The sequence below is a fragment of the Enhydra lutris genome, unplaced genomic scaffold (assembly GCF_002288905.1).
Source record: "Enhydra lutris kenyoni isolate GAN:26980312 unplaced genomic scaffold, ASM228890v2 scaffoldscaffold8, whole genome shotgun sequence".
NCBI lineage: Eukaryota > Metazoa > Chordata > Mammalia > Carnivora > Mustelidae > Enhydra > Enhydra lutris.
Genome location: NW_019154092.1, coordinates 39,834,854 through 39,979,032, shown reverse-complemented (window position 1 = coordinate 39,979,032; position 144,179 = coordinate 39,834,854). Strand labels below are relative to the sequence as shown.

At 38.4% G+C, this 144,179-nt stretch overlaps 1 protein-coding gene and 1 pseudogene across 5 annotated transcripts; one reads left to right on the top strand and one right to left on the bottom strand.

Annotated features, from left to right (window-relative positions):
* Positions 1-21,634: 21,634 nt before the first annotated feature.
* On the bottom strand, positions 21,635-22,003 carry LOC111142374 (annotated as a pseudogene).
* Positions 22,004-36,097: 14,094 nt separating this feature from the next.
* Positions 36,098-127,088, top strand: LOC111142425 (protein inhibitor of activated STAT 2). Of its 5 annotated transcripts, none has more exons than XR_002640262.1 (14): positions 36,098-36,149; positions 59,012-59,486; positions 75,386-75,470; positions 83,761-83,811; positions 83,942-84,032; positions 93,958-94,092; positions 96,293-96,398; positions 97,808-97,881; positions 105,299-105,459; positions 106,910-107,043; positions 108,881-109,052; positions 115,672-115,811; positions 117,759-117,931; positions 120,542-120,571. XR_002640262.1 is itself a non-coding variant. In XM_022495489.1 (14 exons), the coding sequence occupies exons 1-14, from the start codon at positions 36,126-36,128 to the stop codon at positions 123,436-123,438; spliced, it is 1,866 nt and encodes a 621-aa protein (XP_022351197.1). In that variant the 5' UTR covers positions 36,098-36,125; the 3' UTR covers positions 123,439-127,088. The 5 variants fall into 5 exon arrangements, 4 of the variants coding, with proteins under 4 accessions (XP_022351197.1, XP_022351198.1, XP_022351200.1 ...); XM_022495489.1 differs by lacking the exon at positions 117,759-117,931 and adding an exon at positions 123,259-127,088 and having other exon boundaries at positions 120,542-120,579; XM_022495490.1 differs by lacking the exon at positions 117,759-117,931 and adding an exon at positions 123,256-127,088 and having other exon boundaries at positions 120,542-120,579.
* Positions 127,089-144,179: the final 17,091 nt, after the last annotated feature.

Here is a 144,179-nt window from a genome sequence, read left to right as displayed (position 1 = left end):
ACACACACACACAGGCCCCACCTGGTGTCCCACAGTCCTGAGAGGAGACAAGGAAGAGCCACAGAGATACTCCAGTTTGGTCCTCAGAGCAGGAATCTTCTGGTTACTCCCCGGGAGCAGTCTGGGGACAGGCACAGATGGCCAACGCAGGCCCATGTTGCATGCTAGAGGCCTGGGGAAGGCCACTCTGCTGCCTCTCAGGACAGACCGGGACTCAGGCAAGAAGGCCACCCAGGTGGCCCCAAGGGGAAGGGGTCGTGAGTCAAAGCAAGGGGCACCCATCATCCTAAAGGGACAAACTCCTGGTAGGTACCAAGAGCCGTGAGGAGTCCAATGCTTTAATCAGCCAGAAATCACACCAGGTCTTCTTCAGAAAGGAAAGCCCAAGGCTTCTGTCCTGAGACAACACAAAGAAGACAGGCCTTCTGTAGGGGTGTCAAGAAAGAAGGAAAGAGGGACACTGCACCCCTACGTTTTCACCTCCGTGGGTGGTTGCTTCGGATGCCTTAAGCAAAAGCGCGAGGCTCCCAGAAAACCAAATCAGACAAAAACAAGCAAAGTCTAGACAGCTTAGACGTAGGAAAGTGGCCTGTTGCCCAAGGTGAAAGAGAAAGTTCTAACAGCTCAAGGACTCAGGAAGGGAAAATAAAAGCTTCTGATGTAGACAGCAAGTCGGTGGGCTCCTCTGTGATGCTGAGATCTGCATCATGAATTGGAACCAGCCACCGTGCCTCTATGTCCCCCAAGAAAAAGGAAAAAGGAAACAATCACGAAAACTTCCCCTACCGCATTCGGAGAAAAAGGACTTAAAAATGATTCTAAAAGCACTAGTGAAAACATGGACTCAGGCCAGAGGTTACCTGAGGTGAACAAAAGCAAGTCAGAGAAGCCGCAGCCGTCTGGAGCCCCTTCAGCCAAGCTGAGAAAGGTCCCCACTGAAGCATTGCCAGCGTTGCCAGACCTTCCATTGCCCACGGTACAGGCCGATTACTGACCACTTCAGCCCTTGAGTCAGTGTCCTCCTTCCAAACCAAAGCAAGAAGTACTGTCTTCACCCCTGGAAGAGGAAGCAGCTGGATTTCCTGGGCGCAAAATGAATTCAAAGATGCAGATGTTTTCTGGTTCCAAGTGTGCCTAGCTCCACAAAATGATCCCCCTGAGCAACTGTGCATCCCGGGACTTAAAAACAACATCCATCTTGGAAGCGGGAGGATATCACCCATTCTGTTCTTGAGCCCGTCCACTTTGGAGACTTTATGCCGCTCAGCTCTATCGCATAAATATACAATCACGTCCTAGTTGGAGAAGCATACATTATGGAAAATTCATTGTCACTGAAACTTTAAGAAAGTCCAGAAGATCATGGGGCATGGTAGGAGATGTACGTGTGGCTTTGGGACGCCCAAGAGCAGCAGCTACAGAGTACTGAAAACAAATATCCAATCTGCACCTGCCAATAAGGGCAGACCCTTTTCAACTGTGTGGCCTGGCCCCCTTCTCATGTCTGAAGGAGCCAGGAGAAGTTTGAACTAGGAGGAGCAGATCAAACCAGCATCATCCCTCCAGGAAGCAGCCATGCTCCCTGCCGCAGTGACAGAGCGACCGTCTGAACCTCTTCTTGGGGAAGCCATGCTCTGACAACCTGAGCTCCAGCAGGGCCAAGGGGCACAGTGGTGAGCAACAGGAAACCCACCAAACTGCCCAGATGATGGCCAAGACAATGAAAGATTCCAAGAAGAGATTCTCCCACCGGTAAACTAAGGACTTGTCCTGGACATGGAATCTGGGGGCAGGAAAACACAGGCAGTGGGGATTAGGGGATAGGACTTCTGAAAGAGACCAGAATCTTTTGCTTTGTGGAGACTTTTGGACTCTGACTCCTGGACTTTTCCAATATTGCCCCTGTGAGCCTCTGTGCCACAGCCTCCCTGCCTGGAGAATACTTCAGAATGCTGAAGATGGGAAGCCTGGGTTTCACTGGGGATTTTAAGATTGATTATACTTTTGTCAAGTCGCCTCTCAGTAAACAACAAGACATCGTTTTGGTTAATAAATAGTATCCCCAGATTGTACTTAAATAAAGAAATAAAACTACTTAGCATGGTTTTGTTTTGTTTTCTAATCTCAGAGTAAATAAGGCCTTCTTAGACACAAACCCCAGAAAGCACTAATGAAAGACTGATAAATTTAGCTACATAAAAACTTAGGAAATAAAAAACAAGGTCAAAGGACAATAATCCGGGAAAGATATTTACAATTTTATTAATGTTCAAAAGGCCAAATTCCTTTATATATAATGAGTACCCACAAATCATCAGGGAAAAAATGCCAACAATTTACTACAAAAATGGGCAAAACAGAGGAGAAGATAGACCACTGAAAAAGAAACACAAATGAGTCTTAAATATATGACAAGATGCTCAATCTTATAAAAATGCAAATGAAAGACATAATGTGATACAAATTTCTACGTATCAGACGAATAAAGTTCAAAAGAACAGCCGGCTGTGTTGGCGCAAATTTACCACACATTACCAGCAGACGCAGAAATTGATAAAACTTTTACTGAAGTTACCAGGCAAAATGTCGACTGTATACGTTCTTCGGTACAGCCATATCAGTCTTAAGATGAGAGACTGAATATAACAATAGCTAGTGGTCAGACTCACATAAGTTCAGGAAGCCAAACCGTAACCACTGCAGCAACCATCCCAGAAAACCAAACCACTAACTCTACAGCAAGCCGTCCAGGAACTGGAATCACAGCCTCTGTGGTAACTGGCCCAGAATGGTCAGGATTTGGTCAACAACTGTCAGCCTCCCGATTTTTTGCCTCCAGCTTCCAGATGAGGACCAAGCAAAGAAAGCCAAATACAGTCTCCAAATCAGTCACATAAGATACCCTGCTTCTGGTTAGCCTGCATTCAGCTGTCTCAGGTCAACAGCCTCTAGTCAGAAAATAGCTAAAGCTTTCCCTTTTTTCACTGCCAAGCTTTCCCACTCCTTTGCCTGCCTTTGATTCTCTGCCAAATGTAAGTGATGGTACCTGACTCCCTTGTTCCGGCACATTCTCTATAAAGGGCTTCTGCTCTCATTTGGATGGTGTTCATTTATTTCCATAAGAATTTTATTCTACAGATGCATGTATGTCAAATATGCACACATAAAAACTCTTAAATATAGCAATTTCACTTATAAGATTTTACCCTACAGATATACCTGTGTGGCGGGTGTGTGTGTGTGTGTTCATTAATACACGGACGTGATCAAGGCATTTGAAGCCACTTTTTCCCAAGTTCATTTACCTCCCTCTAAGAGGCTAAGATGCTGAGTAATATGTTTGACAACCTCAAGGTGCTATAGGTACAAAAGCTGGAATCCAGGACCCAGCTTAATAGGGGACCCTGGTAAAAATCTATGAAGGTCTCAGTCCCATGAATAAGGACAGAGGAGAAGTTAAATTGCCCAAGATCATTCTCTCATTCTCTATGTGGCCCAGAAAAATTTCAGTCCCTGAGACTGGATTAAGATGTTCCTAGATTGAGGGGCACTTGGATGGCTCAGTTGGTTAAGCGTCTGACTCTTGATCTCAGCTCAGGTCTCAATCTCAATATTGTGAGTTCAAGCCCCATATTGGGCATCACTGATTGTGGAGCCTACTTTAAAAACAAAACAAAACAAAACATGTTCCTGGATTGCTAGTACCTCCCACAGGCAAATAATGCCTCTTATCCCCACTTCTATTCAACATTTTGTTAGAGGTCTTAACCAGTAAGATTAAGCAAGAAAAACAAATGGCAAAGAATTGAAAGAATTAACTCTGTCTTTCTTCATGGATAATGATTACATAGATAAAGAAGTCAAAAGAATCCACAAATAATTCCTAGAATAAATGAATTTAGGAATGTTGCTCAAATAAAATCAATATACAAAAATTAATTGTATTTCTACACATCAATAACATAAGATGAAGTTTAAAAAAACAAGAAGCCATTTACAGTGATGTAGAAAACATTTACAATAGTATCAAGGACTAAGAGTACAGCTAACAGAAGATGGGCAAAATCTCTATGCAGAAAACTTGTGATTCCTACTGAAAAGAATTAAGAAAGTTGGAATAAAAAGGATAGGCATTGATCAGAAGACTCATTGTTTTTTGTCAGTTCTCCTCAACTTTATCTTCAGGTTCAATTCCATCCCAATCAAAATCCAGCAATCTTTATGGAATTTGACAAGTTGATTCTAAAACACATAACTATGTGTTGTCAGTAATAGTAACCACTTGACAAAAAAGAACGAGTAGAAGTCTTTGCTTTAATAGATACCAAGATTGTGCCACTACAGTTATTAAGACAGAGTGGTATTAGCATAGGAAGTAGACAACTAGACCAGTGGAACAGACTTGAGGGCCCAGAAACAATTCTGCATATACATGGACAAAGAACAGTGTGGGGAAGGACATCTTTTCTGTAAATGCTTCTGGAAAAATTATATGCCTACCTCATCCCTTACACACAGATGTGTGTATGTGTGTGTGTGTGTGTGCATGCACACACACACAAATCAGTTTTGCATGAATTACAGACCTAAATGTGAACACAGTAAGATTTTTAGAAGATAATATAAGAGAATATCTTCATGATTTTGGAATAGAGAAAGATTTTCTTAGGATACCCAAAACCCACTAATGTAGAAGAAAACATGAATAAAATGAACTTTTTTTAAAATATGAATTTGTGTTCATAAAAGTGAACATGTTGGTATGCTGCAAATATCAGCACTTAAAAGAATTAATATACTAATGTATAGTGAGTTCTTCCCAAAACAATTAAAAAGACAAACTCATCCCATAGAAAAACGGACAAGAGAAATAGGTACTTTGCAAAATGAGATATTCAAATGGCTAAGAAACTAACAAAAAGGTACTTGACCCCATGTGTTCTCAAGGAAACGTAAAAGGATAAATAATTGAGAACAAGTATTGCTTTTTATTCCTTATCATGCATTGTAACGACAATATAAACGGATATAAACACGTGGGAAATTATTGGGCATTACCTACCAAAGTTGGATACAGCTATTCTATGTTTCAGCAATTCATCTCCTCAGGTTCCAGTTTACCTGTTAGCTGCCTTCCCTACTAAAATATAGTCACCATGAAGATAGAGGCAGTGTTTTTTTTTTTTTTTTGCTACCATATCCCCAGAACTTAATATCTGACTCAGGCTCCCCACAAATATTTGTGAAGACACTTACAAGACATGTAATAAAGTAAGAGGGAAATACAGAAGGAAAGAAATGATTTCTTCTGTGAAAGGAAAAAAATATAGAAATAAATATGCACTTAAGACATACAAATATATTCCTAAATAGTTTATAAGAAACGACAGATGATAGTTTCTTACAGGATGAGAAGGCAGAAATGGGTAGGGGGTGGAGCGTAGGGAAGAAGGCATTTACTTTTCCACTGTACACCTTTCTGGTAAATACTGTGTGATTTTCATACCACTTTTGAAATCACCTTTATTAAGGTACCATTTACATACGGTACAGTGCACCCAGTTTAAGCGCACAGTCCCATGAATGTGTGTACATACGTAATCAACACTCCAATCCAGATTTAGAACATTTGTGTCACCCAAACACATTCCTTCTGCCCATATGGTTGTTGGCAGAACTCAGTTCCTTATGAGCTGGAGGACTGTGGGCCTTAGTTTCTTGTTGGTTGTTGGCTGGAAGCTTCCTTCCTTTCCTTGCCCCGTGAGTATCTCCAGAGGGCCATTCATAACAAAGCATCTTGCTTTGTCACAGCCAACAAGAGTGTGTCTGTCCTGCTTGGAAGTTTTTGAGTTTCTTGGATCTGTGGGAGACTTTTAGCCATGATTTCTTATTTTTTTTCTCCTCTTCATCTAGCTGAGATGAACCAGAGCTGCTGGGATATGAATTGCACGTCCTTTTGACTCCTTGATATTGTCTTTCATGTCACTGAGGCTTTGTCCATTTTTTTCTTCAAACTCCAAGTGCTGCACTTTGGTTTCCACGGAGTCTTTCTGATTTAAATACTGTCTTTTTCAACTCTGTGAACTGTGTTTTATTTATTTATTTTTGTGTATCTTCTGGTTTTTTCCTCTTTAGAATTGTTTTCCTTAAATCCCCCTTAAACATATTTATTACAGCTATTTTTAAAGTCTTTGTTTGCCAATTCTTTCTTCTTCACTATTTCTGAATCTATTTCGGTTGACTGAGTTTTGTCCTGGTTTTGTTTGTTTTTCCTATTTCTTATAACCACTAGTTATAAGTTTTTTTTGGTTTTTGGTTTTTTGGTTTTTTTTAATTGGATGCCAGTTTTTGTGAATGTCTGGATTTTCTTGTCTTTTAAGTGTTAAGTTTTATTTTGGCAGGTAACTATTTGCAGGTAAGTCTGATCCTATCAAGCTGTGCTTTTAAGCTTTGTTAGGAAAGAGAGATCAAAGAAGCCTTCCTCTAGGGCTTGTTCAGCCTACTCCTAATGCAGAGCCTTCCTGGAACCTCCACTAAGTGCTCTGCTCTTCCACAACATTTCTCCACTCAGGCTGCTTGGCATTAAAACATCTCTCAGTGTCATAAGGAGGTTATATGAACACTACTAGCTGTTCAGCTTATCGTTCCCTGATGACTGGGTTTTCCCCAGCTTTGTGCTTTTTCACTCTGTAGAGGCACAGCTTAGTGTTCAGCCCAAAACTCAGAAATATGGAGCAATTTGTCTGCACAGCTCCCTCTCTCTGGTCCCCTTTCCTCCCACCATTAACCATCTAAGTCTTCCCAAACTATACTCTGTCTCATCTCTGCTCAGCATAGATACTCCCTTGGGTGCCGGAACCCAGTTACTGCTTCCAAGCAGAAGCCCTTCTCTCATGAGCACACTGTCCACTGGCTGAAAATAGATTATTCATATACGTGGGCCAGGTTTCTAGCTGTGTGCAGTAGGAAGGCTAGTCTGGCACCTGTTACTCAATCACAGTGGAAAGCAGAAGGTTATATTTAATTTTTTTAATGCATACGAGAGTTATCTGGGTGATGGGGCACCTGGGTAGCTCAGTCAGTTGAGTGCCCAACTCTTGGTTTCGGCCAGCGTTATAATCTTGGGGTCTTGGAATCAAGCCCCACCTCGGGTACCCACTCAGTGGGGAGTCTGCCTGAGGTTCTCTCCCTTTCCCTTTGCCCCTCTCCCTGCTCACACATCCACACACGTGCTCTCTCTCTCTCTCTCTCAAATAAAGAAATAAACTCTTTAAAAAAAAGATTTATCTGGGTTGTGATATACCTTTTACATCTAAAAATAAAACCTAATAAATGTTATTTTTCCAAAAGAAGGTATTTTTAAACCAAGCCATCAAATACACAAATTCATATCTGTACACTGTCACATTCTCTTTTAGCGGTGAAAAAGGAAATAAAACACAAAAACAAGTCTCCAAGAGTAGCAGTGTGAGACATTAGCAAAGTGTTCCAAGTTGTCTGGTCAGTCTCCCTTCCTTGGTCCACGTCCAGGAAGAATGTGGTCCTACAGCGGCCACAGCATTTTAGAAGATACCCACAAGGCTGCTGCAATGGTCAGTAGTGAAGTGGTTAATCTTCCTTATGTAAAAGCAGAGAAGAGCACTTAAAACATAAAGTTACTTAAAATTCAGCTTTCCTTTATGGTGATTTAGAGTTTGTTTAATTAGTATTTAGAACTGCCCATTGTTTATAGCTATTGGTATTTCAATAGATGCTTAAATGTTTGAACATTTAAAGTTTAATAAGCCTCAGTTCTTTGAAGAAAAACATTGATGTAATTAAATTTTCAATTACTCTTTTTTTAGGGGCCCATGCAATTAATAAAAGCTAAGGCATTTAACAATACTCATTTAAAAACCTAGTCAACCACCTCATTAATTAGCTAACACTTACAGCAGATATTTTTTAATAATAAAAGTCTCACAAAGGCAGAGTCACAACTTGTGAACAGTATATATAATGACATGAAGAATAAAATTAACTTTATTCCAGGATTATTCTGTGTGTATATATGAATGTGTGGATCAATTATGGCTTTCCAAAATGCATTCTTGTGCACTGATACCAATCACTGTTTATTTGTTTTGAATTGTGTGGTCAAATTAAAAACACTGAAGCAATTGCTCCTCAGAGCTTCCTTGCCCTTAGCACATTTTAGAGGATCTTAAATTCAAGTTGAAAATAAGAAAGGCGCAGAGGTCTACAGATGGGAAAAAGTCTTATTCTAATTAAAAGCTACATTTATTTTGTTTTTTTGTTTTTGTTTTTGTTCAAGATTTCCCTCTCCTTTATTTAATTTTTTAAAATTTTTAATTTAAATTCAGTTTCATTAACTGTATTTTCATATACTGTATTATTCGTTTCAGAGGTAGAATTTAGTGATTCATCACTTGCATATAACACCCAGTGCTCACTGCATCATGTGCCCTCCTTAATACCCATCACCCAATTATCCCATCCCTCCACCTCTGTTCCCTCCAGCAACCCCCAGTTTGTTTCTTAAAGATAAGAGGCTCTTATGGTTTGTGTCCCTCTCTGTTTTTATCTTTTATCTTTTTTTTCCTTCACTTCCCCTATGTTCACCTGTTTTTGTTTCTTAAATTCCACATGAGTGAAATCATATTGTATTTGTCTGTCTCTGATTGTTTTCACGTAGCATAATACCCTCTAATTCCACCCATTTCATTGCAAATGGCAAGATTTTATTCTTTTTGATGGCTAATATTCTATCATATATATATACCACACCTTCTTTATCCGCTTATCTGTTGATGGACATCTGGGCTCTTTCCATAGTTTGGCTATTGTGGGCATTGCTGCTATAAACACTGGGATGCAGGTGCTCCTTTGAATCACTATGTTTGTATCCTTTGGATAAATACCCAGTAGTGCAATTGCTGGGTCATAGTGTAACTCTATTTTTAACTTTCTGAGGAACCTCCATACTATTTCCAGAGTGGCTCCACCAGTTTACATTTCCACCCACAGTGTAAGGGGGTTTCTTGGCATCCTTGCCATCTGTCATTTCTGGAGTTATAATTTTAGCCATTCTGACTGGTGTGAGGTAGTATCTCATTGTCGTTTTGGTTTGTATTTCCCTGTGCAGAGTAATGTTGAGCATTTTTTCATGTGTCTGTTGGCCATTTGGATGTCTTCTTTAGAGAAATGTCTGTTCACATTTTCTGCCCATTTCTTGACTGGATTATTTGTTTGGGGGTGTTGAGTTTGGTAAGTTCTTTATAGATTTTAGATACTAGCCTTTAATCTGATATGTCATTTGCAAATATCTTCTCCCATCCTGTAGATTGTCTTTTAGTTTTGTCGACTGTTTCCTTTGTTGTGCAAAAGCTTTTTATCTTGATGAAGTTCCAATAGTTCATTTTGCTTTTGTTTCCCTTGCCTTTGGAGACGTGTCTAGCAAGAAGTTGCTGTGGCCAAGATCTCAGAGATTGCTGCCTGTGTTCTCCTCTAGGATTTTGATGGATTCCTGTCTCCCATTTAGGTCTTTTATCTGTTTTGAGTCTATTTTTGTGTATGGTGTAAGGAAGTGGTCCAGTTCCATTCTTCTGCATGTGGCTGTCCAATTTTCCCAACACCATTTGCTGAAGAGACTGTCTCTTTTCCATTGGATATTCTTTCCTGCTTTGTCAAAGATTGGTTGAGGGTCCATTTTTGGGCTCTCTATTCTGTTCCATTGACCTATGTGTCTGTTTTTGTGCCAGTTCCATATTGTCTTGATGATTACAGCTTTGTAATATAGCTTGAAGTCTAGAATTGTGATGCCACCAGCTTTGTCCCCGCCCCCCCCCCCACATTCCTTTGGCTATTTGGGGTCTTTTGTGGTTCCATATAAATTTTAGGATTGTTTGTTCCAGTTTTTGAAAAATGTTGATGGTATTTTGACGAGGATTGCATTGAATGTGTAGATTGCTTTGAGTAGCATAGATATTTTAACAATATTTGTACTTCCAATCCATGAGTATGGAGTGTTTTTCCATTTCTTTGTGTCTTCCTCAATTTCCTTCATAAGTGTTCTGTAGTTTTCAGAGTACAGATCCTTTACCTCTTTGGTTAGCTTTATTCCTATGTATCTTATGGGTTTTGGTGCAATTGTAAATGGGATTCCTTGATTTCTCTCTCCTGCTTCATTTTTAGTGTATATAAAGGCAACTAACTACTGTGCATTGATTTTATATCCTGTCACTTTGCTGAATTCCTGTATGAGTAAGCAATTTTGGGGTGGATATTTTGGGTTTTCAACATAAAGTATCATGTCACCTGCAAAGAGTTAAAGTTTGACTTCTTCTTTGCTGACTTGGATGCATTTTATTTCTTTTTGTTGTCTGATTGTTGAGGCTAGGACTTCCAGTACTATGTTGAACAACAGTGGTGGGAGTGGACATCCCTATTGTGTTCTTGACCTTAGAAGAAAAGTTCTCAGTTTTTCTCCATTGAAGATGATATTCACTGTTGGTTTTTCATATATGGCTTTTACGATATTGAAGTATGTTCCCTCTATCCCTACACTACAGAGAGCTTTTATCAAGAAAGGATGTTGTGTTTTGTCAAATGCTTTCTCTCCATCTATTGAGAGGATCATATAGCTCTTGTCCTTTCTTTTATTATGTAGTGTATCACGCTGACTTGCAGATGTTGAACCACCTTTGCAGCCCTGGAATAAATCCCACTTGGTTGTGGGGAATAATCCTTTTAATATACTGTTGGATCCTATTATCTAGTATCTTGGTGAGAATTTTTGCATCCATATTCATCAGCGATCTCCTTTTTGATGGGGTCTTTGTCTGGTTTCTGGGAGCAAGGTAATGCTGGCCTCACAGAAAGGGTTTGGAAGTTTTTCTTCCATTTCTATTTTTTGAAAGAGCCTCAGAAGAATAGGTATTAATTCTTCTTTAAATGTTTGGTAGAATCCCTGTGGGAGGCCATCTGGCCCTGGACTCTTGTTTGTTGGGAGATTTTTTATTAGTGCTCCAATTTCTCTGCTGGTTATGGATGTGTTCAGGTTTTTTATTTCTTTTTGTTTCAGTTTTGGTCATTTATATGTTTCTAGGCATGCATCCATTTTCTTCCAGATTGCCTATTTTTATAATTACTCATAATATTCTCTCATAAATGTTTGTATGTCTTTGGTGTTGGTTGTGAAACAAGAGAAGTACCAAATACACAATCTATCCTTACACCTAAAGAAGCTGGAAAAAGAACAGCAAATAAGGCCCAAACACAGGAGGAAAAGAGAAATAATAAAGATTATTGTACAAATCAGGGATACAGAAATTTAAAAAAAACAATAGATCAACAAAACTAGGAGCTCGTTATTTGAAAGAATTAATAAGCTTGAAAACCTCTTGCCGTTTAGTTTTCTCGATTGTTTCCTTTGCTATGCAGAAGCTTTTTATTTTGATGAAGTCCCAATAGTTCATTTTTGTTTTTGTTTCCCCTGCCTCCCGAGATGTGTCTAGTAAGAAGTTGCTATAGCTGAGGTCAAAGAGGTTGCTGCCTGTATTCTCCTCTAGGATTTTGATGGTTTCCTAGCTCACATTTTTTTATTTTGGGGTATGGTGTAAGGAAATGGTCCAGCTTCCTTCTTCTGCAGGTGGCTGTCCAGTTCTCCCAAAACCATTTGTTGAAGAGACTGTCTTTTTTCCATTGGATATTCTTTCCTGCTTTGTCAAATATTAGTTGACCATATAGTTGTGGTCCATTTCTGGGTTTTCTTTTCTGTTCCATTGATCTATGTGTCTGTTTTTATGCCAGTTCCATACTGTCTTGATGACAGCAGCTTTGTAATATAGCTTGAAATCCAGAATCGTGATGCCTCTAGCTTTGCTTTGCTTTTTCAGGACTGCTTTGGCTATTCAGGGTCTTTTGTGACTCCATACAAATTTTAGGATTGTTCGTGAAAAATGTTGGTGGTATTTTGATAATTGCATTAAATGTAAGCAACATTTATAGCAACACAAGCTTACCTCAAGAAGCAAGAAAAGTCTCAAAATCTTAAATAAACAATCTATCCTTACACCTAAAGGAGCTAGAGACAGAAGAACAAACAAATAAAAAAAAAAAAAAAAAGCCAGGAGAAGGAGGGAAATAATAAAGATTAGAGCAGAAGTGGGTGGGGGGAAAAAGGACAATAACCCTAGAAGAGCAAGTGACAACAGACAAATATGACAATAAAATTGACAGATGGAAAGCAACTGGATAAATGCCAGGTGAATTAAGAGAACAGAGAAAGACAAAAGCAAAAGACAACCAAAATCAAAGAAAACCAACACCTATAGAGAAAGTAGTCAACAAGAAGCACTTAAGTATGACAGCACCCTAGACAATTACAGGAACTGAGTGCACTGGGCACTTCTGGAGTCACCAGGCACTTCTAAGGACAGAAATAATGAGGAGCAGGCTAAACTCAGTGTATAAGAGATTCCCTTCCCCAACCCAATCAGGTGACAATCCCTCTTCTACCCTGGCTGAAGGTTGGACATTTACTCTGAGAAGAAATTCAACCACACAAACTTTGGAAAGGAAAAAGTAATTAAGTATGCAATTACATAATTAAGGTAGGAGTGATTAAGTATAATCTGTGCACCAAACATCGAGGAGAAATCCCCCACCCCACACACAGCTGTCTTCCCCTGTTTAACTCCACCGATGGTGGCAACCAAGATTATTGTGCCCTTATTCCTATAGGAGGGTGTAGAGGATTTCTCCTTGGAGAAATTAAAGATCTCAGATCAATCGTATATGTATGGATATATAATTTGAAACAACAATAAAAATCAACCAAATAAAAAGGAAGTATTCTGGAAATTCTAATACAGTAGATGATTTAGATGATCAACATTCCTTGTGGACATGCAATCCTTCTTATATTCAGTTCACCAAATCACCACACCCACCTCTATCTTCTTCCTTCTGCAGACTCCTAATCAGCACAACTCCTTGCACTTATACCCCCTGCAAAATCAAGCCATCAATGGGCATACCTAAATATGTCCCTTAGCACCATCTAGGGAATAAAACAAGAAGTAAAACTGGATCTGCCTTCAGTTACATGAATTATGTTTGACAGGCTGTGTCATATGCAGGAATCTGTAACATAAATTAATCACAAATTAGGGGCACCTGGTTGCTCAGTTGGTCAAGCAGCTGACTCTTGATCTCAGGTCTTGATCTGGGTTGTGAGTTAAAGCCCCATGTGGAGCCTACTTTAAAAAAAATTAGGGGCACCTGGGAGGATCACTCAGTTGAGAGTCGAACTCTTGATATCAGCTCAGGTCATGATCTCAGGGTCCTGGGATGGAGCCCCACATCATGCTGCCCTACAGCAGCCCCACACTGCTGAACAGGGAGCCTGTTTCAGGATTCTTTCTCTCTCCCTCTGATCCCCCCAAATAGATGAGTAAATCTTAAGAAATAAAAATAAATTAAACACAATTAAATACTAACTTGCATGGTACAGAGTATGTGGTGTTCAGAGACATGTCAGATCAAAGAGAATGTGCCTGTATCAGTGGGAGGCAAAGCAGAAAGTGGTGAAGACACCAGATACAGGAACTGGGCTACACCATTGCAGTGCTCTGTAGATCATGTCAAGGTTTTGGGGTTTTACTCTACGTATAATGAAAAGTCAATAAAGGATCCTAGTCAGGGAGTGACATAATTTTAAGATCACTGGATGAAGAATGGACTAGAGGGAGGCAAAAACCAATAGGAAGAATAGTTAGAAAGCTATTGTGGATAGGTAAGCCATTGTGGTAGATTAAAGACCTATTATAGAAGTAGAATCAATAAGATTTTCTTCTGCCTTCCTTAGGTAGAGAACAGGGAGGGACTAAGAGGAAGGAGCTAAGGATGACTCCCAGAATTCTGATTTGAGCAACTGGCGGATGGTGGTTTCACATTTCCAGGTGGAGGAAGACTGGGAAAGGAATAGGTTTCAGAAGGGAAACAAAAAGTTAGATATTGAGCAAATTCAGATGCAGATACTTGAGATACTCCCCTTGATTTGTCAAACAATCAGTTGATTCATAGTCCTCTCTGTATTCCACCTTCTAGGACACCATGTGACCTTGGGACCCAGCAAAAAAATCCACTCTAGAGTCAGTGAGGGGTTGGTGGTTGTTGGCATATAGATGGCATTGGAAATCATGAAATATATGAGACTATTTAGGGCAGTGGTTTTCAAACCTGGGTGTGTGTTTACAATGCACTTTTCAAGACCCCATCCCGGACTGTTTCTGATTCAGTAAGTCTTGGTGAGGTCCAGGAATCTGCTTTATTAAAAGCCAGTGCATAAAGGTTAGCATGCAGGTAATTGGGGCTAGATTGAAATAGGCTTGAAGACAATCCAGAGATGAGACACTATCAACACCAACCCTTTCCAGAAGCTGGAGAGAAACAGAGAGAGGTTGGTAGGTAAAGGGGAATGGGAGGCCAACCAGACGGTTATCTCTTTTTCTATATTATTAGTTTGTTTATTAAGGTGGGAAACACTATGGCAGTGGTTTGTAACGCTGGCTACACATGTAAACCCTCCTGGGCTTTTAAAAAATACTGATGCACAGAATCCACCCAAAATCAGTAAATCAGAATCTCTAGAGGTGAGGGCTCAGATATCAGCATTTTTAAGCTTTATTTATCCTCCCTCCTCCCCAAAGCATTGTTTTTATTTCCTCAGTGCCAGGCATTGAGTAGGCGCTCAATTCATGTGCATTGTTGTGTAAAGTACTGCTCACCAGTGAGCAGTCGGTACAACCGAAACCACTGTATGTACTGTAAAGCCCATGTAATCTTCGTGTGAAAAGGATTATAGTCTAAGAATTGAAGCCCGAGAGGGGAATTAAATACGTAAATTCTCTCCGCCTTGGTAAGTGGAGAATCAGGATCAGAACCCAGGGTCCCAACTCTCAGGTGAGAGCTGCCTGGCCTTTCAACAATCCTTATTTTAACCACTCCCCACACCTGCTCACCCATCAAGACAGCCGGTCTAATAAACACCACACCGTTTCCTAAGTCACAAACTGCGGTCCCTTTCATCAAATCCGTAGGCACTCCCAAACCCTGCTCTGTCCCAGACCCAGCCTATTCCCATCACAGCCTCACGCCCAGTCCTGGACTTGACCAGTAGGACCTAAGGTCCCTCCCAGCGCTGGCGCCGCTCGGCTGGGGGGAGGGGAGGGGAAACTCGTCGCCATAGCAACCGCGGACACGCAAATGGGCCCTCAGTAACAGGAGACCAGAGCTCCTGGTACAATTTTTTTTTTTTTTTTTTTAATGTGCTTTCCTTACCGCTTCCCGTGCCTGGTGCGTGAATTTGAGGGTCTGGTAAGAAAGCTCCATCAGCTACCGTTTCAGGGCGGGAGAAGTGAAAAGGGCCAGTCACTAGCCTGACCAGTACTTCCAAAGAAAACTGCTCAGGGAAACCTGACGCTTAACTAGCCCGCCCCTTTCAGGATTGGCCGGAGCCTGGACTGGTCAGCCAATCGCTGGGCAAAGATGGATTCTTTCTCATGCCAATCAATATTAAAATAAGCACGTTTCATCCAAAGCCTTTGCAGGGCACTGACCAATCAAGAGAGGGAGGGGGGATGATTGACAGGGCTTGGGGCGGGGCTTGAAGTTGTTCTGGTTCGGTTCATTTCTGCCTCTAAAATGCCAGGTTACCAAGTTTATGTATCGTATTATTTGTCCTTGATTTCGGCTGTTGTCCAGGCCTTTGTGACCCAGCGCTTACGTTCCCAAGACTACACTTTGACACCGTCTTTTCCAGGTCCCCATCTCTTCCCCCCCTCCCCCGCCGTCCCCCCGTATTAAGGTAAGGTTTGGAAGGAACTTTCTGCTTTATTTTGAAATGTCTGCAAGTGGTCCTTTTAGACTGGAAGAATCTGCTGTGGACTTTGGCTGTCAGAGGCTTTCTGGGATGCAAAGTGTGCGTCAACCTTTCCCTTCTCCTCCAACTCCCTTCGCTCTGGACCTATGCTCTTTAAAAGCGGACAAACAGGGACTTGACATTTTCCTCTGCTCCATTTTCTTCATGTGTTAACTATTTTGTGTCTTCAGTGTCTTTGCCTTCTGTCTCGCTTGCTGTTAATCCTATTCTAAACCATCCCCTCTTCATTATCTTCGGGCTGCTTCTTCCATTCTCTACCCTTACAATAAAAAAAAAAAAAATCCAGTTTCCTCAATCTAAAAAAAAAAACAAAACAAACAAACAAAAAAACCAGAACAAAGCAAAACCCCAGATCTCTCATCGTATAATTGCTGAATTGAATCCCCTCTCTTCCATTCACTTCAAGCTTTTTTAAAAGACTGGCTAGGGGTGAGGTCCGGAACAGATGACCAAGAGAGAATTCTTGAGACATCTTTGGTGCAAAATGGTGGTTTATTAAAGCACGGGGACAGGACTCGTGGGCAGGAAGAGCTGCTGCCCCCAGGGTGAGGAGTGGTCTACTATATACTTGTAAGTTGGGAGGGGGTTAGGGATGATGTAAGTCTCTAAGGAATTTTGGAAGCAAGGTTTCTAGGACTTTGAGGGGCTAGCTATTGTCTGGGGAAAAGGTTATTCATTACCAGTAATAAAACCCTCTAGTGAGACCCTTTAGATGTATATCAGTGGGCTATATGCTTGGGAATGATTGTCGACACTATCTTGGCGGTTTAGAGATAAAAGTTTTCTAAAGGAATTGTTAAAGTAGACTTACAGGATCCTGGTTGGGGGTAGGGGTTTGTCAGGCTAGGATTGTCCTTTGCCCTTAGCAAAGCCTTAAGGTGGAGGCCACTTTGCCTGTTTTAAGGGCTTGTCAGTAGGTAAGGAAATTTAATTATTCTTCTGCCTCTGTTTCCCACATCATTCCCCCCTGAACAATTTTGACCCTTAAATCTTTAAGGTAGTTGAAGGTGGAAGGTCTCATTTTCTGTAACTTCTTCCTGCTGAATAGGGGTGTAGAGTTGTCCCTACCTACTCGGGTCAACATTGATCAGTTGAGCAATGTGTAGGGAGTTAAGAAAGACAGAGGCAGCTGAATCCAGCGCTCCCAGTGAAGAAGTGTCTCTGTGCATGGTAAGGATCATCTGTCATCGTGAAGTCATTGCAGCAATGGAGTCTGGGCACCAAGTAGAGAAACATCAAACAAGGCAACACATTAAGATTAATAAGGCTATGAGAATGAGAAGTCCAAAAAGGGAGATTTTGGGCCATAGTCCTCCTTTAAACCAGGAACTTAACCAATCACTGAGAGAGAGAGAAGGATCCTATACACCTTCAATCTGGGTATTCATATCTTTTATTAGTCCTGTGACATTTTTGTGATATTCTGGGATGTACACACAACATTCTGATTTGATAATTGCACATGTGACTGTCTTCTTCCGTTTGCCACCTCCCATCCATTTCTCAACACATTCTGCCCCTCCTCTTTTGAACCTGTTCTTATCAGAGTCTTCAATAACTTCCTAATTAGGAAAGCCAATTATAGGTTATTTTACACCTTTTTTAAAATCTTATTTAAACTTAGCACCATTTGAAACTGTTGACCACTCTCACATTAGATAATAACTATAATTTATTAAGCATCTATGGCACCAGAAAACACACTATGTGACTTATGTGGTTACCTAATTTAATCCTAACACCCCATGCAGAAGTCATTAACACTCCCAATTTACAGTTGTGGAAATGGGCTCAAAGAGCCAAATTAGCCAATCTTAAAATTATCCAACAAGATAAAGTTAGGATGCAAAACTATCTCCTGAATGAAGCCAGTCTGCCTTTCCACTATGCCATGCTGCTACCCTCCCTGTCCAGTTTCACCTGTCATTCCCAGCCCAATCGAGGCAACCCCCCCACCCCATCCCCAGATTACATGAATTTGTGAACTAATCCTGAACAGTTTCTTTTGCCTAGAGGATCACTCTCACCTCATTTGCCTAACAAAAGCCTGTATTGTCTCCTAGGACTCAGCTCAGACTGCACCTTCTAGGACAGTTCAATGGAGCTTTTCCAATCACTACACTTACCCCAGGCAGAATTTAGGCAGAGAGAAAATTATTCCTTATTTCATTACATACCTTTCCTGTTGCACTTATTAATTGTTTTGTTGACATGATTTTCAAAAATTTCAAAATGGAATTCTCTTTAATATGAATGGACACATGGCAAAGATGTCCCTTAGGTCCTTGAGGGAGCCAGTGAAATGGTAAAAGTGGTTTAAAAAGCATTTTGAGGTACCAGATATTCACAGGCCTTTCAAGAGAACAAAGTTAGAATAAGACCTGGGTTATGGGGCACCTAGGTGTCTCAGTCAGTTAAGTGGCTGCCTTCGGCTCATGTCATGATTCCAGCGTCATGGGGTCAAGCCTGCTTCTCCTTCTCCAGCTCCTCTGAGCTTGTGTTCCCTCTCTTGCTCTCTCTCTGTCATGAATGAATGAAATCTTTAAAAAAAAAAAAAGACTGCTGGGTTAAATACAAAACTGGTTAATGTTCTAAAGGGTAATACAATCATAGCCTTTGGAATTTTTTCTAAGGGGCATAGATACATTCCTCTAGTTTTGACCATTTACATTCTAATTTTAATTAAAATTAAATTAAAGTTAAAAATTCAATCCCTCAGTCCCACTAGCCCCGTTTTCCAGTATTTAGTTGTCATGTGTCGCTTGTGGCTGATATACCGAGCAGCCACACACGTAGAACATTTCTATCACAGAAAGTCCTATTGGATAGAGGTTGGGCCTCCTAAACATGGTTCTAGTGTGACATTGATAGGTCATGCTGTACTGTTGTGCTTTATTTCCAAATTTAATGTAATTTTTTCTAAGGAATCTCCTTCACGTGACCACTGGCTTTCAAACTTTTCTAACCAAGACTCACATTAAGAAACTCATTTTGAGGGTGCCTGGGTGGCTCAGTGGGTTAAGCCGCTGCCTTCGGCTCAGGTCATGATCTCAGGGTCCTGGGATCGAGTCCCGCATCGGGCTCTCTGCTCAGCAGGGAGCCTGCTTCCCTTCCTCTCTCTCTGCCTGCCTCTCTGCCTACTTGTGATCTCTGTCTGTCAAATAAATAAATAAAATCTTTAAAAAAAAAAAGAAAATCATTTTGATCAGGGCGCCTGGGTGGCTCAGTGGGTTAAGCCTCTGCCTTTGGCTCAGGTCATGATCTCAGGGTCCTGGGATCAAGCCCCGCATTGGGCTCTCTGCTCAGCAGTGAGCCTGCTTCCCCCTCTCTCTGCCTGCCTCTCTGCCTACTTGTGATCTCTCTCTCTCTCTGTGTGTCCAATAAATAAATAAAATCTTAAAAAAAAAGAAAAGAAAAAAGAAATTCATTTTGATCAACTAATATTTGACAAGTGAGCCAAGAATACTTAATGGGGGAAGGACAGTCTCTTTAATAAATGGCATCTCCTGAATGAAGCCAGCATGCCTACCCCCATAAATTGGGAAAACTAGATATTCCCATGCACAAGAATGAAATCGGACCCCTATCTTACACCATTTACAAAAATTAACTTGAAAGGGATTAAAAACTTAAACATAATACCTGAAACCATGAAACTCCTAGAAGAAAACATAGGAAAAAGTTCTTTAACATCAGTCTTAGCAATGATTTTTTTTGGATATGCACCAAAGCACAAGCAACAAAAGCAAAAATCAACAATAGGGCTTACAGCAAACTAGAAAGCTTCTTCACAACAGAAAACATCATCAATGAAATGGAAGGATGACCTACTGAATGAAAGAAAATATTTGCAAACCATCTTTCTGCTAAGGGGTTAATATCCAAACTATAGAAGGAACTTACATAACTCAAAAGCAAATCAAAACAAAACAAAAACCAAACAATTCAATTTAAAAAATGGAAGAGATACAGGAGCTCCTGGGTGGCTCAGTGGGTTAAAGCCTCTGCCTTCGGCTCGGCTAATTATCCCAGGGGCCTGGGATCGAGCCCCACGTCGGGCTCTCTGCTCTGTGGGGAGCCTGCTTCCTCCTCCCTCTCTGCCTGCCTTTCTGCCTACTTGTGATCTCTGACTGTCAAATAAATAAATAAAATCTTTAAAAGAAAAATAAAAAAATAAAAAATGGAAGACATACAAATGAACAACAAGTACATGAAAAGTACTCGACATCTCTAATCATCAGGAAAATGCAAATCAAAAAGACAGCGAGATATATCTTACGCCTGTTAGAATGACTATTATTAAAAAGTCAAATAACAAATGTGGGCAAGGACGCATAGAAGAGGGAACCCTTATGCACTTTTGGTGGCAGCATAAATTGGTACAACCACTGTGGAAAACAGTATGGAGTTGCCTCAAAAAATTAAAAATGGAACTACCATTTGATCTATCAATTACACTTCTGGATATATAGCCAAAGGAAATGATGTCACCAGCTTGAAGTGATATCTGTACCCTCAAGTTCATTGCAGCATTATTTACAACAGCCAAGATATGGGAACAACCTGAGAATCCAGATGATTACAGAAATACAACTCTATATATGCTAAAAGAAAAAAAAAAGTATCATTAACTTAGAATTCTATATCTAGTGAAAATATTCTTCAGAAATTAAGGGGACTTTGAAAAGGTGACTGCCAGGAGCTGGAAGGTCAGAAAGGAAACTATGGAAATGTTCTAGATGAAGAATAATGAGGCAGGGGCTCTAAGGGCTGAGAGGGGAGATTCTCAGATGAGGTCTTTAGACATCACCTACCCACAGAGTTACTTCTACAGTTAGTCTTCTAGACCAGAGATCTTACACACTATACTTACAAAATCCTGTGTGGTATTCCAGATCATCCAAAGCCTTCATCTTGACGCATTTGTCTCCAATCTTGCCCTGTCTTAAAATTCGTTTTAATTAAAGCCACCACTTTTAAAAGAAAAAGTAAACACAAATGCATGTTTTCCCTTTAAGAAAGAAACTCCTGGCTGGCTCAGTCAATAGAGCACGTGACTCTTGATCTCAGGGTTGTAAGTTCAAGTCCCACGTTGGGTATAGAGTTTACTTAAAAGGAAAAAAAAGAGAGGAACTCAGCTTTTCTCACTGAAATTCTCTGCTAGCTAGATTTGCTGGGCTAGGGTAGTGTTTCTCAAATTTGTCACTATTGACATTTTGGGATAGATAATTCTTTGTTGTGGGGGACTGACCTTTGCTTAGTTTTAGCTAAGCATGTTTTAGCAGCAAGGATGTTTTAGCAGCATCCCTGGCCTCTGTCCACTATATATCAGGAACACTCCCCAGAACTGTGACAACCAAAAATGTTCCAGGCTTGGCAGAGTGCCAAATGTCCTCTGGGGAGTAAACTTATCCTTAGATTAGTACCTAGAATGTACATAAGTATGCACACCCTCCATCCCCAATCCAGATTAATTAAAAGAAAAAAATAAGGGCAAAGTTCTGTTCCACAGATAATTTTTGTTCTTTTTAAAAAATTTTAATTCCAGTACTGTTAACATACAGTATTATATTAGTTTCAGGTATACAATATAAAGGCTCAACAATTCCATACATTACTCAGTTGTCATCAAGATAAGTGTACTCATAATCCCTTTCACCTCTACCCACCCCCTTTCAACAGATAAATTTATCTTTGCCACTGGAAGATGTTTCCATGCCCCATTCCATGCCCTTTTCCTCTCAGGGCCACATGGACCTTTTCCACAGGTGGTCCCTTGAGCCTTTGTTTTTTGTTTGTTTGTTTGTTTGTTTACGCTCTTTCACATAGGCACACTTTTCAGCATGTCAGGGAAATTCGGAAAGATGTTGCTGCCACAGATATACCTGGTCTGGCTGGGCCACTTGGCGTCTCCGGAGGGGACTGTGATATTGGACATCTGGCAGTTCCTGTTGTCCTCTGCCTCTGAGCTTCCCATGATGCACCTCACCGGTGTTTGTCTCTCATTTGGGGGCCTTCAGCCTCATATAGGACCTTCACTGGCACACCTGTAGACATCTCAACGGGAAGACAGTATGGCCCCGGCCTCCTCTACTTTTCTGGTGCAGTCGTAACTCCAGGGACTGTGAAGGTGTGAGGTGAGCGAATGGCAGGTTTCCTGTTCTCAGAACCAATTTTTTTAATGTACCAATGTGTTGCTTCCCAAAGTATTACTACCTACCGAGAAGAGAAAAATTCTCCATTTTCTAAGAAAAACATATTTTTCCCTTCTTTTATAAAACACAATAAAATTTCCCGTGCTTGAGGTTTTTGGTTTTGTTTTTTTAATTTTATTTATGTATTTGACAGAGAAGAAATCACAAGTAGGCAGAGAGGCAGGCAGAGAGAGAGGGGGAAGCAGGCTCCCTGATGAGCAGAGAGCCCAATGTAGGGCTTGATCCCAGGACCCTGAGATCATGACCTGAGCTGAAGGCAGAAGCTTAACCCACTGAGCCACCCAGATGCCCCTTGTGCTTGAGTTTTAAACAGTCTAAATAAAGACCAAGGTAACAAAACTGTGTCTGATGCACACATTAATGATGCTTCCAAGTTGTGTCATTTGAGGTCTGAGGTAGAACGCAAGCTTACCGCTTCATCCTCAAGGCGTACTATTTTCTTTTTCTTTTTTTTTTTTAAGATTTTATTTATTTATTTGACAGACAGAGATCACAAGTAGGCAGAGAGAGGAGGAAGCAGGCTCCCCGCTGAGCAGAGATCCTGATGTGGGGCTCGACCCGAGGACTCTGAGATCATGACCTGAGCCGAAGGCAGAGGCTTTAACCCACTGAGTCACCCAGGCACCCTAATGCGTATTATTTTCTGAAGCATTGAAAACACCGTCCAACTTCAGCTGGCAAAAACAAGCTATTCCGCTTACTCTTTCTTTCCCAGCGAGGATGTTCTATAAAGTGAATTCTGAGTGCTTTTAAATCATAAACTTGATTTATTGATCACTCTCTTCAAATCATACTTTAATCCATCAATCCCCATCCCTTTCTCTCCCCTAGCACTTCCCCAAGTAAACACCTTGGATTTCCTCACTTATGTCAAGCGACCTTCAGTAGGGCTTCTCAAGGCATTCGAGAATGAGGGGGAGTTTCCGAGAACAACAAGAAATATACCTGCCACACTGCAAACGCTGTGACAGTCAACTAACTATAAGTCATTTCCGAAAATATATTAAAACTCCATTTTTCATGTTTCTAAAAAAAAAAAATCCTGCCATTCTTTAAAACCTGTCAACTCTGTCAATGGGGAGAGAAAATGTTTTAATCATATAGTCATTCTGTGTCAATAGAAATCTCTCTATGCCAACGATTGTTGAAATGTGAGAATAAAATTTTTCTGGATCTTATCCAAAAACAGAATGAAATCTGGGTTTTGCCCCACACTATTGTCAACGTCATTTTCTAAATCACCCTGGATGATATTAAAATGTTGGCTCTGGGATGCCTGGTGGGCTCAGTTGAGTCCCCTCTGCGTTCAGTTCAGGTCATGATCCCAGTGTCGTGGGATAGAGTCCCAAATGGGGCTCCCTGCTCAGCTGGAAGCCTACTTCTCCCACGGCCTGCCGCTCCCCCTGCTGTGTGCTCTCTCTTTCTCCCTCTGACAAATAAATACATAAATACTTTTTAAAAGTAAATAAAAATAAAAATAAAATAAAATAAAATAAAATAAAATGTTGGCTCTGGTTTCCTCACCACATCTCCACCACAGTCCTCCTGCTACCCTTCCCACAGCCACACGGAGTGACTCGGGCTCCTCTCCAGAGTCACACAGGCCAGGATTGGAAACTCAACTGCTCTGTGATTTCAGGAATGTTTTTGGACCTTTTCTAGCCTTGTCTCCTCATCTGGAAAATGGGGCTACTAATACCCTCTCATAATGTTACAAGAATTAAATGAGACCACACGTGGGAAACACTGTTTTAGTCAAGTTTCCTTGATGAAGAGATGGTTGACTTCTCTGTTCTTAGGACGAATCATCAACAAAACAAAGAGACTTACCTACGCTAATTTTAAAAATGAAGGAACTGGGTGTCATGAAGGACAGAGGGGTAACTATGTCTTTAAGCGCAGGAAACAGGGGCGCCAGGGTGGCTCAGTTTTTGGGCATCTGCCTTTGGCTCAGGTCATGATCCCAGGATCCTGGGATGGAGCCCCGCATCCGTCTTCCTGCTCAGCAGGAAGCCTGCTTCTCCCTCTCCCACTCCCACTCCCCCTGCTTGTGTTCCCTCTCTCACTGTGTCTCTCTCTGACAAATAAATAAATAAAATCTCAAAAAAAACACAAAAAACAAAAAACCAAAAGCGAAAACCAGGAAATGTTGAGCAACGTGGTCCAGAAAGAGCAGATACAACTGCAGCTTCAGGGACCTCAACAGCTGTCCCCTTCACTCAAAAACGTCCTGCCATCAACATGACTCATCTTCAGACTTGTTCAGCCTGCACGACTCTCAGCACAATTTTCAAGAAAAAAATCTGATTGCTTCCTCCTGGCTAACAGATGGGCTTTTCTTCCCCAGTGTTCGATACGGATCCAATAAGCTGTGACTAGGGAGGAGGCTTCCACGTCGCAAATAGGTTTTGGAGGCCTATGAGAAGGAGAGGAAGGCTGACATGCTCCCCAAGAAGTATGTGGTCCCAGTGCTTGGCAATGCCTGGTACATAATGAGCGCTTAATGAGTCTTAGCTGTTGTCATTGTTGATAGCGTACCCTGTAATTTTCAGTTTCTATGCGTTTGATTATATCTTTTTTTAAACCACTAAAGTGTCATTCTTCTTCTTTTTGAATGAAAAAGAAATCAGTTATTCATTCCTCAAAAAAAAAAAAGTCACATTTAATGAGTCAAGCAATATTCTTAGCAATGGGGATACAGCAGAGCTTAACATTCCCACTTTTCATGGAATTCATATTCTAATGGAAGCTGGAGACTCTGGGAATAATTGTAGCCTTAAACCATGAATAAATATAATCTGAGGTAGTGAGAAGATCCAAAAGAAAAATAAAACAGTTTGAGGGGGTAAATAATGATAGTGGAGGAAGACTAAGAGCTAAGTGTTGGAGATGAGACTAGGGCCTGTGGGCTATGGTAAGGAACTTAATTTTTATGTTTAGAGTCATATAAACACACGGAAAGGTTTTTGCATCGGGGGCTGATGAGAGCAGATTTATATTTATAAAATGCCATACTGGCTGTTGTGTGGAGAATAATTGTAGTGGGACAAGATAGAAAGAAAACAAGGAAACAAGACAGGAGGCTACTCCAGTCATTCAGGCTGAGGGGCCAGGAAGTTGGAAAGAATGATCAGATTTAGGATGTATTTTGTGTTTTGTCTTATTATGAAATGTTTCAAGTACACAAACATAAAGAAAAGTAGGTTGGTATATCTACCTTCCAAATCTGTCATAGCTTAACACTCTGCCACATTTGCTTCGGGTATGTTTGTTTGTTTGTTTTAAGAAAAATCTTTATAAATATAGAATCTCCCAGAATACCCCACAGATCCCATTCCCTTCTCAGAGGTACCCACTGTCCTGGTTTTGGTATTTGGCATTCACATGCATGTTTTTGAACTTCTATCACATATGTGTATATCCATAAGTATATACCATTGTTTCATACTTCGGAAAAATTTGTAGAAAGGATATATAACTTTTTTCCGACTTAATTTTTTTCCTTTCATATTTTTTTGGGAATGTAACTCTGGCTTATTCATTTTTTTCTCATTCTATACACATAGAATTCTTTTTCAGGCATCTAGCACAATGTATATACCCACTTTCTTAATGGACAAGATAAGTTGTTTTCAGTGTTTCACTATTACAAACAGTGATGTCATGAATACCCTTATACATATCTCCCACCACACATGTGAAGGTATAAGAGTTTCTCTAGGTGAATACTTCCTAGCCTTTCTGAGGTCATAGCTCATGAAGGAAGTGATAAAATTTCTGTGGCATGTTGTTGAACTAGAAAGGACTTAGGGGCTATAGGAAGACTTCAGGGACCTCAACAGCCTTGGTAAAAACAAACAAACAAACAAAAACACACACACACACACAAAACTCATGACTGTTTTCTTCTAAGAAAAAAATGGAATAGTAAAGCATTACGGAAAACATAATGTATTAAACTTGCATAAAACTTCCCAAAAAAGTTAATAAAAAGTTTGAGAGATCTTCCATAGCAGATTTAGTGCTTGAAATGTCTATACTCCTTGATCAAGACATTTTAATGACAATGTCTTCAAATTCTTGTGGATACAACTGAAAATAAATTTCACATTTTTACAATCATTTAAAGGTTGAAGTGTCAGCAAACTGGTGCAACCCAGCCTCTGTGGAAAACAGTATGGAATTTGCTCAAAAAATTAAAAATAGGATTACCCCATGATCCAACAATCACACTACTGGGTATTTACCCAAAGAATACAAAACACTAAGTTGAAAAAAGTTGCACTTCTATGTTTTTGCAGTATTATTTTCAATAGCCAAATTATGGAAGCAACCCAAGTGTCCATCAATAGTTGAATGGATAAAGAAGATGTGGTACACACACACACACACACACACACACACGCATACATACAGTGAAACATAAAAATATGAAATCTTGCCATTTACAAAACCATTTATGGATTTAGAGGGTATTATGCTAAGTGAAATAAATCAGAGAGAGACAAATACCATATGATTTCACTTATGTGTGGAATTTAAGAAACATAACAGAGGGAAAACAGAGACAAACTGAGAAACAAAATCTTAACTATGGAGAACAAATTGATGGTCCCCAGAGGAGAGGAGGGTGGGGAAATGGGTGAAATAGTGATGGGAATTCAAAAGTGCACTTGTGATGAGCCCTGATTAATAAATAGAATTGCTGAATCGCTATATTGTACACCTGAAAACTAATATAACACTGTATGTTAACTATATTGGAATTGAAATTAAAAACTTAATAAAAATTTTAAAAAGGAGATAAAATGGGATGAACACTAGAGATTAAAAGGGATTAAATAGCATTTAAACCAGGGTTTAGGAGAGCCTGAGTGGCTCATTTGGTTAAGTTCCCAGCTCTTGATTTCAGCTCAGGTCGTGATCTCAGGGTCAAGAGATTGAGGCCCTAGTTAGGCTCTGTGCTCAGGGCAGATTCTGCTTGAGATTCTCTCTCCCTTTGCCCCTCCCCCCATAGTCATGTTCTCTCTCCCCCCAACAAATAAATAAAATCTTTAAAAAATTAAAAAGTAAAACAGTTTAACTTACTTATGAGAAATAAAAATACAATTAATATAACAAAATAAAGGTTGAAATTGTTATTTAAAAATCTAATACCCCGGGGCACCTGGGTGGCTCAGTGGGTTAAGCCTCTGCCTTTGGCCCAGGTCATGATCTCAGGGTCCTGGGACCAAGCCCCGCATCGGGCTCTCTGCTTGGTGGGGAGACTGCTTCCCCCTCTCTCTCTGCCTGCCTCTCTGCCTACTTGCGATCTCTCTTTCTCTCTGTGTCAAATAAATAAATAAAATCTTAAAAAAAATCTAATACCCCAAAAATAAAAAGATGAAAATAAAATAAAAATTAAATTTTCTTTTCTATCTTTGGAAAATATAATTTTGAATGATAAACATTTTATTTATCAAATATAATTTACCATTTTTATGATAAATAAGATTTAGATTCCAGTTGTCTTATAGTACAGAGTTCATATATACCTGTTTCCCTTATTATTAACACCTTGTGTTTATATGGTACATATGTCATAATTATTGAACAGATATTGATACATTATTATTAACTAAAATTCATAGTTTATTCAGATTACCTTAATTCTTAACTAATGTCCTTCTGTAGCAGGATCTCAGCCACATCATAGTTAGTTGTTATATCTCTTTAGGCTCCCCTTGGCTCTGTTCCTCTGCCTTACCTTGTTTTCGATGACCTTGACATTTTTAAGGAATTCTGGTCAATTACTTTGTAGAATGTCCATCAACTGAGATTTGTCTGACGTTTTTCTCTTCATTAAACTGGAGTTATGGGTTTTTGAGAGGAAGACTGCAGAAGTAAAGTGCCATTCTCATGACATCACATCAAGGGTGCAAACTATTGTCACAAATCTCCTTTTTGGTTTTTAGTCATTTGATCTTGTTTTCTGGCATGTCTGGTAATTTTTGAGGAAATGTCAAACATTGTGTACAAATTATATGTAAGTTTTCCCCTTCATCAGTTTTTTTGTATTATGCTTAGTGTGTCTTTCTTCTTACCTTCCTTGGATATTTTTCTATTCTGTTACTTAAAGTTGTTTAGGTCAACTGATTGCCAGTGTTTTTTCTTTTCTAACATGTAAGTTTAAGGTTATAAATTTCCCTATAACTGTGGTTTTAGGTAAAACTCACAGATTTTGGTATGTTGTATTTTCATTCAGGTAGTTTTTAAATTTTCATAGTGATTTTTTTTCTTTGACTCATAGGTTATTTAGAAGGGTATTCTTAATTTCCAAAACCGTGGTGATTTTCTAGTTATCTCTTACTGATTTCTACCATAATTGTGCACAGATCATAATCTGTATGATTTTAATCCTCTTAAATTTAGTGAAACTCAACAACAACAAAACAACCTGATTTTAAAAATTGATAAAGGATTCAAGTAGACATTTCTTCAAAGAAGATATACATGTGGCCAATAAGCACATGAAAAGACACTCAAGATTAATAATCATTAGGGAAATGCAAATCAAAACCATAAGATACCAGCTCGCTCCTATTAAGATGGTGACTGTTGAAAAACAGAAAATAACAGGTGTTCATGTGGATGGGGATTATTTGGAACTCTTGTGCATTGCTGGTGGGAATGGAAAACAATGCAGCCACTTTTGAAAATGGTATGGCAGTTCCTCAAAATATAAAAACAGAATTACCATATACTCCAGCATCCCACTTCTGAGTAGATCCTCAAAAAAATTGTAAGTAGAGTCTCAAAGAGGCACCCCTATTCCCATGTAAATGGCAGCATTATTCACGTAGCCAAAAGGTAGAAGCAACCTGTTATAGACAGAATGTCTTTGTCCCCCTCACTTCCCCAATACCCATCTGTTAAAGCTCTAATGTGTAAGTGATGGTATCTGGGTTTAGCTGAGTTGAGAGGGTGGAGGCCCTATAATGGAATTAATGCCCTTATAAAAAGATGAAGACACTAGAGCTCTGTCTTCCCACTATGTAAGAATACAGTAAAAAGGAAGCCAGCTGCAAACCAGGAAGAGGGCCCTCCTCAGACACCAAATCTTCTGGAACTTTGATCTTGGACTTCCCAGCCTCCAGAACTGTGGGAAAAGAAATGTTCAAGCTATCTAGTGTGTGATATTTTGTTTCAGTAGCCCAAACTCACTAAGACACATCTAAACTGTTCATTGACAGAAAAATGGATAAACAAAATATTGTATATACATACAAAGGAATATTGTTCAGCCTCAAAAAGGAAGAAAATTCTGTCATATGCTACAACATGGATGAACTCTGAAGACACTATGCTAAAGGAAATAAGCTAGTCACAAACAGAAATGCTGTGAATTCCACGGGAAAAGCAGAATGGTGGTTGCCAGTGGTTAGGGGTAGAGGAGAATAGGGAGTTATTTTTAAATGAGTACAGAGTTTCAGTTTGGGAAGATAAAAAGAGTTCTGAAGATGGATAGTGATGACAGTTGTACAACAGTATGACTATTCTATCTTTTTTCTTTTTCTTTTTTTTTTAAGTAGGCTCCATGCTCAATGTGGAGCTTGAACTCACAACCCTGAGATCAAGATCTGAGCTGAGATCGAGTCAGCTGCTTAACCAACTGAGCCACACAAGTGTCTGCAGTATTACTTTGTTTTTTTCTTTTTTTTACAATTTTATTTATTTATTTGAGAGAAAGAGAGAGCATGAGCAGGGGGAGGGGCAGAGGGAAAGGGACAAACAGACCCCCCACTAAGCAGGGAGCCAGACGTAGGGCTGGATCCCAGGACCCTGAGCTCGTGACCTGAGCCAAAGTTAGATGCTTAACTGAATGAGCCACCCAGGCACCCCTCAGTGTGACTATTCTTAAGGGCAGCAAACTGTACACTTAAAATGGTTAAGACGGTAGGGGCGCCTGGGTGGCTCAGTGGGTTAAAGCCTGTACCTTTGGCTCAGGTCATGATCTCAGGGTCCAGGGATCCAGCCCTGCATTGGGCTCTCTGCTCAGCAGGGAGCCTGCTTCCCCCTCTCTCTCTGCCTACCTCTCTGCCTACTTGTAATCTCTGTCTGTCAAATAAATAAATAAATAAAAATCTAAAAAAAAAATGGTGAAGACGGTAAATGTTATGTGTAGTTTATTACAATTTTTATAATTGTTGAGACTTGCTCTACTGTCATTATATGTCATTTTTGTAAATGTTCCATATGTGCTTGAAATAATGTATTTTCTGCACATTAGAGTCACTCGGTCAAGTTTGTTAATTGTGTTGTTACAAAAATCTATATCTTTAATGATTTTTTTCTTTGTCTTTTTTTTATCAATTACTAAGATAGGCATGGTAAAATGCTTCACTATACTTACGGATTTATTCTATTTCTCACGATACTTCTGTATAATACATGAGGGTGATGCCCCCAGTTGCGTACAAACTGAAAATTGCTGTATTTTACTGGTGAATTGAACTCCCTCAGGAAAGTCCCAAGTATGGCCTCCCCATCAGGTATTTATAATTCATTCATACTAAGTTCCTCCTGATTGAGAGGCAATTTGCCAGTCAGAGGTGTTTTTGTTTGTTTGTTTGTTTGTTTGTGTTGTTGTTCATTATAGCCCTCTATCACCCTTCCAGTGAACAAAGCTAGAGCGTTAACTGAAAGTCAAGTACCCATGCAGGATGGCAAAGGGTTTTGTTATCGGTTTACCTAGTTTTCTTCCATCAGTCTAGAAAATCTCGAATTTTATCTCTTCACATAATACTTCCGCCTCATTCTGGCTTTCTTGTTCTTTGAGGATTCCAATTAAACATTTGTTGTACCTTTACAACATCATCTTCTAGGCTTCAAATTATGTCTCCGATATTTTCTTATGCATTTTTCCTTTTTTTCTTTTTTTTTTTGGTTTTGTTTTCTCTGTGCTTCATTCTAAATAGACTTCTGGGGTGCATAGGTGACTCGGTTGAGTGTCTGACTCTTGGTTTTGGTTGGGGTTGTGGTCTTATGGGTCATGGGATCGAGCCCCAAATTGGGCTCCACGCTCAGTGATGGGGGGGTGTCTGTTCCAGGATTCTCTCCTGCTGCCCCTACCCAACTCTTTCTTTATCCTACAAATATTTTTTAAAAATAGCCTTCCAACATATGTTCTGGTTATTTTCTCTTTAACTGTATGTAATATACTACTAAACCTCTGCATTGAGTTCTTAATTCTAGAATAGAGTTTCTGCTAGATTATTTTTTCAAACTTTTAATTTTTTAGTGTAGGCATGCTTTGACTTCAGTCTTCTTCTGATTTTTAACTATGTGCTGGTCATTTTATTTGGAAAATTATCTGTGTAGGGTTGTCTGAGATTTGGGGTCATGATATCTTCACCTGGAGGGGACTTAATTGTTTCTATCTAGTGCCTGTAGTGTGCTTCTCTAGGACCTGTTTATTCAATATAGAAAGCTTAATAAACAATTACTATTAAACCTGATTGCAATCTGTGGAAGTACTGATTTACTTCTGGTTTATATTTACCCTAAGGAGTCTCGTATTAAATATAGGGGGTGTTTATTAGATTTTCCATCTTCTGTGATACTAGGTTTAGATTTCTCTCTTGCTCAGCAATCCTCCAAAAGTCATAGCTCATTTTATAGACGTTGCTTTTAGATTGTCAAATACCTTCAGGACAAATGTTTGGTTTGACCGCCTGAATACTTCTAAGATTTTGGCTAGATAATTCCTTATATTAGGCATTTGGTTCTGTTTTCCTAATCCCAGATTTTTTTGGTTGTATCAGGTGGTGAGTTGGATCAAATTACAAGTTGCTTAATATGTATGCTGTGTGAAACCATCCTTGCATTACTAGGGTAAGAGGTATTTATAAGTTAGATGAGAAAACTAATTTTTGTCTAGTTTTGCCATCAAAGTTATTATAGCATTTAAAAATAAGTAGAGGGGCACCTGGGTGGCTCAGTGGGTTAAAGCCTCTGCCTTCGGCTCAGGTCATGGTCCTAGTGTCCTGGGATCGAGCCCCACATCGGGCTCTGTGCTCTGCAGGGAGCCTGCTTCCACCTCTCTCTCTATCTGTCTGCTTCTCTGCCTACTTGTGATCTCTGTCTGTCAAATAAATAAATAAAATCTTAAAAAAAAATAAGCAGAGAATGTTCCTTCATTTTTTAGTTCTCACTGTAGTATTTGAAATCAGATCATTGGTTGCTTCTTGTGGGGGCCTTGACTGGGATGGGGCAAGAAGGAACTTGGAACTTTCTGGGGTAATGGCCATGTTCTGTATCTTGATAAGTATTTTTCAAAAATAACTGAAGAATTTACTTAAGATATGAGGATTTAATTGTATGTAAATTAGATCAATAAAAATTGTTCAAATATCAATAATTACTGAATCTAGTTAGAATATACACAGATGTTCATCGTATTATGCTTTTTTCTTGGTGTTTAAAAATTTCAGAATAAAAAGTTGGGTATATAAAATTAAAAGATAAATTCATTGTTCAATTTCCTTGATATTAGTTTCAGTAAAGGTTAAGGCCAAACACTATCAGAAAAGTGTAAAGGACTGAAGAAATGTGATTAAAATAGATGTATGACAGGCAAAGGAAGAAAGATGGCTTGGCACTATAGGAGGTTTGAAAATGATTATATGGAGAGAGGAAGAAATCAGTGGGAAGGAGAGATGTTGGGATGCCTGTGTGGCTCAGTTGGTTAGGCGGCTGCCTTTGGCTCAGGTCATGATCCCAGGGTCCTGGGATTGAATCTCGAGTCAGGCTCCTTGTTTGTCTGGGAGCCCGCTTCTCTCTCTCCCTCTGCCTGCTGCTCTCCCTGCTTGTGCTCTCTCTCTCTTTGTCAAATAAATAAATAAAATCTTAAAAAAAAAAAAAAGAGAGATGTTGAGATCAGAGAGAATTGCTGGTTCAGAGGTAGGAAGGAAAAGATAAGACAGGTGCTTAGAACTGAATTCAAAATTTCATGCATGGTCCCACTAGGTTGAGTCCTTTCTAAAGATATTAGGGTATATCACATGGGTATATTTTGAGTGCCTCTTAATTATACTTTTTTTTGATATTTATCAGCTGTTTAGGTATAAAAGATTTATCATCTATCACTTTAAATGTTCATAAAGTTATATACTTTATCTCATTTAATCCTTCAACATTCTGAGTTCAGGAATAATCATTTGTTTTATGTATTAGAAAATTGACTTTGCTAAAGTTACATAGCTAATAAATGGAAAAGTCACTCCCAAGACTTTTGACTTTTGACTTTTGTAGTGTAATCTTGGGACAGTTTCATTAAATACTGATTTTTTTTTAAAGATTTTATTTATTTATTTGGCAGACAGAGATCACAAGTAGGCAGAGAGGCATGCAGAGAGAGAGAGAGGAGAAAGCAGGCTCCCTGCGGAGCAGAGAGCCCGATGTGGGACTTGATCCCAGGACCCTGAGTTCATGACCTGAGCCAAATGCAGAGGCTTAACCCACTGAGCCACCCAGGCGCCCCTAAATACTGATGTTTTTTAATTGGAGCTAGGCTAAGGGGGTAGAGCAGTCAGGTAATTGCCTAGAATCTCAATCTATAAAAAGTGTTAACACATTTTATCATAGATAATGTCATGAGGAGGATGCCTGGCTGACACAGTCTGTGGAGTGTGTGACTCTTGATCTTGGTGTTGTAAATTCAATCCCCACTTTGGGTATAGAGAATATTCAAAAATAAAACCTTAAAAAGAAAAAAAATGTATTGAGAAAATGGTATTTAATGGAATTCTTCTGGGTGAATAGTTCTCTGTGTGTGTGGCTAGAAGCGGTACTTTGGTATGTGGTTTAAAGTGGTGGTGAGATTATTACACCTCCCTCCTCCCCAACTCTGCTCCAAGAACATTTCATGCCACATTATAAGAAAGTTAGATTCAAGTAAGTGCAGAGATTTCTATCTCATGAGTAGGATATACAAATTTAGACCAGAGCTGGACTGTTCGTGACAGTAAAGAGACAAGCATCCCCTTCACTCTTTACTACTCAGGCTTTCCACTAAACAAACATTGAATGAATGTTAGAGTAGTTTAGAAAAGATGCCAAATTAGTAATCTGGTGCAGGCAGACAAGGAAGCATTCTATTTCAGGTGCTACTAATAGAAAACCTACGAAAAACTATCTGAAACAGTAATGGAAAGGCATTGGCTTAAGAAAACTGACAAGTAAAGAGGTGGAGGGGTGTCAAAGTTAATTCTGGAATTTTTTGGGGAGATTCTTACCCATGAGATGGGTTGGTTCTCAGGCTGGCCCCTCATTGTAGCAAAATGGTTATAACACTCCATAAGCTAAACGGTCTCCTCATCTCTCACCTCTAATCACTGAATAAATGGGCCCATACTTGATCTAATTGGCAAAGCCTGGAAACGCCCTGTAGCTGTAGTTGCATTTACAGGTTCAGCTCTGATGTAATCACTGTGGCAAGGACATGGGACATGTTATGATTGGGTTATGATCTGAGGCAGCAGTTAGAACTTCGCAGTCAAACCTACCCAACCCTACAACGAATACTACAGACAAATCTCAGTGAGGCCACGCCTCTCTTAGTTTGCGTTCATCTTGGTCCGTCTTACGTCTTGTAAGCTTCTTGGTGCAAGGGTTGTATTATATTCCATTCAAAGCTCCCAGTTTACAGTGGCCTTCATTTAATTACTGTTGAACAATGTTAAACTCCACTGACGTGTAAATCAAGGCCAACGGAGAATTAGCTAAGATTAAGCCAAGCTAAGACCACAAAGTTAATGGTAGAGAGAGAGCCAGCATTGGAAACTAGATACTGTTCATTCATTCTTTTATTCATGAAACAAATAGGACTGGGAAAAGGCAGTAGATAGAAAACAAATTAAACAGGACCTTGCAAATCGTATTGTTTTAAAGTTCTTTCGAGGGTGGGTTTCATCCCCCTCTTCAAGGAAATCTGAACCCTGGCCTTGGTCCAGTGAATTTTCTGAGCAGCTTGACTCAGCATCTTCTCCCAACCTTTATCAGCGCGTCAGCGGTGCCATCCAGCATCCTTCCATCTCTTCTGCCCTTGGCATTTCATCTTTCCCAGCTATCTGATTTCCCTGACCCTTCGACTTTTTAAAAAACCAGGGTTCTCCTGAGCACTCTGTTTTCGCTCTCTTATTTCACGGCTCCCCAGTTCCACCGCCCAACTCTCTCAACTCCGCACTCCATGACATTCAGTCGCCCTTCAAAGTCAGAAGGAATCAGCCGGGTTAGTACGTGGACGATATTCCCAAACCAAAGAGGTCTCGTCCATCCTGCTCCATTAGATCGGAACAATAGCTTACCCACACCCACATTTAGATTGTTCCGCCACTACTCTGGGGATGGTTTTATGTGCGGCTGCTTTCCTCCGGCTACAGCCACCGTGTGGAAGAGCACCGTTAGAATTTTCCCGAAATGTTGCTGTCGGGAGTCCCGGCCACCTCTTCGTCGTCTTCGCCGCTCCCCCGGGCCAGGCCCTCCTCCAGGCCGGCGGGTAACGCCGCAGTCGCGCCGGCGCTTCCAGGGGAGGCAGGCGCCGCGCCGGACGGAGGGCACCGCCACAGGCCCAACGCCTAAAGGCGTGCGGGAGGCCGGCAGGCCGCGGAAGAGGGCGGGAGCTGACGCGCGGCAAACGCCGCGCGCCGCTAGCCCAGGAGGAAGACGTGGGCGGAAAGTGGTGGGCCGGGTGGGCCGGGTGGGCGCCGGAGGGCGGGGCCCGCGCGCGCCGGGGGCGGAGCTCCCGCGCCGGTCACGTGACAGGTCCGGCGGCGGCAGCGGCGGCGGCCGCGGCGTCTTCAGCGCGCCCAGTGCAGGATGGTGCTGGAGGCGGCGGCGGCGGCCGTGGTGGCGGCGGCGTTGTTGGCGGCAGCGGGAGGGGGTGCTGTGGCGGCATCGGCGGCGGCGCCCGCGGGTGGTGTAAAATGGCGGATTTCGAGGAGTTGAGGGTAAGCGGGGGCGCGGGAGTGGGGAGTGGAGGCCGCGGGGGAGGGGAGGGGAGGCGGGGAAGCCGCAGCGTCGCCGGCCGCCACCTTCTTGTTTCGCGGGGACCGGTTGTCGGAGCCGGGAGCCCCGGCCCGAGTGCGAGCGGGCGCCCGCCCGGGCCGGCGCGGGCGGGGGAGGGGAGCCAGGCGGCGGAGGACGCCTGGGCCGCGCGGGGTCGGCGGGCCCGGGGCCCGGGCGAGCGACTGGTGGGTCCCGCGGGGGGTCCGCACACCTGGCGTGGGGAGGGGGCCGCCGTCGGGAGGGGCTCGTGGGGACCCGACTTCCTCGTGTAAGGGCTGAGGTGGGAAGCGAGATTTGCTTTTCCACCTTCATGGGGGGTGTGTGTGTGTGTGTTTGTGTGTGTGTGTGGCGATTCAGAAGTCTACACGTTACTCACTTGGTGGGAGCTTGTTTTCTGAAACGTGAAGTTGCGTTTAGGAATCATCTCTCTTATGGCTGATGCTACCGTTTAGTGAGATCTGTCACAAGAAAGGCCCCTTTTTCCTACCAGTGCTTCCTCTTGAAGAGAAGCGTGGTCTTTTGGGAGCGCTGCCTTTAATAATAGACCTTAAACCTTGATATTTTCTTAGTGCTGTGGTAAGACACCCGCAAAGGCCGTGTTGTCATGAGGTTTGTTTGTGAACTCGTTTTGCTCGAGGGAAAGCATTTTTCTTTCTAGTCTGAGAACAAGGTCACAACTTTATTGTTGATATCTTTGTATAGTAGAGGCTTGACAATGGGTGTGCTGGAGGTAGAATGGAAAAGATGTTTTTCCCTGAGCTGATAACCTTCAGAGTCCTCAATTGAAACTAAACGGTGGTCAACGAATAGGCTTTATTTTTTCCGGATCGCTGAATTACGGGCGACAGAAATGGAATATTTAAGGACGGAAACCCTGATTTAAAAGAAAAGTCAAAGTAGAGATGAATGTGAACTTGAAATTAACGGCAGTCCTTTTGCATAACAGACGTATGGTGTTAGGGTTACTTTTTTGAAATAAGAAGGAAGAAGAATCTGGTAAAATATTCAGTTTTGTATATTTATTGTTTTTTTTCCACGAGGGATGGAGTGGGGAAGGATGTTGACTGTTCACCTGGCTGGTACGGTGGACCTCAGCAAAAGGACGCATTGGTGATTCTCATCTAAAGGGAGAATGTGTTATAATTTGCGTAATACCTGCCATTTTCCCTTCTGTTGTTTCAAAAAGAATGGTACATTAATGCATTTTATGCTCTATATTAGTTTATACAGAGAACCATGATAGTAGGTAAAAAGGGTAATCGTATTGGTAAGTGTAGGAGTTTTAATGTCTCAGAGCATAGAGCTTTTTTAACACCTGTGGAGCTTTGAAACAAGCAGGCCTGAGCCTCAGCTGTATAAATGAATGCATTAGGTTCAGGGATTGGTTGAGGAGACTGAATGTTGAAGTTAAATTAAAAAAAAAAAAAAAAAAATTTTTTTTTTTTTTTTACCTGCAGTATCCTCTTCATTTTGCGTAGTAACATCTCTATATAGTTTATTCTCTTCTAAGGTTTTTTGTTGATGAAAATTTTTCCAAGACTTGCATTAGACTTTTATAAATGTTGTTGGTCAAAGCTTAATAAAAAGGGAGGATTTAAGGGGGCGCCCGTTTGCTTAGTTGTTGGGTGTCTGCCTTCGGCTCAGGTCATGATCCCAGGGTCCTGGGATCCAGCCTGGCACCATCTGGGCTTCCTGCTCTGCAGGAAGCCTGCTTCTCCATCTCCCACTCCCCCTGCTTATTTTCCCTCTCATGTTGTGTCTCTCTCTGTCAAATAAATAAATAAAATCTTAAAAAAAAAGGGAAAAAAAAGGAGGATTTATTTACCAGTCTAGGGCAGAGAAGGCAGTCAGTGCTGAAGTTTGGTGGAACCAGGAACTGCAAAGTGGTTGGAAACCAAAGATGCATTTTTCTCTTTGGTTGTACCTGTCCCTTCCCCCTTTTCCATTCTCCCCTTTTATCTCCCCCCACCTCCCTTCCGCCTCCCCTTCCCTCTTTCCCCTCCCCACCTCGCCCCCTACAGTTTGTTTTGTGGGTCACTTCATCTCTTTCTGTAAATCAGCTGTCTTTGCTTCTCCCTGCACTTGATGGAAGATGGCCCCTCCCTCATAGTTCACATAAGGTGCCCAACAGAGAGTGACTGGGAAGAGTTTTAAGAGGAGGGAAAGGGTGTGCAGATGGATGCTGGAAAAGAGTTATCTACCCCAGTCTTCGCCTTAGCTGCTCAGCAGCATCTTCTACATTTAAAGATGAACAGTCTCCATGCACTGCCCTCATTTCAAACAGTGACGATGATGATGATGATAGATATCTGTTATAAGTGGTTATTACATGCCTGGCTCTGGTCTAAGCACTTCACATACCTGTTTGATTCTCACAACAATGGTGATAGAATTGTTAGAAGAATTGTCAGAAGAAATTGAGACCGCTTGAGTAACCTGACGCAGTTTGAGCTGGAAGACCTGGGATGTTTAACCTCAGATGTCCAGCTTTAGAGTCCCTGCTTTTCGGAGTCCGAGCTGTCCTGCTCTGTAGTTTCCTTCAGGTTCATGTGGTGCTGCTAGCCATCAGCCTGGGATCTATGAACTAAACGAAGATAAATAGCTGGTGCCCTTCTTATGTGATATATAATACTGGAGGGGAAACAGGACAGCTGACTGAAAATCTAATTAGAAAGGAGGGAAAGAGGAAGAAACATGCAGGACATTCTAAATGGTCTCTGCCTCAGAATATATTCTGTGAGGGTCAGAGAGATTGTCAAGTAAATTGAAGGATGAGGAAAAATGGCCAGCATTAGTTTGTTGACTAACTTGGCAGTAGAGGAAATAGCCGACCTGGATGTCACATATTTGGCTGCCCATGCCGCTGCTGAGAGGATTTCCAGTATCTTTATCCATTATCATTTGGGGCTACTCCCTAGGGGCTTGTATAACCAGAGCAGGTCACTTCTGGCTGGTGATGCCATCTCCTGTACTGGAGGTCAGGAATTCTGGGAAAGGTCATCCCCACTGTGCTTCGGTGACTCCTTTGCCTTTGCTTTGTAAGCTTAGGGTGGGGGTGGGGGTTATTTGATGAGGCAACTCCTGTGGAACCTTAAGAGGTCGCCAGATGATTTTAGTTTTTGAGACTGCTATGTAAGCCAATATTAGAGGTCTTGTTCGGTCATAGCAGAATATGGCAACCCTGTACTTTGCTGCTTTCATTTAAATAGAATACCAGCACACCTTTCTTCTAGTTCTTCTGAGAGAGAGGATCTGACTGGCTGAGCTTAGCTGAGGGTCCTCTTCTATTCTAATCATCTGTGGCCAGAAGCTTCGAGTCCTAGCACAAAAACCTGACTCATGAGATTATCTTGATGGGTTGGGGAAAGGAAGGAGCAAGTTCTCTGAAGTGGAAATTGTGGGCTGAGTAGTCAAGGACGATTATGATAACACATCATGTATTCAAAGCTTTCAAGATGCTAGAGAAGAAATTATTCAATTCAGTGGTTGGTTGTATATAGCTTTTATGTTGGTAGAAGTTTCTGAATTAACTAATTTGTAAATTAACTAGTTGTGAATTAACTTGGGACAAGCTCATAAGGTCTGATGACAGGGACCTCTGTCACTGCCACCCTCCTTTCTCCCTACGAAATAGTCTCTGTCAGAGCTAAGCACGGGGATGGAGCAGAGGCAGAATAGTCAGGGTTCTGAAGTTCAGAAAAGCCACCAGAGTGGCTTTTTTTTTTTTTTTTTTAATGATGTTTTATTTTAGAGAGTGAGGTTGCATTCGAGTGCCGGGGTGGGGGTTGACCGGGTGGAAGGGCAGAGGGAGAGAGAATCTCAAGCAGACTCCCCGATGAGTGCACAGCTCCACATGGGGCTCAGTCTCATGACCCTGAGATCATAACCTGAGCCAAAATCAAGAGTGGGACATTTAATTGACTGAGCTATCCAGGCATCCCCCAGAGTGGCTTTTTTACCCTTGTCTTTCTCCTCCAGTTGCATAATTGTATACTGTGGGCTGTTGGTGCAGTCTTTTGGCAGTTCTTAAAAAGGTTCCTGCTATTATTTAACCTGGTTAATCTACTCTCCTTACTTCTCACCACTGAATTATGGAGATGGAGGAGGGATTTATTGTGGTAACATTTTTTTTTCTTTAAAGATTCTCTCTCCTCTCCTGCATTCCTCATCCCCTTCCTTTTGTGCATTGCATTTATTATCTCCATGTGTGTCAGAGAACAAGAGTGAATGTGTGTGCAGTCTTAGTGTGTGGGCTAGTGAAAGAGAGTGAGTGATCGTTAACTTTCTTAATAGATACTGGCAAACCAAATGCAGAAGAGCTTTTATGCTGAGTCTTAAGTAATTCTATAACAGAAGATTTTCTGCGTAGAAGGCTTGGATGTTTGGTTCTTTACACATAGCAGGACTTGCCATTCTGGTAGCTTTGGGTGCTGTTAGGATATAGAGGGAGAATAGGAAGTTAATGGGGGTGTGTGTGAGGTTAGAGTTCTTCATCCCTCATGCTCCTCAACTGTTGGACGAGGAAATAGGCTAATAGGTAAGATAGATGCAACTGTATCTACCATATGATTCAAAGTCTTGAGTGGACATAACCGAAATTTCAGGACACAACTTCACTTGAGATCCTGTTTGTGAAAGCACGTTCCAAACTCAGTATTTAACTTAAATGGATAATTTTAAATAGTAAACCAAGGTATTCTTAGCTGTGGTAGATGCCTTTGCATTTGTTTGCACCTTAGGTCTGTGGCCTCCCTCCATGAATGTCTTTTCCAAGACATTTCTAAGACTGTTCTAAATATAACATTCTTCAGATGTTTCTCTTTTTTTTAGCATTTTGCCTTTATTTTTCTGGATTGGATCTTAGTTACTTTATTTTTAAAATTTTTTTATTGAGATGTAATTTACATACCATAAAATTCAGCCTTTTAAAATGGCTTTGGTCTATTCACAGAGTTGTGCAAGCATCAACACCATCTAATTCCATAACGTTTTCATCATTCCAAAAGAAACCCAGTACCCATTTGCAGTCACACGTCCTTCTTATATCCAGCCCTCAGCTTCCAGTAATCTACTGTTTGTCTCTATGGATTTGTCTGTTTTAGACCTTTCATAGAGATAGAATCATACACATGGCCTTTTCTGTCTGGCTCCTTTCATTTAACATAACCTTTTCAAGGTACATGTTGCAGCATGTGGTAGTGTTTTTTCCTTTTTATGGCTGAATAATATTCCATTGTATGGAGTATACCACATTTTGTTTATTCATGAGTTTTCTGTGTATTTGGGTTTTTGTACTCTTTGACTAGTATGAACATTCATCTGTGTATAAGTTTTGTGTGGACATATGTTTTCGGTTATTTTGGGTAGTTACCTAGGGATGGCATTACTGGGTACATGTGATAACTCTGTTTAAGTGTTTGGGGAACTGTCAAACTTTCCCCCAAACTACTACATTTTACATTTCTACTAGTAGTTATGAGAGTCCTAATTTCTCCATATCCTCACACACATGGGTGTAAAGTGGTATATCATTGTGGTTTTGATTTGCATTTACCTGGTGACTAATGGTGTTGAGTATCTTTGCTTGTGCTTATTGGGTATTTGTATATTTTCTTTGGGAAAATTTCTACTCAAACCTTTTGCCCATTTTTAAACTTTCTTTTAAGTTTGAGTATTCATCAGATATATGGTTTGCAAATATTTTACTCATTTTTATGGACTGTCTTTTCACTTTTTCCATAATGTACTTTGAAGCACAAAAGTTTTTTTTAATTTTGACAAAATTTAATTTATAAATTTGCTTGTGATTTTGATAAGTCATTGCTTAATCCAGTGTCATAAAGAGTTATGTCTGTTTTCATATAAGGGTTTATATTTGTAGTTCTAGTTTTAACATTGAGGTTGTTGAACCATTTTGAGTTAATTTTTGTTGATGGTGTGAGGTAGGGATTGAACTTCTTTTGCATATGGATATCCACTTTCACACATTATTTGTTGAAGTATGTTTCTTTCTCCCTTGAGTTATCCTTACAGCTAGTCTCTTTTTCAAGTACCTGAATTTAAGAAATTACACAGTTGAAATAAAAGTGATATGTGGAATCAATTGGTATCATAGTCCGAACCATTTTCTATGAATGTTTACATTGAACCTCCACCCCTGGTAATATGGCTTTTTTTCCTCAACTTTTTTTTGGAAAAGTGGTTTGAAACAAATAAGTGTTTTTGTGACTTTGCAGAGAACAATGTAAATCTAACATGGACATTCAGACCTCTCCATTTGATTATTCATATAGGTCAGTAAAAGCTGTTCTTGATTACATTACAGAAGGTTGTTTTTGCATGGTTATTGACTGACTTTGGCCAAATTATTTCACTTCTTCTTTAACCTGGAAAATGTTTTTTAAAAAAAATATTTATTGAAAGTGTGTGTGTGTGTGTGTGTGTGTGTGTGTACATGCATATGCACGCATGCATGCACACAAGGGGGAGGAGAGGGAAAGGGAGAGAGAATCCTAAGCAGGTTCCACACTCCATGCTCAGTGCAGAGCCCGACACAGGGCTCAGTCCCACAACCCTGAGATCATGACCTGAGCCAGATCAAGAGTCAGAAGCTTAAATGATTGAGCCACCCAGGTGCACCAACCTGGAAAATGTTTTTGTTTATGTTTTTGAAGATTTCTTTAGTTAGATAGAGAGTGAGAGAGAGAGCATGCACTCGTACAAGTGCATGAGCAGAAAGAGAGGCAGAGACAGATGGAGAAAGAGAATCCCAAGCACGCCCCATACTGAGACTGGAGCTGCAATAGGGGCCTGTTCTCAAGACCCTGAGATCATGACCTGAGCTGAAATCAAGAGTTGGAAGTTTAACTGAGCCACTCAGGCGCCCCTGGAAAATGGTTTTAATAATGATTTTTATTCTTATCACCATTCCTTATTATTTTTCCCAAATGAAAGCAATACCTGTGCAGGTAGTTCAGGAAAATTCAGAAGGAAAAATAAAAGCTCTTCCTTTCTTTCCCAGTAGATTCCACTCCTGATATAACTAACTGCCTTTTAACCATGCTTGGGTATTTCTGTTTTTAGTTTTTCTCTTTAGGCTAGTTCCCAAACTCAAAAACACCACATATTTTTCTGTATCTTAATTTTTCTTTAAATTCTGAGCAGTGTCTTCTGCTTGACTCTAGTAGATAAGAAGTTTAGATCATATGTTTTCCACTTTTCCTAGCATACTGATTTGTACTAGTTATACTTTTTATTATTTTTTTAAAGTTTTAAATTCCAGTTAATGTACAGTGTTATACTAGTTTCAGGCATACAATTAGTGATTTAGCGCTTCTGTACATCAGGCAGTGCGTATCCCAAGTGCCCATTTTAATCCCCATCACCTAGTTCACCCATCCCCCCCCCAGCTCTCCTCTGTTAACCCTCTGTTAAATATAGTTAAAAGTCTGTTTCTTGATTTGCCTCAGTTTCTCTTTCTTTCCCCTTTCCTCGTTTGTTTTGTTTCTTAAATTGACAAATGAAATCATATGGTATGTGTCTTTTCTCTGACTTATTTTGCTTAGCATGTACTCTCTAGCTCCAACTCTGTCATTGCAAGTGTCAAGATTTTATTCTGTTTTATGGCTGAGTAATACTCCTTTGTGTGTGTGTGTGTGTTTGTGTACATGCACACCACGTCTTTGTCATCTATTGATGGACACTTGGACTGCTTCTGTAATTTCGCTATTGTAGATAATATTGCTATGAATACTGGGTGCATGTATTCCTTTGAATTAGTATTTTTATATTCTTTGGGTAAAAACCTAGTGCACTGCTGACTCGTAGATTAGTTCTATTTTTATCTTTTTGAGGAACTTCCATACTGTTTTCCAGAGTGGCTGCCCTAGTTTGCATGCCGACTAAGAGCGCCAGAGGGTCCCCCATATACCACATACTTGCCAACGCCTGTTGTTTCTTGTGTTACTGATTTTAACCATTCCGAGAGGTCTGAGGTGATGTCTTATTGTAGTTTTGACTTGCATTTTCCTGATGATGAGTGATGTTGAGCATCTTTTCATTGTGTCTGGCCATCTTTGTCTTCTACCAGTTACATTTTTGTTCCTAATTTTGCTGTTAGTTATTAACTTTTTCTAATAGTTAAACTTGTTTCTTGACCTATCAATTTTAGGCAGTATCTCTTCAGTTCCCAGTCTCGCAGAGGATTTAGTACCCATCTATTTCCCTTTGTTTCTCTTACCTCCAGTCTTCCTTTACTTCCAGCCTTCATTTTTTATTGCACTGTCAAGATTTTAGCACTTATATTATGGTTTATAACACATCTAAACTTTTCTGTGCTTCTATGGGAGGATTCTAGAAATTGAGTTTTGGACCGCCCTTTGTAGTATGTATCCTGATAGAAATATTAGTCACCGTGAAACCACATCACTTGGAGCTATAGAGGAACTTCTGTTACTACCCCTGTGCTTCTCAAAGGAGAAATGTAATAGAGTTCTGCTTGAGTGAGGAGAATTCATGGAAATTATCTTTTAAATTTAATATTGTAGTGTGTTCTCATATGTAACCATTCAACTTTTCTTGGTGAAGGGTTTTTCTGGAGCTCTCAACCTTTCTTTTCGAATTTGGGCAGCTTGCTTTCTAGATCTGCTGTACAGCTGTCATCCTGGGATTATATTGCACCTGGATTAGGTCTTTTGCTTGAATCCCTTGTCTTTTTTAAATTCCATTTTTTTTTTAAAGATTTTATTTATTTATTTGACAGAGAGAAATCACAAGTAGGCAGAGAAGCAGGCAGAGAGAGAGGAGGAAGCAGGCTCCCTGTTGAGCAGAAAGCCCGATGTGGGCCTCGAACCCAGGACCTGGGATCATGACCCGAGCCGAAGGCAGCGGCTCAACCCACTGAGCCACCCAGGCGCCCTTAAATTCCATTTTTGATATTACTGGAATATAATCTTGAGTAGTTGTTTTAGTATGGACATGTGATAAACGTCTAATTTCTTCATTGTCTGAAAATGACTTGCCTTTGTTCCTGATTGGAGGTTTAGATGTAGAATTATATATTTTGGTAATCAGTTTTTCCTACCGAATTTTGAAAGCTTTGCCCTAGGAACTAATAGAGTTGCATTACAAATCTGGTAGTTATCCTTGTAGTCACCTTGTTTAGAATCTTTGTGGTGATCTTTTTATCTTTGGTATTTTGTGAAATGTGTCTAGTTGTAAACCTTTTTTTCATTCTTGGGGGGGGGGGTAACTTTTTAGCTCCAAGAGTCGTTTCAGTTATGGGGAGTAGCTTTTATTTCTTTGATTACTTTTTTCCCTCTTTTCTGTTTTCTTTGAGACTTCAGGGGTGAAAGTTGGACTTCTAGATTGACTGAGGATTTCCTTGATTTTTGTCTTTAAACTCTTCTGCAGAATTTATTTCAGTGATTATATTTTTAGTTTGTAGAAGCTTTATTTTTTCTTCCTTTCAATAACAGCTTGTTCTCAGTTTATGGGGAAAAATACCTTGAAGTCTCTGAGGATGCTAATTCCTTTAAAAAGATCTCTTGAGAGAGTTCTCTTATTGTAATCATGGTTTGTGTATTTGACTTTGCCAAAATTTTTTTTGCCCATTTTTATATTGGGCTATCTATCTTTTTCATACTGATTTTACCTACAGTATGTAGACATACAAAATTATATCTATATATCTAAGTTTTTATGTACATAAAAATTTTATACAAATAGAATGATGCTGTATTTTTTTTTGTTTATTATCATTTTTAATTTTCCATTGTATGAATACCAATTTATCACTTCTCTTGTTGGAAATTTGTGTAGTTTCCATTTTTTTTTTCCTATTACAGGTCCCCAAATTTCTTATCCAAACTTCTGAAACACAGAATATTCTGAAAATGCAAATAAAGAAAAATTCTATAAACTTAATCTGCACTGATTTGACACTATTTGTAATTTTTTATTGATTTCATTTAATGTAAATATTTGTATGTTTCACTGCAGAAGTTCTAGAAGTAGAATTGCTGGGATTTAAGGATATGTGTGTCTTCAAAACAGTACTGGATGAGGTCAGATTATTTTCCAAAAAGAATTTTATCAGTATTTGCTCTTTCCAACAATGTAGAAGTTTTCAATACTTCGCTTTCTTGCTAATACTTTGATCACATTGAATGTTTTTGCGACTGAGTAAAAATTTCACTTGATGGTTTTTAATTTTTCCCTTTGGTTATGAAAGTGAGCATCTTTTATTATGCTTATTAACATTCTCTTAGCTCTTCTGAGATTCTCTTACCTATTTCGTGTCTCTTGTCCATGTTTGTACTACGTTTAAAAAACCTTTTTTCTTACTAATTTTAATAGTTCTATAATTGAATCTGTCTGTGCTTTCTGGATTCTTACCTTTTAATCTGCACTGACAGCACCATCACATTGTCTTAATATTCCCAACTCTGTAATAACTTCCACACAAACAAACTTCTGTTGATATAGGGCTTTCGTGTAGGCAATATGTAGATCATGAGAATACATCTGGGTGAATTTTTTCAATATAACCAAATGCAGATGAAGAGAATAGAACATCACTAGGACCCTAGAGTTACCTCCCAGTGACTAACCTCGGTCTCCTCATAGATAGTCTGTTCTTTGAAACTTATATAAATGGAACTGTATGGTGTATATATTTTTTGTGTCTTTTCCCCTCAATTTTATTTGCAAGATTTATTGGCATGTTGTTGTAATTTGTTCATTTCCTTCCACTGGCAAAATAGGGTTCCAGTTGCTTCACGTTCTTTCTTGTCCACTCTTTTAAACATTTTAGTGAATATTTAGTGGTTTTAATTTGTATTTTCTTAATGAGTAATGATGTTAAGTCCCTTTTAATATGTCTATTGGCCATTTGGATATCTTTTGTGACATGACTTTGCTAATTTTTTGCCCACCTTTATATGGTTTATCTGTCTTTTTCCTACTGATTTGTAGGAATTCAGTACATACCCCAGATACAGCTCTTGCAAGTTATATTTTGCAAGTAATCTTCTCATTTCCTCAGCCCTATAAGTGTATTCAAAGATCTTGACTTCTCCACATATCCATTGCCCTTTTTCCACTGGCAGATACTTGCAGGGGAAAAGAGCCATTAAATGTTGTACTTCATTTTCTATACTTCCCTTCCTTTCACAGCATTGGTCTCTCAGGTCCTTGAGACTTTTTATAGTGCTTCATGTCCTCAGATGGATGTTTTTCACATTACCTTCAGTTTCTAAATTTTCATAGGGAAGGTTGGTCTCAAAGTCTACTCAATCATTGAGGGACAAGAAGTAGGCCAACTCTTCTTGCCTTGTAGTTCTTTAGGGTACTTCTTGGCTGTTTGAGCCTTTGTAATTTTAAAATCATTTTTCTAAGTTATACAAACACAAACATGCATGATCTATTGGGATTTTGATGGGAAATGCATTGAATCTATAAATAATTTTGGAGAGAACTAAGGTTTCTTAACCGTGAACATTGTAATCTCCATTTATTTAGGCCTTTTACAATGTCTTTCATAAAGTTTTATAATTTTCTTCAACTAAGCTATTGCAGATATTTTGTTAGATTTATTTTTAGGTACTTTGTTTTTGTATCGAATCATAAATGGTATCTTTTCATAATTATATTTTCTACCTTGCTGGTGTATAGAAGTGCGGTTTTGACTTTGTGTAACAACCTTGCTCTACTCCTAATTGTGATAAATTATCAATAGAATTCTTTTGGATTTTTGTGTAGACAGACCTATCTGTGAATAATGACCTCTCTGTTTCCTCCTTTCCAATTCTTATGCTTTTTTTTTTTTCTTTCTTTTTCTTGTCTTAATGTGCTGGCTAGGATCTCCAGTACAGTGTTGAATAGAAGCGGTGATGGGGGCATCCTGATCTTGTTCCTGATTTTAAAGGGAATGCTTTCAAAGTTTCACAGTTAAGTATGATGCTTGTTGTAGGTTTATTGTAGATAATCTTTTCAGGTTAAGGATGTTCCTTTCTATTACTAGCTTGCTAATTTAAAAAAGTCATGAATGGATATTGAATTTTATCAAAAGCCTTCTCTGCATTTTTTTGAGATGATGATGTTTTCCCTTTGTAACCTGTTAATGGGGTGAAACTTGTGTGTTTCAAGCATAAAGTCAATCCTCATTTGTCTCTTTTTTCATTTTTGGACTCAAACTGAAGATAGTTAATTTAAGATTTTTACTTCTTATAATTAGTAATATTGACCTAAAAAAATAAGCTCTTCTTTTTCTGGAAGAATTTATGCAGGATTAGAATGATCTGTTTAAGTGATAGAACTCCCTGACAAAATTGTGACTGTGTTTTCTTTGTGGATTACTTCTTAACCACTGATTCAATTGCTATGCTTATAAGATTTCAATTTTCAAGCCATTTTTGGTAGGTTATATATTTATAAGAAGTTGTCTTTTTCATTCATGTTCTTGAATTTATGGTATTAAGTTGTTAATCTCTAATTTTGTATCTGTAGTTGGTGTCCCTTTTATCTTTTTTCTTTTAATGCCTTTTCTCTTGATCTCTCAAAAACTAAAAGCTTACCAATTTTTTAAAGACTTATCAGAGATCAAGTTTTTTATTTTTTTTTTTAATGCTTTTCAATGTGTGCTTCCTCCATTTCATTATTTTCTGCTTTTTATTTAATTTGTGCTTTTTGGGGGCATATTTTTATTCTTTCTCTAATTTCTTAAGTTGGATGCCTTGCTTTTTAATTTTCAGTGTTTTAACATAGGTCTCCATTGTTTTCCCTGCATCGCACAAGTTTTTTTTTTTTTTTTTTTAAGATTTTATTTATTTATTTGTCAGAGAGAGAGAGAGGGAGAGAGAGTAAGCACAGGCAGACAGAATGGCAGGCAGAGGCAGAGGGAGAAGCAGGCTCCCTGATGAGCAAGGAGCCCGATGTGGGACTCGATCCCAGGACGCTGGGATCATGACCTGAGCCAAAGGCAGCTGCTTAACCAACTGAGCCACCCAGGCGTCCCCGCACAAGTTTTGATGTGCAGTGTTTTCATTATTTTCCACTTGTGAGTATTTTTCTGTTTTTCAGTGTCAGTTCTTTGAGTTATTTTAAAAAGTTTTTATTTCCAAACATGGGAGTTTCTTTAGTTATTGATTTGTAAGTGTGTTGTAATTTGGAAGCATGATATGTATGATAGTGATCTTTTGAAATCTGTTAAGACTGTGGTCAGCTTTTGTTTTTGTTTGTACTTAGAGAGAATGTGATTTTTCAGTTGGAAGCACAAAGTTTTATATATGTCTGGTAGTTAGGCTTGTTAATTCTGTTTAAATCTTCTATATGTTTTTGGAGAGCAGATGTTAATGGATGTTAATCTTTTAGAAGATTAATCTTGGATGTTAAGATTGGATGTTAATCTTTTAGAAGAACATTTTCCCCCCCAGTTTTCTCTTATAGTTTTACTAATTTCTAAAATATATTTTAAATTGTTGGTAGTACATGAAAGTTTAAGCTTATTTTTCCTGTTGAATTGGAGCTTTTACTTTCCGTATTAACTCTTTGTGCCCTTTGAATGCTCTTTATATTATATACTACTATTTTATATTATACCTGTAATCTTCTCTTTTGGTCAACTAATTTTGCCTGATTTTTAAAATTCTCCCTATCCCTACATTTTTGTGTTCTTTTAGTTTTCTCTCTTACGAATATCAGGCTATTGGATTAAAAATATTAATCCGCTCTATTAATCTTGGTCTTTGTAATTTTAAATTAAACTTTTTATTAAGAAAGTTGTTAATTTACTCACAGTTGTAAGAAGTAGTACAGAGATTTCACATACGCTTTACCAAGTTCTCACAGTGGTAACATCTTGCAAAACCTTAGAACAGTATCACAACAATACTACAAGGATATTGACATTGACACAATCAAGATTTAGGCCATTTCCATCTATAAGGATCCCTCTTGTTGTCATTTTTATCACCACACCCACTTCCTTCCCATCCCCTTAATATCTTGGACCCAGTCATCTGTTTCTCATTTCAATGGTTTTATCTTTTCTAAGAATGTTATATAAATGGAATCATACAGTGTGTTATGTTTTGGATTTGGTTTTAGCATCATTCTCTGGAGATTCATTTATGTTGTTTTATGTATTGATAGCTCATCACATTTTATTGCTGAGTAGTATTTCATGGTTTGGATTTGTTTAACCATTTACCTGTTGAAAGACGTCCATGTTGTTTAGAGTTTTGGGCTGTTAAAAATAAAAGTGCTTTAAGATTTCTGCATAGGTTTTTTTTGGTGAACATAAGTTTTCATTTCTCTGGGATAAAAATACCCAGGAGTACAATTCCTGGGTTGTATGGTTATTGTATATATAGTTTTTTAAGAACTTGCCAAACTGTTTTCCAGAGTGGCTGTACCATTTTACATCCCTACCAGCAATGTATGGAGTGATCCAGTTTCTCTGCATCCTCGCCAGCATTTGGTGTTATCACTGTTTTTCATTTTAGTCATTCTGGTATGTATCTAGTGATACCTCAGTGAGGTTTCAATTTGCACTCCCCTAGTGGCTAATGATAACATATTTTCATGTGCTTATTTTTTATCTGTATATCCTTATTGATGAAATGTTTCTTCATGCCTTTTGTCCTTTTTTAAATTGGATTTTTTTTTTCCTGTTGGAGTTTGAGAGTTCTAGATATATTCTAGATACTCATGCTTTGTTGGATATATGGTTTCCAAATACTGTTGCCAAGCCTCTTGATTGTTTTTTCATCTTTTTAACGGGGTCTTGTAGAACACAAGGTTTTAATTTTGGTGAAGTCCAGTGTTTATTTTTTTTCTTTTGTGGATTTTGCTTTGAATGTTAAGTCTAAGAATTCTTTGCCTAGCCCTAGTTCCTGAAGATTTTCTTCTGTTTTTTCCTAAAAGTTTTATAGTTTTAGCCTAATGTTTAAGTCCGTGATCCATTTGGAGTTAATTTTTTGTATAAAATGTAAGACACAGTTGGATGTATAATTTGCTTCAGCACCATTTGTTGAAAGGCAGTCTTTCCTCCATTGAGTCACTTTTGCACCTTGGTCAAAAACTATTTGGGCATATTGTTTCTGTTTCTGGGTTCTCTGTTCTGTTCCATAGACCTCTGTGTTACCTTTGCTCATACAACATACCACACAGTCTTGATAACAGAGCTAAATTGTGAAATGGAATGGACTGATTTCTGTCTCTGTTTTTTAAATTGTTTTAGCTCTTCTAGTTCTTTTGCCTTTACATATACCTTTTTTTTTTTTTTTTTTTTTAAGATTTTATTTATTTGAGAGAGAGCGAGAGAGCATGTAAGGGGCGAGGGGCAGAGGGAGAAGCCAGCTCCCTGATGAGCAGAGGGCCTGATGCGGGACTTGATTCTGGGACTCCAGGATCATGACCTGAGCCGAAGGCAGTTGCTTAACCAACTGAGCCACCCAGGTGCCCTACATATACCTTTTAGAATAATCTTAAATATAAAAAAGTCTTGGTGGAATTTGTTTGAAACTGTGTTACATCTGTGTCAGTTTAGGGAAAATTGATGTAGTTTCTTTGTTGAGTCTTAAAAGCCATGAGAATCCATTCATTTAAATTTTCTTAGACTTCTTTTATTAGCATTGTATAATTTTCAGTATACAAGTCCTGTATGTGTTTTGTTATATTTTTAAACAAGTATTGTTGTTTTTAAACTTGTTTCTGTGTATTTTTTGTTAATACATAGGAATGTGATTCATATTTGTGTGTCACTCTTGTCTCCTGCAACTTTGCTGAACTCAGTTATTGGTTGTAATAGTTGTTTTTTTAGATACTTTGGGATCTGCAAATACAGGCAATTTTTAAAATTTTTTTCCTTTCCCATCTGTATGCCTTTTATTTTCTCCTCTTGTCTTTACCCTTATCCAGAACATATAGCACTATTCTGATTTATTTGGTGAGACTTGACATTCTTGTCTCATTCCCAATCTTAGGGTAATGCATTCATCCTTTTACCATTAAGTGTAATGTTAGCTATAGATTCTTTTGTAGGTGATTTCTATCAGGTTAAGGAAGTTCTCTGTTCGTGTTCTTCTGAGAATTTTTATCATGAGTGAGTGTTAAATTTGTCAATGCTCTTTCTGCATTGACTGTTAAAATCATGTGTTTCTTTTTTAAGCTTTTAATAAGGGTATACTACCACAAACAAAAAAAGGGTATACTATACTGATTTCAAACACTAAACCAGCCTTGTAGTCCTGGAATAAACCTCACTTGGCGATGGTCTAGAATTCTTTTTTTATATATTACTAAATTCTCTTTGCTAACATTTTGTTAAGTATTTTAGCATCTATATTTGTGATGGTTTGTAGTCTTATTTTTCATACTGTTTTTGTTTAGTTTTGCCATCAGGGTAATGTTAGCTTTATAAAATGAATTTGGAAGTGTTCTGTCGTCTTCTATTTTCTGGAAGAAATTAGATTAGATTGGTGTTAATTCTTTAAATGTTTGGGTAGAATTATCCAGTAAAACCATTTAGGCCTGATCATTTACTTTTTAGGAGTTTTATTTTTTAACTCATTTTTTTGAAGATTTTATTATTAAAGAGCATGAATAGCAGGCAGAGGGAGAGAGAATCTTGGGCAGACTCCGTGCTGAGTGTGGAGCCTCAAGTGAGGCCCCATCTCACAACCCAGAGATCGTGACCTGAGCCAGAATCAAGAGTTGGATGCTTAACTGAGCCACCCAGGTGCCCATATTTTGGGGAGTTTTAAAATTATGAATTAAAATTTCTGAGTAGTTGGAGGGTTATTCAAATGATCTATTTCATATTGGGTGAATTTCCTAATTTGTGTTTTTCAAGGTATTTGTCCTTTTCATGTGAATTACCAAATTCATGTGTCTAGTTGTTTTTAGTATTCCTGTATTTTTTTTTTTTTTGATGTCTGTGGTTTCTGTGGTGATATTCACTAACCTTGCAGTTTTAATTGGAAAGTTTTATTTCATTTTTAAACTGCTACCCACTCTGCCAACTTACATGCATGTCATTGTCTGCAGTTTCGTTCTGTCATTTCTTAGCCTTACAAATCTGATACTATAATTTTATACAGTAAATGTGTGTTTAAGCTACTCATTTTCCTCCCCAGGGCTTGTCATTTTCTTTGGTCATCGTTCTGCTATGTTAGATTCCTCTAAATTCTGGTTCAGCATTGATGGGCTTTTTACTTTTCCTTTCCTGTGTTAGACATGCTTTCTTACTCATGGCTTTTGCACCTGCTGCATCTGAGGTCTTGGAATGCTTTTCCCAGATACTCTTTGGGTATCTTCTTAATCCTTCAGTTACTTATTCATTTATCTCCTGAGGGAGACCTTCTCTCTTTAAGATTGCAAATCCTTTACCTCTTCATTCCCTGCTCTTTTCTCTCATTATTTTTGTCCTTTGTATTCATCACCACCTGCCATATTATATATTTTATTTTTATGATAAGTTTTTCTAAAGATTTTATTTATTTATTTGACAGAGATCACAAGTAGGCAGAGGGGCAGGCCTCAGGGGTTGGGGGGGGGGGCGGGAAGCAGGCTCCCTGTTGAGTAGAGAGCCCTATGTGGGCCTTGAGCCCAGAACCCTGAGATCATGACCTGAGCCGGAGGCAGAGGCTTAACCCACTGAGCCACCCACGTGCCCCTTTATGATAAATTTTAATCTGTCAAGCTCCTCAACTCAGTCATTCATTGAAATTTTATTTTATTTATGCAATTTAGGGACATTGACATCTTTTCAGTATTTACTATTTTTATCTAGTAACGATACATTTCTTAATTTATTCAAGGGTTCTTTTATGTCTTGTTTTTATGTAGCTATTGGAAAATTTTTAAATTTATGCCCTTGCATTTTAGATTTTGTTATTAGACTCATTTTTAAATACTGTTTTTCCTGATGAGTCACTCGAAAATCTGTTCAATGTGTAGATAACTCAGTGAATTTCTTAAGTTATATTTAGGTCTTATTTTTCAGTGGGTAATAAATATTTTCAGTATAGAAAATTCTGTCATTTGTAAATTATTAATATTGCTTCTTTTAAAATCTGTATTGTGTAGAAACCTTAGAATAATTTTAAATGAGAAAACATCTTTTATGGGTCTTTATTTCTAGTGTTTCATCTTTAAAGATGGTATTTGTTCTTGGTTTCTGATAGCTATCCTCTCTCATGTTAACAGAGTTTCATTCTGTTCCTGTTTATTGAGAGGTTTTATCAGTAATGGTTAGGACTTTTGCAAATGCCCTTTTGGCATTTATGCAGATTAACCATATGGCATTTTTTGAGCCAAAAAATCTTTTTGTATTGCTTTCCTTATTTTAACAATTTTCAGAATAACGAGTTGGTTTCTCAACATCCTGTTAACAGAGATCAGTGAGGTTTTTTTTTTTTTTTTTGAGGTCTTGGGCTACTGGATTGTTTTCTGTGTCCTTCTGACAAGATGCCGGTAGTCTTTGATAACTTCTTTGCTTTCTGGTGTGATCAAATGTTCTAGGCTCATTGTGTGCATTTTCTACCCCAGACTTGCAATTAGCTATTTCCTCAAGGAGCCTAGGTTCCTTTTGTGGGAAATGGTATTTTAGACCATAGTCTGTTTTTCCCTGCCTCAAACAAACAATTTTTGCTTAATTAAATCTAGAATACTTTCAGATTTATGGAAAAGTTGGGAAGATAGTATAGAGAGTTGTTGTATAACCCACAACTAGTTTCCCCCATTCAAACAAACTTTTTATTGTAGGAACATCTTACAAAGGTAGAGAATTCCCCTTGTACCCTGTACCTAGTTTTTTGTTTGTTTGTTTGTTTTTGGCGTCTCCACTCATTTCCTCCAATAATTTTTTTCAAGTTTCAGGTAGTATTTTTTATTATTTGCTTAATCAAGGTATATTGATGTATAACATTATATTGGTTTCAGGTGTATGCATTGCAAAATGATTACCACAATAAATCTAGTAGAGATTTGTGTGTGATGAGTACTTTTGAGATCTCCCTTAGCAACTTTCAGATATACAATTTTTTAAAAATTGGGCATGGAGTGAGCTTGAACTCATGACCCTGAGGTCAGGACCTGAACTGAAATCAAGAGTTGGTGCTTAACTGATTGAGCCACCCACAATATGCGATTATTAACTGTGCTCATCATGCTGAACATTATATCCCCATAACATATTTGTTTTATAACTGAAAGTTGGTACCTTTTGATCCCCTTCACCCATTTTCCCCCACACCGCCCCATCGGAACCACCAGTCTGTTTTCCGTATCTGTGAGCTTGGTGTTCTTGTTTTTGTTCTGTTTTTAGATTCCACATGTAAGTGAGATCCTATGGTATTTGCCCTCTTCTGTCTGAATTATTTCACTTAGCATAACGCCCTCAGGGTCCATCCATGTTGTCATAAAATGGCAAGATTCCATCCTTTTGTATGGCTGAGTAATATTCCATTGTATGTGTGTATAGAAGCTGCTGTAGATATACAGCTGTGAGGGGTGTGTGTGTATATATACACAGCTTCTTACTTATTTTTCCATTTATGGACACTTAGATTGTTTCTGTATCTTGGCTATCATATTTGAATAATGATACAATGAACTTGGCAGGAGTGCATATTTGGGTTAGCGTTTTCATTTTCTTCAGGTAAATACCCACAAGTGGAATTGGTGGATTTTTGGTAGTTCTATTTTTAATTTTTTGAGGAACCTCCATACTGTTTTCCATTGTGGCTATACCCATTTACACTGCCACCAACAGTGCACAACAGTTTTCCCACTTCTCTCCATCCTTACCAACTTTTGTTGTCTTTTGGAGTGGCCACTCTAACAGGTATGAGGTGATAGCTCAGTGTGGTTTTGATTTGCATTTCCATGATGAGTAGTGATATTAAGCATCACTTCATGTCTCTATTGGCCATCTATATGACTTTATTTGAGAAATTTTCTGCCCAATTTTTTTAAAGTTTTTATTTAAATTCCAGTTAGTTACCACACAGTATAATATTAGTTTCAGGTGTACAGTTTAGTGATTCAGCATTTTCATATGACCCCTGGTGCTCATCATAAGTCCACTTGTTTATCCCCATCACTTTTTTAACTCCTCCTTCCACTCATCCCCCTTTTGGTAACTATCAGTTTGTTCTCTGTAGTTAAGAGTCTTTCTTGGTTTGCCTCTATCTCACTTTTCTTCCCCTTTTGCTTGTTTGTTTTGTGTCTTAAATTCCACATATGACAGAAATCATATGATATTTGTCTTTCTCAGACTGACTTATTTCATTTAGCGGAATATTCTGGATCTAGAACCATCTGTGTCATTGGGAATTCAAAAACTACTTAAAATGAAGATGTAAATTGTTTTAATATTGTAGTTGGGATAGGCAGTGTTAATATAAATGTGATCTGTCAATTTCCCTCAGCAGTTCCGTTCTCTACCTCCTATTATACATCCTAGCAGATGGAATATCTATTTACAAAGTTTGTGTTGATCTTTACCATGACTTCTGACCTATTAGAACTTCCCAAAATTCTGGACTGCTTGTGCAGTTTCCATCTCATATGTAAGAGTTGAAGAGTAGTCTCAAGGAAATCTTTTTACTCTTTGGTTATTGCATGTAACTATCATATTTACTTCCTTAATGAGGTTTTCTAAATGTAGCACCTTCAGCTTGCCTTCACTCTTGTATGTGATGTTCCAATTATATGATGACTCATGTTTAATTTTTTAAATAGTGTTGTTACTTTAAAGAAACAAGGTTGATTTAAAGTCCTAGTCTTTTTTTTTTTTTAACTTTTTTTTTTTAAGATTTTACTTATTTCTGCGAGAGAGAGAGGGAGAGAGAGAGCGTGTGCAGGAGCACGAGAGCTTGAGAGTGTACATGCAAGCACTCGTGGGAGCAGAGGGAGAAGCAGACTCCCTGCTGAGTAGGGGGCCCAATGTGGGACCTGATCCCAGGACTCTGGGATCATGACCTGAACTGAAGGTGAATACTTAACTGACTGAGCCACCCAGGCATCCTAAAGTCCTGGTCTTAATTTGTATTTTTTGTTTAGATATTTTTAAAATTTTGTTTATGTATCTTTTTCTTTTAAGATTTTTATTTATTTATAGGCAGAGAGCGAGAGAGCACAAGCAGGCAGAGCAACAGAGAGAGAGGGAGAAGCAGGCTCCCCACCGAGCAGGGAGCCCGATGTGGGGCTCGATCCCAGGGCCCTGGGACCATGACCAGAGCCAAAGGCAGTTGCTTAACCAACTGAGTCACCCGGGTTCCCCTGTTAATATATTTTTCTAAAAATCAGTCCTGCCAACATATTTCTCTCTGGTTCATAGAATTTCCTTAAAATCAGTTAGCGAGCATTTATTGAGAAATTCTTTTGTGTAGAGCGTAAAGCAGTTGTCACTGAAGTATTAGAAGACACACTTTGGGAGGCAGCAGAATGGACTAGTAAAGTCCACTTGGAAAAAATTATATTAAAAATTATACTAAAGATATAGACACTGGAGGTTGGTGGAGAACAGTAGCTGAAATCCCTTCTTGGTAGTTTTCATAGCAGGCTCACCTTACCTGGTGACAGCTGAAATTTGGTTGAAGACTGAGTTAAGGGGGATTTCTTTTTGCTTCAGAATGTTCTGATTCTGCATTCATGTTGTGAGCCCTTATCTCTTTCTTCCTTTTTGTTTGTATATTTACAGCAACTAATAGAGCCAGTTGCATTAGCATCCTTTGCCAAATTTATGATTGGAAATAAGTGATATGAGACCTCCCAGAAATCCCATTTTGAGAGCCAAGCTTAGGGTGACTTTGTGTTCTTTTTCGTCATTTCTGTAAAACAAGTTTCCTTAAAGCAAAGAGTAATGTGAAAATAAGTAGAAGGAGGGAAGCAAAGCAATGAATTCTGAGTTAGATTTCTTTAGAAACTGTCCCGGATGTATTCTGTCTGTATGACTGCCTTTGTTAGTGTTCTCATGTTTTAATGTTGCTTACGCTACTGTAGTGTAAGCCAACTTCAACTTAAGTGTTAGGACTGGGGACTCTGGGAAAGGTGCGTTGCGTTCTTGCTTGGCAGGACACTTGAGAAAGCTGTCATAGTCCCTTTTATGCATGAAACCGTGAGTAATCTGTAACATCTTGACATAGGCCAAGAATTTTTTTTCATGTTTGTTGTCCATAGCATTGGGGTAAGATAGATGAAATCTTCATTTTAACACATGGAGGAAATGAAGTGATTTGAAGTGTAATGACCATGCATTGTCTGTTCCTTAATAATTTGAGTTGGGGTGAAAAATTCACTGGATTTTTGGATCACAATTTTTCTTGATTTTATAGATTTATTATTTAGCATTGGAAGTTATGCATATAATTTTGCAAAAGTCTAATTTTTTGTTAGGTTTATTTATGATGATACTGTAGCAGACATTACATTGTGTGTTGATAGGATGAAAAGGAAACTTTTATCGGTTATAAATTATTTCATAGTCATAAAGCAAATACAGGTTTACACTTCAGCATCATCAGATAGTGAGGTGGTTAGTAGAAACTGATAGGCCATAGATTATCAAGATTAATACAGCAGACCATGATTAATGCCATAACTTGAATGTAACTTGGGTGGGCAGTGGCTCTATAAATAGGATCAATCTTAAGTGGTATGTGAAAATGCTGGCTCCTAGCATATACCAGGTGATAAAATGCTGGTAAAATCGGATTTTATGGTATATTTTAGATGGGGTTTTCTTATGCTTGACAGTGACTCTTGGCTTATGTCCTTTTTTCCCCCCTTCCTTTAGAATATGGTTTCTAGCTTTAGGGTTTCTGAACTGCAAGTGTTACTAGGCTTTGCTGGACGGAATAAAAGTGGACGCAAGCATGACCTCCTGATGAGGGCGTTGCATTTACTGAAGAGCGGCTGCAGCCCTGCGGTTCAGATCAAAATCCGAGAATTGTACAGACGCCGGTACCCACGGACTCTCGAAGGACTCTCTGATTTATCCACCATCAAATCTTCGGTTTTCAATTTGGATGGTAGCTCATCACCTGTAGAACCTGACTTGGCCGTGGCTGGAATCCACGCACTGCCTTCCACCTCAGTTACACCGCACTCACCGTCCTCTCCTGTGGGTTCTGTGCTGCTTCAAGATACGAAGCCCACGTTTGAGATGCAGCAGCCATCTCCCCCAATCCCTCCTGTCCATCCTGATGTGCAGTTAAAAAACTTGCCCTTTTATGATGTCCTTGATGTTCTCATCAAGCCCACGAGTTTAGGTAAGTGTTAGAGAAATTAGTTCCTTCCAGATGAGGGAATAACTAAGGCAAGAGGCCTTCAACTAGTGATTAACGATTTGCTGTTAATACTATAAAATGGAAACATTAATGGCAAGTAAATGCCAGATAAAAAATATTGGCAACCATGACTGAAATCTAGTATAGAAACGCTAATTCATCATACCTATATTTTTATAGCTTAGAACTCAAATTACATCTTTGTGTGTAGGAACAGGTACAGATATTGCTTGTGTGTAGTTTGTGTTTTGGTATTTTTACAGATATTTAGTTTCCATTTAACATAGTGTTTAAACTGCTTTCGTAAGAAATAAACCTTTTATACTTAATTCGGCACATGGAGTTTGACACTCGTGTTTAGCTTTTTTAATATCCATCAACTGCTCAGAAAATTTAATTTTATCATTACTAAAAAATGATACGTGGGACTTTAACAAATTCTTACCTACATGATGGCTTCTTTGTTATAATGGTATGATTTCTTATTGCCTAATGAAATTATTTACAGAGGTATTTGGATTTTTTGTTGAAATAAATTGTTTAGGAAATGGCATTTCATAGTTAATTTTGGAGATTCCCCCCCCCCTCATTCTGGGAAAACTCTTTTTATTTCAAGTCATTTGGGAACTCTCTTAAATATGTATCAATGTGCTTTTTTCCTTTTGTAGAAGATTATGCTGCTGTATATCTTGGTTGAGCCAGAAGGAAATTTTGAGGGGTAGGACTGGTTAATGGAGTCAGTATGGCCTGATTGATGGCAGGTCATGGTGGCTGTGCTTTTCTCAGCCCCTTCCTCCTTGCTTTAAATGTTTTAATTTAGCAATACTTAGCCAGGCAGGTAGAGTAATGCATTACATTCATTACATTCATTATGAAGTAAGGATTGTGTTCACCTTTTATTATTTGTACAAAGTTCTTTGAGTAGAATTATTGCATCAAAGAGTAAGAACATTTTAATTTTAGACTCTTGATAACATGTTCCTAAATTAGTTTCCAGAAGAGCTGTGCCAGTTTGCATTACACAAAGTGACAGAGTGTCTCTTATGGCCTTTCTTCCTGCCTTTATTAGGTGTTATTAAAAACAAATCTTGGTGATTTTGACAGGTGAAAGCTTGTGTCTTGTTTAGATTTTTTATTTTTAGAATTAATAACCGGAGCAAACATTTTTAAATGTTTATTACCCAGTTGCCTTTCTTTTATGCTTTTACAGAGATTTAGAAAAAAGATTCACCTGTTTTTTTAAACAGGTTCATTTATTTGGTTAAAATGGTTCCATAATTTTTTTTATTTCCATCTTTGTCATGGTTTTTGGTTTATATCAGTGGAGCATATCATGGCTCATTTCCATGTTTCTTTCTCAGCAGTTACTGCATTTTTTTTTTTTTTTTTTGTATGTATTTTGAGAAAGATTCAGACTGGTAATATGCTTAGGTGCCCCTACCTCATGGGACTCCTCAGGAATATGGCTAAGGTGAGGCTGGGGAAGATGTAAGAGGGCGGTGGGGTTGTAGTTACAGTGAAAGGGACTGAAAGAGACCTGATTGTGTGCCTGGAAAGAAGATGCAGGCATGTGTCTTACCTATTCTTTAGCATCAGTGGTGCACCAAGGGGTGAACTCTGGAGAAGCTTTGTAATTTTCTTTCCGGATTTCTCTGCTTAGTTCAAAGATAGAAACTGGAGTTTTCTGCTTTTCTGTATTTCACAGAGTTTCTCTTTCACTACCTCCACAAGGTTAAAGGAGAGCAGTAGGCATTTTATAAGTTTGCTAAGATAAAATTTTCCTATCTCATTTCACTTAGATAAAATAATGCCAGAGGTATTTTGTGTTGAAGAGTGGCTAAGAAAAACCTGCCTTTTGCTCATAGTTTAAATTAGAATGTAAGAGATAACATGTAACCTTAAGGTTTATGAAATAACTTTTACCCCTGAGCTAAAAACTATCTATGCATATGTTTTTCAAGAGTCCTGCCTATCATTGTTTTTATGAATTTATAGACTGATTCTTGTTTTAAAACAATAAACATTTCCTTATCTTGCCTTCCCTAAGGAGGAAAAAAAGAATTTTCTTAATGTATGTAATCTTGTTATGTCATATTGATAAAACAGTGATCTAAGAAATGCTCTTTTAGACTTGGAGGTAGAAAGTTAGAAAATCCACATCAACATATAGTTTGCCAAATGAAAGTGGAAAAAATTAATCATTTCCAGTAATGACCTTTAACTGAAAACTTTCAGTGTCGCAGTGTCTAAGGCAATGCAGTGACATTCAGAAGCTTCCTTAGTTTTTATTAATTGTTTTATAATTTGAAAATATACATAAAAATAGAAATTCTGCGGAAGTTCATTTGTTTGGAATCCTGCTATCGCGAAACCTGTTTACATTTGGGGATTGAGAATTAAAAATCCTCAGGAGGCCAAAGAGATATCAAATCCATATTTCAAAGCACATATTCTTAACATCTGCAAACCAGTCTGTGTATACTTGATTTTATATACAGTTGATTAGATGATTTCTAAGCCATCAACATATTGTTAAGTAGGAATGAATTGACAACATGAGAGAGACTAGAGGGGCCGTGCTAGCAAAAATAGATAGAAGAGGTCAAAAAATGTTATTCCCAAACCTCTTGGTATATTGAAACTGATAGCCCTTAGTAGTTGGGGAGTTGCTGTTACAGCATGGCCCACGTATTGATGCTTAAAAAGAATCCAAGAAACAACCATGATGTATATATTCTGTATAAGGAGATACATTGTAACATAGTTTTGTAGTTTGGAGTTATTTCTATTCAAAATGGTGAAAATATTTTAGCCTTTAAAATGGCCAATTATGGCGTTCTGAAAAACAAGAGTGTACACAATACTAAATGAAGTTCTCTGTGACTAAGGTTTTACTCTAACAAATGGATAACCCCATAATTCAAAAACTAACAGAACTCTCTGTTCTCCTCCCTTAAATAGCTATTATGGTTTGCTTTCACAGGTTGTCTTTTTCTCTTCTTTTCAGTTGTCTTTTTCCTTCTTTTCTTTTTAGAGAGAACTTTTGAAGATGAAATCCTTTGGGAATTTTCTGTTTAAGAAATTTGTCTTTATTTAGTCTGTACAAAAGAATATGTATAAAGCATTAAGGTGTAAAAAAATCAGTGAAATGAACACTTGTGAAACCACTACCTACTTTTGTTTTTTGTGTTTGTTTTGTTTGAGCTGAGATCAGGAGTCCCACCCCGTGTTCCTCCCACCGCCCCCCCCCCACTGCCTAGTTTTTTAAAAAGGAACATTGCCAGTATCTTCAAGCCATCTCCTTACCTTTTCTGAGTTAAATCACTATTCTGAATTTATATTCCTCTCCTTTGCTTGTTTTACCATGTATGTATTTTTAAAAAGTAATGTTTAATTTGCTTTTGAAATTTATGTGATGATTTTTATTCTTTTGAGACTGGCTCTTATAATCATTGTATGTTGATACATCTAGCTGTTTGGTATTTTGTGAAATACCTTCAGAGTATTTTGAGCCTTTAATTCCTTAAAACTTACTCATTGTGCTTTTCAGATTGCAAAAGTGATTTATGCTAGTAATTGAAAATTCAAACATCATGGAAATATAACAGAAAGGGAAGGTCCCTCATAATGTCCTATATTACCCAGCTGGAGTTGTAGCAGTAGTAAACTGTTTTTCTGCATATGTTGTCATCGTCTGTCTCTTCCTGTTCATTAAAAGAGCTTTTTCCAACTGCAGAACCACTGTGCCACGTTTCTAGTGAGAGAGGATGCTGTTTTACTTGTATCCTCTGCCAATAGCACCTCCTGGAGTTCTGCATCATGATGATCTTTCTTAACAGTGTTTCTTGGAAATACATTATAGATTTGTGGGTTAAATAGATCTTGTTATCTTGTAGATGTACCATCACTTAACCAGTATTCTGTTGGTGGACATTTTGTTTTTTATTTATGTGAAAGTATTTTAGTACCCAGCCTGGTCGGTCATTATTCTTGCAGTTTTAAAAACATTGCTGCTATTAGAATTTTTGCATATGTGCTTCTGAATACCTAGCTGCTGAGCATTTTTGAGCATATTTATGAAGTATAATGCCACTGTGAAGTCAGTACAAGTACTTAATATTTTAATATTCAGCTTTTGTTTCAGCAGTTGCTTCAGAAACCTTATGCCTAACATTTATAATCCAGCAGGGTATGATTGTATTATTTTTCTATACCCTCATCAGCATTGGTCTTTTAATTTATTATTGGCCTTTTAATCTTTAAACGGTGAGACTTAGAAAGAATTAACATTTTTCATATTCTTAAATTCCTGAATATTAGGAAATAACCTCATAAAGCTTTTTGGGTGCAGTTAAACAGGTTTAAAGTGATGTGCAATTAATGGAAAGCCATTAAAATAGAACCTCACTTCTAAGGAGTTTGGATAAATTCAGATACTATACGCATCATTTTTATTAACACAGCTAAAGGGTATGTAATGAGGATTTAATTTGCGTATGGTCATGTAGTCGAATTGTGGAGAAGCCAGAAATATGAGATGGCCATTAGGAAGTTGGTTATCTATTTGGGGAGATAGTATTAACGTGAGAGCCAGGTAGCCATGAGGTATGTGCCTGTATGATGAAGAACTATAAATTGTGTGTCTGAAACTCAAATACTGTATCGGCCTCAGGATCGGCAAAGTCAGTCAAGACTTCTTGGAGTAGGAGTGAGACGTGAAGGAGCTTTGAAGTATGAATTTGTCTACTTTGAATGGATGGCATTTATAGGAGAGGAAACACCAAGAAAGGGGAGAACTGTGAGTAGTCACAGTAGCAGAAATGAAAGTGGCATAGTTGTGAGATCTGACCGAGGAAACTGTTTTGAGTAGAGAGTAAGACTTGGGGAGACACTGGAAATGTGGAAATGGGGAAATGTAGGTTTGCTAGGGAAGAGGAGGGGCCTTTGTTATGGAGACGCTCACAGGTAAAGGAGCTTGGACTGGGTTCATTCTGAAGTAGGAAGCTGCTGAACATTTGTGAGCAGGGGAAGGGTGGTGAGAGTGAGGCTAAGGATGACCAGCTCCGCACCCGTGTTCTGAGGGGAGACTGGAGAGAGGCAACTTTGCTCTTCATTTCATTACAAAAATTACTTGTAATAGTTCTGAGTAGGCTGGTGGTAGTGAAAACGGAGAGGAAGCAGCCGAGAAGAAAATTTTAGAAAGCAGGACTTAATGACTAAAAGGATATAGTGGATGAAGAAGAGGACTGGGGTAAAGGAAATGAATGATTTCCAGTGATGGGGAAATTGGTAACTATTCTCCTGTTTGAAAGTTCTGAATTAAAGTCACTGTTTTTATGAGAAGCATGAAACCTCAGTGCTCTACTCTCCCCACATGATCTTTGCAGCTGTTGTATAGGGAAAAAAGTCCTTTTGTATTAACCATCACTGATGATTATTAATACAGTGATGGTTTCTGTCTAGATAAAATTCTTTCAAATGACTCAGGTTTCTGAGTGAATTCCATTAAATTAGAAAAATTGGGGTGTGTATATAGGATTATCATTTGAAAAGTGTTCATATAAAACAATGTTCAATGATAACTATTTGTAAACAACTGAATATGGGAATATAGAATCACTCAAGTGTTTATTGAAAGCATTCCATGTGCCTGTTCCAGTGTGTTAAGTAACGAGTTATCAAAAACAAGCTCATTTACAAATATAGAACAGAACTTTTTGTATTTATTTCTTTTATTATAACTGTATGAGAATATTGTTTTTGTATTTTTATTTATACACGTTTGAGGATTGTTTCCCCACTTTGGATGCAGAGATATGATGGGAAAGGGAATAAATTATAAGAGTATTCTTTGATTGGCAGCAATGGTACAGTTGATTGGTGGGTGATAGAGATCTTAGAAGATGCAGTATAATAAACTATTCATTTTATTAGCTAAGGATAGAGATCTTAGATGATGCAGTATAATAAACTTTTGTTTATTCATTGTTACGTTATGAATTATATTTATAGATTAGCTAGACTGAGCCATGCTAATTCACAGAACTGCCTATATAACATCTTGATTTAACTCTTCCCTGAGTGGGTCATTTTATAAACTCCTGTTAACCTAGGCACTCATTGCTAGGAAACACTCTTGACTAAATGTAAACCACTTTATTAAAAGGTGTCCGTATAACTTTCTGCGGTGGGGGAGCTTGGGAAGTTTCTTGTTTTACTAACAATAGTTAACATTTTTAGGCATATTAAAATATTTTCTACTTGAATATCTTACCAAGAGAAAGTCATGATTATTGAATAGTTGGCAAAATGCATCTGTTGGACTGTATTTCTTTCTTTCATTTTTTTTTTTAACTTTGGCTGTCTTTAAAGGCAGACTTTTTTTTTTAAATAGAGGTTTATTTTCTAATACATTTTTTTAAGATTTTATTTATTTATTTGACAGACAGAGATCAAAGTAGGCAGAGAGGCAGGCAGAGAGAGAAGGGGGAAGCAGGCTTCTTGCTGAGCAGAGAGCCCGATGTGGGGCTCGATCCCAGGATCCTGAGATCATGACCTGAGCTGAAGGCAGAGGCTTAACCCACTGAGCCACCCAGGCGCCCCTATTTTCTAATATTTTTTTAAAGATTTTATTTGACAGAGAGAGGGGGAGTGGCAGAGGGAGAGGGAGCAGAAGGCAAATGCTTTACGACTGAACCACCTAGGTGCCTCTAAAAGCAGACATTTCTCTCTCTCTCTCTCTCTCTCTTTTTTTTAAAAATTAACATATAATGTATTATTTGCTTCAGGGGTACAGGTCTGTGAATCGTCAGGCTTACACACCTCACAGCACTGACCATAGCACATACCCTCCCCAGTGTCCATAACCCAGCCACCCTCTCCATACCCCTCTCCCTGCACCAGCAGCCCTCAGTTTGTTTTGTGAGATTAAGAGTCTCTTATGGTTTGTCTCCCTCCTGATCCCATCTTGTTTCATTTTTTCCTTCCCTACCCCCTAAGCCCCCCACTTTGCCTCTCAGATTCCTCATATCAGTCAGATCATATGATAATTGTCATTCTCTGATTAACTCATTTCGTGCAGCATAATGCCCTCTAGTTCCAACCACGTCATCGCAAATGGCAAGATTTCATTTCCTTTGATGGCTGCATAGTATTCCATTATGTATATATACCACATCTTTACTCATTCATCTGTTGATGGATATCTAGTAGGTTCTTTCCGTAGTTTGGCTATTGTGGACATTGCTGCTGTAAATATTCGGGTGCACGTGCCCCTTCGGATCACTACTTTGTATCTTTAGGGTAAGTACCCAGTAGTGCAATTGGTGGGCCATAGGGTAGGTCTATTTTCAACTTTGTGAGGAACCTCCATGCTGTTTTCCAGAGTGGCTACACCAGCTTGCATTCCCACCAACAGTGTAGGAGGGTTCCCCTTTCTCCACATCTTTGCCCACTTTTGTTGTTTACTGACTTGTTAATTTTAGCCATTCTGACTGGTGTGAGGTGGTATCTCATTGTGGTTTTGATTTGTAATTCCCTGATGCCAAGTGATATCGAGCACTTTTTCATGTGTCTGTTGGCTACTTGGTTCTCTTCTTTGCAGAAATGTCTGTTCATGTCCTCTGCCCATTTCTTGATTGGATTATTCTTTGGGTACTGAGTTTGATAAGTTCTTTATAGATTTTGGATACTAGCCCTTTATCTGATATGCCATTTGCAAATATCTTCTCCCATTCTGTCAGTTGTCTTTTGGTTTTGTTGACTGTTTCCTTTGCTGTGCAAAAGCTTTTGATCTTGATGAAGTCCCAAAAGTTCATTTTTGCCCTTGTTTCCCTTGCCTTTGGTGATGTTTCTAGGAAGAAGTTGCTGCAGCTGAGGTCAAAGAGGTTGCTGCCTGTGTTCTCCTCAAGGATTTTGATGGATTCCTTTCTCACACTGAGGTGTTTCATCCATTTTGAGTCTTTTTTGTGTGTGGTGTAAGGAAATGGTCCAGTTTCACTTTTCTGCATGTGGCTGTCCAATTTTCCCAACACCATTTCTTGAAGAGACTGTCTTTTATCCATTGGACATTTTCTCCTGCTTTGTTGAAGATTAGTTGACCATAGAGTTGGGGGTCTACTTCTGGGCTCTCTGTTCTGTTCCATTGATCTATATTTCTGTTTTTGTGCCAATACCATACTCTCTTGGTGATGACAGCTTTGTAATAGAGCTTGAAGTCTGATATTGTGATGCCAACAACTTTGGCTTTCTTTTTCAACATTCCTCTGGCTATTCGAGGTCTTTTCTGGTTCCATATAAATTTTAGGGTTATTTGTTCCATTTCTTTGAAAAAAAATTGATGGTATTTTGATAGGGGTTGCCTTAAATGTCTAGATTGCTTTAGGTAGCATAGACATTTTCACAATATTTGTTCTTCGAATCCATGAGCATGGAACATTTTTCCATTTCTTTGTGTCTTCCTCCATTTCTTTCATGAGTACCTTATAGTTTTCTGAGTACAGATTCTTTGCCTCTTTGGTTAGGTTTATTCCTAGGTATCTTATGGTTTTGGGTGAAGTTGTAAATGGGATGGACTCCTTAATTTCTCTTTCTTCTGTCTTGTTGTTGGTGTATAGAAATGCAACTGATTTCTGTGCATTGATTTTATATCCTGACACTTCACTGAATTTCTGTATGAGTTCTAGCAGTTTTGAAGTGGAGTCTTTTGGGTTTTCCACATAAAGTATCATATCGTCTGCAAAGAGTGATATTTTGAGGACTTCTTTGCCGATTTGGATGCCTTTAATTTCTTTTTGTTGTCTGATGCCGAGGCTAGGACTTCTAGTACTATGTTGAATAGTAGTAATGATAATGGACATCCCTGCCGTGTTCTGACCTTAGCAGAAAAGCTCTCAGTTTTTCTCCATTGAGAATGATACTCACTGTGGGTTTTTCATATATGGCTTTGATGATATTGAGGTATGTACTCTCTATCCCTACACTTCGAAGAATTTTGATCAAGAAAGGATGCTGTTCTTTGTCAAATGCTTCTTCAGCATCTATTGAGAGTATCATACGGTTCTTGTTCTTTCTTTTATTAATGTATTGTATCACATTGATTGATTTGCAGATGTTGAACCAACCTTGCAGCCCTGGAATAAATCCCACTTGGTCATGGTGAATAATCCTTTTAATGTTCTGTTGGATCCTATCGGCTAGTATTTTGGTGAGAATTTTTGCATCTGTGTTCATCAAGGATATTGGTCTGTAATTCTCTTTTTTGATGAGGTCTTTGTCTGGTTTTGGGATCAAGGTAATGCTGGCTCATAAAATGAGTTTGGAAGTTTTCCTTCCATTTCTATTTTTTGGAACAGTTTCAGGAGAATAGGTATTAATTCTTCTTTAAATGTTTGGTAGAATTCCCCTGGGAAGCCACCTGGCCCTGAGCTCTTGTTTGTTGGGAGATTTTTGATGACTGCTTCGGTCTCCTTACTGATTATGGGTCTGTTCAGGTTTTCTATTTCTTCCTGGTTCAGTTTTGGTAGTTTATATGTCTCTGGGAATGCATCTATGTCTTCCAGATTGTCAAATTTGCTGGCGTATAGTTGCTCATAATATGTTCTTATAATAGTTTGTATTTCTTTGGTGTTGGTTGTGATCTCTCCTCTTTCATTCATGATTTTATTTATTTCGGTCCTTTTTTCTTTTTGATAAGTCTGGCCAGGGGTTTATCAATCTTATTAATTCTTTCAAAGAACCAGTTCATAGTTTCATTGATTTGTTCTACTGGGTTTTTTTTTGGTTTCTATTTCATTGACTTCTGCTCTGATCTTTATTATTTCTCTCCTCCTGCTGGGTTTAGGCTTTCTTTGCTGTTCTTTCTCCAGCTCCTTTAGGTGTAGGGTTAGGTTGTATATTTGAGACCTTTCTTGTTTCTTGAGAAAGGCTTGTATCACTACATATTTTCCTCTCAGGACTGCCTTTGCTGTGTCCCACAGATTTTGAACAGTTGTGTTTTCATTATCATTTGCTTCCATGAATTTTTTCAATTTTTAAATTTCCTGGTTGACCCATTCATTCTTTAGTAGGATGCTCTTTAGCCTCCATGTATTTGGGTTCTTTTCCAAATTTCCTCTTGTGATTGAGTTCTAGCTTCAGAGCATATTGTGGTCTGAAAATATGTAGGGAATGATCCCAGTCTTTTGGTACTGGTTGAGACCTGATTTGTGACCCAGGATGTGATCTCTTCTGGAGAATGTTCCATGCACTAGAAAAGAATGTGTATTCTGTTGCTTTGGGATGGAATGTTCTGAATGTATCTGTGATGTCCATCTGATCCAGTGTGTCATTTAAGGCCTTTATTTCCTTGTTGATCTTTTGCTTGGATGATCTGTCCATTTCAGTGAGGGGGGGTGTTAAAGTCCTCTACTATTACTGTGTTATTGTCGATGTGTTTCTTTGCTTTTGTTATTAATTGGTTTATATAGTTGACTGCTCCCATGTTAGGGGCATAGATACTCAAAAATTGTTAGATCTTCTTGTTGGACAGATTCTTTGAGTATGATATAGTGTCCTTCCTCATCTCTTATTATAGCCTTTGGCTTAAAATCTAATTTATCTGTTATAAGGATTTCCACCCCAGCTTTCTTTAGATGTCCATTAGCATGGTACATTGTTTTCCACCCCCTCACTTTAAATATGAAGGTGTCTTTGGGTCTAAAATGAGTTTCTTGTAGACAACATATTAAGGGTTTTGTTTTTTTATCCATTCTGAAACCCTGTGTCTTTTGATATGGGCATTTAGCCCATTTACATTCGGGGTAACTATTGAAAGATATGAATTTAGTGCCATTGTATTGCCTGTAAAGTGACTGTTACTGTATATTGTCTCTGTTCCTTTCTGGTCTATTACTTTTAGGCTCTCTCTTTGCTTAGAGGACTCCTTTCAATATTTCCTGTAAGGCTGGTTTGGTGTTTACAAATTCTTTTAGCTTTTGTTTGTCCTGGAAGCATTTTATCTCTCCTTCTATTTTCAGTGATAGCCTAGCTGGATATAGTATTCTTGGCTGCATGTTTTTCTCATTTAGTGCTCTGAATATATCATGCCAGTTCTTTCTGGCCTGCCAGATCTCTGTGGAGAAGTCTGTTACCAATCTAATATTTTTACCATTGTATGTTACAGACTTCTTATCCCGAGCTTAAAAGCAGACATTTTTGATTAGGACTTCTGGAACTGAAAATACATCACATATGTATAGTGCTATTTTGTTTTCAGAATGCTTTCACATATGTTATTGCATTTGATCCACAAAACAGCCTTTATTTTTAAATTAAAAAAGATTTTTGTGTGTGTGTGTGTGTGTGAGCTCGGAGGAGGAGGAGAGGGAGAGAGAATTTTTTAAAAAGTATTTTAGTTGTTTAAGAGAGAGCAAGTGAAAGAGAGCCCTAGCAGGGAGGGAGGGGCTGAGTGAGAGGGAGAAGCAGACTCTGTACTGAGCGGGGAGCCCAATGCAGGGCTCAATCCCAGGACTCTGGGATCATGACCTGAGCTGAAGGCAGATACTTAACCATCTGAGCCACCCAGGCACCCTGAGAGAGAATCTTAAGAAGACTCTGCACTGAGTGCTGAGCCTGATGCAGGACTTGATCTCATGATCCTGAGATCATGACCCCACAAAATAGCCTTTAAAAGGCAGATGAGGGGTGCCTGGGTGGCTCAGTTGGTTAAATGTCTGGCTTTTGATTTTGGCTCAGGTCATGATTTCAGGGTCCTGAGATTGAACCCTGCATCAGGCTCCATGCTTAGTGCAGAGTCTGCATGTCCCTTTCCCTCCGCCCCCCCCCCCCGCAACTGCTCTTGTGCATGTGGGGCTCTTTCTCTCTCAAATAAATAAAATCTTAAAGCAGATGAGCAAAATGTTATTTCCATTTTAATTGAGGAGTAAAGAAGGACTTGGATCTCTTATGTGAATTTCCTATCACTCAAATAATAACCAGTAGGGCTAAGATGAGGATACAGTAATATTCTGGTCCACTTATGTTTAAAAAGGTTGAAAAAAACCAATATCCACAAGTCTAGAAGAGTCATATTATGTCATATTAGCAGGCCTCATCAATTAGTAATTATAAATGAAGCTAGCTATAATGATAGAACTTGGAATTTTTAAGATTAATACTTAAATTACTTCATGAGGCTGTAGCATAGTTTTGTTATTGCTGTATAATATGTATATCATTCCAAAGTACAGTGGTGTAAAACAACCATCTAACTATGTTCGTGGATTTTCCCTGTTAGGAATTGGAAGTTCCAACAGTGTGTAGATAGCTTGTCTCCAGCTGAGTATGTCTGCGGTCTTAGCTGAGAACACTTAGGGGCTGGGGGTGACTTGATGGCTAGAAATGGGATTATCTGACATCTGGCATCTTCACTCGTGTCTGGTGTCTGTGCTACCTTTGGCTTGGACTCAGCTTGGCTATTGGCTTAGAGTACCTATATAAGGCTTTTTCCTTTGGTCTGGTTTGTGCTTTTAGAGCGTGAGAGCTGGGTCTCAAGAGAGTGCCCCCAGAGAGCAGGGGAAAAGTGCATGGTGCTTTTGTGACCTAGCCTTGCAAGTTACATAGCATCACTTATGCTATGTAATTGATGCATAGCATCGATTAAAGCAGTCGCAAAGGGCCACTCAGGTTCAAAGGGAGGGTGATAAAGACCCCACTGATTCATTGAAAGAATGTCAAGGTTATAAGAAGGGCTGATGGGAAATATTGTTGTAGCTGTCTTTGAAAAATAGAATCTACCTTATGGAGGATTGTTAAAAAAGGAAAGCATTTGAATAAATTCATATCTGATTCATGTCCCTGAGTCATGGTCTTTTTCTGTTGTCATTTGCTGCTATTAACATAAAAAGTGTTCATGGGGGTCTGTGTAGAATTGGTTTTCTGATCCCAAGTTGGAGACACTAATGGGAAGAAAACACCTGCATCTTTCTGCTTTATATCTTGCCATTCTTTTTCCTGATCTGTGTTAAAATGATAGTCTAGCTAATAGGTGTTTAAATCTTTAAAAAAAATATTTATTTACTTGAGAAAGAGAGCAAGGGAGGGAGCGGCCTCATGGCATGTTTAGTGTGCTTAAAATTGTCTTATATAAAAATTGTCAGAGTTAATACAAATTGGATTTTATTAGCACTTTTTTTTGTTGTTGCTGTAAGTTCCTGGATTTCAGTTATGGTACACAGTGATAAAGCATCTCCCCCCCTCACCCCCGCCCAAAGAAACACTGTAGTTATTTGGTATTATATTTAGGACAGAAAATTTAGCATCAAATAAATAAGTTCAAAACTATATCAGAAAAATTAAAGCTTCTGTAAAAATATGTTAAGATATAAACTGCTAACATTAGGATGCAAGTTCTGTAAATTGTACATAAATGTTGGCATATGCTGACTATGGAAGCCTTCCAGGTTCAATGTAAGTTTCATGGTATATGGGTTCTTTTCTGGGTGGGTTGACTTCAGCCACCCAGGCAAGACCTCAAATACTGGTCTTTACACTGGCTGATTTGACCCAAGGTCCTGCACCCAGCTTTCCAGTAGTAGATTTTTCGTGCACAAGGAATGAATCTGTCTCTGGGGAGATCTGTGGTAATTAAGCTCATCAGAATGTAGCAAGAATCACAGCTCTTGGGCAGGTAATTTTATTTATCGTTTTGCTACTGTGGTATCTTTTCCTTCTGTGTATCTTTAAAAATCCTGCCTTTCAGTGCCACTACTTTTGCTTTATTTTTATTTTTAAAAAAAATTTTATTTACTTGAGAAAGAGAGGGAGAAGCAGACTCCCTGCTGAGCAGAGAGCCCAGCATGGGGCTCCATCCCAGATCCCTGAGTTCATGACTTGAGCCAAAGGCAGCTCTTAACTGACTGAGCCACCCAGGCACACCGCTTTTGCTTTACACAGTTATCTTTTAAAAGAAATCATAAGAAAAGAACAGCATATTCTTTTATTTTTACCACTTACTTACTGTTTAGAGTGGTTTTCATTCCTGAAAATTTGGTTTTGAATTTGATATTTCTTTTTATCCTGACAATTTCCTTTTCTGTTAGTTGTATTGCGTATTTGCTTTCACAAGTTCTCTTGGCCTTCATTTATCTAAACGTCATTATTTAACCCTATTTTTGAAGGGTATTGAATTTTCCAGTGACAGTTTTTTTCCTCTCACCACTCTAAAGACAACTTCTGACTTAACATTGCCTTTATTCATATTGTTTTTCCCTTGTATGTAATGTTTCTTTTTCCCTGACTGCTCACAAGATTTTTGTCATTATTGGTTTGCAGTAGTTTGATTTTGATGTGACTAGGTATCTTTCTTTGTATTTGCTTGAGCTTTGATCTGTAAGGGCTCTCCCTTACCCCTTGATTTAATCAGTATTCTTTCATTATTTCTGAAACTTTTTTTTTTAAGTGCCCTGTTCTCTCCTTCTGGAACTCCATTTGTACCTATGTAAGACATTCTGAGGTTTCTGACTAGATAGACTGAGTGCTTATACCATTAGCTCCAATTTAGAATGCAGAGTGTTCACCTGTAATATCAAAGGCTATTGAATTTGACAGTTAAGAGGTCATTGGTGACCTTACCTGTGGGTAGAGAATGGGAAATGACCTTAACTGTGGGTAGAGAGTGGAAAGTGAAATCTGTACAAGGAAGAGTTGAGGGGTGAAGAGGATTGAAGAAATGGGGGGACTTACTGCTGTAGCTGTGTGTTTGTTTGTGTTTTTTTGTTTTCTTGTTTTTTTGTTTTTTGCCCCATTCCTATGTTTGTGACTTAGCATTTTGTTTCATTTTTAGGCTTTTACCGCATTCCTCTTTCTTCCTCCCTTTTTTTTTTTTTTTTTTTTTAATGTTCTGGGAAAATACCGGCCAGTTTATGACATGATTTCTAGGCACATGATTGCTATAATAAACTGTGCTTAAAGAAGAGTGTTTTACTCAAGGAGTTAATATTTTTCTTGATTTGGTGTGACTTGTGGATGGAAGACCTCTGACATTGGACATTTAACTGGCATCTTGTTTATTTTTCTTTATGTATCAGGAAAACTGTGGCCAGTAACACACACAAGAGCCATTTTGCCTTGTGAGTTGTTGCAATACTTGTTGGAAGCGGAAGGTCTCTATATTGGCTTTTGCTTTATTTTGTTTTAATGGGTGCTAGAACATCATTGAATAATACTTTTATCAGGATAAATGTGTTACAAAGTTCTTTGTGAAGTAAAAAGATTTCAGTTTTTAATAACATAGTTAAGGATAACTTCATTAGGTAATTTTTTTAACTTCTATATATAAATAATTATGTATCTTCATTTGATCAACTTTGAAGTTTTAAGTTTAAAAATTTTTTTTTGTGGTTAGCATGCTTGTATTAAGTTTAAAGTTTTATATGAATGTTTTTGTATAGCTGAATCTAAAGGGTTGAAAACAAAACAAAGAAAACAAACGAAAGACCACCTAAATCTGGTATAGAGTTCTAGGCAGAGTTTTTGACTTCCTCAGGTTTTCATTTGATAATGCTGTAGTCAAAGATGAAATGAACAGTTTCAAAACAGAACAGAACAGAAACAGAATTTCGAACATTTGTGTTACATTTTGACTATGTTATAAGTAGTGTTTTAGAATAAAGACTGCTTAAAATTGAGCCTGTTTTAGAGTGACTTTGCTTTCATGATTCCAAGATGACTCTGCATTTTACTACTTCTTTATTTTGGAGTATTTTAACCATAAAAATTAAAGAATTTGGCAGACTCTTGATCAGAAATGCATTGTTATCGCACATGGTTACATCCTTGGGTGTGTTATCTTTTGGATATTGGATATTGGATATTGGAATGTTATCTTTTTTTTCCCTCCCCAGTTCAAAGCAGTATTCAGCGATTTCAAGAGAAGTTTTTTATTTTTGCTCTGACACCTCAGCAAGTTAGAGAGATATGCATATCCAGGTAAGAGGAATGTTTGGAATATGTTTCTTCATGAATGTTGCTGTATTAGTCTGCTAGGGCTGCCATTACAAAGTACAACAGACTGTGTGCTTAAACAGCAGAAATTTATTTTCTCAAAATTCAGGAAGCTTGAAGTCCAAGATTAAGGTGTCAACAGATTTGGTGTGTCCTGAAGCCTCTCTCTTTGACTTGTAGAGGCTGCCTTCTTGCCTCACTTGACCTTTCTTCTGTGTGCCTGTGCATTCCTGGTGTCTCTTTTTCTTATGAGGACACCACTTGTATTGGATTAGGGCCCCACCCATACAACCTTATTTAATTGTAATTACCTCTTTAAAGTTCCCATCTTCACATAAGGTCAGATTGGGGGGTCAGGTCTTCAACCTGAATTTTGGGGAGACACAGTTCAGTCCATAACAGTTGGACTATTGTTCCTTAAGAAAGCATAGTATACATTGACTAAAGTTAGCCAAATACTTAATAAATACTCTGTATTAGAAAACAGTTTAATCTTTGACTAAAACCCTAGCTTATTTTTTTGAATTACTTTTTGGCAATAACTTTTTTTAATGAAAATTTTATTCCAAATAAAGCAACATAAAAAAGAATTTGTGGCAACAGCCCAAAGATAGGATGTCTATAAATGTTATCATTCAATCTGAGGCACTTTAAGAGTTAATGTACATATCATGTTCTTATCCCAGAAAAATTAATAAACTGGCACTGTTCTGAGCTATGTGGTCACCAAGACTGTAAAATTAGTAGAAATCTAAAAACAATTATGGAAAGTACTCTTCGCTTTGCCTTTTAGAAAAATTGGAGAAACAAAATAGACACATTTATAAAGAGCAAATGAGCTAAGATGTAAGACGAAAGAAAAGGAAATATGTAGTGTATACTTTTCCAGTTAAAAATATAGTCATCTTTGGTGTTAATAATGTGCATGTGACTCTTTAAAATTGCATTCTTAAAGATGCAGTATAAACAAACTTGCGCCTGTAGGAGGTTAAATGATTTTTCTGGGACTGTAGAGTTAAAAGTAGAAGAGCAAAAGACCTCCTTTCAGCTATTCATTTGAATGCTCATCTTCTCTGAGATGTTAATAATTTACAAAAATGAGGATTCCCTAGTTAAGTTTTGGAAATTTTGTATTCAACATAGTTACGTAAGTTATTTAAGGGTGGACTTTTTGGTCTTCAATATCTTCATGTGCCCAGCCAGTCTCTCAGATGGTGAATCCAAACTGACAGGCCTCAAGTCTCTTCAAAGCACACTAGCATCCTGAAGATGATCTCTTTATGTGGAAGAGTCTGTGGCAAAGTTTTAGATCCTTTCATTAATCATATCATCTTTACTAATACTTACATATAGTGAGAGTGCTGTTGTCAAAATCTCAAATGATTGTATGTTCCGACCTTGTGAAGTTTGATCTCTCACAGAGTATTGCATAGACTGCCTCTTCCACAGGTGGGGGAAAAGTGTTGAAAACTAAGATTAAAGAAAAAAAAAAAAAAACAGTACAAGGATTAGTCCAAAAGATCCAATATCCAAAATAATAGGAGTTTCAGAAAACAGAAAATCCAGAGGAGCAAATTATCAAAGACGTAAAATGAATGTAGCCTGATGTGTTTCAATTTCACCAGGAGCAAGACATTGCAGTGAGTTTTTGTAAATTTGGAAGTACTTTCAATCTTGGGGATAGTAATAAACCAACTAACAAATAAATAGAACAAATTGAAATTTTAAAAAACTTATATTTATATTATTAAAATTATATTTTATATCCAAAACCTTATCCTTAATTTTAAGTCTTGTTTGTTATTCAGTGATGATCCCTTGCTTGAGGTCGTTTACTCCGTATTAGGTACGAATTACTATATTACATAGTACAGCCTCTCTTGCTAATGAACCAGTTCATATACATAAAATGGTCTTGGCATTGCACGGTGTCAGGTGAAGAGATCCAATTTTAGTAATTACAAATAACTGATTTATAGGAGGATGAGATTACCATTAATGTTGGTGGTCTGGGAAGACTTTAAGAATGTTGCGTGGGTCTTTAAGGGAAGGAGATTATTTAGAGTGTTTCAGGTTTAAAGATACAGATTTCAAGGTACATTTGTAAGTGAACAAAACCAAGCCATCAAAATGTGAATAATTTACTACCAGTTGCCCTAAAAAGGTAGATGTGTGTGTAATTTGCTTAAGTGTCTAAAATATGTCTAGACAAATACGCTCGGCCGCCTCTGTACATGGGAATGGATGACCGGGACCAGAGCTGGGATCGTGTTTTCACTTTATATCCTTTTTATATGTTTTTGAAGTTTGAACTATGTGAATTAAGTAGTCCAAATATGAATGACTAAAATTTAAATCTCATCTAAACATTTTGATCATATTCTAGAACTGGATGGTAGTGTGGTTGTACAGCAGTGTGAGTATACTTAATGCCACAGAACTATACATTTAAAGATGGTTAACATGATAAATTTTATGTATCTTATGTATAAAAGTTAAAAAAAAAATAGAAGGCTATTTGTAGTACTCTTCCAAAGAAAACAAAGTAAATCACATACACATATAAATAAAACCAGATAAAATAATAAAATAATACAAAATAATACATAAAATAATACAAAATCTTCTCCCTCATGAGTAGAAATGAAAGTTTGGTACCCATTACCCAACTTCAGTAATTATCAACACTTTGGCAGTCTGGATGTAACCCCCCACCTTTTTCCTGAAATATATTTTTTAAAGATATTATTTATGAGACAGCGTGCATCAGCAGTGGGGAGGGGCAGAGGAAAAAGCAGACTCACTGCTGAACAGGGAGCCAAGGACATGGGGCTGGATTCCAGGACCCCAGGATCATGATCTGAGCTGAAGGCAGACACTTAACTGACTGAGCCACCCAGGTGCCCCTTTTCTAAAATATTTTAAAGGAAATCAACAAGCATCGTATAATTTCAGCTGGAAATACCTCAAGGTGGATCTTTAATTAGTTCTTAATATAATCACAATAAAATAATAATTCCTTAATATAAAACAATGACTAGCCCATATTCAGATTTTCTTAGTTGTTTCTGTATTTAAACATGGCCCATGTAATTACTTTTTATTTATCTCCCAAGATTTTTTAAAAAACTTTACTTTGAAGTAATGATAGATTTATAGAAAAGTTATGAAAATAGATATACTCTTTACCCAGCTTCAACTTGCATAACCATAGTGCAGTTATCAAAACCAAGAAATTAACCTTGGTATGATACTGTTAACCAAACTGTAGGTTTTATTCAGATTTCACCAGTTTTTTTGCTAATCAACTTTTATTCCTAGATCCAATTCAAGATCCCAAATTACCTTTAATTGTTAGTCTCATGTTAGTCTCTTTCAGTCTGTGACAGTTTCTTAGTTCTCCTTGTCTTTCATAACTTTTGATAGTTTTGAAGAGTCCTGGCCAGGTATTTTGTAAAATATTGGGTTTGTCTGATATTTTTTCATGAGTTTAAGCATTTTTGGCAAGAATACCTTGAGTTATATGCCCTTCTTCGTGTATCATGTTGGGCTACATAATATTGATCACTTGGGTAAGATACTCTCTACTAGATTTTGGCACTATAGGGTTGTGTTTTTTTCCTTTGTTAGTAATAAATATCTTGGGGGAGATACTTTGAGACAAGGCACATATTCTGTTCCTCTTCAGAGTTTTACCCACTGATGGAGCACTCACTGATGGATCTTTTCCTTCAGCGGTTGCTTTGTCATAAACACTCTTGTGTTCCAGTGATTTTCTGATGTCCTTATTCTTTTTCACATTAGAGTTACTTTGTAAGGAAGAGCTGTCCCTTCTCCCCCATTTACTTATTCAGTCATTTACTTGTATCTGCGTAGGCTCTTGAGTAATCTGGATTATAATACAGTGCTGTGATAATTTTAAGTTATGTTGTTTACAGACTGGTCTACCTCTGGCTATTGGCTGATATTTTATTTGGCTCCTGTGCCCTTTGGTATGTCTCCGTCGGTTCCTGAGCACTGCTTTACTTTTTGGCACCACGGGGTGCTCTAGGTTCATTTTGTAATTTCTCTGCCCCAGTTCTGGAATAGATCACTTTTCCAAAGAGCTCTGTTTCTGTTCTTAGAATATTTCTTACCACTCTCCTTGAAAAAAACGGTTCCTTGACTTCATAGCATATTACACATGCTGGATTTGGATCCAGAGGTACTTCTTGTGGTGTCATTTAACTTCCGTGCCTGTGGTTCTCACACTTTGCTGCATATTAGAATCAACTGAGAGCTTTTAGGAATCTGAATACCTATGTTTCGTTCATACCAATTCAGTTAGAATTCCGAGGATGGAACCCAGTTTGTAAAGCTCCCCAGGTGTTCCCAGTATCTGACAAATTAGAGAACCCCTGCTGTGCATCCAGCTTCTCCCCTCATGTCATGGTAGTAAAGTCTAAATGAGGCTCGGATACATTCAGGTTCAGATTGTTTTGTTCTTTTCTTATTAAGTCTTGTGAAGATTCATCAGTGAGTTCAGTTCTCTTCTTGGTTTTAGCACTCCCCTTCCATCTGCTACTAGTGCCTCCCTAATCATCCCGTCTCAGCTTCTCGCACTGACTTCTCTTTTGGGTTCCCAGGAATCAGTCTGTGATTCCTTTCTCACTACTCTGTGATAGTTTTCATGAATGTGCGTTGTTATTTTTATGTTGCTGGCTGCAAGATCTTCACTTTGCTCTAGAGTCCATATTCACTGTCCCTGCCTCGATGATGCACAGGTACATCAAGCACAGTACATTCAGAATTGAACTTTCGTTCTGCCCAAACTTGCTTGTTTATCTTTTGTTCTTTGATTTATTCATTTAGCTTCACGGCATGTATTTATTTGCTGCCTATTATGATCCAGGCAGTGTTCCCAGCACCAGGGGTGGAAAGTTGAAAAAATAAACTGGCTTCAAGGAGATTTGTGCTTGGTATATTTCTTCCCACTACCCATTTCGTTAATGGGATTTGCGCAGACACAGAGCCCCCTTTGTATTATCCCACACCTCATCCACCACGTCCTGTCGGTTTGCTGCACTCTACTGATCCTTCCTTTATTTCTCTTTCACGATTTAAAACATGATGCAACTATGTCCTTAAGGAGCTAGCATGGTCTTTGGAATAATACCAAGTGGAATGTGAATACTGGCCCAACCACTTAGGCCTGTCTCTGTGCCCCTGGGTAAGTTACTAAAGCCCATTGAATCTTATTTACCCAATGTAACATAAGAAAAATAATCAGCACCTCAGTCAGTGGCTGGGGCACTTCTTACCCTGGTGAGTAGCCTTATCCCCATTCCAAAACCTGGGCCCCACCCTAGATGCTCCCCTATTTATCCTGCCTTCTGTATCTAGTCAGTCACTGAATTCTGTTTTATGCCTAAATATCACTCAGTGATGTTTACCTTTAAGTAGCCTTCGAGCCCTCATCTTTTGCTGATACAATTGCAGTGGTCCCCTAACTCTTCTGCTAACGGTGTGAGCGTTCTAAAGTCCATTCGGTGTTCTCTCTCTTGTGTTTAAAACCCTGGAGTGATAGCTCCTGAAGTCCACACTCTGTTTCCTGGCAGTTCTCTTCAACATCTTGTTCTACTCATTTTCTGTCTCATTGCATCTCCTGTCACTCTACTCTTCCCCAGCAGCTGGCCTGTTACAGCTCTGTCCCTTTGCATATCCTCTTCCTTCCCATTCTGTTTGGCAAACTTGAAGTGTATTTTAGGGCCAGTTCTAGTCTTAGCTTCTCTGTGATGCCTTTCCAGATTTCCCCAAACACACACTTTGTCTCACTGTACTACATTCTTACTTTCTTTTAAAGCTTCATTGCATTTATTTGACTACTTGAATTTACAAACTCGATGACAACAACATCTTACTCCTTTTTATATTCTCAAAGCCTGTCACAGTGCCTGACATACAGTAAAATGCCTGCTTTATATTTGATGAATGAGATGAACATGTGAAAGTTCCTAGAACGGTGACTGGCAGAAATTTGAATGTCAGAAGATGCTTACTCAATTACTCCTCATGTTTGTGAACATATATAGCACATTGCATTTCCCAGTTTATGTTCATTTCCTTTACTGGCATAAAGTATAAATCCTTAGGCAAGCTATTTAAAACCCTTTACATCATTTTCCCAGCTATCTTTTTAGTATGTCTTTTACCATTGCTCTTTTTTCAGATTATGTTTCCCACCCAACAAGATTTTGTTAGGTATCTCTGGTTGATCTTCCCCCTTCCCTTTTGCTGAGAATCTGCACCAGTGAAGTCACTGTTAATGATGGAATTTTGTTTAAGTAGAAATAGGCAGAACCACTGCTGTACAAACCTTATTTTCTAGTTTGACTGGACTGTGATAAATGCCTTGAACTTTTTTTTAAAAGATTTTATTTACTTATTTCACAGACAGAGAGCACAAGTTGGCAGATAGGCAGGCAGAGAGAGAGGAGGACGCAGGCTCCCTGCTGAGCAGAGAGCCCGATGCGGGGCTCGATCCCAGGACCCTGGGATAGAGCCCGATGCGGTGCTCGATTCCAGGACTCTGGAAACATGACCCGAGCCGAAGGCAGAGGCTTTAACCCACTGAGCCACCCAGGTGCCCCAATGCGTTGAACTTTTAAGACAAAGTAAAACTTGCATCTTTTCCTTTCCGTAGCACCTGTTTTTTTGTAAAGTACCATAACATTTGCCACATTTTATTTTAGTAGCATATATCTATTACCTACTAGCATGAGACCTTTGAGAGCAAATATTGTGTCTTTGTTGCTAAACCAGCACCTAGACTGAAACGTTTTTTGATTTATATGAGGGGAATGATATGGGTTACTCACAAGAGGTCAGTGTTGTCTAGAGCATGGGGATTATTTTGAATAGACATTTGAGAAGGTGGAGGCTACTGGCGAGGGAAAGTCAAAGCAGAGTTAATAATCATAGCCGCCGGCTGCCCACACTGGTTGAGTGAGCACTTTATACTTCCAGGCACTTTACATGTATCATTAACACATCTAATCATTGCAACAGCTTCATAATTTTCCGTCTTTAATAGACGTAGAAACAGAGGCACAGGGAGGTCCTACAGTTTGGGACTGTAGAACTCAAGCTGGTCACTGTGGTGCTTTACTGCCTTCCAGTGAACATAGTGACAGAACACTGGCCCAGTTAGAGCAAAGTGGGGGCAAAATGTACTCTTAAGAAAGGACTGATTTCTAGTACTCTTCTCCTTGACTTAGTCCAAGATTGATGATAATGGCTAAGGACATACTTCTACACTATAACGTGCATTCATGTCACTTGGGGAGCTCGTTAAAGTGCCGATGCTAATTTTGCATGTCTGCGGTGGGGCCCGAGATTCTGCATTTCTGACAAGCTCCCAAGCAATCACAGTGCCGCTTCACTGTGGGCTCCTTAGTGACAAGGCTTTGGAAGGTTCAGTGCCAAAAATATTTTATATGGGACTCTATTAGGTTCTCATGTAGAAATTCTAAGAGGTTCTGTGTCCTTATTTGGATACTTAATTATGAAGTTGCCATGGTACAGAGATGCTGAGACTCCAGGCACTCGTTCTTCATTTTGGTTCTATAATAGAGTCACATGCTATAAAAACTAAAGCTCACTCTGCATTCCAGACCGATAGTCTAGTGAATGAGTTCTTACGTATTTTTTTTTTAAAAGTCACATGATTAAAATGCTCAGCCAAGGGAGCACCTGGGTGGCTCAGGGGTTAAGCCTCTGCCTTTAGCTCGGATCATGGTCTCAGGGTCCTGGGATCGAGCCCCACATCGGGCTCCCTGCTGAGCAGGGAGCCTGTTTCCCCCTCTCTCTGACTGCCTCTCTGCCTACTTGTGATCTCTCTCTCTGTCAAATAAATAAATAAAATCTTTAAAAATAAAATAAAATGCTCAGCCAAGGTAAGAGCGATTATGAGCAAACAAATTAATTTATTAATCTCCTTTAGAACCGAGGGTACTTCTTTTTATGTTAACCAAATCTGTTGCCTATTGAAATAAATACTGCATCACGAAAGTTCCTGTGAATTGAAAATACCTTAAAATTGCCATAAAGACATGACTAAATGTTAAGTAAATGAGGGGTTCTCATCACTATAGTGTTTTGATTAAGTCTTGTGCTGTTGGTAGGGGAGTATTAATCTTTAGGAATAAGAACAAAAATATTAACAATGCTTTTGCATGAATGTTCCTGTGAATTCTCATTGTGCCTTCTCAACCCAGTTTCTTTCTCTTTCCAATAGGGATTTTTTGCCAGGTGGTAGGAGAGATTATACAGTCCAGGTTCAGCTGAGGTGAGTTTGAAATTTTCTGTTAATTTTATACTTGCTAACTATGTGCATATAGTCATGAACTTGAAATATGTAAATATGTTTGGGTATACTCTTTAAGAACAATTTTCTTTTTTTCTTTTCTTTAATACAGACTTTGCCTGGCAGAGACAAGTTGTCCTCAAGAAGACAACTATCCCAATAGTCTATGTATAAAAGTAAATGGGAAGCTGTTTCCTTTGCCTGTAAGTTGCATTTTTTTTTTACCAGGCTTGCATGTAAGTTTAGTCTAAATACTCACAAGGCAAAGAAACAATGACAACTCCGTACCAATGAGCAGACTTACTATCCACGTTCAATACTTTGCTCCACTAGAGGGATTCATGACTCCTTGGAGAAGTGGCTGATTCCAGGTCTGGGGGAGATGGAAAAGATGAGCCTGGAATGTCTTGTGTCAGGAATCAGGGGCGCTGTGAAAGACTCTTAGGATCATATCAAATGATCTAATAACAGGGTGTGACTTGCATAGGTAGGGCAGTATGTTGTGGTAGTTATCTGAATTAGCTGGGCCTTCTCCATGGAGTAGATGGTAAAAGGTGGAGGCTGCTGAGAGCGACTGGATGTGAAGATCAAGGATTCCAAGTATAGGCCATGATGTGCACACCTGGGTGGGTAAGATGCAACGGTATTTGATTGACAGCCCATTGTTTAAGCAGTGAAGCAGTATGTCGGCTTCAGCACTTAACAACACACACACACACACACACACACACACACACACACACACGATGCAACGGTATTTGATTGACAGCCCATTGTTTAAGCAGTGAAGCAGTATGTCAGCTTCAGCGCTTATGACACACACACACACACACACGCACGCACGCACACGATGCAACGGTATTTGATTGACAGCCCATTGTTTAAGCAGTGAAGCAGTATGTCGGCTTCAGCACTTACGAGACACACACACACACACACACACACACACACACACACACACGGTACAGCCTCTTTCTGGCCTGATAGATAACTCTGGACTCTTCAGATCCTTTTCGTCACATCTTAAAATAACACTGAATTATTGAACTGGAATGTATGTCTGTCTCCACTGAGGCTTGGAATAAGTCAGTAAATTAGTGCAGCTTTGTAGAAGGCTGGCAAAGCCACAATCGGAAAAGTAGGAGAGCATGGCCTGTTTGTCAAGCCCTGCAAAGTGGAGGTGCATTTCATCCAGGATATGGTGCGAGAAATAGTAATTTCATGAGGATGCTAAGTTGCCATTTCAGCAGCAGAGACCACAGAGAAGGAGGTGGTGGGGCAGGGAGGAGCTGTTTAGTATCCCTGCTAAGCACGAGGCTTGGCTCTGGGATAAGTATATAGGCAACACACATGAATAGCTGAGCAGGCAGGACAATGTGGTCTAGGACTCTGGGCTCTACCAGAGCCAGATGATTGTCATTGAGCACCAACCCCTCTACCCCCGCCCACCACAAGGTGAAGACAGCCCATGGCCAAAGCCAATCCTTGTAGTCAAATATCTGACTTGATTGTCAGGAGTCCTGTTTGTCTCTTGATAGCCTATGGATTTAGAGACCTGAGAAGTACCTATGTCATGAATTTTAAAGAGCTTGAGCAATACTGCACTGTTGCTGCTTGGCTCTTTTTGAAAAATGTCTATGGGGCTGAGTCATTTGAGATAGTCCTTTGGGAATGAACGAGGAAATTGCAGAGATGGAGTAGATGTTGGTCAGGAGAAATGCTTACATGGCCCCATGCTTGTTCAAGACCCAGGTGGGACATTTTGCTTCTCAGGTTTCTGGCAATGAGCAACAGTAGATTCTTAGGGGCTGTCCTTTATCTGGATAGATCATACAAAGATCTGAACCAAGGGAAGAGGCAATTTTCCTTGCAACTGAAGGCCACCCAATGCCAGCGGATGGCCACATGTGTGACGAAGGAATCTCGGGAAAATCACAGATGGTGGAATGCCTCTACACACTTTCAATGACCATTCATACCCAGTTTTCTTTGTCTGAGACCTGTTAAAGTTTCTTTGACCTTCATTTTTGTTCCTCTTTAACCCTCTCACCACCCTTGGAAGATCTAACTGTGAAGATCTTTTTGGTATCTAGGCCTACCTTGAAGACCTGTCCAGTATCATGCGGCTGTGCCAATGATGGGGACTATATGAAATGTGTGAGGTTCTACCTAAACTCCGGCATTGCTGCAGAAAATATGGTGGTTACAGGTTCCACAAAATACTCCAAATGGAGCAGTGTTATTCTTTGGGATGGCATCTTCATCCATGAGCCCTATCTATAGAAATCTCTGAATGTGTCACTCTTCAGTCCTTTTGAGAGCAAAGAAATTAGGCAGTTGAGTACTTTCTCTGGTAGATTTTTACTCAGTCACTGTTGGTTTCTTTCCCAAAGCACCAACTAACCCTTCAGTGCTTATATTAGACTGTTTGTGAATATATCAGTTACTGTGTAGTGAGTCTGGTCCTCTCCTCTGGAGCCAGGGGTCTTCAGTGGCTCCAGGGGCTCTTGAAGGAGCTGAAAAAAGGGAGCCTTAGGACAAAGGGAAAGACAGATTTCAAAAACAAAGCAGCGGGGGCTTGGGTGGTGGGGGGGCTTTCCTGACCTAATCAGGCCATCCCAGAGATCAAATGCCAGACTTCCTCAAAGAGGCTTTTTGGCTCTGTGACCTTCTGTGGAACAACTGATGTAAATTTACATGCAACGGATAGAAAACTCCTTAAACCACTTCTTGATCCACAATTGCTACTGATTGGGGTAATGAAATACAGAGCCGTTACTAGCATGAAGCAGGTTTATGAAAATCATGGGAGTATACTGCAGCCTCAGAAGAGGAAACTTTACTGATCTTTTAGAAATTAATATGTTGAACTCCTCACCAGCATGGAGATCTCAGGGACTTTGTTCCAGTTGTAAGAAACATTGACAGGTCACAAAGAAGTTCGACATGTGATCCTTGCCCATGCTCCTAGTTTATTGCATAGCAAATCCTAGAGAATAAGCTTGACACAGTCATGGAATTCCCCATGAGAATTATGAATGTATTTGGATTTGTGTCCTGGAACCAGTCTCTCTGTGTAGACCTTATTGCAGTATCCAGTTATTATGGAACCATGATACTGCATGAACAGAGTGAAAGCTGAATGAGAAATAGCATTACCTTGATAATAGCAATGTGTCCCTGGATTCTTAAGGGTCAAATAGTGATGAAAGCAGTTCCTGTGCTGTTTTATCCATGAGTTTTAGGATGGTGACTTTTAGGAGATGCCTTCATGCATTAGTTTTTTGTTTTGTTTTGTTTTTAAAGATTTTATTTATTTATTTTTACAGACAGGGATCACAAGTAGGCAGAGAGGCAGGTAGGCAGAGAGAGGGGGAAGTAGGCTCCTCCGCTGAGCAGAGAGCCCGATGCGGGGCTCGATCCCAGGACCCTGGGATCATGACCTGAGCTGAAGGCAGAGGCTTTAACCCACTGAGCCACCCAGGTGCCCCAATGCATCAGTTTTTCAGATCCCTTAATACAAGGGATTAAGATCCCTTAATACAAGGACAACAGTAAGCAGCTCACAGCAGGACCTGTAGAATGACATGTACAGCATGGACAGTTAAAAGTGAAACTGTCTCTGAGAGTATCCCCTTTCCCCATCTTTGGCTCCCACGGCTGCCAGTGTACAAACTGATAGAAGATGAGAAAATTTTATGTTTTTAAGAACAGAAGAAAAGGAAAGAGGAAAAAAACTCTTTTTGCTTAGAATGATTTTGAGAGGCTGAATTGTTTTGCTTTTTAAACAGATTTTGAGAAACTTCTGTAAATCTGTGGAGCTGTAACGTTGTGGGATATTGTAGAATTGGGTTGACAGTGGGGAGTATTATTTGGAAAGATTTTGTAGAATGGAGAGGATATGTGCTGCAATTCAGCTGGCAGAAATCAAATATTTCCTCTTGATGTAGTCAGAAGTCTTCTTGATGTTCACCCTTTTATCCTAATATATTCTTTTCTCTGTTCATGGATTTCTTTTTTCTCATATATGTATTTTCCTTTATGTATTAGTTATGCAAATGGTCTGCCTCACAGTAAATCTGGACTGAGGTAAAGTCAGTATTTTCTTTTAAACATACACTTCTGTATCCCAATTTAATCAGATTCCTGTGGCCTAAGATGGGATTATCTAAAAGATAATACTACAGTGGACTCAAAACTATCAAATATATGATTGAGTTTATAATTATATTGAAATAAACCATTGGAGGTTGTATTAATTCAGTATTCTAAAAATTGATAAAGGCAGAGAGTCATTGATTTCAGGGTAGTCAGACATGTGCACAGTCAAGTTTTTTTTATGGAAACATTTTAACTAATATAAGCAAAAGGAATAATGGATTAGAAAGCCATTCTTTTCAAATCCTTAATTATATAATCGATCTAGGTAACCATCAATGGGTGCTAAAACTGTTAGGTCAAAGCTTGATGGGGAATGTTACCATGGAGGGGTCAGGCTGACGTCAGCTGAATTCCTCATCAGTCTTGACATCACTGTAAACTGGGGCAAACTCATTACGTGCCTCATGATGTGGTACGGTGGGGAGTACGTAACACTCCCTATGAAGTTTTGTGTCTGAAGATTCAAATCTGAATCAAATCAAGCGTGCACAACTGGCTACCAGCTTAAAATGTCTACTGGAGATGGAGCAGCAGAACTTTATACCATGAGGAAGCCTCATGCAAAAAGTGAGGTCATTCTTCAGGTCAGAAGTCTTGGTATCTTCAACAAAAAATGACAGTGGAAAAGAAGAAGAGAGGGTGGAGGACAATAAAAATTATTATTGTAGAATAAAGGAGACTTCAGAGACAACTAACCACAATGTGAGGCTCTAGTTTGGATTCTGAATCAGACTGTAAAAGGACATCTTGTGTACCAGGCTATATATATGGGTAACATGATGTGCCTGGGATTTGCTTTAAAATAATCTGGAATGGGAGTGAGGTTAAATAAGTAAAGATTGTTTATGAGCAAATATATATTGAATTGGGTGATGGGTATATGGGAGTTCATTATGCCTTTTTCATATATATGTATATAGTTTTTAAGATTTCATTTATTTGAGAGAGTGGGTGAGCAGGGTGAGGGGCAGAGGGAGAAGCAGACTCTCTGCTGAGCAGGGAGCCTTGCCGTGGGGCAGATCCCACGATTCTGGGATTATGACCTGGGCAGGAGGCAGATGCTCAACCGACTGAGCCACCCAGGTACCCCATCTTTTTTTATGTTTAAAAATTTTCAATAATAAAGACATATGAAGCAGTTGGGAAGTTTGAATATACACTGGATACTAGGTAATTTTTAAGAATTACGGTTAATTTTATAAGGTTGTGATATTGTTTTTTTCTTTTCTTGAAAGGTGTTATTAAAACCGTATAGAAGTATGGGTCAAGTGGCATTATCTAGAATAAATGTGTATATGTGTGGGGTGTGTATTTTTGGGTGGGCTGTGGGCGGAGCCAGAGGCAAGTGAAGCAAGATTGGAAACATATCGTTGGTAATTAGTGAAGCTGGCTGGTGGGTACTTTTCTCTACTTATATCTATCCTTGAACATTTTGTAATGTACAGTAAAATAGTAAATCTATGTTGACAGTGTGACAGTAGTGGTAGTAGAAGTAATTAGGAAATTCCAGAGGGAAATGTTAAAGGAATAACGCTGTCAACTTTTGTCCCAGTTACAAGTCAGGTAGGATGTCGTCACAGTACATCGCAGAAAGGTTTTCGAGTGTATTTTTCATTGGAACGTTAGGTTGAGACTGACATCTTTACTGGTTCTCCTGCAGCTTATTTATTTATTTGTTTTTCATTTTTTATTTTTTTTTAAGATTTTATTTATTTATTTGACAGAGAGAGAGAGATCACAAGTAGGCAGAGAGGCAGGCAGAGAGAGAGAGAGAGGGAAGCAGGCTCCCCGCTGAGCAGAGAGCCCGATGTGGGGCTCGATCCCAGAACCCTGGGATCATGACCTGAGCCAAAGGCAGAGGTTTTAACCCACTGAGCCACCCAGGCGCCCCTGTTTTTCATTTTTTAAAGATTTTACTTATTTGACAGAAAAAGAGATAGAGTGAGACAGGGAACACAAGTAGGGGGAGTGGGAGGGGGAGAAGAAGGCTCCCTACTGAGCAGGGAACCCAGTGTAGGGCTCGATCTCAGAACTCCAGGATCATGATCTGAGCCGGAGGTGGATGCTTAACGACTGAGCCACCCAGGCACCCCGCCACCAGCTTTCTTTTTTTTTAAGATTTTTATTTATTTATTTGACAGAGAGAGATCACAAGCAGACAAAGAGGCAGGCAGAGAGAGAGGGAAGCAGGCTCCCCGCTGAGCAGAGCCCGATGTGGGACTCGATCCCAGGACCCTGAGATCATGACCTGAGCCGAAGGCAGTGGCTTAACCCACTGAGCCACCCAGGCGCCCAACCACCAGCTTTCTTAAAGAAGGTTTTTAGCTTTCCTCCAGAGGTCCCCTATCAAATGAACTTAAATTTGTTTTTGCTTTAGATATGGAAAATCATTAGAAATATGTTAAAGCTGCACATTCATATTTTAGAAAATTGCAATTATACCCTGTTCTCAATAGCCAGGTAATTAATGGCTGAATGGAGGTGATATAATGGTCAGAAGGAGAATACAAGTTAAAAGATAACTCAGAACTGCCAGTGAAATCAAACTAGTTGGGTAGGGTAGAGATAGATTTAAAATACTTGAGGTGGCTGAGACTAGTACCAAAATTGATTTTGAATTTGCTAATACCTCATTCTTGTAGTCACCTAGTCTCCCCTCTCTTGTTGCTCTCTTCCTCTTCAGACTGACTGAAAACATTGTTTATTTGATTCCAGTTTAGGGAGTTTACTCTTTGGCTAGTTCATGAGTTATTTTTATCATCTTGGCAGATCCTGTGCCATTGTTTTATTTGGCTAACCTACCAGTGAACATACCAGAAGACAGAAAACAGATAAAACAAAGGTTTCATTCAGAATTGCCCAGAATGTTGATATTTCTTACGATTTTTTCTCATTGAACCAATTCGTAGAGTCTTGGTAAGAGATTGAATTGTTTTTGTCTTATTTCACTTGAATAACTTGAGATGGGCATAACTTTCCTATACACGTGTATGCAGGCGCACACACAATTTCCCTTTTCTATAGTGTAATGGCCATTGTTGAAGTTATGTTCTTTGCCTTCCTTCTTCCCCTGCCCAAACCGTTTTTAATGATTTTCCAAGCCTTGATGCAAGTCGTAGTTTGCAAGTTAGGTGTATTCCCACCGAATAATTACTATCATACCTCCTACGAGGCAGTGAAGAGGTTCCTTAGTTGTGATAGACTGTGTTCCTTAGCTCTGTTGTGTAATGCCAGCAATACTGTATTTCATTGTTTCTAACATGCATATTTTTAACATCACTAGAGTCCAGAGGTGTCTTACAGTGGCTGATGACCAGGTGGCAAGCTATAGTGTGTTGTCATTGCCTAGTACAGTCGTGATGTTATTCCTGTGGCATGACTGGTTAGCTATGCTACTTCGGTTTTTTTTAAGCAACAGATTTAAGAACGTTTTAAGGAAGGTTCACAAATACTGGTTGTTGTCTGAAAAGCTTCGATCAGAACACTCTCATAAGATCCAGATTGTATCAGCATTAACACATGCAGTTACCTTAAGGGTATCTCAGTGATCTGCAAGGAATTCCGAGGGACGCCGGTGGAGTAGAATATAGTCATAAGAAATACTTGTATCTCCAGAGCTCTTAGTGGCATTTAGGGAGATGCCATGAAACATATGCATTGATGACTGAGTGAAAAGTGATTCAGAAGATTTTACTGTATATTTAAAAGGAGTATGTTTGCCAGTTCATTTTGCTTGTATTTTTTTGCTAGGCATGCAGGAATAAGTAGTGATATGTTAGGTTGTATCATTAACTAAGTGTGTTTTTTTTTTCCTTCTCAGTGGTACACAGTTAAATTACATCAGTGGCATTTTAGATTCGGTGAAATATGGTATCTGCTTTACAGTTTATAGATGTTTTCACAGCTAAGAAATTTTAATTTTCTAAAAACTATTACTTTAGGGTCACCTGGATGGCTTAGTTGGTTAAGCGTCTGCCTCCGCTCACTCAGGTCATGATCCCAGGGTCCTGGGATCCAACTCCCATTTCAGGCTCCTTGCTCAGTGGGGAGCCTGCGTCTCCCTCTGCCTGCCACTGCCTCCTGCTTGTGCTCGCTCGCTCTCTGACAAAAAAATAAAATCTTTAAAAAATACTTTAGTTTTGAAAATTACAAACTGAGAAGTCTTTTGGTAATTGAGAATTGGATGTAATGTGAATCAAAAATGAGTGCACTTGCTATTTAAAACAACTACCTAGTGATTAGAAAAAGAATAAAGCATAAATATCAGTATTATAGCCATCAAGCTAATTTAATGCCAATTGAAATATTGATTATTTGTTGTTGACATGTTCTGGTTTTAAAAAATGACCATTTATTTTCTACTTGGAAAGAAGGCAATGGAGAGCATTTTTTTCATTCATAAGACTTTAATAATTCCTTTGAAATCCATTAATTTGTTCTTTTTTCCCCATAAACTATATATAGTAAATATATTTTATTTTTATTATTTTTAAAAATTTTTATTGTTTTAAAATTTTAATTCCAGTATGGTTAACATAGAGTGTTATATTAATTTCAGGTATATATTATAGTGATTCAGCAGTTCTATACATTGCTCAGTCCTCATCATGAAAAGCATACTCTTTGATCCCTATAATTTATTTCACCTGTCCCCCCCACCCTCCTTCCTCTGGTGACCATCAGTTTGTTCTCTGTAGTTGAGTCTATTTCTTGGTTTCTCTCTCTTTTTTCCCCTTTACTTGTTTTGTTTCTTAAATTCCACATATGAGTGAAATCATACGGTATTTGTCCTTCTCTGACTTATTTCACTTAGCCGTATACTCTAGCTCCATTCACGTGGTTGCAAATGGCAAGATTTCCTTTTTTTAATGGCTGAATAATATTCCATTGTATGTATGCAGCACCACTTCTTTATCCATTCATCTATTTATGGACACTTGAGCAGTTGTATATAATGCTGCATAGGGGTGCATGTATCTTTTTGAATTAGTGTTTTTGTATTCTTCGAGTAAATACCTACTAGTGCAATTACTGGATTGTAGGCTAGTTCTGTTTTCATTTTCTGAGGATCCTCCATACCGTTTTCCACAGTGGCTGCAGCAGTTTGCATTCCTACCCGCAGTGCACAAGGATTCCTTTTTCTCCACATCCTCACTAACTGTTGTTTGTGTTTCTGATTTTAGCCATTCTGACAGGTGCGAGGTGATAATCTTTCTGTAGTTTTGATTTGCCTTTCCCTAATGATGAGTGATGTTGAGTGTCTTTTCTTTTATCTCTTGGCCATGCGTATGTCTTCTTTGGAGAAATGTCTGTTCATCTTCTGCCCAGTTTTTAACTGGATTATTATTATTATTATTTTTTGGTTTTGTTTTTTGTGTTTTTTTTTTTAGTGTTGAATTTTGTAAGTTCTTTATATATTTTGGATACTAAGCCTTTATCAGATATGTCATTTGCACATATCTTCCACTCAGCAGGTTATCTTTTAGTTTTGTTGATTGCTTCCTTCGCTGTGCGAGGAAGTTTATTTTAGTGTAGCATTAGCAATTTATTTTTGCGTTAATTTGTTCTTTAATCCCCAAACTTTGTTTTCCCTCTTTCCCATCCCCGGTATTTGAATGTGTTTTAAATAGGAGCTCCTACGATAGATTAATACAAAGAGGTACAACTTTATCGTTTATAAAAAGGAAAAAGATTCATAGTATGGCAAGATGTTAGTATCTTTAATTTTAATGATGCAACATTTTTTGGTGCTTTTCTAACTTGTGAAATATAGTGTTTCTTAAAAGGTCTGTTTCCTCTTTGGATTGGTGACTTTAGGATGAAGATTTTGTGATTTCCAGGATAAAATAAGAATATGTATTGGATCTATGTAATGGAAATTAGACAAACGTATTGTCGGTCTTGGAGAAAATTGTTTGATTCCCCAACAGAGAATTTTAAAATTATTTTTCTCTCTTATGGTTCTAGGGTTATGCACCACCACCTAAAAATGGGATTGAACAGAAGCGCCCTGGACGTCCTTTGAATATTACATCTTTAGTTAGGTTATCCTCAGCTGTGCCAAACCAAATTTCCATTTCTTGGGCATCAGAAATCGGAAAGGTAAAGACTCTTCTGGTAGCGCGTGAAAGTGATCTCACTAGAAGTTGATTTGTCTTGTCTTAGCTCAGGGTACTAGCTCTAACCTATTAGTTTTCTGATCTTAATTCCTGAAAAGCAGTGATTTTCAATTCAGGAGTGGAGATGTAGGGATTCTTAGGGTTGAAAAGTTCAAGATGTCCTAAATGTCATCTCTTTATTTTCTTGGAAAAGAAGTGAGTGTAATTACAGTACTTCTTAAGGAAATGCCTTAATCACAATTGTGTTTATGTATGTGTTTAAGTAGGGTTTTAAGAAACTGGAAACTTTGGGTAATGTTATGTATTTATGAAGAGGGACAAAGCTTATCAGACTTTGAGGAAAATGGTTAAATGTGGTTGGAAATAATCTGTTCCAGCTTTTACACGAACAGCTGTCACTTCAGATAATTTGGGAATCTCATATGAAAATACTTACTTAAAATTACATTATTTTCCCAATACCTGTAGGTTGATGAACCTGGCTTTCTACTAATTCCTCGTCTCAAATGTGTTATGTTAGTTATGGGATACTGACTAATACAACAAGGGATTTCTGTTTTACAACTATTTTTTTATATATAGAAATAATAGAATGTCAAAAGAGATTTCAGTTAATTTCTGAACATCAACTTTAATCTTGCTATTTCATTGAGGTAAAGGGTAATATTCCTATTTTATTGACAGAGAAATTGAGTCATATGTTCATAGCAGGAATTTTTGGTCGTCACACCAAGGCAGTTGCGGAGTTGAGGACATAAAGAATAGCTTTGTATTAATATTTGGACTAAAAAAAGTATTACTATCTCTCTAATGATTGTTTTCTTGAGCTCTCAGTTTTGAATTTTTACCATAACTTGTCTGTATTAACATAGGACACTGATCCTAATATTTTTCATTTGTACAAACTGTGCAGTATAGTGATGCATTGGGTAAGGATTCAGAAAATCTTGACTTAGTCCCATCTTGGCCACTGATTGATTTTGGCAAAGTTGCTTACTCTGCTGAGACCTGTTTAAAGATAAGTAAAATCTTGCAAATGCAAGGGTCATTGGTCAATGCAAATGAGCAGGTATTAATGCTTTAAAGCTTATGGGAGAAATTTGAATAGAAGAATGTATCTTTTTGACGTAATTATTAGCATATATTTTTGAGTAAACGATTGTAGACATTGAAGACCTGGCAGGGTTTTTTGCTATGTAATGGGATTAATATACTTTCCTTGTAATTAAAATGCTTAATTGACTTAAAATATGCATACTGTATTGAGTATTCAGATACTTAAAAAGACTGTTGAAGGACATTAAAATGATATTTACAATATTTGGCTTGATAACTATTAAAAGTATTTTGTTTATTATAGGATCAATTGAATGAATATGTGTAGTGAAATAGTAAGATAGATTTTTAGCATGTAGGTAAAATTCTATTTCATCTCTTCATAGCTCTATAAATAGCTAACGAAGGTTCCTTTGTGCCAGATCTAAGAGGTATGGGATTGGATGCTATTATTTTCTGGCCTTGTCTTTTTGATTTTTATCATTTCTTCGTGTGTCTTAAATACTACAGTAGCTGTCCCTTCCCTAATAAAATGTGCGTTTGGAAACAGGGGTTAATTTGTCAAAGTTTTTCTCCGAAGAAAGCTGATACTGGGTTCATTTGAAGATTTGTTCAAGGCCACCTCAAGAAGAGGTGGTCTCTTCTGTCAGAATTAGAACTTTGAAACTCTGGATTTGAAATGTTAATTCAGACCACTGGTGTTTAAACTTTGTTTCTGCAGTGGAACCCATTCTTCAGTGAAAATATTGTGACAGTCCCATTACATGAAAACAAAATTTTAGTTAAAAGTGGGCATTCTGGGAGGGTACATTCTCATTCGTGCCATGATGACCCTAGGATAATCAGTTATGCTAAATTAGAAACACAGTTTGAAAACTACAGATCTAAGATATGTTATCTTTCACATGGATGTTTTAAAGTGATAAATGATTGAGAAATACCTTTAATGTGATTGAGTTTTATCTTCCCTAAAATAGCTAAGTTGATTTTGTTCCCTTCCCAGTCCTTGACCTTCCTGTGAAAGTGATTTTGAATGTTATATTTAGAAACCAGAGTTTCTTAGACAGGTATTTTATGTAAATAGGCTATTATCTCTCATCTTTAATACAGATTATCTTTCTTTGTAGAATTACTCCATGTCTGTATATCTTGTACGACAGCTCACATCAGCCATGTTATTACAGAGATTAAAAATGAAAGGTATTAGAAACCCTGATCATTCCAGAGCACTAAGTAAGTAATGTTTGTAAGACTGAGCATTTGAGATGCTTTAATGGAAAAAAAAAAAAAAAACAACAAAAAAACCAAGCCTCAAATATACATCAATACAGGGATAATTTGTGAAGAATTATTTAAAAAAACCTTAAATAATTTGAGTTAAAAATACTCTTATGAACAGAGCCCTATAATGAAAAGCCCTTCTTGGAAATCACTCCTAAGGATCAGTTTTATATCCCAACTGGTCTGATTTTTGGCTTTGTTATGAAAACTTATTTAGGTAAATGTCAGGTTGATGGTAATTTTGATGCATATGTTGACTCGCAAATAGGAATGCAAGTCTTCAGAACCTCCAGTGTGTAATGCAATGTACATTTTAAAAAATTCTAAACGAGAAAGCTCTTTTTGCAAAAGAAGTGTTGATATCTATCAATAATATTTGACTTCTCAGAGGTTTTATTTTTTACTTTGCTTTCATAATGTATAATAATAAAGAAAAAGTCTAACTCAGACTGTAAATAATTCAGTAACTTAATTTAATTGAACAAGACATTTTTCTGGGAAAGACAATATTTTTCCCCCAGTTACTTAACGCTGGATGAACTGGAAAGGAGAAAAGAATCTACAGATTGAAAAGGGAGCCAAGTAGAGCTGTTGAAATGGTTTGCATTTCTTGTACTTAAACCATTCTCATCTCATTAAACAGCAGAGTAGCGGTCTTCCTGCCTAGAGCTGGAAGACAAGGAAGCACTTCCCTCCGTTTTTTCATCCCACTGCAGTTCCAGTTCCCATTTCCTTGCCTTTTCTCTATGATGGTGTTGAGTGTTAACCACCTAGAGGCCATGCATATGTTTGTGACCTCGTAGAGACTGTAACCTGTATACATTACCGGGAAAATCAAACTGCAGAGGAATTAGCACATCTCTTGCAGTTTTCAGTTGTCAAAGGAAGTATAAGAGTATTTGGCTTTTTTGGTTTACAAACTTAATAGTTGTTGGAAACAACCAGTACCCTTAACAAAAAGTCCTCTGAGTGTGTGTGAGGAAAGCACTGAAGCTCCAGGTACAGCTCCTTTGCAAGTTCCTTTCCCAATTGTTATATTGTTCTTCAGTCTTACATAGTTGTCTGTTTTGAAACTCTTCCTTACCTGCAATTTTACTTCTAGAAAGAAGTTATTTTAAAAATGCAATCAAACATGTGAATCTAGAGTTTGCAAGTTTGTAGTTCTTTAACCTAATACTGAAAGTATGATTGTGTTTTTACATTAATACTTAACATTTTGGGGGTTTTTTGTTTGCTTTTTGTAGTTTCTTGACCTACTCAAAGTGTTTGGGAAACTTTAAATAAGATGATATTTATTTCTGTAATCCTGTTCGGAATATCACAGTTAAAAAAATTTTTTTTAATTCTTTTTCTTTTTAAAGTTAAAGAAAAACTTACTGCAGATCCTGATAGTGAAATTGCTACAACTAGCCTTCGGGTATCCTTGATGTGCCCTGTAAGTAAAGCAAAAAAACATTCCGGGGTGTTTCACTTTTTATAAATGACTAATTTTCCTATATAAGTAAGTGTGGGAATGAATGATACGTTATGATAGAATTCAGAACTTTTGTCATTTTCCCATTCAGGAATTTTAATGATTAAACATAATTCTAAAGAATGCAGATGTTCTTCAAACAATGACTAAGCAAGGAAAGATCTAAAAGGGTATTGTTTCAAAAAAGGAAGAGAGTTTAGGTTCAGAATAATCTGTCACAGTTTTTTTTTGCTGTAGATAGTCCACAGCTAATAGTAAATATTTAGAGAGAATAGAGAGTTGGCTCCTTTTATCAGAATATAGACTGTGTTGAAAAATAGCAGTAAAATTACTATCACCTAATAAATGCTAATTGATGGTTCTGGTTTAATGAATTAGAATGTTTGAGATGTCTTTATCTGTTTGTAATGCACTTCTAAGTTGCATAATAATTTTATGTCTCTTTATATAGAGACTGTGGAGTGGAAATCGGTCAGCAACTCTCAGATCCTCCTGTGTTCTTGTTACTGAGCTAATTTTGGGGAGAAAATACCGAGGACTTGATAAGAACTTGTCAGAAAGTTAATAGTCTACTTTGAGAGATAAAACTAACTCACATGAGAAAACGAAGGCATACATACCACATGTAACCTTGCTAAGCATAGGGAGAGGTCAGGAATAGTGGATGAAGGCTTCTCTAAAATCAGTACTGGTGGAGGGGAACCTTTCCACATGCAAGGAACTTTATGAGAAGAGTCATGGAATCAGGATTGTAGTTTTGGGAGAACCTCATGACCAGCCGCCATCGTGAGAAATGTACAGTATTTAAGTGGAGAGAGAATTGTGTCAGAGAGAGGGAGAGAGAAAGGAATAATTTGTTGAGTTCCCATGATGTGCTTCTTAATTTAACTGTCTTAACAAACCTGTGTGGAAGAGTTGAGGGAACTGAGATTAAAAGTGGTTGGATAACCCACATCACACAGTAGCAAAACAAGGATAAAAATTTTGGTCTTCTGACATTATTCCAGATACCTTAAAAATATACCATAATACCAAATTGGGCTAAAATATAAATATCCTTGTTATATGAGCTCACCTCTCTGTCACCCTGGAAAGTGATGTTTGCAGATCTCTTTCTTTCTGAATTTATTTTTTAATTATCATTAACTTAAACTAACTTAGCTCTGTTGAAAAGGAATAGAAGTGCATGAAATTGGATTGCTTAGAAATGGTGAACCTGTGGTTGTCAGATCCAGAGAGAAGAAAGTCTCCTGTTTCAGTGGGGGGGGGGCGAGCATTGATGCCTGAAGTGGTGGCAGAGGCCCAAGAGGGCTTGTGTTTGGACCCAGGACCTCCTCTTCTACCCCCATGCTATGTGCAGACCTTGAGACGTGATTTCTTTTGAGTGTCTTCACATTACTCTTTTCCTCCCTCTCGTGTTAAAATGGATGTTAAATTGAAACACAGGAGATTGCCATTTTGTTGGTCAAAAACAGTCGTATATTGATAGTTTTCTTACAGTTTAATCCTAGTATATTGAGCAAATGTTGTTTACTGGCTATATTCTAGGCATAATCACTACATGGGAAAGGAATTCATGTTACCTCTATGTTTTAGTAGCACACTATTCTGTCAGTAAGAAAGTGCTTCTGGATAGCTTACCTAAAGAGTTCTAACGGTTACATGATTCCATTTTCTGTCTTGTCTCCTTGACCTTGTTTTTTAAAGTTTTTTTTTTTTTCTGTTTTTGTTTTTTTAAAAACATTGTGCTATTCTGTATGAGAACAACCCAAACAAAACATAAGAGACTGACATACTAACAGATTCTCAGATTTTCAAAATAGTGGAAGTGGTATATCAGAGCGGTTAAGATTCCTTCTATATAAGAATAGGGAACAGTTCCTTTTCACTAAGTCTCTTTTGCAGATTGTCTTTTGAGCTTTGAAAAAAATCACACTACTTGATTTTTTCAGCACTTTCTCAGAAAAGAGTAAGTGGTACTTTCCAGGCTGTAGTAGTGTTAACACAAAGTTGAAGCTAACTGTAGTATATGATACATGTTAATTAGAACACCAAACAGATGTTTGATCAGATTTAATAGATGGGTGACAGAAGTTAGATGATGAGAGGAGGAGATAATACCAGTATTAGCTGAAAAGAGCAGAAAGGAGCGCAGCCTATTGGCTGCAGAAGTAGCAGCGGATCCGGAGTGGTGCTAGGAAATACAGAAGCACAGAGTGGATCATAAGCATTTGGAAGGATGAGACATGAACCCTGGGATAAGGAAGCTATCAGAAAATGATAGCTGCCAGGTACTGGAAGAAGTGTTTGTCCCATTTCACAGTATATTTGTAAAATGATTCAGAGTAGACTTGAGTCTGGGGAGTGGGGAGTGCAGTCCAAAGCCTCTGTCCTTGGGACTTACAGAAGGCAATTTTACTGTTGTTCGAGGGAGGGATCTAAGTGTATATAATTATATTTCTGAACAGTGTCTGAATTTTACAGTTTTTAAAATTTATCAATTTTAGTGATATCAGCTAGTGATTTTCTGTCTTTCCTGCAGAGGTGGGCTGGTGGCTGGGGGATAGAGAAGGGGGCTAGGTTTGATTTTATCTTTTAAGATTCTGACTCATATATAGTTTGGATCCACTGATGTGGGTCATTTTTACTATATACATTCTTAATTTACGTAGATGCATTTAGGCTACAGGGAAGTGAAAATCAGTTTAGGTACTCTGTACATAACATTGCACTCTGATGTTCATAGCAACATGATCCACAATAGCCAAAGTATGGAAGCAGCCCAAGGGTCCATCGACTGATGAATGTGATATATTACTCAGCCATAAAAAAAGATGGAATCCTGCCATTTGTAATGACATGGGTAGAGCATGAGAGTATTATGCTAAGCAAAATCAGTCAGAGAAAGACAGCTACTATATATGATATAATTCATACATGGAATTTAAGAAACAAAACAAATGGGGTGCCTGGGTGGCTCAGTGGGTTAAAGCCTCTGCCTTTGGTTCAGGTCATGATCCCAGGGTCCTGGGATCGAGCCCCGCATCAGGCTCTCTGCTCAGCGGGGAGCCTGCTTCCTCCTCTCTCTCTCTGCCTGCCTCTCTGCCTACTTAAGATCTCTGTCAAATAAATAAAATCTTTTTTAAAAAATTAAAAACAAAACAAAACAAATGAGCAAAGGGACAAAAAGAGAGGCAAACCAAGAAACAGACTCTTAACTATAGAGAACAAACCGATGGTCACCAGTGGGGAAAAGGGTGAGAGGATGTGTGATGGGGAATTAAGGGTACATCACACTTGTGATGAGTACCAAGTAATGTTTGGAAGTGTTGAATCACTATATCATAACATCATAACACTATATCATAACATCTGAAACTTAGATTACACTGTATGTTAACTGGAATTTAAGTAAAAACTTAAAAAATATTTTACTAATCAAAAAAAGTATTGCATTATTTAGGAACCATTCCTTCCATCCATCCGTCCATCCATCCATCCATCCATCCATCATCTGACTAAATAGAATTTAATGCATACAAAGCTGCTTTTGTTGACACACCATGATCAGTGTTAGGAAATTAATCAGATTTGGCCAGTTGGTAATAAATGCTTTTTTTAACTTGAGAAATGCTCATTAACTTTTGTGAGCCACTAGGATTAAATTTAGGATCAGCAGCTTCTATAGTTGTGAATGTTTTCAGTTCTCTGTATCGTGGAAATTCTAAGGCAGTGACGGGAGAGATGAAGGTGGTACCTAAGAAGAAGAAGAAAAAAAGCAAGTTCCCAAAGCATGGCTCAGGGATACTTGGGGGCCCTGAGACTCTTGGAAGAGGCTCACAAAGTCAGAGCAATTTTTAAAATAATACTATGATGCAGTTTGTCTCTTTTCTGTTATTCTCTCATGAGTAGGCAGTGGTGTTTAATAGGGATTATCTGACTATTGGTAATGTCAGTGTTCCAAGGGTTGATGTAGTGTGTATTTGTGTGTTCTTGTGTTTTAAAAATGTCTGCTTTAATTGCTACTACAATAAATATTGGTAAATATAATCTATATATATAAAAACTCCTTGAGATTCTCAATGTTTAAGAGTGTGAAGGGATTCTGAAGCCAAAAATATGAGAACTAGGAGCCCCCACCCCCTCCAAAAAAATCATAGTAGGCTGAGTTAGAGCATTATTTAAAGGAAACAAATTATGGAAATTGACAAATAGTAACTACTTTATTATAAAATTATTCAAATAGAACAGACATTAAAACTTGAAATTGATAAGATCTCTTATTCAAAAGTAATGCTACTAATAGTATGAAATAAATCTTTCTAGACTGAACTTTATGTTCATAGTTGTGTATGTTTATTGGAAAAAATTGTATTGTGCTACATATACTATTCTGTGGTTTACTGTTTTAAAATTAACAGTATATTTTAACTATTAATATCTGTAGATATGTCTTATTTTAATCATACAGGCATTTTGTTGATTGGGTGTGGTGTAGATTAACTTGTTCAACCTTTTTAGTGATTATTTAGGTTGTTTCCAAATAAAAAGCAACGATGAAAAATTCCTAAGCAAAACACTAGCCAGTGGAATCCATTACTTTAAAAAGAATCCGGTATTTTACAAGAATAATACATGATAATAAAAGGATACCTCTTAGGAATGCAAGTATGGTTTGATTTTAGAAAAACTGTGAAAATTGTTTATATTAATAATGGGAAGGGGGTCAGGAAATTCCTGTGATCATCTCTTTAGGGTGCTGAATAAGCATTCAGTCAGCTTCCATTCCTAATAGAACAAAAACTCTTAGCAAAATAGGAAAAGGTGGATAATTGGAACCAAGAACCAGCACCATGTGTGATGTTGTAAAGCTAAGAGGAGTCCCATGGAAGTAAACATTTGTGTTTGCATTAGAGCTCCACCAGCTGGGTCTCAGTGAGTGTGTTGTTTGTGGCCTCACGTCATCTCAGCATCTTTATTTCAAAAGCAGAAATACAGATACTAGTCTTTCTGCAGTCCTAGGGCCGTTAGGAGAATTCTGTGAAATGTATGTAAAAATCCTTAGCGCCCAGTAAGATTCCACATGGCTTAGGAGAAAATCTGTTATTAAAGGAAGGGAAAATTTGGAAGCAAATATTGTAAGAAAATGAAATGCCTTAGGTTCTATTCTTTTTTTTTTTTTTAAGACATCTATTTATTTATTTGACAGAGAGAGATCACAAGTAGGCAGAGAGGCAGAGAGAGAGAGGAGGAAGCAGGCTCCCCACTGAGCAGAGAGCCCGATGCGGGGCTCGATCCCAGGACCCTGAGACCATGACCTGAGCTGAAGGCAGAGGCTTTAACCCACTGAGCCACCCAGGTGCCCCCCTTAGGTTCTATTCTTACTTTTTTCTTCCTTAAATAATAAGTTCTGTTGTGCTGTGTACTTGCACGAATCACTGTAACTTCCAAGATCCCTTTTAGAATTCTAGTTAAACACTCAGATGGAGTCAGTATAGCACAGTGATAAGATATGGACTCTGGTGCCAGAGCTGCTCAGTTCAGATATTGGCGCTGCCACTTTGTAACTTTGTAATGGTAGTCATTACTTAGCTTCGTTGTGCCTTGGTGTTCTCAGGGTGGGAGTGGGGGAGACAATAATGTCTCTAGATCAGTCATACAGTGCATTTGTTAGGTTTAAATATAAAGTGTCACTTCATAATATAAAGTCACCAACATCGTGCCTTCTATGTAGTAGAACTATACAAACAATAGTTATTGCTATGCTGACAACTTGGCTAAATTAATTTTTTTGATTACGAAATAAACAAATGTTCATTTTGGAAGAAAGAAATTATAGATAAACCATAAAGGCGGGGGGGGGGGCGTACCAAACAGGAGCATTCTAAGACTCCTACCCCTCAGGCAAAGTTAACAGTGTAATTTTGCTGTGAATTTTTCTAGACGTTATAGTTCCCATAAAGAAGTCCTTCCTGCTTCCCTTTCTTTCCCATTGCTGTTTTTCTAGTCTGTCTGTCTTTGTTCTGTCATCTGATCAGCAGATTCTGAGCACATGCTGCATTTTAGGTGCTGTGCTGTGACACTTGGATTACAGTGGTGAGCAGTGACATGGGTCTTGTCCTTGTGGAGTTTAGAGTCTAGTGGGAGAAACAGATTTTCTATCCGAATAACACACAGCTGGTTGTAAGCTGAGAGATTTTCTGTAAGGAAGTACATAGGGAGGGCTGTTGAAAGGCTATAGCGACAGACTCCATCTAATCTGGGTGTGTGTCCTGATGTTGGCATACCTCTACCAGCTGGAATAAGAACTGAACAGAGCACTGTAGTTATATAAAAGTATATTGGAATATCAGCACATGTGATTATACATAAGTAAAAAATTCTCATAAGTGAAAAATATATTTGCAGTTCACATCATCATATATATGAGGCTGACTTAATATAGAGCTGCTGTAGATAGATACCAAAGACTAAATGGAAAATGAGAAAAGGTTATGAATAGACGGTTCTTAGAAGCACAAATGACTCTTAGAAGTAAAAAAGAAGCTCAACTGAAAATAAGGGAAGTGTAGTTCACAACAAAATGGGTTTTTTTTCACCAATCAGGTTGGCCGAGATCAGAGTTACAGCACTGTGTGTGCAAGGTTGAGGGGAACCAAGTGCACTGATACACATATGTGCGTACATCAGTAGGTAGGCAACTTCTGTGGGAGACGTTTTGTCAGTGTGACAGAAATCATAAATGCACTTTCCCTTTGACCGCAAAATATCACTTCTAGGAGTCCGTCCTGTAGATATTTACTGCAGCATTATTTGTAGTCATAAAAGATTGGAAACAATTTAAACGTCTGTCACTAGGGCAGGGTACTAGTTAAATAATGAGCCTTCATATCATACGCTTCATTATCAGTTATGATACCTTCATATCATGGTAGCTTTTTGTGTTCTGGTATGTATGAAACAGTCACCAAGGATATTATGTGATAGTTGGTACAGAATTGTGTGGATTGCATGCCACCATTTCTGGGAAAATTTTTAAAATACATACTTGGTTATGCGTAGACCCAGTGCGAGTACAAGCGAGAGATGGGCAACAGTGGTTCCCTCTAAATAGGGGAACAGGTAAGAAAGAGTCACATTTTTCTTCCTGTGAATTTGTATGTTGATTCTTTTAAAAATGTGAAATGGGCTTTTAAAAATCATAGGGCCATCAGTGAATACAAGTGAAATATGTAGGAATCTTGATAAATTCTGGTTTGAATTTTTTCATTTTGATTTTCTCATAAGATCTTTTCAGACTTTTATGAGTGATCCTTGCCTTTGAGGCTTTATTCTCCTTTCTGAAAAGTTTCCCCCTATTGTCTTCCCTGTCCTGTAGTTAGGGAAAATGAGGTTGACAATCCCGTGCCGCGCAGTGACTTGTACACATCTGCAGTGTTTTGACGCTGCTCTTTATCTGCAAATGAATGAGAAGAAGCCCACCTGGATCTGTCCCGTGTGTGATAAAAAAGCTGCCTATGAAAGTCTCATTTTAGATGGGTAAGTGTATCCCAGCCTACATGTTAGCGTATGTAAACAGTCAGTACAGCCTTATATACATTTTAGTCTAGCATTGTGTTACCCTTTGTATTTATTGTTGGGTTTCTGTACTATTAGGTTTGTTAAACTCAGAGGGGCATTGGTCTGTTGTTTTCTTGTAGTGTCTTTGTTTTATTTTTGTTTTAAGATTTTATTTACTTGTGTATTTTAGACAGCATGAGCATGGGTTGTGGGGAGAAAGGCAGAGGGAGAGGAGAGAGAGGATCTCTCAAGCAGACTCTGTGCTGAACATGGAGCCCTGCATGGCGCCCAGTCCCACGACCCGTGAGATCCTGACCCAGGCCAAAACCAAGACTCAGACGCTCAACCCACTGAGCCACCCAGGCATCCCCTTTGTCTCCTTTTAATACCACCGTAATGTTGACCTCATGCAAATGAGTTGGGAAGTGGTGGTATCATGTCTTCACAAATATTTGGTGAAATTCCCTAGTGAAGATGTTTGGGACTGGGCTTTTCTTTGTGGTAAAGTTTTTAAGTACAAATTCATTTTCTTTAATATACCTGGGTTTCCTCAGGTTATCTATTTCTTTTTGAGCCTTAGTGTGGCTAGAAGTTTGTCGATTTTATTGCTCTTAAAGCCCCAGCTTTTTGTTTTCATTGATTTTTTTGGTTTTTTCTATTTCGTTTGTTTCTTTTCTTTGTTATTTCCCTTTTCGTGTTTAATTTTAATTTTTTTTCTGGTTTCATTAGGTAGAAGCTGAGGTCATTGATTTGAGTCCTTTTTTAATATAGGAAGATTAGTGCTATAAATTTTCTTCCAAGTACTGCTTTAGCTATATTCCACAAATTTTATTATATTTTCCTTTTTGTTCAGTTCTAAATACTTTCTAATTTATGTTTTTATGTGGGTTTTTTTTTTTTTTTTGTCTCACTGGTTGTTTAGTTTCAAAATATTGGCATTTTCCACATATTTTTCTGAAGATGATTTCAAATTTCACTATGGGCATAGAACATAATTTGTATGCAGAGTTATTTTAAATTTTTTCATGTCCCTAATCCTCCTTTTCCCTACCTGATGATCCTTTTTTCTTGAGAATAAGCTTATAAATTATTTTTTGTATAATAACCTTTATATTTCCTTATGTTTGTTTTATATGTTGTGTTGGAAATTGTTCTTACTGGCCAATCCCAGTTAGGAGGCTCCAGGTGTCTTTCTGTTTAGTCACTGATTTCTTAGATGATACTCAGTAAGTCACTTATGTTGCTCATTAAAGATCTAAAACCTAGGAGGAGGGGATGTAGTAGTTGTTGTAAAATGTGAAGTTATTGAAACACCAAACAAAAAAGATAGCATTATTTTCATCTCCAAGGCAGTATATGTATTACTTTGTTAGTTCACCGTTGAACAAAGCCATTGATTACATTTATGCACTTCTTAATTGGTTCATAGGCTTTTTATGGAAATTCTCAATGACTGTTCTGATGTGGATGAGATCAAATTCCAAGAGGATGGCACTTGGTGTCCAATGAGACCGAAGAAAGAAGCTATGAAAGTGTCCAGCCAGCCATGTACAAAAATAGAAAGTATGTGCAGAATGGCTACAGAGAACAAAGCAATGAGACTCCTACAGTGTTGATTTTATTGTTAACCTTGGCCGCTAGAACTATATTTGGAGCTCAGTTTGCGAACTTTATCTTTTGATCATCTGTTACATATGTAATTTCCCCCAAATGATTTTTACTCTTTCCTTCAGAAATGTGCTAAAGTTTATACCATCTTCTAATTAGCTTTTTCATAATATATTTTTATATGTAAAGTAAATGAAACAATATCTGAAGTTATTTTAATATATGGTGTTTGTTACAAAATGAAAAGTTATAAATGACATTTTTTTTTTTTAAAGATTTTATTTATCCACTTGACAGAGAGAGATCACAAGCAGGCAGAGAGGCAGGCAGAGAGAGAGGGAAAGCAGGCTCCCCGCCGAGCAGAGAGCCCCATTCCGGGCTTGATCCCAGGACTCTGAGATTATGACCTGAGCCGAAGGCAGCGGCTTAACCTACTGAGCCACCCAGGCGCCTTATAAATGACATTTTTATGGACGATTTTTCAGGATTCTTTGTAGAGTACCTTTTGGGGGAACTGCCAGTGGAGGTGTGCTTAGAGAGGCGGAATCCATCAGTGGAGGTTGGGGGCAGGTGCTCACAGGTCAGTTGCTTTTTAAAAAAGTGAACAGATTGTTTCCATTTCTTTATGGGAAGGAATTTGACCATTGCCTTGGTTACCTAGGATGTATACTCAGCTCCCTCTACCCAGCCACACTGAGTGGAGAAACTTAGGGCAGTACCATAATTGAAACCTGTAGGTGAACTTAAAGTTTTCTTTTTATCTGATATAGTCCACTCACTACATTTATGCTTTGTGCTGATTATGTTTGACACTCTTCCAGTGTAATGAATAATGGGTACTCAAGAGTAAAAAGTGAAAGATTCATGTTAATATTAATCGTTCTCCTAGGGCACCTGGCTGCCTCATTCAGTATGAATGAAACTCTTGATCTGAAGGTCCTAAGTTCAAGCCCCACATTGGGTGTGGAACCTACTTTAAAAAAATTCATTCTCCTGTGATTGTTATTGAACCTACAGGTAGAATTACGATCAAGGTTTCCCTTATCTTTGAGAAGAATAGTGATATAGTTGATTAGTTGCTGCTTTTCCATTATCAGCCAGCATTAGTTTTCTGTTAAAGAGATTACAGGGCATAATGTAATTTCTGTGAACTGGTGTGTTAACATATAGTATATGAGGGCAGAAAGGAGGACCTAAGTGATTAATAGTTGATAAGAAAAGCTTTAACTGTCTGAATAATTTAAAAGAGAAGTTTGGAGTTTTTTCAGCTCATGAAGGTTTAAATTTTTATCAGGTTCTGGCTTATGGTGATTATCCTGACATGAGTACTGTTGCTTTGCTAGAGTGAAAGTATCTGATTCTGACTTAACAGTGCCGCACATCTGTGAGAATACACAGCCCATGAAGCCACTTACTCTTGCCTGTGGCTGAGATTGGACCCCTAACCCTAGGCTGCCTGTAAAATGACTGCTTACCTGGGGAGGCAGGCAGTGTGAGCAGCAGGATCTGAGCACGTCCTTTGGCAGTCCTGTGGACATAAGAGCATGCTGTCCGAAGGAGGCTTAGACGCTCTGGCCATGAATAGAGCTTACTTTCTGTCCCCAGATTAAGCAGTCACTTTATAGACAAACGTCTGGAGTTAAGGAGTTTGTCTCTATCCATTGGGCAGAGTATGTGTCTTTACTGGTTGTATATTCTCCTGGACTTGCTCCACAGTTAAGACTTAAGGTTAGAGTTTATTTGTGTCCCACCTTTGATTTTTTTTTTCTTTTACTTCTCTTCCCCACATCAGGTTCAAGTGTCCTCACTAAGCCATGTTCAGTGACTGTAGCCAATGAGACAAGCAAGAAGAAAGTGGATGTTATTGACCTAACAATAGAAAGCTCTTCTGATGAAGAGGAAGACCCACCTGCCAAAAGGAAATGCATCTTTATGTCAGAAACACAAAGCAGCCCAACCAAAGGGTTTGTTAATTTATAGTTCACTATTGTTTATTACACTTGGAACTAACTGTTCTCAGTACAGGTTTGTAAATGTCTCTGAGAGTTGCATAACCATAGAAGGCTATTTTCATTTGCCTTTATTCAGTTGAAATATTTTCAAGAAAGCATCTTGTTTAAAGGAGAGAAAATTTTGATGAAGAAATTATTAACATCCTTGGGAAGTAAGAGTTGAAGTCTTCTCATGTCTAAGTATTTATTTCCTATTTGATCCTTTTTTGTCATTTTTCTGGAACCTATATTTGGCATCACAGCCAACATGAGTAAGCCCAGCATAAAAATGGAGTGCGGCATTGGGAATCTGACAAGTGTGGGTTCCAATTTTGATACCATTCCTTACTAGTACCGGGATCTTGACTAATATACTTATGTGAGCCTCCTTTTTCTGCTTTGTAAAATGGGGTTAAATAATAACCTACCTCAGAAGATGATTGTCCGGTTTCAGTAAGAGAGAGAGCTTAGGCTCAGTGTCAGGCATGTGGTAGTCTCTTAGTAAAAATTGGTTGCCTTCCTATTTCATCCTCTCCAGGGCAAACTGTGAGCAAGTAAATGCATTCTAGCATGTCATGTTTTATGAGTCATATGGCAGAAGCTGTTGCTGTCTTATGTAGTAAGTGATAGCTTTAAGTATCTGTCAACTGGTGCTTCTTAGAAATTTTGGAACCTGTAAGATAGTAGCAGAGAGTTTTTGTTACCTTCCATGAACATACTGTATTAGACTTGGGTGTGCCAGTCTTGTCCTTTGGGCCTCTCAGTGCACTTATTTTTTCTGTAATTTTTATGCCATAACATTTTCCCATCTTAACTATTAAGTTGCCCAGTTTATTGATTTTAGTGAATTCAGAGAGTTGCCCAGTCATCATCACAATTCAGCTGTAGAATATTTCCAACACGTAGTAAACATCTCTCATGTTCACTTGCAGTTAATCCCCATTCACACCCTAAATCTAGGCAACTGTTTATCTCCTTACCATCTCTATGAATTTGTCTGTTCCAGACATTTTATATAGGTGGGATTATACTCTCAGTGTATTTTGGCCTAAAAGGTCTAGAAGTTATAGCTACCCAGCTCATTCCATGAAGTCAACTTAATTCCTAATATCCAAATGAGATTTACACATTAACAACTGTGCAGAAGGAAGCTGGTTCACATTTGAAAGGCCAATGAAAATTCTGAATTCAGTCTTAGAAAATCATTTAATTATATATTAAAATGGTATCCATTACTACAAAGTGTAGGGTTCATCCAGGAATGCTTTATTGTTAAGAAATACATTGATAAAATGGATCGTGTAATAAGGATAACTATGTAGTCATCTTAATGGATTCTGGAAAGGTATTTAGTTCATTAATAGCCATTCCTGAGAGAAACTCTTTGAAATATCAGAATTTACTTAAGGTTTGAAGGGTTTACCACTGAAGCTGATTTATTCTTAGGCTGCATTAATGAAAGAGGCATAGTGTCCAGGATATATACCTACACTACTTTTATTCTGTTTAAGGCTAGATGATTTTTATTTAATACCACTCTAGTCAGTGTTGATCATGAGCAGATGGGAACAGGGTGGTAGTGCATCCTGTAGCATGATGGATGGATGGATGGGTCTAAGGACTGACGCTGTTAAGCCAGGACAAGAGAAGATGTGAATATGTGAATATCTTGTAGTTCTTAAAAGGGAATCATTGACTAAGTGGATTAAGTTTATTCTGTGTAATAAAATTTGGGAGATTTAAGTCCAGTGGAGGGAAGATACATGGAAAGACTTTAAGCTGGAGCTGAACACTAGGAAAGTTGATGTTTCGTGCTAAAATCACATTTCCTTTATTGAGGTAGAATTGATGCCACCTGTCCCAGTGGGTGTCATGGAGACTACTCATGCTATGGATATATTATCTCTATATTCCCTTCCAACTCTTAATGCTTTTCTGGTTTTGTTCTTGGTCATCCTTTTCGTATTGTCTTGTGGCTCAGCATCTAGAATTTTCATGGTTTTCTTCTGCTGTGTAAGTTTATCGTGGGACTTCTTGGTCAATGATAGTAAGCAAATGAGAAAGAATAGAGAATGAGAAACCAGAAAAACTTGCTTTCAGTTACATTCCAGAGAGCAGTTATTTTTTTTTTTTAAGATTTTACTTATTTATTTATTTGTCAGAGAGAGAGAGAGAGCGAGAGCGCACAAGCAGGCAGCGTGGCAGGCAGAGGCGGAGAGAGAAGCAGGCTCCCTGCTGAGCAAGGAGCCCAACACGGGACTCGATTCCAGGACCCTGGGATCATGACCCCAGCCAAAGGTAGTGGCTTAACTGACTGAGCCACCCAGGGATCCCAAGAGAGCAGTTATTTTTGAAGAGGTATTGTTTTAGTAAAAATTGTTTTTTGTTTTTTTTAAGATTGATTTATTTATTTTAGTGCACGTGAGCTGGGGAAGGGGCCAAGGAGAAGGGAGAGAGAATCTCAAGCAAACTCTTTGCCTGAGCACAGATCCTGACACGGGGCTTGATCCCACAACCCTAAGATCATGACCTGAGCCAAAACCATGAATCAGACGCTCAACCCACTGAGCCACCCAGGCACCCTTAGAAATTGTTTTTAAAAACAATTTCACAGTTGTTTTATAATCAAGAGGTAGAATGCATTCCACCTAGACATAGCTTCTGTTAACATTTTGATGGTAATCCTTCTAGCCTCCCTCCTTGAATACATACTCTAGTCCTTAAATGTGGTCATAATAGTAGTTATCAGAAGAGACTGGCACATTAAGACTTTTAGAAAAACCTCTAATATTTTTCTACATTATAAGTTAAGTTTAAATACTATATCCCCACCCCATTCCTTGAATCGTTGAATGATTACTTTGTCACTAATAAGGTATTCTAAAGACAGGCATAGACAAATATACAGATACTTGTGTGGATTAAGACTCATTAGAAATTGGTAACAAAATTGAATCTTTTCTATGTTTGTATGATAAAGTGGGAGCACACAGGGAATTTCAGGTTTATGGATAAAAATTCAAGTTACTGAACTGTTAATTCATTTTCAGACATTTAAGCCTGGACCAAGTATGATGAATTCAGTGATCTAGTATATGGTCTAGAATACTAATATTTGCTCTCCAGCAGTGTTCCAGCAGTTTACCTTTGTGCTGGGATGTTAGGGATGAAGCTACAAAAATTTAAAATATATATGTACATGTGCATAATATATACCTATGCCTGTGTATTTGCCAATCCTGTGAGAAGGCAGTAACAAGTTACAAACTTTAAATTTTTTCTGTCACTTTATAGTATCACATTTTTATACCCATAATTCCATTAGATACAGCCATTTACATTTCTCCTTGTTATTCCATATTTATAAATACATCTGTTTTTTTGGATTGACGTTAGACTCATTTACCTTTTTGAATGTAGTCCTCATGAATATTCTGATTAAAACCAAAATCTGCTACCAATGCATAATTTGATAATGGTCACAAATGACTAATTTATCCATTCTATAAAAATAGAATTTGTGTTAATGGTTGCAAAGTTCAGGCAAAAGAAATTAATCTACACAAAATAGTTTAGTTTTTCAGATGTTTGCTAAGATTTTTAGATGTTGATCTAATAATTTGTACCCTCATTGGATTTTGACATTTTCACATTTTCTGACCATCAACATTTTGTATCGGAGAAACAAAGAGTAGTTACTTATTTAAAGTTTCGTGTTATGAGAACAGAACCTGTGTGATAATTAGATGTGACTATGGTGATAGACTATGTCTTGGGACACTGACTTGATGCTACAGGTGTAAGTAACGGAGCTGGGGAGGAAAGTGAGTTTTGTTGGTGTCACCTATAAATCTGATTCACAGTCAGAGATCAATTCAGGATCAAGATAAAAGAAACTTCTCAGTGTGAGATATCAAAGGAAGAGAAAGAGCAGGAGGAAGGTAGGCATGTGTGTATGGTAGGTGTATGTGTGTATCTTCAAAAGCTTGTCTCTTACATATAAAAAAATATGATTAAGATATTTAAACTATGAGACAGCCAGATTAATCAGAGCCACTTATGTAACCCCTTCTCAGCAGGACCGTACTAGTCTCTCTCCGTCTTAGGCCCTGTCCTCCCACCCCAATTACAGATACACATACCTATGTGGGAGGTAGGATCACGTGTAATTTGAAAATACTTTTGGTGATTACAATGTAGAGGACCACTGTTTTCAGACCTCTAAGATGGGCTTTAATACAGCATAACTTACTTGATTTCATCCCCAGTTTGTTCTTTCCCCCTCCACAGAATCTGCCTTTTCTAGTATTACCTCCTGGTTGTGGTTTTAGATCTCTGGGTAACATTGGAAGCCAAGAAGCCTTCTGTTTCTAATCCAGGCAGGTTGTTCTTTGGGTGATGACTTCCATCTTCATCTACCTCTGGCAAATGTGTTTGAAATACCAGACTTCTGTTAATTGTCTTAAGCATGTTATGTTTCCTATGTGTCCATTTTTAAGACTTCTGAACTCCAACCTATGTTATTTATTCACTATTCGGAGAATAGCGTAGTTGCCAACACAGCTATATATGTACTCTCAAGGTGACTTCATTTTCCGCATTTCTAGTAACTTCTGTATTTTCGACAAAGAGTACAGAATAAGAGCTAAACAGGATCCTCATGTCATCATGCAGACGAGTTTTAGAATGACTCCAGTGTCTAAATAGATTGTGATTATTTTAGGGGTTTGAGATTTAGATTGAAGTCATGAAATAGTTTTGTCAGTTGTTTAAAGTATGAAAAGCGTCATGGGACTATGTCATCATTTCTTATCGCTAGTACGTAATGATCAGAGCAGTAACAAGAGGTGTTGCGACCAAATGAAAAGGCATCTAGAGGTCCTAGTGGTCATCTCAGTCTAGTTCTGTGACCATGGTGCTAAATTTTTGTTGGTTTTACTTTCTTTGTTTTTGTAATGATCCCCTCCAACTCCATAATTCTGTGGCTCTCTTGTTAAGCTTCACTGGCAATGCTTTGGGATGCTATCATCAATGTCCCTGTGTCCCTGTCTCCTCTCCTTTTTTTTAATTTAATAAATTTTATTTTTCAAAATGTACAATTGGTGGGACGTGTTATGCATCTTTACTAGTAGTAGGGGCACTCCAATCTTGGTATTCCTGGCATAAATCACTTTGAACACCACCATGTTTGGAAACAGCTTAATGAGTCCTTTACTAAGGAGTTCCTCCTGAAGGGGGCTGCTCTGGCCAGGCAATTGTAAATCTTTGCTTTCTTTCTCAGAGACGGCAGCTGGACTTACTAGTGTATAGCTGGGAACTTGCTTATAGAGTTTGTCACATGGGGTTCTTGTCAAATGAGACCAGGTTATTAATCTTAGGTCCCAAACTCTACCTTTGGACTCTTTTTGGTTTTGGCCACAGATTTGTTCACTGGGTCTTTATCTTTCTTGCCTGACTTTCCTGCATCTGTTTTTTTTCTTGTCCTTGGGTGGCATCATGAAGCTCAGGGAACAGCTGCTACCACTGCAGCCTCATTAAGATGGTAGACAGAAAAGATGGCCACCACCACCAGCCATAGGATCCCTAACGTTGCTTAATTTCTTGTGTACTTTCAAGATGTTTTTCTTGTGAGGTTCTAATTGTTGAGCTTGGGCAACTAAGAGAAATGAAGGTTAAATAGATAGAATGCAGTCATCTCTCTTTATTCCTGACATTAAAAAAAATACAATTAATTATACTGCTTGCAATGATAAAGCTGTAATTATATATATATATATATATACACACACACACATATATATACATATATATACATACATATATATAGTGTGTGTATATATGTATATATAAATAAAACTAGTTATAGTGTATTTTTTAAGTGTGTTTAATTTGTACTCTTAGCATGATAAGTTAATTTCAAAGTCTATATATAAACCCTTTTAGGGTAGACGGGTGTCATAGTAACTTAACATTTTTTATTTCCGGATATTTTAAATCTTGAGAAATCATCTTATTCTAATTTCTGACTGCTGCCTATTGTCATCTTGCTGGCTGGCTTTAGGATGGGCTATCTTTTGCTCAGATGAATTCTCAGATAAGATTGCTGCTAATTAACACAGTTTCGGTTAGAATGGACGGGCTTCTGGTTGAGCTATATAATAAGTAGCTTCACTTTTAAGATGCAGTGATTTAAATCAAATGTTAGGAGTCCTCTGTTTTATTTCTAAGTTTCTTTATAGATAAAATTACTAATAGCCACATCTGTGTTACCCATACGTTAATAAGAGCCTGTGTGAAGTGTATTTCCACTTGTGGATGACTGTTTCCTGCCCTGCTCTAGCACTTACGTTATGTTTTCGTGTCAGCTTGCTCTCACATCGCAGCTGCTGCTGAGAGCCCTCGTACGTTCAGGTTATAATGAAGACTGTTAGGAAAGAGGAGAGTAGAGTGAAGGGACTGTGTAGGGAGCAGCCGCCATGTCGGTGTGTTGAAACTTAGTGCACTTACAGCTGAGAATGCCCAGGGGTGCAGCCCTTGTCTCCTGTGAACTAACAGCCAGATTGTTTGTAATTTCCCATGCTATTTAAAACAGGGTTCTCATGTATCAGCCATCTTCTGTAAGGGTGCCCAGTGTGACTTCGGTTGATCCTGCTGCTATTCCGCCTTCATTAACAGACTACTCAGTACCATTCCACCACACGCCAATATCAAGCATGTCATCAGATTTGCCAGGTATGTGAAGAGTTCTTGTATTTTGTTACCAAGTTTTATTTATTTTTACTCTAAATCTGTGGAGCAAATATAGTGTTAAAATTGAAACAGAAATACTAAGGAAATTTGAAGGCTTCTTTTAAAGGTAGTATCTGTTTTAATGCATCACATTCAAGTCCTACCATTTTAACTACAGAGCTCTCTCTAGATTCCTGATGATAGGAAATATGGTAGGATAGGGGAGAATTTGATGGACTTTACTCTCCCTCCTAAGGAATTTGTACTCAGAGATATTTTCTTTCTCAAAGCAGGTTCACAGTTTCAGGAGAGTATTTTCTGATGATCTTCTTGGTAGCTCGTCAGAGCTTCAGAACATACTGCTGTACCATGGGGTTAACATCACCCATAGCTTTACCCTGTGGGCTTTTTTCCCTTTATAAAAGTAGGGTCTACCAGCTGTTTCCTTAGAGCACTGCTAGTATTTCAGGATATTTCTTATGTGCGTATTAACATTTGAAAAGCTCAGTGCTGCTTGAAGTCCCTTAGAACCAAGGCCATATTATAAAATGTGGACCTCCCCTTCCCACCCTGCACCCCCTTTTCTTCCTTCCATAGCCATTGTTTTTGTAGACACTTTTTTTGTCAATCAAATTTGAGCCAGCTGAAACCAGTGCCTCTTGTATTCATGACTTCCCTTCTTTCTGAGGGGCACTTTTGGTGCAATACAGTTCCCTCCTCATATTCTTAATATTCTTTTCTAGACTTGTGAAGTTAATTTTGACCTACAGCTTATTTTTCTTACCCTCTCAATGAGGTCTTTATTTTAAGCATGGTATATATTCTGTTGGGCAAAATTTGTGTTGTTGAAACAATTGGTAGTTGTATTATCTGGCCTAGTGTAATCTTGCCACTTGAAATTCAGATAATTCAGGTAAAATTTAATGAAGATGAATAGACCAATAATAGTATCTATCAGAAATCTTCAAAAAGTCTTCTTAATTATGTTTACTCCATATGTACTTGGGGAATTGGTATTTTAAAACATTGTTAAGCCCAGCCGGCACCAATTAAAAAGTACTTGCTGTATACAATACTGGATGCCAAGATACAGGGGAGGTTTCATGGTCCATAAGACAGACGGAACTCAGAGATACTTAATTCCTAACTGCCATGTTTTCCTTTAACTTTGTCTAGTTTTAAATGAGGTTGAAGAGTGTCCATGATGTATCGTCTTAGTATGTGTTTTAAATAAGCATTCTGGAAGAATTTGTGTTCCTAAAAACCTTGATATACAAATTAATGCTGAAAAAACTTTTTGTTTACTAAAGCGACCCTGGCCATTTAAGAATAGAACAGCCACAATTTATGAATCACTTGCTCTGTCAGTTTTCAAATTATGTGAGTCTGGGTGAATTTTTAATTTTAGAGAATTTACATTATTTCAAAATTTGGGTATAAAGTGAGATTATTGATGAGATGTGAAGATTTAAGAAGCAGTAAGTTATGTTAACTGTATATTTTGTAAAATACATTTCAAGCTGGTATTAAGGAACTAACACCAAGATGCAGGGCTGATATTTGGCCAGTATAGACCAGTATGGGGATCCTGGCTATTTAAGTGTCGAAATGCTTTCTTACCAGTTGATGAATTGAACAGAAGAATTTCCAGTTTATCATCATCTATGAATTATTATTCATATATTAGCAATTACTACATCTAAATAGTTTAGTTTTTACTTTGATTTTATTGTCAATGTGCTCTTTTGTAGTTAGTAATTATTTTGGTTTTATTTCAGTGCATAATTTTTATGTAATTAGTCCTATTGTGCAGAGTTTTGATATTTATAAATTTCATAATTTATAATAAAATATTAAATAGAACATCAAGAATGGAGCAATGACAAAGTTTTAATACATTTCTTAACATTCCTTTTAAACATCATAAACGTGAATCTTCTGAATCTGCAGGAGAACAAAGAAGAAATGATATTAATAATGAACTGCAGCTTGGAACACCTCCTGATACTGTGCAACAATGAATACAAAATAAAACAAATAATTTGTATTTATGGAATGGAAAACAGCTTGATTATTTCAAGAAAAATATGACTGCCTTATTATTGCTAGTGCCATATTGTCAGGTGCGAATGGTGCTCGAAAGTTGTATCATTAAAATTGGAAAGTGCTGAACATTTACATATTTAATTATGTAGCTATCATGTTTTGTTAAAGTTCATGACTCAAGTAAGGAAAATGTGGTGTTATTAATAAGACATGTAGAGTCAGTTTCACATAAAGAAGCACTTAAAAAAAACTACACTTTTTTCAGTGTTAATAAAATAAAACATTTAGAATGTACCATCAGAATTTTAACACTGCCTGCTTTTTAGTTAAAAATAATTGAGCATTTTCAGGCATGAAATACTTGGGTGGGCATAAAAATATATCAGTATAACAGGCTGTAATTGAAATTATGGTGAAATAAGAAAACAGCATTTTACTAAACTACAAAACAAGGCAGTAACATTTTAATCCGTATTCATGAAACTCCCATCTATTTCATATAGCAGTTTTAATAGTATACTTAAAATGTTTAAGATGCAAGACTTTGAGAATAGTTGTGAGTTTTTTGTCAGAAGGAGTAACATCTGAAATACTGTATCAAACTTCACTGTTAGTGTTTGAGGAAAAAATGGGTTCAGTGAGATATATTTACATTAAAACATTGGATTTTGTGTGGAGAGCATCTGTGTCACGGGACACAGTCAGGAGTTTCAACTGATCTTAGAAACGTTTCTAGTTGTTTTATTATGGCATACCAGAAGTCACCATATTCAGTTATCCTTGGATAAGGTGTCAAAAGATAAAGAGGAAGTAAATGTCTTAAATCGTTTATCAGTATCTATCCACTGCCACACATAAAATGATCATCAAAGAGAATGACAGTACCTCCGAAGAGCTGGTAATTGAAATAATGAAAATCTGAGGAATCTTTGCCCCTTGATGGGCAGCCTCCAGTGCTGGCACTGCACAGACAGTCTGAAAATTATATCAAGCCTGTGTCTTTTATTTAAATTGCAGTTTTGAAGTGGAAATAGTTACACATTTAGAAAACGAGCATATTTTAGCTGATTTGGCTTCAGTACACAACATTGCAAAAGATAGTAAGATTCTTCTTCAGCTTTATAAAAAAGGTTTAAGTTACTCAAATGGACTGAGTGATTCGACAAACATTAAAAGTGATTGAACATATAAAATTAATTAGGCTATAAAAAGCAGAAGCGGTTATAAAGAGAAAAATGCTACACCATTTGAAGCAAAACCAAATTAATAAAATTAAGTCAATTAAAGGTCATGCCAGTAAACTATCTTTGTGACTTACTCAGTAATAGAAATGTTGAGTATATAAAATTCAGAAGGTATTGTAAAGGCTAGAAAGATTTTGAAATGCTGTTCAGAAGTGGAGGATTTACTGAATAATATCATTAATGTGAAGAGAAACTCTCAGCTTACTGAGATATGTCATCTACTGATTATCAGTATAACGGGGAAGTCATTGGGAAAAGTTCATTGTGCTCCCCTTTGTCCATTGTTGGCTCAGGCTCTGTTGTATCATAAAGCTAGTGACAGGCCTATGGAGTGAAAAACCGTATCAGCAGTTTTTAAAATGCTTTAGAAACTGAGTGATTTCTTTCAAATATTTGGTGCTATAGCTTGTATCATTTGATAAGCCTTTTTATCATATCCTTACAGATTATAAGGAAATAAATATACTTTAAAAGAGGTATAAATTATTCATACTGGTTATTAAATATTTTCAATATCATTTCAACGAATATTCTCTATTTTGAGTAACAGTCTAATATCAGACTTTTATTCTGTATGATTGTTATATTTGAGGTGACATTGAATGCCAGCATATAAAAATTGGCCTGTCTCACTGACCTATACCTAGTAATTTTTTTTTTAATGTTTTAAAATTTAGGTTTAGGGGGGCTGATTTTGAAGTTTATTGCTAGACTTTTCAAAGCTGAAACTTTACTATTATTTATTGTTATAATTTTAATACTTCGAAGTTGTATTACTGGGCAAACTTTTCCACACTCCTGTTTTTAAAGCATTATTGGAGAATCCCAGATCTTTGGTTTAGAAAACTGCATTAGCTAATAACCCAGTAAACCCTACTAAGATTTGACTTGTTAGTGAGCAGCAGTTAACCAAGTGCTTGCTTTGTGCAGAGCGTTGAACTGTGTACGACTCTTGATGTGGGGACAGGGTGACAGAGAGCGATCCATGAAACAGACATCTGTTTAAGAAGTGATATTTTAGATGAACCTCAATGTGGTGTATTTCTAAAAAATAAATGTGAAGTATCCTAAGAGCCTAAGTATGTTTTTTTTTAATGGTCCGAATCCAGATCATTCTCTCATCATTTTTATTGCTTCTCATTTTGTTAAGTGATGAAAGGGAAAAGTTTGCTTTGACTGGTCATACTTTTCTGGAAATTTCTGGACTGGTCCCTTTAAGTCTCTGGGAGGTGGTCTTTCCAATTGTTTTGTGAGGGAATATGTTCATTTTGGGGTTTTATGCACTTTAAATATCACTGATTGTGGTTATTGAACTTCTCTATGGCAGAATGGTAAGCACTTACCCAAATGTTTTATGACTCGTGATAAATACAAAATGATTTTGGGAAATAATTCTTGTCTCCAAAATATGAGACAACTATTAACAAAGCATTTTTGTTTTAGGTTTGGATTTTCTTTCCCTTATTCCAGTTGATCCCCAGGTATGTACCCTGAGTTTAAGCAACTAATTTGTATTTGATTGTTGGTTATGTCATACTAACTAAAAATGACCAGTTGCATAAAATCAGGACAGTCAACTTTCAGTTACTCAACTTGATGGAAAGGAATTACTATATAAATATCTCACATTTTTATTTGGAGGAAGAAAGTTGCTATTTTTAAATTTATGTTATTTTGACTTAATATCTGAATTTTTAATTACATTTTATTCAGCGTAATAATCAGTTGGCATTTCCTACAAGCACTTGAGTGATTAAAATGAGGGGAAGCAATGATCCCTGGAAGTTAAAACTTGACAGAGATTATTTATGAAACACTCGTTCTGTATGTAGAATAGAGTGGAAGATGGTTCAACAGGTTTGAATCATTAGTTTTATTCTTCCTTGTGTTTAGAGGCAGTCAGATTCAGATGTCGGGGTTGCCCCAGTCTGAAGTTGCTATAAACCAGTCATTCCTGTTTTCTCTGCCAACGATAAGAAACTCGAGTATCCTAGAGTCCCAACGTGAAGACCTGTAGCACACCTGGACTGACAGGCCTATAGCGGAGGCAGAGCAGAGGAGGGAAAGGCTTGGGAGAAACAGAAGGGAGTGGGGGAGGGAAACAGACTTGGAGAGAATTGCTGAGAGTAGGGAGGGCCAGAAGAAGACCCACAGACCACCGCATTGTAGCCTCAGAGCTTGCTAAGTCTCGTAGCGGCCTTCTGTGTCAGGACTCTGTATCTGATCACAAAAACAGCACTGGGTGTTTGGGCCCAGGTTAACGTGCGGAATGAGGAATCTCTTCTCACCCTGAGTTGACTTTGTTATATCAGTAGATTCTGTAGCAAAGGTAGCTGTATGTTTTTCTAGGAAATGGATTCTTCAGGCTTATAATATTACTGATTTTTATGAGAATCATCCTTTAAAAAAAATGATCTTGGAACCCAGGGGGTTTTGTTTTCATAGTGCTATTTGGCATACTGTCAGTCCGGCTAACTTACTTGTTAGGCCAGTAGAAGGGTGAGGTGGTGCCTTCAGTTTTCCTGAGAATCCTTAGTATTCTTTACCTCCATGGTGCCCCCTTAAGCCCTGTTATCTTTGTGTAGATATGTGCCAGTTACACAGAAAGAGTTAGAGGTGAAATGGCTGCAGCCCGAGTGTTACAAGAATTCGCAGGGCCTACTGACAGCAGGATGCGGTGTCTAGCCTTCGTCTTATAAGCAGGAGAGGACCTTTTTATTACCAGGCAGTCGAAAACAGCCTGAGAGGAAGTAGAAATAAAATGCAAGTTTCTGGCCTTTTTTCCAGGTTGTTCCCTCAATATTAGTGGAAAATTAGAATTGATCTGATTTTAAAATAGTTTAATGCCTTACAATTCTCTCTTCAGAGCTTCTGAGAAGCTCTTTAAGAACTATTCCTTCTCCCCCCCCCACCCTTAACCAATATCCTTTTGATCTCTTTGTGCATGACTTTCATTTTATTGATGAACCAAGACCGTTACCCATCCTAATCACTAAACTACATTTTTCGGTGAAGCAGCCTGAGTTTTGGTTGCTGCTCTTCCACTGACTGGCAGTGTAAGCCTGGGGCTGTCGTTGCTGTTTTAAGATCTTTTGGAAGATCATGTAGTCGAAACAGCTTCAGTTTTAAATTCCTGTTTGGTGATTTAAGTCTAATGATAGGCTGAGAAATTTACAGAATTGATAATATTGATAGGATATCCTTACTGATCGTCTTTGATACTGTTAATCTAAAGACCAACTTTTAGGGCTTCTCGTGTATATTTTGGACCTCACTTACTAAAGTCAGTGCTGTTTTTTCTCACAGAAAATATTCTGTGGTGACATAAACTGTTAGCTCCTGTCTCTCTACTCCTCTTGGGCAATATTAGAGTAGTAAACTTGGGTTTGAATATGGGGGTCAGCGATCAAGATGGTAAGGAAACTTGAAATATGAATTCTCAGAGGGTGGGTATTGAGTCTCACAAGGAAGATTAGATTAGATCTCTTTTAAGATTTATTCCAAAATTTTGAGGTTATATGGGATACTTCTTTGTTCTGAACATCCTGTAGTGGTAGTTAGCTAGCATGTAGTCTCTGTTTCAGAATGAACGCTGTGATCCTGATTACACAGGTATCATTTCATGCATGTCCAGAGGCTTCAAATCACACTCTTGAGTTGCTTGATCTTAACATTATTCTTGAAAAGTCTGATTGGTAGTAAATTTTGAAAGAATTATTGAATTTCGCATTGGCATTTTTTCTTAATACCATTAGAAATAAGTATTTGCTAGCCTTTTTGGTGTGATTTAAACCTGGTATAAATACATTTAGTGAGCAAATTCTTTTGGAGGTTATGTATGAGTCATAACTGTGGGGCCAGTATTTACTATTAAATAATTTTATTGTTGTCGACATTTTTATACTTGTATCTATATACTTGCTCAACTAATTCTCCATAGATTTGAGAAAATGAAAAATATGCCACACTCACTAAACAGTAGAATAGATAACTAAATTCATGCCACCTTTTATCCAAAGATATGAAGTTTTGAGAAATTCTAAACCCCATGGGGATTTAAATATATGGCTATCACTTGTACATATCTAACGATTTCTAGTCTCTTTATTTAAAATCAATGTAGCCTCTTCCTCATCGGCATCATTGTTTGTTTCAAGCAGTACTGTCCTCCTATGTTTTTGGATAGTCTCACCTCACCCCTAACAGCAAGCAGTACGTCTGTCACCACCACCAGCCCCCATGAAAGCAGTACTCATGTTAGTTCCTCCAGCAGCAGGAGTGAGACAGGGGTCATAACCAGCAGTGGAAGTAACATTCCTGACATCATCTCATTGGACTAAAGGAGGACTCACTCGATTCTAGGAATCATTCATCGAAACTGTTCTTTCTTGGATCTCTGGTCCGTGGAAGCTATTTTTTTCGGTAACAATTACTTTGATATTTATTGAAACGTCAAATGGATTCTTCTGCTTTCTGAGAGATGATCACAGAGGACTGCAGCAAGAACCAAATGACATGCAAGGATTTTTCTTACCCATGCTGTACTCTGAGCATCAGATACATTTCGGCTCTAACTGTATCTTCTCCAGAGATGGATTTCAATTTCCTATGTTACTGGATGGATTCTACACACATCAGTTAAAATTTTTTTTGTTGTAATAAACAGCAATAAAATTATGTAAATATTCAAGTAAACTTTTTTCTAACTAAAAAAGGATGTAATCAATGATTCTAAAATGACAGCAACTTTTGTTTAACCTGATGTGAAGGAAAAATACATGGAAGGAAGTCATGTTTGCTGAATGAGTCCTTTCCACGGAGATTTGTTGTTTCATCGAATAATGAAGTCTTGCTAAGTGGCCAGAGCTTGGCTCCACTTTTCTTCCTGCAGTTCCCCTTTTCTTCCTGATTACATCAAAGAAAAATGGCCTTTGTGTTACTTATTTTTCCCTGGTTGTCATTTACACTTTGATGTTGTTTGCTAGCAGTTGCAAAGGGAAGTTCTGGGAATCGGCTGCTTGATTTCAGTGATTGTGCTGAAGAACACTATGCATATTCTGCCCTGATGTAATGCGTGTTATTTTTGGTAATTGTCCATTCTCATTCTAGAGGTTTCTACAAAATTGGGCTTGCCTTCCCGAGAAAGAAATTCTGTGCAGCTATTGAATGTCAAATGAAATGCTTTTGGAGTAACCTGTGGCTAGAATGTTCATTAGAGTCTTGCTTACACTGACCAGGAACATTGTGAGCTTTGAGGCAGTAGAAGATCAGATTTCGGGGATGTGGGATTAACAGTTTAATCTCTTTCTAGGAACTGCTTTTGCTCATTTATTTTATAGAATAATATACAAGTCTTTGTTGAAACTTTTCATGTTTTAGTGACACTAACAAAGCGGATATGATTTAGAACTCTGGTCACGCATTTCTCACCAGTACAGTCCCAGTGATGATTTTCAAACTTAATTAGAAGACACAAACAACGGTGAGGCATGGGGACTGCATTGGATTTCCTATTCCTTTTTTTTAAAGAAGTAAATAACCACAAAGGACACACAAAGTTAGAAGTGTGTGAATATAAAATAAGGAGGTTTGGGGGAGGATGGGCCTGTAGCCCACTTTGAAAACCACTCACTCAGAGTGGTCTTGATTTTCAGTCCCCCAGGAGACTGACTTTTACCCTTAGAGAAACATTTCTATCCACATTTTATATTTCCCTTTGTTTCATTTGGCTCCCTAAATTTTTGAGTTCTCAAGGAATTAATAATTTTCTAATGTTTATCTTTCTCTCCCTAACTGTGTCTACTTTAAAAATAAAAAACCCTTTTTAAAAATGACTAATCTAACTGATTCCTCAGACCGAAGTGCCCAGCCGAAAAGATCGAGTTCAGTTAGACCAGGGACACATTGCATTACTTCAGGGTTGGTGGAACTCTAGGAAGCTGACTTGTCACTGCTTGGGTGGTTTTTGTTTTTAAATGCCTCGAGTTTTCATGGCGCTGTGCTCCTTTTATACTGATTTAATTTCATGTGATTTTTTACATCATCTCCTTTGGCTCCATCATCCCTTTACTTAATGCATTCTTTCTTTTGGAGAGCTGCTTACTATTGAGAACATGGAAACAAACCAGAATCTTCTTGCAGCAGTTGCACCGTCATTGCCAGTTTCACCTTCGTAGTCATTAGAGTTCTAGTTCATGTTACAGGCCTTTGGTCCACATAGAGAATTTGTTCCTCGTAAGATTTTATGTTGCTGCTCTACACACAGATGCAATCTCTGTTAACTCTGTAATCAGATAGAAAACGTAACTCTGATTTGTGTGGTATATAATTTGTTAATAAATAAATGATGTATATTTGTTACCATTTTGTTACCCTTTAGATTCTTGGACTCCCCCTCCCCAGTGTAATCAACAAAGTTTTATAAGGTTAAATGAAAATATATTCATAGAAATTATTTACTTGGTTCTTGTAACCGATACCTCTGTGCTTTTTATAGTTGTGCTTTGTTTCCTTTCTACGATTTTATGTGAACAGTTTTAGTGTTCATTTTTGGTGCTTTATACTGAAATTACATAAAATTATAATTTATACAGGCGACTAACATTTTTAAAAATATACTTTTAAGTTTGTAATCTTAAAATTGGGGCTTTTATGTATGCATCTTTGAGGGTGAGTACTTTTCTTTATGCTTTTGCCTTACAACAGCATGATCATTGAGTCGTTATGTTTTTGTTTTTTTTTTAAAGCATGGTCACCAAATACTTCTCCCAAGATCCTGACTTGTTTAGTAGTTTATTTTACTTGCCCAGATTTCCGCGTAACCCAGCGTAATGCAGTTTCAGAGGAGGTTGTCTTAGCTGTTACGTAGATGTGAGCCTGCTAGTGATTATGTAGAGATCTTTTAAGGAAGGAAACTGCAGACTGCACCTACTGGTCTCCTCTTAAAACACTGAGGCAGCCTGTGGCTTTGATCCTTATTCATGTAGAAATGTTAAGAGCTTTCCTGGCTTTGGTGACTCCTGACTACTACGGACCTGGTGCTGAGAATAGCTTCACAGCTAAACTCTGCTGACATTCACTCACTTTCTGACCCTTAGGTGAGCCACTTTAGGATTTTTAATTTCCATTTCTGCCCAGAAGGAGGTAAATGCCTTTACCAGAAGGTAAAAATACTTGGCATCTGCCATAGAATAATTATAAAGCCAAATGAAATAATAGCGTTAAATTTAGGTTATGTGGCATTTACAGTGTACTTCAGGAAAGCTAGGATGAAAATAGTATGATTAGGGGAGGGTTGTAAGTCTAAGTAAGTTGAGCCATGCCTCTTGACATAAAGTAAGTTTCCCTAGAGTAGTATCTTAAACGAGTTTGAAGGAGGAGTAAATTTGGATTTTAGGTGAAATGGTATTCAACAAAGACTTCTTGACATTAAACCTTTCAGGCATTCTGCCTTCAGGCCAGTCCTGGATACTAGTCATTTAATAACCAAGCTTGTTTTCCTTTTGCTAATAAAGTATTCATTAGTTACATTTTGTCTTCTTAAGTAAATTTCATTTTTACAAAAAAATTAAACATTAGTTTAATTCTTGGGTATGCTTTTTTATTTCTCTTTAACTCCCAGTTGGTACAAAAGCGTTAACTATTTACCCCCCCCCCTTTTTTTTCTAAGTAAACGCTTGTTTTCCTAATTCTTTTCATTTAAACTTGGGTGTGATGTGTTCTGTGGCCCTGGGTCCATGTGCTGTGGGAGCATATTGTCAGTAAGGTCAGTGATGGACGATTCAGTCCGATTCACCGTTTTTTTCTGTTGCAGTTCTACATGAATATGGTGAGACTTGTGGAAAAAAATTTAAGACTTTCTCTGCTTTTTTTAAGAGTCTGATGCTCCTGTCAAATGAATGACTGGTTTGTAAGCCCCCCCCCCTTTTTTTTGTTATTAGGAGCCACACTCCCAACTCCTAGCAGAAACAAATAAAGCTATATGAAAGTGCCCATTCTTCTTTAATGCTTGCCTGATTCAATCATGTTTTTGTTTTTTCTGTTTATGTCAGTCATATATGCTCATTGTGGAAAAATTAGACAATACAGAAAAGTATAAAGAAAAATAAGCACTTTGATATTTTTGCGTATTTCTTGCCGTCTCTCTGCTACTTGTGCGTATTTTGACATAGCTTTATTCATTCTCAATATAATTTGTGTCTTGTTTTTTTCCCCTCGGTCTACATGTCATTAAAAACTGTCAACTTTTATTCATTGCATGATACTCCATTATCTGGATGTGCCCTGATGCGTATCCCCTTTCCCCATTGGACATTTTAGATTGCATCTCATAAAGTTACAGTGAATGTCTTTGTGTATAAGTTATTTCCTTAGGATGAATTACTAGAGATGGAATTTCTGGGTCAGGGAAACAAACACTTTTGTGGTTCTTGACTCACTTTTCCACATGATATTACTGATCCGTACTCCATATGATATAAGAAAACTCTTTAGCCATATTTTCCAAGAATATGCACCATTCATCTCTTTGTTGGCATTTATACTAAGTACGACTCTACCTTTCTGATCCTGGTGAGCTGGGCTGATAAGGAAGTAACTGGCAGAGATTTTCCTGGGGTGTCTTAGTTTCAACTACATCCGTTCGACGTGTGGCAGATACACCTGCCTAAGGATATCCAGATAATTTTTCACATAGTTCTACTTGCCCTGTGAAATAGCCCATTGTCAGACCATGTTTTCTATTTTTAGTTAAAGCCTCACACTTTTTTTTTTTTTTTTAAACTATTTGTACCTAGGGCCAGCCCTTAGTAGCCAGCTTTCTTTTTTTCCTCTTTTTATAGGCTCCATTTTGGGCTTTCTGAGCTCCCCAAAGCCAGTGGGATCTCCTGAGCCAAAGGCAGTCCAACCCAAACTGGAAGAGTGGTAAGGCTGATCAACAAAAGCAGGGCCAAGCTTTGCTCGTTTCACTCTGTATTCTTTCGTGTTTCGTGGAGTCCTAAGGGCAGCTCTGGGGCAAAAACAACCCCCCTCCCAAAACAGATTGCCATGACAAATGTTCAAGGTGTATTACTTTCTTGACTGACATACCACATAATTTCCCAGACTGCTTTTTATTTCCAGAATGGCTTTTAAAGCTTTTTCATTCTGTGTTCTCAAAGCCTAACTCTTAAGTGAAGAAGAGGGTTGTGTTATAAAATAGAATATGGCTCTTATTTTGGCCTTCATCGAACTATTCACATACTCAGTATGTCTTAGAAATGTGTGTAGGATACAGTGGAATAAAAGATCTGGTCCCAGGCTTCAAAGGGCTCCCAATCAGCTTTTCAAAAATCAAAGATTCTCACCTACTACCAGGTATTGTGCTAAGAATCTTACAAAAATGTCTCATTCCTTATGTTTGCCCTACAAAGGAAAGTGGTGTGGTCCTTGTTTTACAGATGAGGGAACAGATTTAAGTTAAGTTTCTCAGTGGACTTGGGAGTCTGAAACATACCTATCTCAAAAGCCCTCTGACTAAATCAAAGTGACGTTAATCAGGCTATCTGGGAATCTAGACCTAAGATTCTAAGAACTGATTTTAGGGGATGGCCACAGAAATAAGGAAGGAGTGGACCCTGGAGGCATTTCAAACGAAGACTCCAGATTCGGTGGCGTGAATAGATAGATAGAGGTGTGAGGGCTGAGTCCCATTTCTCAAGCCTGAGAGAGGATGCAGTTAAAAAGGGCATTAGTCATTTAGGGGAAGCAATGAGGAGTTCGATGTTAAGCATGAGATTTCAAAAGGGAAGGGCCTTTGAAACTCATGTTTGTTTTTCTGCAGTCTTTTGAAGATGTGTGGCCTGCCTTGTCTGTTTTCACTCTCACTGGTCTCCATTCTATAGATCTTCTAGTCCCTCCCAGTTGCCCTTCCACTCCCCCTGCTAAACCATGCTAGCTGCATCCCCACCTTTTCTCTGGATTTTTCTCTTCACTGCCTTGTCACCTCAAGTCCTGGCCATACCTTGCACCTCTCACCATTGTGGGCCGTGTTCACATTCCACATACCTTAAGAGGTGCGTGGTTGCTGCCCTTCCTCTATTGTAATTTCTAAGTAATTCCTCCCCTGGCCTCTGATGAAAATCTGCCCCATTTGCAGCCTGTGTGAAGTTCCGTTAGCTACTTATACTCTTGTCAAGTAACCTGACCATGTGCTTGAATTTGCTGAGGCTTCATTTCCTTTCTCACAGTGTTTCTTGCCATCTCTAACTTTGTAGTCTTCAGTGTTTTGACGGGTGATCCATCCAGCAGCCTAGCTTGTGAGATTTTTGGTTACTTCCGATACTTTTTTGCACCGAAACACCCAACCAATATTTCACCCCTTGTATTTTCTCTGTACTTCCTGTCCACCTTACACTGCTCCTCCATTATTACAGCCTTGAAAGTATCCCCACATCCTTCCTTCAGGGTCACCCATCCATCCTTTGATTTAGCATCACATGCTGCTTTTGCCCATTCTTGTCGATTATTACAAACGTTGCTTCTTTTCAGACCACATCTGTCTCCGCAGATGACCTTGCTTCCTAATGCACTCAAGATGCAGTTTGCCAGTATGATTTCTCTCCATGTGTGCCCATCTTCATTCTCCTTCATCCTAGTCTCAGAGGATGAGGTGGGCCCGAGGGCCAGTTCAGCCCCATGGACTTCTGACTCTTGTCTCCTGTCTTCTTCAGGACCTTCCTCCATCAGCCCCCTCTTTTCTGAATGTCTTTCACCTCTCTGCTGCTGCTTTTGGCTTACAGAAGTATCAGCCATCAAATATGAGGTCCTGTGTTACATGCCAGACATTGTGTCAGGCACTCAGAACACAAGGCAGGTAAATCCCTACCTTCACCCAAGTTGTGATTCACTAGAATGAAGATGAGCGAAATAGGGAGATTACAGTGCAGCGGTAAAAGGGAAAGTAGAGGATGCTACGGTAGCCCATAGCTAAGGCAAGTGACTGATCCCAGAGAAGTTTCCCGATGAGTAGGACCATGGCAGTTGATCATTCGCCAAGAGAACTGAAGATGGTCAGGATAGCTGCACGTTTGTGCAAGAAATCCGGCAGGGCCTTAGCAGTGAGAAGGCTCTGAGCAGTTCTCACGATCATTAGCAGTTGATGGCAGCCTTGGTGGAGTCTGTCTGTCTCCATTTCGTAAATGTAGAAACATCACAAGAAGGTGTGTGACTTTCCTGGGGTCCTGCAGCTTGTAAGTGGCGAGGCAGGCTTCAAATCGCCCCTTTAACCACCTCGGGCCGCCCGCGATCATTCTGTCTAAAAAGTAGTTGGTTCCTAACTGTCCTTTATCATACCACTGTTTATATTTCTCTATGGCACTTTTCACAACCTTTGTTTATTCATTGTTGGTTCACTGTGTATTGTCTGTTTCCCTTACTAGATTGTGAGCTCTGTGAGGGTAGGGGTGATCTCACTTCACATGCATCCCAGAGCCTAACAAGGTGTGTGGTGCATATTAGGTGCTCAATAAATATTTGTAAATGAAGAAGTGGTGGGTAACCGTTTGTATTTGACTTGTGCTGACAGGGGAAATAATTTACCAGCTGAGCAGCAGGCGTTCACCAAGAGAGGAAAACATGTTTGGGGCAGATGGTAGAAGTGACACATGCTTGGGGTTTGGGAGGAAGTGAGTGCACTGACCTAGACTCGAGAATCTTACAGGGACAAGCACTGGGAATGGGGAATTTTAGGGCAGGGTGCACTGAGGATAATAATGTGTAAGTAGGTACTATATTTAAACCTGAAAGCCTAAATGACCCCCTTGCAGACCCAGCCTCCTGTGTGCATATATGACTGGGAAATTTGTGTGATCTATATACATAGGACCACTCATCTTGGGTCAGGGACGCCACACTGAGTTACACAATACAACTGTAGATGTAATTCTAATTTATCAACCCGTCTCCCAAGGCTAATAGCATCTTGACCCAAATCACTGGAGTCTGTACTTCGGAACTGGAATAAGAATGAGATAATCAGAAGTCTCTGGAAGACATGCCCACCTGCCGTTAGATGAGCAACAGGCTTATCCTATCACATACGGGCAGTATCGAAACCATGAAAATGCAGGACCTCAACCTGAGAAGTCAATGAGTGAGAAGAGAGCTAGAGAAGGAGCACAGCAAAGAGACAGAAGGAGCACCCGAGGTAGAAAGGAAATCAGGAGTGATAGCAGAGTCCAAAACAATAGAGCACTCCAAGAAGAAGAAAGTGTCAGTGGAGTTTATAAAAGTTTCTATACTGTAAAAAGCATCCAGTAGAAGAACCAACTTTAGAAACACTGTATTTGATTGAATTTATACCTGACTGATTGCAACAGCTTTGTGTAAACGAAGAGAAGCCTAAACTATGACCCATTGTTTTCAGTTGCATTGATTGTAAGGTGAAGCTCATTAAAATGTGGGGGAGGAGTGAATATGCATCCTGGAATAAGATACAGATAATATGTATCTTCCTTTGGTTTTCTCAACCTGGCCATATCTAGTGATTGCACCAAGAGCAAGTTCAGTGGAACGATGAGGGTAAATCTAGGTTGCAGTGGGACGAGGAAGGCAAAGTATAGAAATGAAGTGTGCAAATACAGACAACTCAGCTGGCTCTGACAAAGGCTGAGGTTGTCGCAGTAGAAATGTGTATAGTGGAGGGAATTTCTTTTTTTAAGATGGAAAAAAACTTGAGTCTCATGTTCCAATACTAATAAGATAGTGTAGGAGAGGAGAAGTGAATGTGGTTAGTACAGTGGGGGTTGGCCATGATCGTTGGTACATCAGGTCCCTGAGCAAGAGAGGGAAGTTGGGCTCCATATCATGCAGATGAGAAATGGATATGGACACCATTGGGTCCGTTAGGTAGCAGAGAGTATAATGCTTTCATATGATGGTTTTGCTTTTGTTTTTGAGAACCAAGTGGAATGGCCAGTTCCAGAAGTGGGAAGGCGATGAGAATGGAGGTACAAAGTCAACAGAGATAGAAATGACAAGTGTTAGGCTGTGGAGAAAAGGGAACTTTTGTGCACCGTGGAAATGTCTATTGCAGTCACTATGGAAAACAGTTTAGAGGTTCCTCAGAAAATTAAAAAGAGATCAAAGGATCCAGCAGTTCCATTTCTGGGTATTTACCTGAAGAAAATGAAAACACAAATTCACAAAAAAGATATATGCACCCCTATCTTCATTGTAGCATTATTTGCAGTAGCCAAGATACAGAAGCAACCTAAGTGACCTCAGATTGAATACATTCAGTAGACGGACAGATAAAGGTGTATATACACACACAATGGAATTCCGTGCAGCCATAACATGGTGGTATCTTGCCGTTTGTAACTACATGGATGGACCTAGCAGGTATTACACTAAGTGAAATGAGTCAGAAAGATAAATGCAGTTAATTTGCACTTACAGCAGCAAATTTGAGTTCCCATGTTTTCTACGTCTTTGTCAGTGCTTGGCATTGTCAGTGTTTTGAATTTTAGCCATTTTAATAGCTATATAGCAGGATCTCACTGTTTTAATTCCCAATTGCCTAGTGATGTGTGATGTTAAGTATCATTTCATATGCTTATTTGCCATCTGTACATCTTCTCTGGTGGGATGTCCATTCAAATCTTTTGCCCATTTTTTAGTTGGGTGGTTCATTTTCTTATTATTGAATTTTAAGAGTTTTTTGTTTTAGAAACCAGTCCTTTATCAAATATATGTTTTGCAAATGTCTTTCTGAGTCTTATAATCTCTTCTCTTTACAGTGTCTTTTGCAGAGCAGAAGTTTTTAATTCTAAAATTTAAATTTTCATTTTAATGAAGTCCAGTGTAGCAGTTTTTTTTTTTCTTTCATGGATTGTCATTTTTGTGTTGTATATAAAAGTCATTGCCCAGCCCAACATCACCTAGATTTTCTCCTATGTTACCTTCTATGAGTTTTACACCTTGCATTTCACATTTAGGTCTGTGATTCATTTTGAGTTAACTTTTGTGAAGGGTATAAGGCTTCTGCCTGGATGTTTTTTTCCATGTGGATGTCTATTCAAGTACCATTTATTGAAAGATTATCCTTTCTCCATTGGATTGCCTTTACTCCTTCGCCAGAGATCAGTTGACTGTATTTGCATGGGTCTGCATCTAGGCTCCTTATTCTCTTCTGTTGGTCTATTTGCCTATTCTTTTGCCAATACCACACTGTCTTGGGTATTGTAGATTTATATTAGGTCTTGAAGTCGGGTAGTGTCTGTCTTTGTTCTTCAATATTATGTTGGTTATTCTGGGTCTTCTGCCTCTGTCTATAAGCTTTAGAATCAGCTTGTCAATATCTACAAAATAACTTATTGGGATTTATATGAATCATTATATGAATAGATTATGTTGAAGAAAACATCTTGACATCTTAAAATCTTGACATCTTAACAATATTAAGTATTCATACCCATATACATGAAATACCTATACATTTATTTATCTTCTTTGATTTCTTTCTTCAGGGTTTTGCAGTTTTTTCCTTGAATAGATTTTATACATAATTTGTTAAGTTTATATCTAAATATTTATTTGTTTTCCTTTGGTGTTATGGTACTGTATTTTTATTTCAAATTCCAATTATTCATTATTGCTGTATAAGAAAGCAGTTGACTTCATCCTCATCCGGCAACCTTCCTTAATCACTTATTAGTTCCAGGAGGTTTCTTGTCCATTATTTTGGATTTTCTACACGATCATGTCACCTGCAAACAAAGACAGTTGTATTTCTTCCTTCCTAATCTATACAGCTCTGTCTTACTGCATTACCTAAGACTTCCAGTATGATACGAATCAGAGTGTAAGAGGTGACATCCTTGCCTTGTTCCTGATCTTAGTGGAAAGATTGAATTTCTCTTCACTAAGTATGATGTTAACTGTATGTTTTTAGTCAATGTTCTTTATCAAGTTCAGGAAGTTCTTCTCTCTTCCTAGTTTGCTGAGCATTTTTATCATGAATGGGTCTTGGATTTAGTGAAATGCTTTGTCTGCATCTATGGATGCGATCATGTGTTTTTCTTTTCATGATGTGATGGATTATGTTAATTTTTGAATGTTGAGACAGCCTTGCATACCTCAATAAATTGCACTCAGTCATCATGTATAATTCTTCTTATACATATGATTTGCTAATATTTCATGGAGATTTTTGCAGTTGTGTTCATGAGAGATACTGGTCTGTAGTTTTCTTGTAATGTCTGGTTTTGGCATTAGGGTGATGCTGGCCTCATTGAATTAGTTAAGAAGTACTCCCTCTGCTTCTGAGAAATTGTATCATTTCATACTTAAATGTTTGGTAGAATTCAAACATTGTGGTGCTTTCTGTTTTGGAAGCTAAATTATGACCAACTTCGTTTCTTTGGTAGATATAGGCTTATCCAGATCACTTATTTCTCCTTGTGTGAATCTTGGTAGTTTATGTATTTCAAGGAATTGGCTCCTTTCATCTAGGTTATTGGATTTGTGGGCATGGAATTGTGCAGAGTGCTCCTTTATTATCCTTTAATGTCCATGGTATCAGAAATGTCTTTCTTTTGTTTCTGTTATGAGTTATTTGTATCTTCTCTCCTTTTATCCTAATTAGCCTGGCCTAAGGTTTATCAATTTAACTACTTTGGGGTGGGGGAAAGGAGGCTGTGTTCATTGGTTTTTCTCCACTGATTTCCTATTTTCAATTGCGTTGATTTCTTCTTTAATTTTTATTATTTCTTCTACTCACTTTGGATTTAATTTGGTCCTCTTTTTCTAGTTTTCTAAAGTGGAAGCTTAGATGGTTGATTTTAGATATTTCTTCTTTTCTAATATATACATTCAGTGGTATAAATTTTCCTCCGGTGTGCAACTGGCTATATCCCATAAATTTTGATAAGTGGCATTTTCATTTTCATTTAGTTAACAATGTTTTAAAATTTCTTTTGGAACATTTTTGGCTTGCATGTTATTTAGAAGTATGCAATCTAATCTCCAAGATTTTGTTGGGGGGGGGGTCCTGCATCCACTCTTATTGCTTCCGAATTTAATTCTCTTGTGGTCTGAGAGCATATTATATGTTTTCTGTTCTTTTAAACTTGCTAGGATATGTTCTACCCAGAATGTGGTCACTCTTGATGAGTGTCTGTGTGGGCTTGAAGACTGTTGTCAGATGAGGTGTTTCACAGATGCCCCTTAGATCTGGTGGATGGCGCTATGCAGGTCCTCGCGTCCTGATTTTGTGCCTGCTAGATCTGCTCGCTACTGGTAGGTGTGAAAATTTCCAACTGTGTGGTGGATGTATCCATCTCTCCTTGAGTTCTGTCTGGTTTAACTCAACTATTTTAAATTACTATTAGGTGCAGACACATTAAGGACTGCTCTGTCTTCTTGAAGAAATAACCGCATTGTCCCCAGTAGCTTTCCTCCTGAAGTGTGCTTTGCCTGAAATGGATAGAGCTGGCTATTCTAGCTTTTTTTGATTAGTGTTAACATGGTACATCTTTCTCCCTTCCTTTACTTTTTATTATCTGTGTCTTTATGTTTAAAGTGGGTTTCTGGTGGACAACATAGTACGGCCTTGTTTTGTTTTTGTTGTTTTTGATTCACTCTGGTAGTCTGTCTTTTTTTTTTTTTTTTTTTTTAATTTATTTGACAGACAGATCACAAGGCAGAGAGGCAGGCAGAGAGAGACAGGAGGCAGGAGGCAGGCTCCCCGTTGAGCAGAGAGCCCGATGCGGGACTCGATCCCAGGACCCTGAGATCATGACCTGAGCCGAAGGCAGAGGCTTTAACCACTGAGCCACCCAGGCGCCCCTGGTAGTCTGTCTTTTAATTGGTGCATTTGCACCATTGACACTCGAAGTGATTTTTTATATACATGGGTCAATATGTGCCTTTTTTCTTTTTTTTGCTTTGTTTGTTGCCCATCTTATATGGGTTTTTTTTCCCTCTTTTTCTGCATTTTATGTTTCATTTTTTCTTTGCAGTATGTCAGTTCTACCTTTTTAAATTTTTTTAAAGATTTTTATTTATTTATTTGTCAGAGATCACAAGTAGGCAGAGAGGCAGGCAGAGAGAGGGGGAAGCAGGCTCCCCACTGAGCAGAGAGCCCGATGCCGGGGCTCGACCCCAGGACCCTGAGACCACGACCTGCGCCAAAGGCAGAGGCTTAACCCACTGAGCTACCCAGGCACCCTAGTTTTCTACCTTTTTTAAAAAACTTTTTTTTTTTTTTTTTAGTGGTTGCCCTTGACTTTGCAATATACATTTGCAACTAATCCCTGTCATCTGTCAAGTAATACTGTCCTGCTGCACAGGTAATAGAAGTGTCTCATACTGAGTATTCCCAGTACTTCCCTCTGCCTCTTATGGTACTACTGTCCTTCAGTGAACTTATCTGTAGCTATAATCACTGAATATTTTATTGCTTTTATTATTTTTTTGAACAAACTCTTCAAATAAGAGTAAGAAAACTAAAAGATTTTATTTTACCTTCATGTAGGCCTCCTCTAATACTCTTCCTTTAAGCAGATCCAAGTTCCTGACCTGTATCATTTTCCTTCTTTCCAGAAGAATCTCTCTTAATATTTCTTGCTAGACAAGTCTGCGGCTAACAAATTCCCTTTATTTTTGTTTATCTGAGAGAGTATTTTGCCTTCACTTTTGAAGGTTATTTTGGCTAGTGACATAATTTTAGGTTGGCAGGTCTTTTTCCCCCATCACTTTAAATATTTCACTCTAGTCTCTTTTTGCTTACGTGGTTTCTGAAGAGAAGTCCAATGTAATTCTTATGATGGCTCCTCTATATAGGTAAGATGTTTTCTTCCTTTGGCTTCTTGTGAGATTTTCTGTCTCTTTGATTTTCTGCAGTTTGAATATGATATGCTTGGTGTGGTTTCTATGTTCTTAGAGCTTCCTGAATTTGTGATTTGGTGTCTCATTAATTTTGGGAAACTCTCTGTGATTATTGTTTCAAATATTTCTTTGGTTCCTTTCTCTTTTTCTTTACCCTCTGGTATTCCTACCAAGTGTATGTTATACCCTTATAACTGCCCCACAGATTTTGGATTTCCTGTTTTCTCTCTCTCTCTTTCTTTTATTTCATTCCTTTTTTTTTTTTCCTTTCCATTTCCATTTTGGAGGTTTTTATTAACATTTCTTCAAGCTCACTGACTCTGTACTCAGCCATGTCCCATGCACTGATGAGCCCATCAAAGGCATTATTTTGTGACAGCAATTTTTTATTTCTAACATTTATTTTTGATTCATTTTTAGAGGTTTTTTTTTTAATCTTCCTGTGCTATCTATCCATTCTTACATGGTGTCATCGGAGTCCTTACCTTATTAATCATAAGTTGCTTTAAGTCCCAACCTGGTAACTTCGGTATCCTTGCCATATGCAGGTCTGTTTCTGGGCCTTGCTCCATCACTTCACACTGTGTTTTTGGTTTGTTTAGTATGCCTCATAATTTTTTTTGTTGAAAGTCAGACATGATATACCGGGTGACATGGGCTCCCTTTTGGTTCCTGTGATGGATTCTGCTCTTGGGCTTCTACTGTGGTTGCTTGTGATTCTCTCTGTGTCTGCCTGCCCATCTCTCCCAATTTGGGGAGATAATAGTTGTCTGCTGGATCTAGAAGGGTTGTTGGTTTTCAGTTTGAGCTTTCTTCCTGTTGCTATGGTGGGAGGGACAACTTCCAAGCTCCTTTCATGCTGGACTGGACTCTTCAACTTTTGAAGGAGACTCTTGGCTTCCTCCTGCATTCCTCCCACTCCTTGCCCCGTGGCCTGAACCATAGGGCTCATCTGGCTTGTTTCCCCATCTCTCTTGGATTGCTTTCCTTCGTTGCCCTACATCCAATGTCTTGGAGAACTATTTTTTCACACTTTTTTTTCATTGTTTCAGGTAGAGGGCTAAATCTGACTCCTGTTCTTCCATCTTGGCTTCAAGCAGAAGCATCGGGTTTTATTTTCAATAATAATATTTAATGCCAGTTTTCCTCCCAAACACTATTTATAGCTCTATTTCTTGGGCATGTCTACAACATTAAGTGAAGAAGTTGAGAGGTAAAGGAAGTAACACTTTCCCTCCCTGGTAGAGCTGTGGCTAAGCCAAATTTGGCAGCATTTCCCTTGGTCATGCCAGTTTCCCAGCTGTTCTAAACTTTTTTCCTCATGGGTTGTACCTCTTCTTGTCCAGGATGTGAGAGCCCACAGCATTTTCTCTCCCACCCCCTAACCTCCGAGTCAGCCCTTTTCTTTCATGCCATCAAATGGTCACTTGACTCAAAGCATCCCCACTCATGTCTTCAGTTAAAGAAGGAAAGCTCTAGCAATAGGATTAGGTCCTTAAAGGCATTTTATTGTAATGAGGGAAGACATGGTAGTAATAGCATTCCAACTTAAACATAATGTAGAGTTGTACGTCCTACATCGTTATTTCATCTGACCCTTATAATAACTTTGTGCTACAGGTTGGACTGTGTGCACATACTACTCACTCTAAAAGATAAAAAAGAACTTTGATCTAAAATGTGTGGAACATGAATCAATACTGGTTTCTCAGTGATTTATATAATGACTTGGAGAGACTGCATATTTTCAGAGCTGATGGGCTGTCTCTCATTCATAGCAGCTGTGTGCTGGGAATACAGAAGCCTAGGTTTTTAATTCTTGAGAAAAATGTCCTGTCTCAGCAGGTAATTACACAGTCTGGCTGCATGGTGAGGAGCAGGGATGGTCATGCTGCATATATATCTTTCTCTTTACCTGGACTACTGTAATTGTAGGCAACATGTCTTGTTGCTTTCATCCTAGCCTCCCTACGGCAGTTTCTCATAGCAACAGATTTGTCTTCTTAAAACACAAGATTGACTCATATAACTGCTCTGCTTATAACCCTTCAGTGTTTTCCCAGCTCACTCAAGATAAAATACAAATGTTATTACCATGACCTACAAGGCCCTCCATTAGTGATTCTAAACTTTCACTTGTGACCACAGTAAAAAATATATTTCACATTATGTCTTATTATACATGATTTGTATATACACATATTTTTTACTTTTTTAAATGGGTTCCATGCCCATTGAGGGGGTTGAACTCATGACCCTGAGATCAAGACCTGAGCTGAGATCAAGAATCAGGTGCTCAACCGACTGTGCCACCCAAGCGCCCCCTACACATATTTTTTTAAAGAAAAGTTTTGAGAGGGGCACCTGAGTGGCTCAGCTGGTTAAGTGTCTGCCTTTGGCTCAGATCATGATTCCAGGGTCCTGGGATCAAGGCCCACATTGTGCTCCTTGCTCCGTGGGAGGCTGCTTGTCTCTCTCCCTCTGCCTGCGCTCCTCCTGCTTGTGCTCACTCTCTCCTTCTGTCAAATAAATAAAATCTTTTTAAAAAGAAAGAAAAAGAAAAGTTTTGAGAAACAGTATTTGTCCTTATGTATCTAAGAGGCGTATATGACTTCATTAACATTTAAATACAACATGACTGATCATCTGGTAATTTCTTTCAGAATATTTTTCATCTATGGAAGTTCATATGGGGTCTAATTTTAGTCTCTTCCAAGTTGTTATTTGATTTTTAAACACATAGAATAAAGTTACAATTACTGTCTTACTGTCCTTATCAGAAAATTCTAACACCTGGGTGTGTTGTGGTTTCGTTTTGATTGCTATTTCTCATTACTGGTCATGTTTCCCTGCCTCTTTGTATGCCTGGTAATCTTTGTTTATTGCCAGACATTGTCAGTTTACCTTGTCAAGTGCTGAGTATATCTGTATTCCTATGAATATAGTTGAGCATTGCCATGGGATACAGTTTTGTTACTTGGAAACATTTGATCCTTTCAGGCCTTGCTTTTATGATTTGTTAGACACCTCCAGAACAGTGCTCTTTCTAGAGCTAACTCTTCCCACCACTGAGGCAAGATCTCCCTGGTTATTGGGCCCAGTGCCTCTTGAATGATGAGGTTTTACACTCTGGGTTTTGGGGATAGGAACTATTCCTGGCCCTGGGGGAGTGCTAAGCATTGTTCCCCCTAATTCTTCCAGGTAGTTCTTTCCCCAACCTCAGATACTTTCCTCACATGCATTTATTGATAACTACTGGGATGAATTTCTTAGGGGGTGCCTCTCTGCTTCACTTCTTGTCTCTGGCACTCTGACTTGCAGATCTCACCACCTTGGGCTCTCTGGGTTCTTGGTTCTATTTCCTTAATCCGGGGGGGTTCCCCTGGGCTCTGCCTGGGTTCTCTGTGCTGCAGCTTAGAATCTCTCTAGGCAGTATGGTGCACCCCACTTGCTTCCGCACTCCCGAGGATCACTGTCCTTTGCTGCCCGATGTCTAGTGTCTAAGACACAATTGTTGGACATATTTTTTGGATATTTTGATTGTTGCAGTCATAAGGATAAATCCAGTCCTTTCTTAGGCAGAAGGGAAGTCATTAATAAGGAAGAGTTTGTGACAGAAAAATGAGATTTAATCCCGCCTCTATTTTTATTTCATTCCAATCATTGTCATAAAAACATTCACTTTCTTAAGAATGTTGGGAAATATAATAGAGTGATAACTTTAAAGTCTTGTTTTCAATTTGAAAAATGCTATCCTTGATAGTGTTCGTCCTAAAAAATGAACTCATCATAATGATGATAAGTAGTGAACATCTGTCAGGGTAGTGACATGTTTACCAACAGTGGATTACAGTACCAAGACTGGATTGTGTTAATATAAAATTCAAATAATATAGGAATGACCCTGCCTGTGCCAGAAAATCAATTGGAACTCCATTCTACAAAAGAGGAAATGACCCGTTCCTTCCCTTTCTTCTCTTCGTCACCTGCGCCTCACCGTCTTCCCTATATTGTGTGTCTCAGTTGGCCATAGTGTTTTCTGAGACATGTCTCATTCCTGAAGAGAGTCCACGGGCTCTCTCACTTAGGTATTTTCTATTCTTTTTTTTTTTTTTAAGATTTTATTTATTTATTTGACAGAGATCGCAAGTAGGCAGAGAGGCAGGCAGAAAGAGAGGAGGAAGCAGGCTCCCCGCTGAGCAGAGAGCCCAATGTGGGGCTTGATCCCAGAACCCTGGGATCATGACCTGAGCCGAAGGGAGAGGCTTAACCCACTGAGCCACCCAGGTGCCCCTCTTTTTTTTTTTTTTTTTTAAGATTTTATTTAGTCAAGGGAATGAGTGAGAGAGAAAGAGCACAGGGGCAGAGGGAGAGGGAGAAGCAGGCTCCCTGCTGAGCAGGCAGCCCAACATGGGGCTCAATCCCAGGACCCTAGGATCATGACCTGAGCTGAAAGCAGATGCTTAACCAACTGAGCCACCCAGGTGCCCCTGGTACTCTCTCTTCTAATATCCATTTCAATAGGTATTTCTGATATTTCTATTTTTTTGTAAAAGCTGCTGATTGTGACCTACTGCATTGATATCCTGACACATTAAACTGTGTCTACCAGCAGTTTAAAAACTGCTAGGGGGATAAGCGGAATGTGATTCTATGTGGCAATGTGGGAAAAAAAGGTGGAAATGTGGGAAAAAAATCAAATGATAGAAATAAAGGAGAGAAAGAGAAACATCAAAACTGTGGGATAATTAGAAAGCTTATATCTCAAAATGACATAAAGTGAATAGGGCCTAAATCTCTACTTATGTGGCCAAGGTGGTTGGATATGAGAGAATATGCTGTTTATAAAAAAAAAATCTGAAACACAAGAGTGCAGAAATGCTGAACTTAAAAAGATAGCACAAGATACCCTAGGCAAATTCTAACCCAGAGAACATCAATGCAGCTCTATTAACATCAGAACAGCCACAAAATTATCAGATAAAACAGTTTTAAAATTATATGCACTTAGTAACATAGCCAAAATACATATTGCAGAAAATGTCAGAACTGCATCGAGAATTAAAAAAAATAAAAAACATTTGCAGGAAATAGTAACACAACTTGTCTTTGTAATGAATAGAACAAGCATATTAAATAATTAGAAATGTGCAGAATTAAATAACATGAAAAACATGGTTTAATGAACATATCTAGAACACTGTATCGAAAAACTGCAGAATACACACTCTTTTGGAGCACAGGTGGGACATGTCCTAAAAACTGACCAAAGACTGGGCCACAAATTTCAAATCTCAAAGCGCTGAAATACCAGAAGTATGTTCTCTGACCACAATGCAATTAAGCTAGAAGTCAGTGCAAAAAATTCTTTGTCTGGAAATTAAGAAACCTATTTGTAAGTAACTCCCGAATTCAAGAAGAGATCGTTATAGGCAATAGAAAGTATTTAGAATTGAATGACGATGAAAACACGGTGCATCAAAACTTTGGGGATGCAGCTAGAGTAATACTTAGAGGGAGGTTTGTAGCTTCAGATGTGTATTAGGAAAGTTAGGCTGAAAATGGGTGAGACAAACATCCATATAAGGTTAGAATAAGACAAGCATCAGAAGTCCAAAAAAAAAAAAAAAAAAAGGAAGGGCAAAAGTAAAAAAAGTAAGAGCAGAATAAAATAGAAAACCACAATGGAGTGATCAGTATGTTTTCACTCCACCCCTTCACCCTCTTCACTGGGGCAGCGGTTCTCAAAGTGTGCACCTGGGACTCGGGAGGGGGGCTGGTGAGGCCTCTGGGGGTGAGGTCTTGGGGCTCTGCAAACTCTCACGTATTTTAAGGAGTCCTCCAGGCAATTCTGATGTCTGTTACCATTTGAGAACCACTGCTCAACCCACTGCTCAGACTTGAGTTGGTGTTAGAATGCCCCAGAAAGCTGATTTAGTAGATCTGGGATGAGATTTCTAACAAGTTTCGAGGCGATATTAATGCTGTTCTTTTAGGGGCTCTTAAAAAAATTGCTCAAGAGATTCTGATAGATTAGTCCCGGCTGTAGCCTGGGCTTGGCAATCTTTTAAAATCCTCCTGATGTTTCTAAAGTGCAGCCAAGGTGAAGGGGCACTTCTCCAGGAAAACCCCAGCAATCCCTGCCCTCCCGTGCTTTGGGTGCCACTCTCTTTCTCAGCTCTCCTGGGTCCCCGTGCTTCCCTCCCCTGGAACCATTATCCTGCACCAAAGACAGACCATGAGCTACTTACCTTTCCTCTCACCAGAAGGCAAACCTCTTGCAGGCAAGGGCATTGCCTCTTTTGCTCTATTACCCTCAGTGTTTTGAAAGGCACTCAGTAGTGCCTTGTTGAATAAATGACACATAAAATACCTCTGTTAGCAGTGCTCACCAGCATGAGAGATGACGCTCTCTTTCGCCATCAGAAGCAGCACAAAGAAAGGCCCGTGTTCTGTGGTTTGGTGTGAGGTCTGGAGGGAGAAGAACCAGAGGAACCAGAGCTACATGAGCTGCTCCCTGTCACTTGGAGTGGAGCAGAGTCTGGCCAGGTCCTGAGGTAGTGATGAAGAGCGTGGCCTCTGGGGCTAGCCTGGGTTCAAATTCTCTGTCCCTCTCTGCCACTCACTACTTGTGTGATCTTGGCAGGGTGACTGAGGCACTCTATGTTCCAGCGTCCCCTCGTGCAAAATGAGGATAATTGGAGTACTTTACCTTTGCATTGGTCGTTTTGGGAGATTAAAATACAGGTAAAGCCATCAGAGCAATACTCAGCACCTAGTAAGTACCATTATCACTCCCCTTCAGTGTATGGAAGTGATCAAAATATCTGATTATTTTCATCTCAGGTTAGAATAAATCGTTCTCATTTGCCAAGACCTAATCAAGCCCAGATTGTCGGTTTTCTTTTCCTCCTGAAGAGGACCGCAAATGTAAGCAAAATAAATAACAGTAGTGAAGCCACACAAGCTGACAAAATTATGAAACCAAAGGCGTGAAAGTATTTACTAGCAGGATCTCCTGTATTTCACTGTTTGAGTCCCTAATCTAACCTCAGTTTGGTCTAAAATCAAATCAGCTTGGTTTTAAACTGAATGCTCTTTAGCACATTTTTTATTTGTCTATAATAAGGCTATTACATTTTTCTTATTTTGTGACTAGGTCCAGGCTGACCTCTTGTTGCTTTTATTAATCTGGCAATGCCCCCACCAATTT

What these genes read in the sequence shown, in the direction of transcription:
- LOC111142425 (XM_022495490.1), top strand. Translation starts at nt 36,126, where the DNA reads ATGGCGGATTTCGAGGAGTTGAGG. An exon ending in CATCAAGCCCACGAGTTTAG is followed by an intron (nt 59,487 to 75,385) that starts GTAAGTGTTAGA and finishes TTCCCTCCCCAG; the next exon opens with TTCAAAGCAGTATTCAGCGA. An exon ending in TTATTCCAGTTGATCCCCAG is followed by an intron (nt 120,580 to 123,255) that starts GTATGTACCCTG and finishes GTTTGTTTCAAG; the next exon opens with CAGTACTGTCCTCCTATGTT.